The sequence below is a fragment of the Pseudopipra pipra genome, chromosome 5 (assembly GCF_036250125.1).
Source record: "Pseudopipra pipra isolate bDixPip1 chromosome 5, bDixPip1.hap1, whole genome shotgun sequence".
NCBI lineage: Eukaryota > Metazoa > Chordata > Aves > Passeriformes > Pipridae > Pseudopipra > Pseudopipra pipra.
The window spans coordinates 11,276,801-11,420,979 of record NC_087553.1 but is presented as its reverse complement, the minus strand read 5'-3'; the positions used below and the strand labels follow the sequence as shown (position 1 = coordinate 11,420,979).

The following is a 144,179-nucleotide window of genomic DNA, read 5'->3' as shown; positions in this document are numbered from 1 at the left end:
TAGAGGTGTGGGTTCTCTGGTGACTAATAGAGTGAGTTGCCTTTGTGGCATCTCTCTCACCACAGCACTAACAAGAGCTTTTCCTTCTATCCAGCCAGCTGTTTTCATGAAGATTGCAAGGATTTAGCAACTTTGAAAATGCTGTCTTTCTTGTTGATGAGCACAAAAATTCCTGGGAAAGGATGGGAAATGGAGATCAATCATCTTGTAAGACCTATTTCCATAGAAAAGCAGTTTAAAAACAGTTGTAAAGTATCTTAAAAATATCTTTAAACAAACAAACAAAAACCCCAACAACAGCAAGAGCAATGGAAATCGGCTCTAATGATCTGACTCACAGGGGTCTCATCATTAACAGGAACTGACTCATTGCATTTGTTAGAAATTGCCATGATGCTATTTTATCTACCCTTTGTGTCTTGGGAGCTGAGAAGGCCAGATGAAGCTTATCCCAAGCACAGACTGCAGTGGCAGGCCTGGCTGGCCTCAGTGAAGAAGCTGTATATGGCTTTTTGCGTACCTGATTTAAAATTGTCCCTGGTCTGAACACATATTACCATGAGAGATAAGGCATATTGGAAGCCCTAGTGGTTACCTTGATCAGTTCAAGGATAGTTGTGACCAGCTGAACAGTTTAGATCAGAGTGTTTACACAACAGAGGTCTCTGCTTCTTAACACAGGGGAAACAAAACGCTATATCTCAGGTTTTATTGTTTTCACTGTGTGGGGCAGAGCCTGCAAGGTTTATTTGAGCTGTGTGATGACCTATAGATACATGGTGTACAATACCAGCAGATGGTATCTGTCACAGGATTATACCTTAGAACAAGGCATCTCTAAGAGTGAGGTGCCAGGGGACGTTGAACCCTGGCCATCACTCTCCACTGCCTCTCTCCTTCCAGGACAGTCACAGGACAAGGACCAGCCTCATCTGGTGCCAGCACAACCAGGATACCAGTGCCCAAAGTTTGCTGAAAAATGGAACCTGGAGGTGGACACAGCATTATTTCTGATCCCTCTTAGTCCTAGTGCAGCTCAAGTCATGGTTAGTCATTTTTTCCTCATCCATTTTGCCATCTGCTATTCTGTCCTTTGCAACAGCTGACAACAGTGCAAGGACATGAGAGCTTCCACGTGATGGTTGTTTAAAAACAAACACACACTGTACTGTTGCCAAATATTTGTATTACTGAAGAAGTCAGAAGCCTTGGCCATGGCTAAAAATCCATTGTTTGAGGTGTGATAAGAGCAGAACAAAAGGATAGCATCTAATTAATAATAAAACAAAAGCCTAAATATAAGATAAAAGATGGAGGAATAAAAGAACACAAAAAGACAACATATTTAACTTTACAAACACAACAGAAATCACCTAACTAAGTCTTTTTGTAGGCATCAACAAAAAGAATGGTTTTAATCTAGAGTGAGAGAAAGATAAAGAAATAATTATATAAGAGTATTTAAAGGGTGTTCCCTGGGGACTAAGGCCCTGTGGAACCACAGAGGGAACACAGGAGAAGACAAGGTAAGGATGGTGGCATCATGGGCTGACCAGAGTTGAAAGTCCACCTCGCTGGTTGTAGTTGTCTGGCAGCTACACTGGAACCAGTGAAAATCATGGAATGTCTCCCTTATCTGACAGTCTGTGAAGTCAGTCAATGCCAAGAAAGTGCAAGTCCTGGTATTGCATTCAGCTCACCTACGTAGGCAGTGGGCACTAACTCAGCAGCCCCTAGAGAAAGGGGAAGTGTCAAGTGAAAGTGGAAAATTAACTACTTTTCCCACCTCTCAAGGTAATCCTGGCAGATCAAAGCCGAGGCACAACAGAAGGCAGCTTGAGGAAATTTAAACTCCTTTACTACTTATCCTTTACTTCTGCAACTGAGATCTGGGCGGCTGGCAGAGAATTCCCCATGAACACCACTTCCCTTTGAAATGTGTGCCCCCAGTTAATCTGAGGGAGTCCAGATCTGCAGACATTCTTAAAAGGTCCGTCTTTTGAAGGGATATCTTTAGAAGGGCAATGCCACCTAAAAAAATGAGAGTTAATATGGGAATAAACCTTTCTGCAGCTTTTTGCTGAATGATCTTCTGACTAACACGAGTTGTCCAATTTCCAGCTCTACCACCAATTTTCCGCACACTTTAAGCAAGGCACAGTTTTCTGCCATATGTTCCATGATATACATATATAATTATTTAATCTATATTATAGGTAAATAATTACCTATACTGCATTTATGAGATGCGTTTTATTCAGCTCATGCATTTCATCTATATGTTCATATACATTCCTCTCACCCATTGTCTTATCTATGCAGCCCATAATTTCAAAAGGATGAAATTCATAAAGAAACCCTTACCATAAGGAGTTTTGAATTTAGTTTGCTCTGGAATTGCCACTAAAAATGACAGCAGCTGCTCCTGGCTGTACGCTGTGACATGCCTCAAATCCCACCCTATCTATAGCTATAACACAGAGAATTTAATCTCTATGAGCTCTGTGCTGAAGAAGAGGTATCCATGACTAACTCTACTTCTCCTTTTCCCCAAAACAGAGTCCACCTCCACAGAACTGACCTACTTACCCCTTAACCCATAGCTCTGCCATCAGGACTGATTAGCCTGTCTATGAGGAGGCTCTAGCTGGCGAACAGCAGAATTCGGAGCTGCTGCACGACACAGTAGTACAACTGCCAGGTTATTCATTTTATCTCACCCAAAAACCTGCCTGCCTTCAGACAGGTAACTGTGCAAATGAGCAAGTGCCAGACCCCAAGCCTGTGTACGTAAAAATGGCAGGGATTCTGCCTTTTTCTGTTTGTTCTTGTAGATTTTATGCACGGCCAGGAGCAGTAAACGTGTATGAGGTACCCATATGGGGTTGATAAGGTAAAGAAAAATCAATCCTGTAAATAAAGCCAATTTTTTTTCAAAAGGTCTAGGATTTTCAGGTGCATTTTAATGGTATAGCTGAAGGTTACACAAACAAGATTATTTTGAAAACTGTCGTGAGGGACCGAGAAGGAAGAAACTTCCCAAAGCCTTCGAGTAGAAAATGGAGTTCACCCTAATGCAGCACTCATTTCAGAGACCTTAAAAGTGTCCACTCACAGTGAATAATCTTACCACAATATACTAAGTAATACGTAGAAGTGTTGCAGGCCAGGTTGGATGGAGCCCTGACAACCTGATCTAGTGGGTGGCATCCATGCCCATGGCAGGGGAGTTGGAACTATATAATCTTTAAAGCCCCTTCCAACTCAAACCATGTCATCATAAATTCAAATTTTTTTACTCTTCCATTCCACGTCATTATAAAATAAAAGAGACCAAGTGGAGGAGAATCTCACACCTTTAGGGAGAAGTTTCAGTGCCTCAGGAAAGACAGAAAGGAGGTTGCTCAAGCCTTTGTTTTCCTGCCATGGACTGGCACCAGACGCTGGCAACATTTCTTTTTTGCTCCAGCAACAGGGCTCTGACCTTTAACCAAAACTGGTACACCTCCCACCTTCTGTTTGGTGGAATCTGATCTAAAATGAACACAACTTGAAGGCCAGAAAAGGCAGAGGACTCCAAGTGATTAATTAAATAGCCTTCAGGAGGTATCTCCTAGTATCTTCCTTCATTTCTTCTTGCAATTAAGGCATAGGCAGATAAGGACATTCTAATAGTTCAGAGGCAAAACTATTTTGAAAAGTTTTTTTGAAACCCAAAATGCTGATGGCATTAACCAGTTAACCAGTTTGATGACTGAGACATCAGGAAGTTCCTACTGTTTGTCAGTACATGCCTGAGTGCGAGGTGACTGGTGGACATCACTTTTCACAGTAAAATAGGTCTAAATATCACATTTTCTGAGAGCAAGAGAGCTAAAGCAGGAGAAGGATACAGGAATTCTTGCACTTGGGTCAGTCACCTAGACTAGATAAGGTTCAAAAGCACATAGGCATTAGCTCACACCTGTTTCAGTGAAAAGTTGGTGGTGGGCCCAAGAGACCAAATTGCACCTCTCCAACAGTTCTTTCCTGGGCAACATGAGGTAAATGTAGGGATTTCATTCTGGAACTCAAGACATATCAGAAATACTACTACAAAGAAAAGAAATCCTCTTTTTCACATTTACAGACAGGTAAGTTACTTTTTATTATATGCGTAAGATTTGTCTCCATTGTTTGAAAATTTAGGTTTTGGTTTTGTGGTAAATCAAGAAATATGGGGACAGTGAGTCTGACACCTCAAAGAAATTATATATGACTAAAAAAGAAAGAAAGAAACAAACAAAATCTCAAACATTGTAACTGTGTAAATTTCCTTTAAAGGAATGAGGGGTGTTGAACCTGCTCTTTGCTTTATGTTCAGCTTGTACCTACTTTATGTGACAAAGAACATCTCTGTCAGAGTTAGCTATAACCATCACAGCTGTGTGTCCATGTAACAAACACTGAGAACCAAAGCAAATTCTAAATGACAACAAAGTGTCACACTAGAGAATTAATGTTATCTACAGATATGCTTAAGTATGGTCTAGCTTTTAGGTAAATGCTTAATTAAATAACTTAAAAGCCTGCAATCCCAAGTTGTATAAATATTTTTTCTTCTGATGCCCTTTTTCTTCTAGCAGTCAGTCTTATTTAAAGCACTCTTTTGTTTCAGAGCTCAAAATCATTTGATGATGAAATTCTTAGATAAAATTCTACAATAGTGGATATATTACATCCATGAAAAGGGTAGGTTTTCATTTCAGCTACACTTGTACCTTGTATACTGGCATTTTGCAGTCTCCGATGTTCATCTTACTTGCTAAAAGCTTCCCTTTGACACCTCAAACAATAATAGGTCCCACAAAATTAATAAATATATCCTCCTGATGTTGAGGACGTGGGAAATGAGTCATGCAAAATTGAAGGCCGCCTATCTTTCTGAAAAAACTTGCATGTATTGAATATGTGCTACTTGTGTGTATTAGAATACTGTCATTGAAGTGAGTTGAGTCATCCAGAAAACATGCGCTTAGCAGACTGCAAGATGAAACTTGTATGAGGACACAGGGAAAATTAGTGTCAGTATGGGGAATGGAATCCATTTTTTCCTGCTTTAATCATCCATGACATTTTCTGAATGCTCCTTTGTTCTGTACAATGTAAATAATGACACAGCCATTTTTCAGATATGCTGTATAATGTGCCCAAGTCCTTGAAATACTGGATATGGTGCCTTAGTATCCATTACAGCTCCTAGGAAAGGGATTCAAGAACAGATGCACTGGCTTTGTTCGTGTCTGCAGAATCTCTGTTTACCTCTGCATCTTATTTTCCCAAATGACTTAAGTAAAGTTTTTAAAAAAAAAAAAAAAAAAAAGTTGAATGTTAGCCTGTTTTACTGTTAGTGAGCAGTAAAATTTTAAAGTAAAAGTCTGAACTTGAAGTAGGATGTATTCATAGAAAAGTGGATTTCAGATGTAAATGTCCAAAAAAGATGAATGTAACTTTCTCTTCTTCGCTTTGTTTTTGTTTTTTTCTCTTTTGTAGTTTAAATTACCATTCTGTTCTTGGCTGCAAAGACACCGTACTGTGACCAAGACCTTCCCCTTGAGAGACACATGGTCAAATCTCTGGATACACAAATCAGTTTGTTCTTTTTAATGCCTCTAAAAATGCTAACTATTCAGGTCCAGTGTAATTGTTAGCCTTCAGATGACTCTTTTAAGCTCTTATCATGGACTGAATTGTTTGGAATATACATGAACTAGTTCTCTGGTTTAGGCTGAAGTAGACCCTCGTGAGTACTCTGCCAGCTCTTTTTGCAAGCTCCACTTTTGAGAACTGTTGACAAACACTCTGGACAATATTCTATCCTGCAATCATGAATTCCTGTTGTTCTGTTGAACATGCCACACTTTAAATAAAAGCCATTGCTTCCTGGAGGGCAGAACCACAGTCCTAGCAGGCAGTACTGACCTTGACATCACACGGTACTTACTGTGTCATTTGTATGTAATTCTTGTACATGGAGATATGGAAAATTGTTGCTGACAGTGTGTTTCATGTTATTTTTCCACTGACCATGCGCACAGAGTGTAAATGTCAAGCAACCCTTGTACCAAATCTTATGCATTACAACATAAATGTACCAGTAGTTCACAGACGTGTAAGAAGAATTTCTTACAGGAGACCCAGCAAGCTTGGACTTTAGCTGGCTGTTATGCACTCTCTAAATCTTTGTCACTTGAGATAAACACGTCCCTCGCAAACACAGTGGGAATCACACTTACATGGGGTTTTCATATGTCAGACTGTAGTCTCTTTCACTTATGCTATATTCACTACGTATTATGTAGTGATTTATATAATAAAAATTTAATACTACATATTCACTTACACTACACACCATCAAAAGGCCTTTCCTTTAACAGTCTCATTGGAAATTATTTGCCAGCTCTGTCATGCTGCACACATGCATGCACACTCCTAAAGCAACCAGCCTCTTTGATTTTGGCCTTTCTAAAACACAACAACAGATTTCTCTCCCCATGGGGTTAGAGCCCCAGAGAAAAAGGTCTGGAGAGATATGTATGCATATAATGGAAACACAGTGTAGTCCATCAACTTACTTAAGATCAATACCTAAAAGATTACTAAGCTTGATTTTTCCAATACCAGCACTACAAAGAACAGTTGTATCCCTTTGGTTGCTCTAATGTGGGAAAAGGAACACATATGCTGGTAGAATCATATTTGTATGCTGCTAATGTTGAGCTAGAGGGAAGCTGGAGAGTTCAAAGCCACTTTTTCATTTGGAAAAAGCATAAAAAGAACGAGACACAGAGTGAAGTAGCAGAAAGAAAAGGGACCACTACCACCACCAACTCCTTAGGCACACAGAAATGCAGGAACAGCAAGTGAACCATATGGCTTCAAGGATTTCCCTGAGGAGTGGTACAGCAAATGCTGGAACTGGGGCACTGGTGGGTACCCCAAGGACATAAAGAATGCTAACATTTGCCTCACGTAAATAAAAGTTGTGACAAAACAGAGAGAAGTATCCTTCTGGCTTTTCCTGTCTTCCCCCTGCTAGTTCGGGCTGTTAATCTTAGATGCAAACAGTGCGTTTCATGTGCAATGGTGCCCCTGCTTTAAACATTTGTGAAATGTGCACAGTCTTTTGAAACATGCTGGGCACATCCACACGAGACCAGTGGCGGTGGTACACGGATTCCCAAGTGGACATGCAGAGCCAGGGAAAGAGGCTGGTGTGACACCACCATGCCAGTGCTGCTGCACCAACCTCCCCTCACTTGCGTCACATAGAATGGCCTGGGTTGGAAAAGACCTTAAAGATCATCTCATTCCAAACCCCTTGCCACAGGCAGGAACACCTTCCACTAGACCAGGTTGCTCAAAGCACAATCCAGCCTGGCCTTGAACACTTCCAGGGATGGGGCATCCACAACTTCTCCGGGAAACCTGTTCCAGTGCCTTAGCGCCATCACAGTAAAGAATTTTTTCTTAGTATCTGATCTAAACCTCTGTCAGTTTGAAGCCATTTTCCATTGTCCTGTCACTCCAGGCCCTTGTAAATAGTCTCTCTCCATCTCTCTTGTGGGCTCCCTTCAGGTACTAGAAGGTCACAACTAGGTCACCCCGAAACCCTTCTCTTCTCCAGGCTGAACAATCCCAGTTCTCTCAGCCTTTCCTCACAGCAGAGGTGCTCCATCCCTCTAATCACCTTGGTGGCCTCCTCTGGACTCGCTCCAACAGGTCCATGTCCTCCCTGTGCTGGGGCCCCCAGAGCTGGATGCAGCACTGCAGGTGGGGTCTCACCAGAGCAGAGTAGAGGGGCAGAATCACCTCCTTCTGGGGTTTGGTTGAGTTCCCATTGCACATCAGCAGGATTTACAGCGGCCTGCACTGTTTTGGTGAACGAGTTTTCTTGTTTCATTCACCCAATTTCAAAGGCAGAGCAAGGATCACTCACTTTTCATTTTCTAGTGTCAGGTCTTGCAGGTGCATCTGGGGACAACTGCTAATAAATTCAGATGTGGTGTGCTGGGTAAAGTGCCATCTTCCAATTGCATTTTCACAACATCTAGACGAATAAGTCTGGCAAAGGCTCCAAGCAGCATCACACTGCAAAGTAAGCTACTCCAGAAAGACTGTCTTTAAAAATAAATACATTGTAACTGCAATGCACTTGCAATTTCAATTTTTAAAGATTAGCAGGTGTGACTAAAGATTGCAGAATTTCCCCTACTTCATTCCATTGAGAAATTTTTTTGGCTCGATGCTGCTATATATTCTCAATATGTTTATTCTCAATGCCATTACTTTATTCAAAGGGACACAAACCTAAAAATATGAACATTTTCCTAACAAGCCCTACTGGTTTTTATACTCATAAGCTGAAGCATGAAGTATGTCTACTTATATCTTACAGAATTATTTTACTTATGCCATTTATTCCATGACATAAATACCATAAAATAGAGACAGATATTGCTGAAGAGGAAAAATTAAAAATAATTAAAATATAATTAAAATAATTATAAATATAATTATAAAAATAATTATAAATATTAAAATTATAAATATAATTTAAAATAATACTGTGATATTCAAGTTTTATAGTATGATGTCACTGTGACTTTTCATATAACCTTTCTATATAGCTTTACTTAAGGTATCTTCTTGAAGAATGTAAAGGTTTTTAAAGGAGGTAAATGGCATCATCTAAAAACACATTTACATAAATACATTGGAGTGTTCTCTTAGCTGGGGGACTGGCTTTAACCTATTTTGCAAGTAAAAGCTGCAATCCCTATTCTTCTGTTTCAAGGGGGAGACTACAGCTTTGAGCAGTGATGTACCAGTTTTCTAGGCTCTGAGCTGTTAGGGTTTGCTGGGCAATTAGTTATCCTAGACAATTAATGTGCATGGCCAATGGTCAAAGCATTACTGACCTACTGTAAACCTGATGCATAGTTTGGGAAGATGAATTATTTGTACTCATTGATTGGGAATATGAATCCCTCATTATGGACAAGTCATATGTAAGTTTGAGGCAGGAAATAATAAAATAAATTTAAAAAACCCCCAAACAAATTCAACCAGAATCTACAGGTGTTTTTGCAAGCTCAAAATACACAGCTATTAAACATCTCTAGTAGCATTCAGATCCCTGTTTGTATATATTTGGGAACAAGAGGCTGTTGTTTGTAAACATTTTTGTGTGTTTGCCCTAAGAGCTCTTGTTGGTCCTCACTCATTTTTTCTGTTAAAATCACTTCCCCTTTCTTCATTTTTTATCCTCAAAGTCTTGCCCAGTGGTCAATTTGCTCGAAGAGATATGCTGCTCACAGTCTCCTTTAAGAACAATTCTTTTCACCTCCTTGCCTCCACAAACCTGGTATCAATCCATATTGCCCTCACAGGCTTCACAGCCCGGTAGGAGGGCAAAGTGAATCAATTGCCAGCACAGGTTAACTGCAACTGCATTAGCAAGACTGCAGACAGCAGGTCAAAGGAAGTGGTCATTCCCCTGTGCCTGATCTTTGTGAGAGTAGTTTTGGATACCAACACAAACAGGAGAGAATCAGCAGAGAGCTACCATCACAGCCAGGGGCTGGAGCACCTTCCCTGTGAGGAGATGCTGAGAGAGCCGGGCTGGTTCAGCCTGGAGAAGAGAAGGCTCTGGGGGTCCTGCAGGGAGGTTATAAAGAAGACTGAGCCAGACTTGCCCCAGCATTGCACAAAAAAAGAACTAGTGGCAATGAAAAACAAGTTGCAGCAAAGGAAACTCTAACTGGACTAAATGAAAAAGAAAAATCTCCCTCTCTTCCGAGAGTGGTACAGAACTGAAAAAAGTGCAGAGGAGCTGCAGGAGAATATTTTCAAAACTGAAATACAGCCCTGAAGTGTTGGTCAAGATGGCCTTGCTTTGAGCAGGAGGTCAGATTAAAAAACAAGTCCTTATGATGTGAACTGTTCAAATTCTCTGACTCTGATCTGTTCCGATTTCCACACACCTCAGCATGTAATAATTTCTACATCCTGGGCACCGCTTCTTTCTATCTTACTAGTACCTGGCATATGAATGATATCAAACAAACTTTGACAGCTCTAGAAAGTACAAGGTACTTGTCACATCATTATTAGTGCTGTTTCAGAGCCACTGCATCTGCATGCATTGAAACATAACTCCCATGTCCCTCTAAGTTGATTTTAATCCACATTCAGAATAAAAGAAGAATACAGGAATAGGAAAGTGGAGATTCTCTTTCCAGGTGACTGCAGGTGAAGATGTCTCTGTGTTAAATAACTGTAGCATGGATAGTCAAAGTGTCTAAGCATAAGGGGTATCAAAGTCACCAGCCAGTTATTCTAACTGGAATCAAACTAAAAGGCAACCACGAATAGCCATTGGATTTCTGGAAATTGAGGAAATGTCCTTCATTTGCTCACATAAGTTAAATTCCTTAATGCATACAAGAGGAAAAAGCCAGTCAAGTCAATTTTACTTTTACAAATACAAAGACTCAGCCAAAGAGAAAGGATGACCTTCGTTCAGTGAAAAAATCATAGAATCATAGAATCAACTGGGTTGGAAAAGACCTCTGAGATCATCAAGTCCAACCCTTGATCCAACCTCGCCGTGGTTACCAGACCATGGCACTAAGTGCCACATCCACTCTCATCTTAAAAACCTCCAGGGATGGTGAATCCACCACTTCCCTGGGCAGCCCATTCCAATGGCTGATTACTCTCTCTGTAAAAAATTTCGTCCTGATATCCAACCTAAGCTTCCCCTGGCAGGACTTAGGATCGTGCCCTCTTGTCTTAAATCTTTAATACCAGTTATTCACTAACAGCAGGTGTCTTGATGTTAGCTTTTAAAACAGAAATCTTATTGTCATTTCCACTTGCTTTAAAGATGACTTTTCACTTTTTAGTCCCGGGCATTGAAAGTTCAGTACCTCTCCAGAATTTCGTACTGTGTCTTTTCTTGGGGACCCTAATGGCAAGAAGGGGATATTTTACTGCAAATGGAGGAAATAGCCAAAGGCTTAGTTTGCTAATTGCAGAAGTTAGAAGAAATACAGCATCTTTAAACATTACAGCCTTGAGTTTGAGTGTAGCTTTGATTCTGAGAGCATGACTGGCTATAAATTATGTCCACCCTTACTCAAGTAAGCCCTCTTCTGCAGCTGCTGTGTGGGACATACCATATTGAGCACAGCATAGCTTTTCCCTGGAGGAGGGCTATTTGGTTTTGGTTTTACAGCCTTATTTTACAAAGTAGGCCACAGCAGATGGAGTGCTTTTCTACCTCGACTGAGCTGCAGCATTTGTGCACCACAGTATCCATGCGTGGTGTGGCACAGGGTGGTACCATAGGCTCTCTGATCACCAAGTAATGTACAAAAATACCTTCTCTGCATCCCTCTTACCCCAGCACACTTGGCAACTCCAACAGCTGCTTCTACTTTGGCTGGAGTGTGGCAGGGATGTGACACACTCTGGTTCTGCTGGTACTACAAATAGCAGATTCCTGTCAGGAAAATTGAGTTACATTATCTGTAATTACGGTCTCTGGAATTCCATGCCAGGCAAATGAGCTCTCAATGAGAGCGGCTGCTGTTGGATGTGAGGGATCTGTTTCCCAGTCACCCAAACAGGAGTCAGACACCACGCAGTTCCTTGTCAGTGCTTGTAAACAAGCAAATACCTAACTCAACTCAAGGACAGCCAGGCAGTTGATGTATCATGGCTCTCCTTTGCTGCCTGGCTGGGAATTCGTTGCAGAAATTTCCTAGGCTTGTGATTGTGAACCCTTATGTACATCGCTTCTGTACGTGTACACAGAAAGCTTTGCGTAAACATCCATCACCAGTGTGATTCCTCCATTTGCTTTGGAATGCATCAGCCTTCATATCCTCAAGTATTTTGATGCTTCCTACAAAGTGCCACTGTGCTGTCCACTCTGCACTACCAGATTTTCACACACCTGTTTTTAACCCTTCATTCATCTGTAGACACCCTATTTTATGTGTTCGAAGTCCAGGGATTCCCCACACCGGTACAAATTTTCCACAGAGAAAACCCCATTTGTAATCTACTAGAAGATCACATCTCATATGCTGACAATTTTCAACAAGGGATGGCAAAGTCACTGTCTTACACTCTGCAGGTACCGTACGCAGTGACAGCTTCTTCCCTTCTGGTACTTCAGAAATTGTAACACGGAAATACTGACAACACATAGAGTTCGAAATCTTGACAACCTGCATTTTGTACCATCTAAGCAGTCAAAATCCATGCCTGGAAAAGTTATATAGGTTTGCTATTCCAGCACAATTTTAGTGTCTCGTAGAAAATACCACAAAATTAACTGCTGTGTGTTGCTTTGCTGTAATGCTGATGTTGTTAGCATCATAATGAAAGTTTACCACTTTTTAATAGATATTTCAAAATAGTTTCTTCCTTTGGAGTTTGGATACCAAATACCACCTAGATTTGTTGGCCTGTGAAGGCATTTAGAGACTTGGAAGGGAGAAACTCTACTGCAACATTGAAGTCAACACCTAAATATGCTGCAAAATTCAGGTCCTGGCAAAGATCAGGGACAGAAAAAGTTTTTCAGGTCCAAGATGAATGAACAGTAAATACAGGTTTAAACCTGGCAAATCCAAAATTATTTGAACTTTCTGAGGATCTGGACAAGACATCTGTGAGCCTTTTTAAGTATAAAAGTGCCAGCAAATAGAAGGGTGGGAGGTAGGGTTTGGGTTTGGTTTGGGGATTTTTTTAAAGCCACTTAAGCAATTTCAAATAACTTCTACTGATTGTGCTTACTGGACATCTCTCTTGCCATCAGCTCCCCTCCTTGCTTGCTTCATTTTTGGTATACTTCTCCCAGACATAAAATATCTTTGGTACAGTTATCCTAGCTACGATGAGCTTGACAGACCAGGGAACAAGCTAAGGACCTTCTGAATTAAAAATAAGACCTGTTATAACTTAATGAAAAGAGCCCTATCTCCTTAGCCAGAGCTGCCACAGCTTCTCTAATCAGTACATCTGGTACCCTGGGAGTTTGATTACATGAGGCTTCTGTGGTGAACACCACTGTCATTTTAAAGAAACACTCAGCACAAAGACATTTTTCAGCAACTTTCATGCACAACTCCTTCAACCTTTTACATCAGAGAATTTCTGCTCCTGAAGAATGTAATGGTGTAAATAGAACTCTCTGAGTACAGATGGGAATTTAGAAGATCATGGACAAAAAAAAAAAAGAAATGTGTTTCCTTTAAACGAGTTTTACCTGCCAGGAATCTTTAGTGAATAAATTAAAAGAAACCTTTATTCTGTAAATCTTGCTCACACACACATTGCCTTGCCCCATTTTAAAGGAAGAAGGTGGAGTTTTTTCAGCAAAACCAAGAAAACGCCAGTTGGTAAAAGAAAGTACTAATAATTTAAACATTTGAGGATCAAGGGATTGATATTTACAGCTAGTTCATCTCACTTATTTAAACCACAGCCTACCTGTAATCCAGTCTATGAGGAAGAACTTTCTCTATAAATAACCCCTTTGCTTGTCTTTTTCCAGCTCCAGCTTTAACAGGAAATTTCATTTTGTCTCATGATTGTATCAATTTCACTTCAGATTTGATTTCCAATTTGAGTTTTCTAGACAAACGCCTAAACCCTTTAAGAAAACATCTATTATGATCTAGTTATTTGTTCCTTTCCTAAGGATGGTAGGTTGGAACTGATGCTAGTGTTGTGCATTTCACTGCTCACCACTTGCAGATGTTTCAGGTCCTATTTTGATGAATAGTAAGGAAACAGTGCAGTTCAATTTTACCTTATGACTGAATCTTACTTTTTAGTTGTCCTTTCAGTCCACAGTGCTTGAGAATGGACAAAAAAATTTTTAAAGTTTTAGGAGTGTATGGTTCTTATATTTATTTTTTTTTCTACACTCTTCCCACACACGTATTTAAGAACAACTACCCTAAATTATTTTGGAGAGGTATTTTGGGGAATTTTCTCAAGGTGACTGACTTTATTCTCCAATTATGATGCACTGAAGTAATTGCATATTGGCTTACCTATGGTCTAACACTTCACATATATTTCTCTCTGGAAAGCAGCCTGTTATTGTTCCTCAGAAACAGCAAGTTAAATTCTATCTATTATTCTTTTATAGAATAAAGTGAAGAAGCATGTCCTGACAACACAGTTCATGGCTTGGCTAATACTTCCTTCCCATTTGTAACCCAGCACAATGATTTAAGTTAGATATTAGGAAAAAGTTCTTGACTGGGAGGATGGTAAGGCACTGAAGCAGGTTAGCCAGAGGAGCTGTGGCTGCCCCATCCCTGGAACTCTTCAAGACCAGGTTGAATGTGGCTTTGTGAAACCTGGTCTAGTGAAAGGTGTCTCTGCCCATGGCAGGGGGGTTGGAACTGGTTGATCTTTAAAGTCTCTTCCAACCCAAACTATTCTGTGATTCTATGTCTTAGAACAAGGTACGAAACAGGAGAAGTAACAGAAGAGTCTATAAATAATCCAAGGCTGAAAAACAGGTTTACAGTTTGTTCTCTTCTATTTTTTTTTTGTTTTGCTTTGTTTTATGTGGGGGGTTTTGTTTGTTTTATTTTGTTGGTGTGTTTTTGCTTTGTTTTGTTTGTTTGTTTTTGTTTTGGTTTGGTTTTGCTTTTTTGGTGTTTTTTTTGTTTCCAGCTGCAATGGAGTGATATGAAAAAGGGAAAGATGCCTGTTGTGACCAGGTCTAAGCTTTGAGACAGATACAAACTCCAGCTCCCTTCAGAGAGACAATTAAAACCCTTTGGAGTAAAGAAACGCGTAACAGAACAATTAGGCTTTGCAGCATGTGAAACAAGATTAATAGCAAGGTTTATAGAAGACTCAGCCATCATCTACATATTCTCATAGACAACATTTATATGATCTATTCAGTAGACTTTATGGAAAATACCAAGTACTGAAAGAAGAGACCTGGATAGAAAAGGCATGCAAAGCTTTTAACTGGGATTGAAAAGAAAAAGGGAAGCAAGGGGAGGAGTGGAGATGGACAATGCAACACACAGCTAAACACTTCAGAGCTACTACCACAAGTTAAGGCACTGCCTGGCATTGGCAACTGCAATGAATCATCCTTTGCCAAAACCAGCAAGGTGTGCAGGACACAAAGGTGACAGACAGGGCCAGTAGCTCTTTTGAACTCTTCATATAAGCATTATTTAAAGCATCAACTTACTCTTTGCTAAAATTTCAACTTACAAGCAAATGGCTTGCTCAGTAATTTTATGCTGTAACACAAGCCAACTGCACATCATGATCTGGAAAAGCCAACTGGCAGAAAGGTAGGAAGTGACAAACCTCAGTGCTTGCAGGGACAATCTTGTCCTCATCAGCTTTATGAGAGAATAAGCTGGAAGAGAAATAACTTCAATACTACTAAGGGAGGAGGTGTTAAATCCAAACACGTTAAGCATTCAACAAAGTGCACTTATTAGAGGACCCTAAAACTAATAAATAGATACTGGAGTCAGACTTCTGAGGTGAATTCCTGGAAGAAAGAGTAAAAGCAATTAACCATCTTGCAGCTCAGGTTGCTGGGAAAGACAGAGACTAAAAAGAAGAGCTGGATGTGTTCACTGTGAGGAATGATAGAGGAAATAGGAAGGACCAAGGAGGTAAATTCCCTGAAGTTCACAGTGGGGGGAAAAATGAAGCCTTTCACCTATGAATAGGCCCAAAAAGAATTATATAAATATGTTTAAAAAAGGGAACATTTTCTACTACCTGCAAGGGGAAAAGTTTCTGGACAGCTGTCCAGTGCCAAATATTTTCCTATGCTGAAAATGTCAGCAAGGTTCTGGCAGGTGCCTTGGAAAAACAGAGCCCACTTTTATGCACACTCAGCATCCCCTTTGGGAGACTCCATTTCCACAGGCTGCACTGAGGTTGTGTTTGGCACCTGAGGTGTTTCACAGGAAACAACAACAAGTTTTTGATGGTATAGAGGGTACTATAGACTAAAGAAATGTTTTAGTATTATAGGGGTAGAGGCGAGTAGATGTGGTAGCAGAGCCTCTATGCAGGTTCAGAAAGAGCCACAGACCTGCTGGACCAACCCTAAAATAAAAAAAATAAATCCCATATAAATAATTGGTGGAGAAAAGATAAAAATTAGAATAAGTATGATGCACAGGAGCACACAACAAGACTGAAGCCCTTGCCAACATGCCTACCCCAAACAGAAAAGCCAGTAAAACAATGTCATGTGAGCCACTCCCCAAAATTTGTGTCTTCTGCAGTTGCACAAACCCTTTAAAGGTCTGAGCCTTAAGACTGTGTGGCACTAAGTGCAAAAGAAAAGGGAGGGGAGATAGGCAACTGTTTAAGGTAGACCTTAATCACAGGGCAGGTGTCCCAGAAAGAATGGAAAGAGAAGCCTTGGTTTCCTAATGCTACCTAGACAGGAATTGCTCTATAATCAGTTATGAGTCATTTACCCCATTCTAAAGCTACAGTATTTCCCTAGCATGTATATATAGCCAGTATAAAACTATAAATTCTGCTGCTATCAACTCAATTAATTTGCTCTCGGAGAAGAAATGGACTGGCAAATTACAGCCTACCATACTGGCACTTCACAAATGAGCAAGTGCAGGTGCTTTCTGGAAGAGTTCCAAGAGGGGGAACATTGCTACGATGCATAAAAAGTGGAGAAATTAAACATGCAAAAAGAGGTCTGTGTAGTGACAAGTCTAGGAAAAACTTTGCCTTTGTTAAAGCAAATATTTTTGGTTCTAAGCATGAGAGGTGGGTGTTGAAAAAGGGCAAATACACCTGGCCCCTGAGAAAGCAGGACTGTCTATCTGGAGCAAGGAGAGGACAACTAGAGATTAAGGCAGAATATAGGCCTAGCAGCTGGATGGCACCAAAAGTTTCATGATGGCTCTGCTCTTCAAAATAGGCTTTTTGGGTGAGGGGTCATCTGGAGTTTTCAGGACTCCTTCCTGAAGTTGAGAGACTTCCTTCCTCCTTCTCTGGAGAAATCCCACCTACACACATACCTACTTTAATGTGGGCATCTGTGTGGATTCCCTTACAAACCACTCATTCTCTCAAAAGTATTTGATATTACTTGCTTAGGATATTTAAGACAGAGATCCTGAAAGATCTTCATTTGTCCCTTTGCTATCTATATTTTGGATTTTGTGTGTGAAAGTGGTGGTTCTAAGTGATTTTTCCCTGTAGTTAGCTCTCATTCTGCTCCTATAGAAGCTAGTAAGAGGTTGTCCCTCAACATCAGTGGGTGCAGAATCAAACCCTTTAGCCTACCACTCAGGAAATCTATTCAGCATTTACTCCCAAATTCATTTAGATCATACTTTCTAAGCATCAATAAAGACTGATTTGTAAGTGCACGTGGCCACCAAAACCATATGGTGACATTTTTCTCTCTGTAAGGTCAAACCTTGCACTGAATCTTGGTTTTAAGCTTGCAGTATGTTATCATAGCATCGTGGCACTGTTTGTGTGTTGAGCAGACAGGTGTGCAGAGAAGTGACTGGAGAAGCAACGTGGCTCCTTCTAGACAGGACACTGGTCTCCTGCTACATCTGTGTTAGTAAGTTTAGCAGTGCCTGCGAAATTCCCTAAGCCTGGGAATGTGATCCTCTCTACTGCTAATCCAGAAGAGCGGTGGTTTTGGCCCATGCCAACTGGCACTTCCCCAGACAATTCCTGGACACAGTCTGGGAGCTAGCACGGACCATGGACCATTCCCAACAGGCACTTTGCATATAGAAACCCTGTTTTTGGAAGCCAAGGGAAGCGTAGACAGAATGTGTTGCCTGCCAGGGGGTCTCAGTGCCCAAGGACTAACAGACAAATGCAACTTAGAATTACAGACATAGGTTTTATGTCCTTAGGGACCACTTACTTCAACGTGACGAGATAAATATAAATTTATATCACTGCTCTGAGTTCTAATGATTTAAAATGCATTTCCATACCAGTTTGTTGTAACTCAGAATCATTATAAGCTTATCATTCTTCTTCTTTATTCATTTATTGTTTTAAAAAAGGAACCCCAAACTAACCACATCATCTACTTTTATTGGCTTAAGTGAGTAATTTTTCAGCTTCGAGTTAAAATCAAGGGGAGAATCAATATGGGCATCGCTGTAATTGAAAACCAGTGGGTGATAATTCTGTACTGAAAACAAGATAATAAGAATAGAGATGAAACACTGGCAGGGGAAAAGAAGAAAAGATTAAAGATACGATCTCAATTAAATATCAACTATTATTAACATTATATTAAAAACTTCCCTGTGTTCTTTTCATATGCTGTATATTTTCTCTCTTTTCCTCTAATGGATGTTAAAGGAAAGAATAAATGAAATTATGTGAAAATATTATAAAACAAATTCAGACAGAATCAATCAAGTGTGTCCTTAGCTGGTAATTTATTCCTAATATCATTGAATAGCCCCCAAAACATGAATATTTAAATCCAAATCTTCTTTTTTGCCACTCTCTTTACATAGTCCCTTCTACCTCCAGCTAGCAATTCTAGCAATAAGGAATTATCTTCCCATTGCTCACAATGAAAGGAAAAAAAAGGAAAGAATTCAGCTTTACTCCTCATTTCTAACAGACCTCCTGGTTCCAGCATTGGACTTTAATACATAGGAGAAAGGAAGAATTAATTCTCTAAATAAATGGTTAAAAGGCCAACAAAACTATTTGGTCTCTGGTCCAATCTGTATTTCAAACAACCCAGTGATAACAGTCAAAGAGAGAGCCCATTTTGCTTCCAGACCTTTCATATTCAAAGCCAAAGGGGGGGCCTCTAAAAGCTCACTGAGAACAGATGATGATGAGGCCTGAAAATTTGTTTTATTCAAATAATGAGAAAAATAATTAAATTAAAATCAAAAACCTGTCTCCACAATGACCAGTATCATTCAACTTTTAACAAGTCAACCTGCCAAGAAAGAAGTCATATATTTCTCACTACTGCTACTATATGCAACAATATATGGGGAAGGCAAAAAATAGACTAATTCTATTGTTGAATGAGGGAAGACAATAAACAGTTGATGACAAAAGGCTGGCACATTCCCATGACTTTGCTTGCTCCCATCTTCACACAAAATGTTAGCTATGATGAGATGTGCCCACGAAAGTAACATTAACAATAGAATAAGGGTAAAGATCAGACTGAGGGAGAAAGAGTTAAAGAATAGGTAAGTTAGAGGTATTTAAGCCAATTCACCAGGTGAAGTTTGCTGTGATGCACCTAAAGATCTTACTAAGGTAGTGTCTATCTTAGAGAGTTTGTGGAGGATGGGAAGAAAGGAGGGGGGTCCTCAGATGGTTGAAAACAGCCTGCCCCTTACCTCTCTCCATTTTCTAAACCTCAAAACCTTCAAGGAGAGGTTAATCCTCAGTTCTCCTGTACATAACTCACAGTGAAATCACCACACACTTATTAACAGCACTGCTAAATTTATACTGTTGCACAAACGGTTCGTAAATCTTCTGAAGGGCACAAATTTTGGGTGTAAAGTGCCTTTCATGCACAGGCAGCTCCAGGTGTGTCAGTGATAGTTCAGTGTAACGACACCAGCAGACTCTGCTCTTGCAAGAACAGTTTGCCATTCAGTCCCGGGAAGGAGAACAATTCCCCAAATCCCTGTCTAGCCACACTGCCTACCCAGATATTGTATGGGTTACAGTGGAAAATGCAGATATTGTTCTCTCCTTTTGTGCCTTTGCACATGAATGGAGACTAAGAGGAATTTGCTCATGCCATGCTTGCCAGGGGAGCCATAGGCAGGCAGGGGGAAGTAAACTGCACCTTTTTATGTTTCCTCTGGACTGAGAAAGCAGAATGGGACAGTATTGTGTCTGAGACACGTTCCTTTGTCTGCCGGCCTCCCGAGACAGTACAATGGCATATCGTCCCACAGGCAGCACTCAGCCTACACACACTGAGGCCTGTATCCTGCAGGGATGGTCATGAAATAAGACAATAGTGGTATCAATATATCTGAATATGTTCTTAGGTACTATATAAAGAAAGTAATCTCTCAAATAGAGTTCAGGATTTTAAAGCGTACCGTACGTATTACTGATTTTAATTATAGATTCCTTGAAGTCTCTTTCAGTCACTTCGGGTAATCTGTGCTTTTAGAATACTACAGAGTTATCACTTTGAATATTACTGACAAGACTGCTATTAAAAGTGCAATCAGCTTTTTAATTTTTACAAGTTGTGTCAAAATGTTTTAAGCACATTCGAATTTATGAGGGTTACCTTTACTCTTCCTCCCACAGCTGTGACACAAAGTCAGGTGTCACATTATTACCATTATTACCAGGACTGAGCCAGCATGAAAACAGCAATGAATAGCTACACAAAACTCATGTTAAGGTTCTGAGCACGCCCAGGGTAAACAAAATACTTGTAGTAACTTAGTTGGGTGCTATACCGAGCCTTTGTAGAGTTAGTTACAATTACCCCTTCTCCCTAAACAAGCTGATCTCTGAGTGTTTGCTGTGATGTAGTTGTTGCCATGATAGTCTACGCACCCAAGCAGGTACAGTTTGCAGGATGGGATGTCTTTTCAGATCAGCTAATGCCACTATCAAGTCTTTTGTTCAGCTAGAGTACATCACAGTTTGGATTCATCACAAGGAACTTTTTTTGAATATTGTCATGCAGAGCTGAAAAGGGTGAATATTCCCTTCCATGCAAAGAATCACAGAATCAAGAACCCATCCAAAGCTCTGAGATGCTATTTCACTCCCATCTAAGCTATTTGCTGATGGCTAATGATACACTGAGCACTGCAAAGATTTCTGATTGAGATTATCTCACCAGCAACAAACAGTCTTTACAAACATTTGCCATAATGCTACAAGAACATCTTCACTGCTTTCATCCCCACAATGGCCACTGAGGCACAGAGGAATATTTCTTCTCTCTACAGGTGGGAAGTGGAGGCCTGAAGCAACATTGTAGTTTTCAGGAGCTGCCTGTGGGACAGAGCCTAGAGCAATTCTTGACTTATCCCCCTGTGGGGAAAGGGTTACAGTTCCAGGTGCTCTGCAGAAGTCCTTCAGACAAGATCTACTTGCACTAGGAAGCATGACATGCAGAGCTGAGAGGCTACAACCACTGGTGCCTCCTTCACTGCTGCCCTTTGCAACTGCGGCCATGGGACACGAGAGATTCATTCCTTCAGATAAAACAGACTCGTTATTTTTCTTGTTACATGCACGAACTACCTGAGCACTTTTCTACCATTAAAAGCAACTCTCCAAGACCCGATGAAAATTCTTTTTCAATAGTCTGTATTAAAATATTTATTTATGAATGCAAAGCTCTCCTCTGAACAACTTTTGGTGTAATTTACATGAAAAGCATCATTATAAATAATTGGCTAAAGGGTGTTTTAATAATCAATTGCCAGATAATTACGGGTTCCATCAGGACAATTGCTGTAAATCATGGGCATAAGGAGCCAATCTCTAACACCTCCCAGTAGTAGTTTCTGCCCATGCTAATGATGTCTGACTATATTAGCCCTTTCTTAACCATTCGCAAACACACATAAATATTACATTGCAGAATACAAATTTTTGCTGACAGAGTAGTGTGGAATTAAGGTGTGATGTTTTAGAGCTTTTTCTGGTAGAGAGATCTCGTTAGTATGGATACAATTATACCTGCATAAAGACACTCATGTTGGTACAGTTTTCTCTCACAGAGTTTCCTTCTGAAAACTAGAATAAGCAATCTAAGCAGTAAGTTCTTTAGCTAACGTAAGTTTTTCTCTATGCCACATGACAATCCAGGCATGGCAGCATCTTTTCCAGTTAAAACTAGACTTCATATGTACACTTCACAGGGAGGTGAAGTGTATCCATGTCTGAAACATCACCTGTGGCCCAAAGAACTGTGGTGCACTGCAACGTCCCCAGCAATTAATTTCGCTGTGTACTCGGATGCTTTGGAGTCAGGCAGATCATTAGGGACACATACCCTCAGGAAAATCAAGCAAATGGAAACTTATTTCAATAATCTTACCTTGCACACACCCTGCGCTCTCCCTATTTTTTAATTTATTTTAATGGAAAGATTTTAAAGTGATATTGGTTGTTTTTAAATGCCTGATTATCTTTATATAAATGGCACAATATCATCTTTGAAGTGCTGTGCTTGGTGCCCTGTGCTGTTTATTATATTGCATTACAATTATCATGCAAAGAATAGAAGGTGACTTTAAGCAGCTCATTCGAAGCAGCTCTTTTCTTAAAGACAATATCTTTTTGAGGCTATTTACATAGATGCTTATCTCCTGGTTTTAAGAAAAATCAGCCCAATTATAACTACACAAAAGTTTTTATTATAGGTTTAGTCCTGAAATGTAAATGGGCCATTGTAAAATCCATGCTGAAATTTTAATTTGTGTTTTTATTTGTGTCTGTGGATTAACCGACCATCCTGGGCTGAAATTAATTATACAGATTCACAAAATATTAACTGATTGGAGAGCAAATGTGGCAAAATAGCTCAGAGATTTGAGGAACTGGAAGCTCTTTTGATCTATGTATCATGGCTGCTGAAATGTGTGTCTACTGTCCAAAAAAAACCAAAACAAAAGACAAAAAAAAAAAAAAAAATCAAAAAAGCAATCTTGTGCAGAAGATATGTATTCAATTTAATGTTGCTTTCAGTTGCCATGGCTATGATAGCCTTAATATTGTAGGCTCACAGCAAGGTTGCAATTAGTATTTGGATTTAGAAGAGGGAAGATAATGATTTCATATCGAAACTTGTAGCTTAATACTCTTATGGACATAAAACTGCTTATGGGTTTCCAACCAGCTATTCCTATGCTAAGAAAACCAAATGAAAGAAAAGAATCTGTATTATTTGCCTTTGCACCTGGTACTTCATGAAGTTATTTGGCCTGGCCTCTTCAGAGCTACATTTCAGTTCACTTGTACATGTACATGTATATACACATATAAATGTATGTGCACACTTAACCTCACATGTTGAAAGTTTGTAACTATTCATTTGCCTTGTCATAGTTCTGAGGTGAAACACTTGACACTCTGGGAAGTGTCTTTGTCTGGTTCTTGCTAATCCCTCCTCTTAAAAAGTAGTGCACTTGTCATTACCTTGAAGTATTGTGGGTCAAGGTGCTAGAGTTTGAAAACTATTCCTCCAAGCCCTTGTCTCCCACACCAAAAAAGGTTTAGTTTACTTAGATGGACTATTCAAGTCTTATGTGGCTGGAAGACAGATGTACAAGCTAAGAATAAGCTCTGGTGGACAAGAAAATAACTAATCCTTCTAATGGAAGCCTTAAGTAGACCCTTTGGATAAAGAGTAGAAGTTTTACTTCACTCTTGCATCTACCACTAGTTATCCTTTGTGGCACTGGGAACTTTTGTTTTCCATGCTCTCATTACAAGGTGCTATTTTCAAGCATTAAGCCATTCTTTACAGCAGTACTACTTCTGCTGTCTTTGACAGCAGTTGTGCTTTAAAGCTTCAGAGGAAAGGGCAAGGAAACCCTTGTGGACAATTACAGAAAGATTCATCCAAAAAAAGAAACTTCTGCCTGTTCCTGTCAATTTGTTCTTAGATTTCATCTTCACAATGCTGAGTGTAACTCTCTGTGGCTCTGTTTTAAATCTTTTAATCTTCCCAACCCCTTTAAATATGCCCACTTCTCTTTTTCAAATCCATTAAAATTCAGGGCTCATAGGTAGCCCACAGCAGTGATTGCTATCAGCTGACTGTGTTATGTTAAAACTAGCCTTTCCTCTTCTCCTTTTTAATATATTTGAAAAGATGTAGGAGATTTGCTGAGAATATTAGGGAGAAAAAGAAAGTCATCTGGTAATCTTCCCATGTAATTTTGAATCTTTGTCATCTTACAGCTTGCTTATTGTCCTTCCAAACCAAACACAGAAGAAAGAGATTTGTGACTTTTGAGTGGGTCTGGCAACTCACTTGTCTTATGCCTCTGCCACTACTGTAGGAGTTGTGCTTGGCTGTTGTTGAGGTTGAGCTTGATTCTCATCAGAGCCTCCATAAGGGTTTATAATTAACAGCACAATTCCAAAAGTGAAATCCAACCGTACACACTTCTTTGTTTGGGTTTTTTTTTTTAGGAAAAAAAGGTTCAGTTGAATTGAATTATTTTACCTATCCTATTCTGGTGCATCAGGGCCATAATTTTCTTCTTTCCCTCCCTCTCCATCCTAGGGACCAAAAAACCCCACAGAACCAAACCAAATGAAACAAAAAAACCCAAACCAAACCAAATAAACAAACAAAGAACAAACAAAAAGAGAAAGTACAAAATTCCAGTGTGAAACAGTAACAATGAGATTTCAGATACTGCTGCAGCCCCTTGAAACTCAGGTATCCACAGAGAAACCAAGACAGGTTTCTCTGGTGCTCTGTGTGTGTATTGTGTACGTAGGGCACGATTTAAAGTTTGCTCTACTTTAATAGAAGGGTATTCCTGTGCTTTAGCACCAATAAATCCATGAAAGACTGTCATGACTTGAGGATGTACCAGCAATCCCTTCTCAACAGCTGGGCTCACAGTATGACCTGGAGGAACCTGCTGGAGCTGTTCGGTTCCTTACATGCAGACATCTGGGATCCCTTTTCAGCTATTCCTAGTGTTTGCTCTCCTCACTTCTTGAAACACACAGCTGTGAGGAGGTCTGGCATTTAAGAGACTAGCTATGAAGTCCCCCAAGAAAGGAACATATATTCTAAACATTTTTAGAATTATAGAATGGTTTGTGTTGGAAGGGACCTTAAAGCTCATCTCACTCCAACACCACCCCCCACCCCCCCCCCCCCCGCCATGGACAGGAACACCTTCCACTAGACTGAGTCACTCAGAGCCCCATCCAACCTGGCCTTGAACACTTCCAGGAATGGGGCATCCACAGCTTCTTTGGGCAGCCTGTTGCAGTGTTTAACCACCCTTTCAGTAAAGAAAGCATTCCTAATGTCCAGCCTGAACCTCACCTGGCACAGCTTGAATCTATTCTGCTTCTCATCCCTGTCTACCAGCTCAGGGGCTGGTTGCCCTGAGGATAACCAGACTTAAAGACTGAGGCAAAGAAGACATTAAACACCTCAGCCTTTTCCTCATCCTTGATGACAATATTCCCCCACTACATCCAATAAAGGATGGAGATTTTCCTTGGCTCTCCTTTTGTTGTAGATGCACTTATAAAAACACTCTTTATTATCTTTCACAGCAGTGGCCAGATTGAGCTGTAGCTGAGCTTTTGCCTTTCTGATTTTCTCTCTGCATGACCTAACAACATCCTTGTACTCCTCCTGAGTTTTCTACCACTTCTTCCAAAGGTCATAAACTCTGTTTTTCCCTTGAGTTCCAGCAAACAATCCCTGTTCATCCAGGCCAGTCTTCTTCCCTGCTGGCTCATCTGTCAGCACATATCAGCTCCTGGACGTTTAAGATTTCCTTCTTAAAGTATGTCCAGCCTTCCTGGGCCCTTTTGCTTTTAAGGACTATGTCCCACAGGATTCTCTGTACCAGTGTCAAGAATTGGCCAAAATCCACCCTCTGGAAGTCCAAGGTAGAGGTTTTGTTGGCCCCCTTCATTACTTCACCAAGAACTGAAAACTGTTGCATTTTGTGGTCCCTGTGCCCAAGACAACCCCAACCACCACAACTCCCACCATAAACACTCTATTTATGAACAGCAGGTCTAGTGGGGCACACCCCTGGTAGGTTCATTTACCAGCTGTGTCAGGAAGTTGTCTTCCACATGCTCCAGGAACCTCATACACTGTCTCCTCTCCGCTGTGTTGAATTTCCACCTAACATCTGGCAAGTTAAAGTCTCACACAAGGGCTGATGACCGTGAAGTGTCAGCCAGCAGCTTAGAGAATACTTCATCTGCCTCTTCACCCTGGTTGGGTGGCCTGTGACAGGCTCCCACCAAGGTATCTGCTTATTGCTTTGTCTTTATAGTTCTATCATATGTCTTTATAGCTACCTGTAGGAGGCTCTTGCCACTTGCCCCTGCACTAACTTGCATGGATTTTATACTCCCCAAAAGTCATCTTGGAGGGAAAGTTACAGATAGATGAATATCAATTTGAGTAGGAGAGAGGGAGGGAGGGAGTGGGAGGCAGAGCAAATCTTGCTGGACTTTGGTAAATACTTTTTGTGGAGCACACAAATATACTCAGGCTTTCTCTGAACTTACTAAACAGATGTTGTTGGCAGTATGGATGCAGCAGCACAGAGCACTTGAGGTTGTAAAAATCACCTGACTATCAGGGTAGACACCTGGGCTCACCCTGGTACCTATAAAACAGGGCATGAAAGCTGTCTGCCTGAACACTGCCTTATGTCAGCACAATCTTACAAAGACTTTGTTCCTGGGAAAAATTGTAAAAGCAACTGCTTGTGTATTTCTGTCAGCTGCAATCGGTAGAAGCTTCTGGCAACTCCTGCCCAAAGCTGTGGATGTCTTCTCTCCCTTGTGAATGACTTTGAAACTCCTTTCTAGACATCCAATTTTTTCTACTGACTGCACGGTAAGTAGTATTATTTACTTTTACTTTTGCTTCATCCAGAAACATTGTGTAGCTGTGCAGCAGCCACGATCAGATAAACAGCTGTATTGTTCCTGCTGGATGTGAGCAGTGGCCACCTATTTAACTCTTACAGTCAAAAATGTACTTGTCCTCGACACCTGTCATTTTCCAGGGCTCACCAAATTTGGATCCTCTGTCCACTGCAACTTTTTATCTGTTGATGCCTCCAGAAACAGAATAGCATCGATTTAGGGGTAGCTGCCCACACTGGGGATACTGATGGTTGCTAATAGTGACCCTGCTGCATTAGCAAATTTTAATTCCTCTTATGTGGCCTCATCCTATTCAGACAATTCCATTTCTAATAGCCTTTGCCTCCACATTTTCTGCAAATGTCATCTGGCCTGTGATTCCTGGGAAACAGCCTCTCTCATCTGACCCATGGGACACCCATGCATAGTCGGAACTTGGGTCTCTTCCAATTTACATTTTTTTCCCTCCTAATCCACATCACTAGCAATTGTTTTTTTTTTTGAAATACTGCATCTGGTATAAAGGAGTCACCCAGAGGCTGGGAATGAACAGCTGATGCTTGTCAAAAAGATGCACAGTCTGATCCACAGGTTATCACTATCTTTGATTCAATCAGCTGTGCCTGTCTCCAAATATGCTTCTTCCCATGGCTTGCACTAGGCACAGGTCCTTATCTGCCTCTACCAGGGCCAAGTTTAGATTTGGCACAGCAGATTCTCCCTCACTTGAGCTATGTCCAAGGTACATGATGGAATGAAAGCCTTCATAAACAGTCTCCTCAAGGCTGTTCCTCCCCCCCACTACCATCTGATTTGCTATCTTTGCCATTATTTTAAGAAGGCAAATCTTCCCTCTATCTCTTTAGGAATGGTTCAGAAAATAAAACACACAGACACAGAAAGACACATGTGTGTGCAACATAAACAGAAAAAGATTATATATACTTATTTATAAATATTAAAAAATGAGTGCCTGTAAGACTTGAAATCTGCAGTGGAAAATTGTTGGTAAAGATGCTTTTGTCTCCAGCTAACAGGCACTGCCAGATACCAATATTTTCTTATCAGTTTAGCCATTTACAGAGAAAGAAGTGCTCAGAGCCCATCCACTGCCCCCAGATTCCAGGCCTTTTCTGCACAGCTAGTAAATCTTTCCTCCACCAAATTAGCTTCTGCCATCTTAAATCTACTTCTACCAGCTGAAGTACTTGTCTGTGGGTTTCAAAGAGTGATTGAAACATCACAAATAACAAATGCCATTTTTCCTTCTCTAACTTTGTTAGACAGAATGCAAGAGATCCATGACAAGACAGAACAGATAACAGACTATATTCCTGGGGAGGAGCCAGTCTGTGCTGCTCCATACACATTCTTAGGTGCACGTCTAATAACACAACTCTCAGATAGACATCTGAATTTAGGAAGGCAAATGTTGTAGGTAAGTGTACAACATCTTATTTCTGGTCCTTTTAGGTCTAGAATAGAAATTGAAGTATAATTAGTACAGGATCATCTGCCTAAATCTTGAGACACAGAACTGGACAGGACACAACCTGGTTCCCTACCTAATTCAAGAGCAGTCCTGTCCTCTTCTGGTTCTTCAAGTGAGGTGTGCACAAAAATTACTGGAGTGGAGATCAAAAAACTCAACCAACCTAACCCAGAACAACTTTTCTTTTTGTCTCTACTCTCACTGTAATGGTGTTAGACACCCATGTCAAATTCTTGCACAAAGAATACTTCACTTTCAGCACAAAGGAATATTTATTGCAATTATTTGGCAAAATAACTTTGCAAAAACAAATAGCTGAAAAAAAGCTTTGATATATTTGCAGACATTTTATGAAACAAAAGGAAACGTAAATTCTTTGATTAAATCATACACAATGAATTATTCATCCAACCCCTTTTCTGTGTTAATCAGTTAACACAAGGTGATAACATGATTTTAGAGAAAATGGAAACAGAACCTAAGGAATTGTAAGGAAGCAAGCAGAACCTGAAATGTGAACCAGAATAGAGCATGCATAATGAGATAATGAAGATGCCTTTTAAGACAGGGGTGAAGAGGCAAAGCCAGCACACCTTCTGAACACAGAACAACAAATTCATCTTTCATGGCCTTGATCATCTCGATTCCAAATGAGAAGGCATTTGCTGAGGACATGAAAAAAGCCTAATCCACCTGAAGTTGTCCTGACAGTTACCTTACCTGCACTTTGCTCACAGGCACTGCAAAAGAGCCTGTTTAGAGCCTGGAGAGCCCAGGCTCAACACTTTGATCCTGCCCCTTGGAAGAAGGAGTCAGTTCTGGGACTAAAAATGGGAAAAGAAAACCCCTGTTTCATGGTCTGACTAATGGAGCCAGAGCAGAATGTCCCATCTGCCTTACTGGATGGTAGATTCGGACTGAGAAGGTAAGAATCATCCTTTTAGCTAATTGTAGCTTTCAGGGCTGTGAACCAACACCACTGGACCAGAGAAGGAGCAAGCCTTGCTTACTTGCTGTTGTAGCAGAGCTGACCCAGACCAGAGCAGCACTCCCCAGGCCACCAACACACATGCAGAACTGAGATAAATGGGACTGCACACCATTAAAATCTGTTCCACAGAAGTGGAAAACCCACCACAAACCACTGTTTATCAGAATTGTGGAATCTGTTAACATGAGAAAGGAGCAAGAAAGGGAGGTGTGAATTTTTACACATCGAACAGCTTGGCCAGAAGGTAGAGAAGGCTTAAACCCAAGTTTTTGCCAAAGCAGATAAGCACAGCCATACCTGAGTACCTGAGGAGTGCACTCATCACAGAGGCACTGACACTCTAGCACTAGTCAGCACAGCACAGAGTCCCATATGACGGGGCAAAAGCTATGCACCATTTAGATCAAGGCTGCATCTACTCCTGGTCAGGGTGAGAACTGACTCACAGTGCTCTGTGGGGTTCCCTTTGGAAGGTTCAAAGCAGCACAGCACAGCACCTGCTGGCTCTCAAGCCAACCCTGGCTACTGAGCAATGACACAGGAGCTCTGCTCCAGAGACACGACTGCCTGCAAGGCAATCCCCATCACATCAGCATACAATTTCCTCCTCAGAAAAACCCATATTCATCAACATAGAAAAATATTAATGGATATGTTTAATTGAAGTTTTACGTACTAAAAGTACCAACAAAATCTCAAGGTAAATGTAAATTTTTCTCATTTTATCATCACACAAAAAGTTCTCCATATAGATTTAGCACTTTGTGTATACACATTTCTTTTAAAAAACCCCATACTTTCATGGAATTTACCATATTGGTGAATATTTATCAAGACTGTTTTGTGATTTTTTTTTTCCAGGCTTCTTTTCCCTTGACCCCTAAACGTCTCAGCTTGAACCTGCATGAAATACATGCATACAAAAATATAAAAAGAGACTCCAAAGGCAGAAAGGGAAGTGGCATTTGAAATTCCAACCTGCTGAGAAATATTTACTCTTACTTCACTTGACTTAAAAAGTAGCTGAAGGGAGTTACTCTGAACAGTAATTTTATGCCTTGTAAAAGCTATCAAAGTTGCACACAGATGCGTTTTACAGAGACTCGAAGGAACGCTCACACTTCTTGGCAGGTGAGTTAAGCCTGTGGCACTGTCTGGAGACAAGGTTGCAAGGGTGAATCAGGCAGTCCTGAAGATCCAAATCATTACATGAATTTAAACATTTTCTCAGCATCTGTATTCCCCAAGCCACAAGTGTGCTTTTGTTGGTTAAACCTTTCAAAATGCTAATGCTCTCTGAATGGCTACAGCTCTAAATCCTGCGGTGCCCAAACCAGCTCCAACGCAAGCTGGTCCGCATACCTAATGGTCCTGTTTGTGGTCTAAGCAAAGGCAGGTGATTCCTCTCAGTAAGGAATTAGCCTAAGACCTAGATTGTTATTCCTGGAGACTAGACTGGAAATATGCTAAAGAACTGCACCTACTTTAAAAAGAAAACAAACCAAAAAACAACAAACAAACAGCAACAAAGCATACAGTCCTCTAAATAAAGTGGCAGCAGGTGCTGAGTTCAATTTCTACAAGCTGCAAATACGAACTGCTGTACTGATGCAAACACAATATATAGCAGTGAAGATGCAAGCCTTGACAAGAAGATCATTGGAGCCAAGCTCTTTTGTAAGCAGATTATTTTAATATGTTTTCACTGTAAAGTCCTAACCTAAAGTTACTGCTAATCCCCTCGACGCAAAAGAAGCAATTGTGAGTTGCTAGAAATGGATCTGAATGCACTTACTGTGAGATGCCATGAATATCACCACCAGAAATTATGTCCTGTGCCTTCTTTCCTGCCACCTTTGACCTTCAGTTTTGGCTTCTCAACTTATGTTGCAATAGTTTCTTTTATCTGATGCAGCATTATTTTGTTCTTTATTTCTCTGAGTTCCAGAGGTCAAAATTAACCTGTAGCAAGAGAAATAAAATAAATATAGGTCAATCTATTAATTGGATGACCTAGTAAGAACTTTACAATAAAATTTGAAGGCCAAGATTTTTCAAAAGCAGAGGGAAATGAGATTTTTGCATGGATACTAGTTATTGTAAGAAATCACCACTTTAATGCCTGCAGTCAGCTCTAACCTTGAGTTTACTTTATAAATAAATAACTAACAGCAAGCCCAACAATAATACCTGCATGAATGCCTTTGTTTAATATAAAATAGTCCCTTGTAGAAGGCGGGTGGACAGCAGTAAATTTATAGGGAGACAGAACTGAAAAATGAAGCTCTTGAAACTTGTCATTCTATCATTGTGTAAGAGAATCAAATGGGTCACTGAAGGCCCTTCATAATTAGACTACTGATTCCCAGTAATATCCACAGGAATTCCAGGACCAACTGGCAGCACAAATTAATAGGAAGTGTTTCTCCAAAATCCCCTTTTCATTTTCTAAGATGTCAGCCAGGCACTCCTATGCCCAGCTGTATTGCAGAGGGTTTGGTTATTCTTTCATAATTATCAACCCATCTGAAGGTTTATACACATAATGGCAACAACCACACACCAGAAAAGGCAAGTCTGCGATTCTTCAGCTTCGTGACAAAAACATTCCACCCACGAGAACAACCAAAGGGAGTTGCAGACCTTACTGCAGGGGCCACCATTCGTGCTCTGGGTGGGAACAGGAGCATGGCCTGGCTCAGCAGGCTTGGAGCTCCTGGCCTCTATCAGCTCCTTCCTTTCCCCTGCCAAAGCTGGGGTAGGGATGGGGCTGCACCATTGCCCAGATGTTAAATGGCAGCAAGCTGTGCAGGCTGGGTCTCCCCTGCATGAGGCAGGAGAAAGCCCGACGGAATTCTTCATCAGTTAGAGCTTTGAACTATGTCTTCCCAGAGCTTTTCCTTATAGTGAGCTCCCTAAAGATGACCAAACTAAAATAAAAAGCCAGATTTAATTAGATTATAAACTAATTAGCTGGATCTAAGTGGAGAAGACTCAAAAGAGGGTAGGCAAAGCAGAACAGAAGTAAAAAAGCTTTATACCCAAGTCTTCCCCTGTTAGCTACATTCTTGCAAGTAGGTCACTGCTTCCAAGCACGGATTCAAACAAATTAATGGCTCTGCTTTGCAGCAAACTGCACAGATATGAAAGTCCTCTCAGGTGCCAAGGAACCACTCTTCCCATCACCACAGACCTGGCTGTGGGGTTTACAGCCTGCTCTCTACAGCAACCTCTTTGCCCTGAGAGCATCAGTCTCACATTCCTGCTCCTCACACTCACCTTACTTTGACCTGATCACTGCAGGCTGGAAACTTTTTCCTCTTCCCACACTCAGCTGTTCACCCTAAAAGGAGCAGCCCCACCTGAGCCACTTTTAGCTTAATGGACAAAATTACCACCTGGATGCAAAAAAGCCAGGTATTGCCCATTAAGTCTTTATTCTACATTCTTTTCAAACACCCTTCTGTCTCTAAGCAGCTGGCTTTGTCCTACATCCAACACAGGCAGCCACTCGCAGGGACATGAGTATTCACATGACTTGCAATCATTGCTCTGACATGCTCCTAGTGCAAAGCACTGCAGAGGAAATATTCTGGATTCGTTTCTGCCTTTGAGTTAATGCTTTGTGTTCTGCTTAATGTCTTTGCTTCCATTTAGGGATGCTGCATTTAAGAAAAGAAGGTCAAAGTCCTTGACAAACGCTAATGACAAAAGCACTGGCCACAGCTTCCTCCTGGTTGCCCATCAATGTAGCTAAGCCAGGACCCACAGTTATGCAGAGCAGTTGCCTTCCTCCATCTGGGCATGCCAGAAATGACCTGCAGAAATCAAGGAGCTCCCTCTCACCTCACTAAGTTATTGCACATTCTGTTCTTGTCTAGTCCCTTGTTTGTAAGAGATGTCTACCATATAGAATGGAAATGGAGGCTGGAAATTATCGGCTCACCAAGCACACTGAAGCAGGTTCTTTACTGAACCTCACACTAAAGGAACAAAGAATACAGGATCTGCCTCTTCATCAAGACAAACTTGAAAGTTTTCAACTAATTCCAAATCCCAAATACCTTCTGAAAACTGGAAATAAACTCAGGTGTACAGTATCTGTACACTCAGATGGAGTAAACTCAGAGTAAACCACACAAGACAGACTAGAACAAACATAAAAACTTTTATATCAGAGAACCCCTTGTGACAGCTTTAATTTTTTTTGGGAAAGCCCTGTCTTTGGACCAGAACCTGAAAGAAAAAACATAACTTAGCTCTTTACATATTTCTTTCCTATCTTTCTTTTTCCTCTGAGCTTTACAGATAAAGTAAACTCAGAATGGACAGTATCTTCTGAATTTGAGTGGTCAACTGGAATTTGAAGAGTTCTTTATTTTTCTTCTTCCTCTCTAGGACTAAAGCCTTGAATTTTAATATGGACCTCACCCATTATAGAGGGGTATTTTAAAAAGCTAGCTCCTAAAAGACTGTGATCATATCTGTTGTGGTGTATGGATGCAGAACTACAGGTGGGAGCAAAGCTGAGGAAAGGGATACTTGGTTTTTCTTTTGAAATTGTTGCATTTTTCTCCATAATTAAAGTCCTTCATAGCACTAGAGATGCAGTCTCACATGCCTGAAGTGCACCTAATTGCTGAAATGTAGTCAGTGAGTCTCTGAGAAAAGATGTTATAATTTAATGGATTGAAATGCAGCAGCTCCAAATAGCAGCAGTAGAGCAGGATGCAAAGAGTGCAAATACTGGAAATACTGGAGAGCTTCCAAATGTTTGGCATTCAAAAAAAAAAAAAAAAAGCCACATGGCACAGCAATATGAAGTTTTCTATATGTCAGAAATACAAATTTTTTCGAAGTTGCTTGCTGCAGTAAAGCTAAGAGTACTAGAGAGAAAAAACAGGATAGGTCAGTCTTAGGAAGATCATGCCTTTTTTGTAGGTTGGCTCTGAGAAGGCCAGCTGCCACAAATGCTTTCAGTGCCCTCTAAGGAGCTCTGTGGATCCACCTCCCCTTGCTGGATTGTCTACATCAGCTTTATGGAGGAGTTTCAATGCTCTGACGAAACTGAAGTCACTGAATTACTTTCAGTAACGACTCTGAATGTCTGACACTAAAAAGAAACAGAACAAGCTGGAAGAGGATTTCTCTTTACTATCAATTTCCCATTTCCTTATCTATATTGACTGTGACAAAGAAGTTTTGGATTATATGTTGTCTTATTATCTGCTATCCAAATACTTTCTGCAGTGTCCTGCAATTCCATCTTGATTATGCCATCATAATGGTGATGCTCTTGTAAACTACATAACAGAGATATCTTACATTGATACTTATCTTCTCACTATACTGTCTTTATACAGGCTGAAGCTCGTAACAACAGCAACTAAATTATTTTGGAGCACACCAGGCTGACCAAAGGGGTTCTTCCTGAGCTGAATTATTTTGTATTTTTTGAAAAAGCAAAGAAAGGCAAAACAAACCCTACTCTGAATTCTGCAATATACCACAGATAAATTTGCCTTCAGATGTCTGAAAAGCTGAATTATGCTTGCATAAAAAATGGCTCATCATATAGAGATCTAAGGTGCATGAAAAGCATTTTGGTAGTCATAAGAATGAAGCCACCAGCTGACTAAAATAGAAAGTAAATTAAAAAGGGTCTGTCCTCTTGTAGGTAGAAGGGGATGTTTTAACTACTCTGGTACAATTAAAATACTTTTCAAAATGAGCTCTGAAAAAACAAATATGTTTCTCTAACATGCATCCTGAAAACATATCTAAAAAGGCAGATATTTTAACAAGAATCAGAGGGACTTGTTCTAGCTTCTTCACATGACAGCTGTGGTATATGACCCCTAACCACACAAGACAGACTAGAACAAACATAAAAACTTTTATATCACAGAACCCCTTGTGACAGCTTTAATTTCTTTTGGGAAAGCCCTGTCTTTGGACCAGAACCTGAAAGAAAAAACATAACTTAGCTCTTTACATATTTCTTTCCTATCTTTCTTTTTCCTCTGAGCTTTACAAAACTCGACTACGGTCTAGATTGCTGCTTCTACTACAGAATCACAGTGAAATAATTTTCAACCTCTTCATTTAGACTTACAAAAATAAATAAAGGCTGAGAGTGAAGGTAAGGAAAATATTTTTCCCTTCTGGTGCGCAAGTTGCTTGATCTTGAGGATAACAATTACTTGAGACTTGCAAACAGATAATGGGTAAGTACCATTTATCACTGGTGTCGTGCTTGTAACAAAAGATAATGGTTGGTACATAAGAAGAAAGGAAAAGCTTCTCATGATGCACTTCACAACCCTTCATCCTAAAATTGAAGGGACTGAGTTACAGCCCCAGATGTCAAGTGTCCCCTGTGGAGAATCATAGCGACTGGAGTCCTTCTCTTTTAGCTCCAGTTATTGTGTTGCTATTTGTATTAACAGGAGTGCTTAATCTATTTACTAAAAAATAAAATAAATTCTGTAAGCTATTTGTCTCAGTGTCACCCAAAACCAGCCAGCTTTTGGGTACTTGAACAACTCCACTCTGTGTTTCTTTAATGGGAATCTAAGCAGGAGAAAGGGAAGAAGAAGAATGTCTGTAAATATTGATACAGAACTGACAACAAGATCAGCAGGAAAAAAGCTGGCATGTGAGGATTAAGTATTTTCAGTACTTTTGGATCAGCAACTTCTATTTTTTGTTGTAAAATAATCAGAGGAGATAGAAACAGACCAGAAGGTATGAGAACAAGGCTTATCCCATTAGGAAGGAATGTTTTGTCATTCTAATTTGGCAAGGTTGCCCTTGGACATTTAAGAGGTTGCCTTTATAGCAGCTTTTGTAGCTGGATTATACAGTGGAAAGTTTAGAATATATAACCTTCTAGTCAAAGCTTCAACTTGCTAAACTAACATCCCTGTAGTTTTCCAAGGAAACAAAAATAGTCCTACAAAATTTGTTCTAAACCTCCTTCTCTCACACTCAGACTTACACCACCTGAGCTGTCCAGTTGGCTGCCATGGAACATGAACATTCAGAAAAGGGTTCTCAAATACAAGCAAAGTCTCTGCATTCTGAAAGATTATGTAATTTAATTCTGTCTGTCAAGCGAGATGCCTTTTTTTTCTCAGACTTTTCTCACCATCATACGTGAGTTGCAAACATTTTATTCCAAGCAATCGTGTTGAAGGATGTTATAAGACTAGATGGACTAGAAAGTCCTCATAATTTCAGCACTAAGTGGTGTCATTTTTAACCACCAATAGATAAACTGGTCCTAATTTTCTACAAGAAAATCCCACAGGGAACTGTTTATTGATTAGCTCATAGAAGAAAACTATTCTTATTCTTTATAAATGGTAGCATCACTTTAAACCCAAGGTAATTTTAAAAGTGCCTGTCTTTCAGGTATAAGAGCATGGCCCCATTTCTGATAGATTATGGGTTTTATGCAACTCTGTGAGCACACTTGGGGAGGTTTGGAGGGGATGTTGGCACCCTGGTAAATGGTTTTGTGGGTTAATTTTTGCAGAGGGAGTTCTGGCTGGGGTTCACTTGGTAATGAATGGGAATGTGGCTCGTAAGAGTGGGATTTGCCCTTCCTAGTGACAGAGCGGAGGTCGGTCACTCTGTGTGTGCAGAGGGCTCTGAACGAGTGCAGAGCACGTGCCCAGTGTCCCAGCAGGATCACAGCCTTGGCACCCAAGGGCTAAGAAGCAGTTTCACAACTTTACCCTGCAGGGATTTATGTTTGATCCTCAGTCTTTTCCTCTGTGCCCTTAAAATGAGAAAGTCTAAAAACCACAGAGCAAGCATCATCCAAAGTTTCTTCCTTTTCACCTGGAAAATCAAGAGCTAGGCCTAAGTGTGTCACCAGCTCCAGTCTGAGCAAATACTGGCCGGCTTGCAGAGACCAACTTGAACTGGACCCTTTTTCCCTTGAAACCACACATTGCACAGCTTTACCACTTCCTAGGCATGTTTCATAGTAAGTTATTTAAATTTCTCATTAAAATTTGGAGAAACAAAAATAAATGTCAAAGTATGCATCTTATCTCATTTGCAACATTGCACTGAGTTTATTTTTAAAGCCTTGCAACCAAGGAATCAAAAGAGTGCCATGTTCTCTTCAAAGCAAAAGTAAAGTGCACAGACTTAAAAAGAAAAATCTGAGTTCTCTCTAACCAAGAATTATTTGCAGAAAAAGTTAGCAAAAGACTTAGATATTCCAAGAATTCTTCAGTGTAGTAGGGGCAAGTGACTTAAAGAAATCAAGAAAAAATAACCCATCAAAGGTCACTCTCCATTTTTCACGTTATCTGGATTGGAGCCTGTAACACTGGTATTTATTTCTGTGACACCTATACAGTGCAGTAGCCAATACATAATTCTACAGCAAACTGGTGCCTCAGACCATACACAGCATTAGAAAAAATCTCCACTGCCAGACACTGGTGCTCAGAATTTATTGGGGTTTTAATATTGATTGAGCTTGTCTGTAAAAAAATTACCAGTTCACTTAAGAAGTGTCACTGTAGGACTTAATAGTTGCCCTTACAGGACACCTGTACAGCCACATTAATGCACAGAACATCTGAAATAGCCACTGGGGTAGTTAAAAAGCAGACTTCAGGGCAGGGGACATTTTTAAAAACAAGAGTAGCTTTGAGTGTCCATTGCCTTTTATCTTAAGAACAAAGAAAGACAACTCAATTTTCCAGGGGAGTCTACCTCACAGGCGTTAGCTGGGTGCTTATGGCAAGACTGGGAGTGCAGAGGTATGAGGGTCCTCTCCAAGCGACCGAGTAGGGAGTGAGGATTTGGCTCCAGTGTTACGCAGTCCAGACCTCCAGAAGGCCAGGCAAGCACTCCCTCTGAACCCAAAACCCACTCGAGCAAAGCTTTGCAGAGGTTAACATTTCAGTAAAATGATGTATGTGACAAAGTTTTACTTCACCAAAGTACTCCAGATGGCTCTCTTGGGAAGCATTAAAGGGATGAAAAGAGGTAACTCTCCCAGGAGGTGGAGGATCCACAGGACAGATAGGAGCCTTTCCCCTTTTCTTTTACAGAGTGACGTGACTGGTGCCACAGTATCAGAAAGGCTGCAGAGCCCCCTAACTCCCACTCCAGTGTTTTAACTGGTGCATACCACTTAAAGATTAGGCTCCCTTCAAGGCCCTTCCTTTTGTAGTGCACAATTTAGTCTTGAGTATCCACTAAATCTAGTGTAAGTGTCAGTTTGAGATAGAACAGCCAGGGTTCTGCAAATTTCTCTTTCAAACAACTCAGGCTGTGCTCCTAAAGGACTGACAGACTGTAGCATTAAAGAAGCTCCTTCACCCTAATCAACTTTGTAAAAATCCAGAGAAACATATTCCCGTATAACTTCGACCGAGAGCTTTGAGCTCTGTGTGATGAATAGTTTCTCACCCCCACTGCAGAGGAAGGCAAGAAAAAAAAAAACAGTTAGAAGGAATAGCTTTATAGACCTGTCACACTAATCTTATCATTTTCATTTAATGCAGTCAAATTCAAAATAGATTTCAATGCAGACTGTTGGGAACCCGACTATAAAACTTTTTTTTTCTTCCATAAGAAATTCCTTAATTGAATTTTTAAGAGGAAAAAAAAAAATCAGAGCCTTTGCCCTCCCAAGCAAAACCCTCCTTTTAAAGCCCTATTTCTCCATCTCTCTTTGGAAAAACAATAAATACATTCTTTCACACCGGGAGTTAAGAAGTATATTATTTATTGTAGTCGGGAGTTCCTTTCTCGGTATCCTGGATATGAGCTCATGCCATATCAACAACCAACAATAGCTATTGTTCCTGGAGGTTTAAGGAAGTTTCTGTACCCTGTTTCCTGAACACAGTATGTAAACTAATACATACAAAAAAGGTGTTTCATATTATTCCAGGTACATTGGGCCTCCCCATGTCAGCCTGCTAGCCAGCTTTTTCCCAGAGTTGAAGAGTAAATGTATTCTTGTGTTTATCCATTTGTGAATGGAAACAGGTACTTCCATTGCAAACTGCATGGAAACAGAACCCAAAGAAACACAACAACGTGTTTAATTTAGAAAGAGCACTTTCTAGCTCTTGGCTATTAAAGCTGGCTGCCCCGATGGGTTAGTTCCTCGGATAAATCACCGCTTCTATGGAGTACTTTATTAAAAAGGCTAAACTCCAGCTTCACACACGTCAGGAAGGCTGATGCTTGTTACCCTGTAACAGCAGTATCTACCAGCAAAGGTGGTGTTGAGTAAACTGAGTGACTGAGCTGTGACCTACTTCTCCACCAAACCCTCAGGCCTAATATTCATACACGTGTAGATATGCACGTAAAAGATGTATGCCTTGTTCTGCATAAAATTTACAGTAGTGCCAGGAAGATGGTGGGAACACCTCTGGAGTGCACAGAAAACACACGAACCTCCTCAGAATGCAATGCCAGAATAACCCAGTGTGACCAAACAGGGCAGACCTGCTTTGCAATTTTACCTCTTCCAACACTAGTGCCTTGCAATACTAGATATTTCTGCCAGGGGAGGCAAAATCTGTTGGACTTTCCTTCACTGTCACACAGTCTTCCTCTTCTGGAGGAAGGCATCCCACCTGCACCAGTGTACCTGTAGGTAGTAGAGATTACTATCACTTAGCCCTGCTCAATCAGGGCTGCTTGCTCAAGCATGTTGTTCAGGACCATGTCTAGCTGGGTTGAAGACTTGCCAGTCTCTCTCGGAACCCCCTATTAATGTTCAATCACCCTCCCAGTAAAAATAGTGTTTTCTTACATTTAATTGGAATTTCCTGTGTTGCATTTTATGCCCAATGCCTCCTCTCCTGTTCCAGTTTTCTAAAGGAAAGAAGGTGCTGATTTTACTGCTATGGTTCTGCTACACATCCATGCATTCTTTGCTTAAGGAATTCTTCTTTACAGAACAAATTCTTCAGTGTAAAAGGTGGTGGGGCACTGGCACAGGTTACCCAGAGAAGCTGGGGATGCCCCATCCCTGGAAGTGCCAAGGCCAGGCTGGATGGAGCTCTGAGCAACCTGGTCTAGTTAAAGGTGTCACTGCCCATGGCAGAGGGGTTGAAATGAGATGATCTTTAAGGTCCCTTCCAACCCAAACCATTTCATAATTTTATGGTTTCCCCACTGCCTGCTTGAGCTCTTTGTGTGAGATGTTGCAAAGGCTTCCAGTAGGAAACACTTCGCATCCCGAAGACCTCACCACATTGGTCCTGGCTATGTGCTTCTGGAGCACCGCAGTGAGCACAGCTTGTGAGAAGGGGAATAGAGGAACATCCCACAGTTTTAGGCTGAGGAGAATGCCATAGATGCAATTCCCTCTCAGTGGCATTCTTGACCTTACTTCAGGAAGCTTCATCCAGGCCCCTCCTTCTAGGTACCAGTTATCATGGTAAGCCCCTACCCTCAGTCCTCCCAGTTTAATCACTGCTAAATTTACAAGGCAACCCTCTAGAAAAGGAGACTGTTTTCTGGTGAGGATTGATGACCGTGATCTGAACCTTGAAACAGGACAAGAAATAAAGACCTGATAAAGACATTAGCGATGTATGGTTTAATATATCAAGGCTGGGCAAGCCAATTAGGACTGAATAGAAATTAAGCTAAATCTTTTCCCACAACTCTAATCCTTTCTGTAGGATTTGAAAGAGAATAAAAAGCTGCTACTGCTTTAAAAGTTACTTTCATGGTCATTTTTATGTTTTTATACTAATACTCATGCTCCTGCCAGGAGCAAAAATGGAAGTGCTGAAATACCCCACAGCCTTTCCTGTGAGATTTACGGGCTAATTTTACAGATCCAACAACTTTGAATTATTGGGATAGGATTCAAATAAGCTTCTAAATTTGGGAGTATCTCTCTGAATTCAATATGAGATCTTTACTTTTTGATTTTCCCTCAGCCCTATGGGAGCCACAGCATATTGTTGTGCTTTGACTGCATGTCCTATCTAAGGGTTTAATGCTGGCTCTTAGATCTTTTATTTCCAGGTAATCTGTTCAGTTACTAACAGTGTCCAATTGACTCCTCTGACTGCTGCTCTTCTCAGAGCATGAAACTGTAAGTGAACTCGGAAGAGCACAGTGAGGGCAGGCAGAGGTATGTACAGCCCAGTGAAGTCTGGAATGGTTTGTCTGTGCTTCAGCTGCACTTCCATTTAAAATTTCAGAGAGCTTTAATAACATTCCACTGGTGAGAAAAACCAAGGGAAATGAACAAAAGGAAACCCAAACAGGAGGATAAGACCATGTCTCGCTGCCAGCAGCCTCTTTAGTCCTCTCACACAGGATTACCCCACAAACTCCTGTGCAGGAAGAACTGTGGATGGGACTGCAGTCCCTAGAACAACCCAGGAAAGACATTTTAATGTAAAAAATTGCTCTCCCCAGTGCCTAAATCATGACAAGAATCTCCCTAGTTCTTCCATAAAATTGGAAGAACAAAAGGTAGCTTAAAGCCCCCTCTATCCTTGAACTGAACTTCTTGGTTTTAGCTCATCAGGCTAGTGCTGAATTTTAAATGAAACATTTAATTGTCCATTTTCTCATTCCACCCAAAAGTGGAAGGAAAAAATCATCAGTATTAATAATCAAAACCTACACAAAGAGGAAGTTTAATACATATATATGAATTGTGCCCTTGTAGGCAAGGTTGCTGCTATCAATCGCTCCCTGGCAATGAATAACAAATTAACCTTCTGATAGTCATCAGCTCTGATTTTACTCTCATATGTCATGAGTTCTGTTTCCAAAGTCTGTGGGGACCTGATCCTGCAAACATTTTGGAACACTTTAAGTTTTGACCCTAAATCTATATTACTTAACCCTCATGACTTCATTTTTTTTGAGAATAAATTTAATGGAGTAGCTTTAGAGTATCTGCAAATGTGGGTATTTGTGGTATTAGTGTGTATATTTGAAAAAAAACCCCAGTGTTAATATAGATATTTCTCAAGTATAATTGTCCAAGTAGAAGAAAAATATTTTTTTGAAATTCTTAGATAGAAATGCAAATTAAAAATATTAGTCCTCATCTTTCTTAATGCACCATTTTCACTGGAGGTTTTAAGTAACAAACCCCTTAATCTTATTAACATAAAATCATGTCTCTTTTTTTGCCATTTAGCAAAAAAAAAAAAAAAAAGGAAAAACCAAAACATCTTTTGGGAACCTAAACTTAGAATCCATATTTTTACATGGGCTTTGAAGAGCAATATCTAAAAACATTCCAAAGGAGAAAGGTTAATGAATAAGTAACTTCTCCATTCCTGCTCTGCTTCCTCAATCCTCACCATGAATCTCTCACACACACACGTGCATGTGCACACACACACACACAGTTTAAGGACAGACTGGCAGCTGAAAGCAGCTATTCCATACATGCAACATTACAATAAATCCTATAGAAAAGAAGACTACAAGTGAACTAGAGCTTTGGGCTTAGAAAGGCGTTTTAAAATATTTTTCCATTCAGCTATTAATATTGTATTAAAAAAATAATAGTTTTAGCTCAAATTCCCATGTTTCAAAGCTTGCACAGCTCTAACACTAAGGTTATCTTGTTTGGCATGAGAACAGCTCATGTCTACATTAAAGCTGGAAGCTTAGAAGTGACATAAACAGGCCTTTTTCTATAAAGATAAAAGGCTAAGCTTTAAAGAATTTTATATTTATAGATAAACGTTTCCATAGTAATCATTACAGTGAAACTTGCTGGTGTCAGCAATCCTTTGCATACAAAAATGGCTTATATTCAAATTAGCAGGAATCACAGAATCAGATCCCAGCTGCTACCTGAAAGAAGGGCTTAGAGGAAAAGTGTGAATGGGGTTGTCTGGGGTGGGCAATTGCATCTGGGGTGGGCATTTTGATCACCCCTCTGCTCCTTTCTGCCCTTCATGCTGATATATAAAACAGGATGGACAAGGCAACTTTGCAGCGCACAAAACCAAATTAAAAGACCCAGGTGTCTTTTTCCATCTCTAATTCTTAAGTTTCAATTATATAAATACAGACAAATGAAAAAGCATAAGACAGGCAACAAGCAGAAAGCTGGGTCAGGTGACAGCAATATGGTTTTCTTCTCATCTATTCCCCATGACTTGGATACTTATACAATATGGTACTACAAATTCAACCCCTGCTTTGGTAAGACGTCCGTGTCTTATTATTTAAGGTGAAATCTCTTTCCCATATCCCTTGGTAAAGCTGGATTTTCCCCTAAATGCTCAGCAAAGGCCCATGTAAGTATTGTCCCAGTGATGAGTCTTGCTGGATCAAGACTGCCTCCTTATTACATCTGCAACAGGCAGACTAGCACTTAAAATGATGGAAGTTATTTAAAGCAGTGAGGTTACAGTAATCATGTAAGATAAGACTCAAACTGCATGTTTCTGGAGGTTTCTACAATGCCCTGAAGTCAATTAGGTTTTAATTAACAAAAAAAAAAAAATGTGATGTGAAAGCTTTCAGTCTATGAATTTTTAAAGCACCACTTGTTAATTAAACAAAGGAAGGAGAATATCACTCTCTCTTTTTTACAGATGGAAAGATGAAGGAGAAGAGAGGTGAGGTGACTTACTCAGGGACAATGTGGTAAGTCAGTTGTGCCTGGCACAGAACCAAGCCTCCTCACTGAGAATACATCCTACTCACTCCTTGAAGTCCTGAAGAAGGGAAAAGAAAAATAGCTAAGAGAGCTGTTCAGCTTTGAAACGAGAACGCTCCGTGTGTGAGCCCACAGGCGTATGAACATATGCCACGGGAGAGATGCAAGTAATACTCTCTGATCAGCAATAATAAAAACCTCCCTCCTCCACTTTTTTTCTTAAAAAAAAACCCCAAAAACATAAAAGGCAAACCAGGGAGGGGGGTAAGTCTGAGTGGTTTGCAATTAATATACAAATGTTTCCATTGTAATCAGGGCACTAATACCTGTCACTGTCAGCACCTCCTTGCAGAGAGGGCTTGTTCACTGTTTCTCTTGGCACTCTGACGCTCACAAGAGATTACTTTCATAAGGTGCTCAATGTGCACCTTCAATAGCCATTTTACCCAGGTTTTTACGATATCTTTGGAGACATATATCCAGTTGTTTGGCTCATTCAAAGCTACTGAAGTCTGGGCCTCAGCTGGCAGGAAAGTAGCCTCCCATAAATAATGGAACCCTTTTGGAGGGGGAGATGTTTGTGTTAACACCTAGCAGAAGGGAGGGAATGGGGCCGGGAAGAGTGGCTGCACTTCAAAGAGGTTGCCCCTGGCAGGCGCGGGCGCCCCGCAGCCGGTGCTGCCTGTGCTTGGCAAGCTCTGCTGGAGCCAGGGATGCCTGGGCTGCCAGCGGCTCCGAGGAGCTCGGCACAACGGCTCGTGGCTGGCCCGTGTTCTCAGGTGCTGTCACAGAGCATTAGAGCCTGTGTTAAATAGAGAACAAGGTGAAAAACGTTCACAGAAAGTGGAGGGCCTGTGCTCCACTGATGGGCACTTGTGCAGGTCTGATGCGGCAGTAGCCCTGCCCAAATACCACTTTTTCCTATGAGATGCTCAGCAGTGAACCTGAAGCATTTCTTCTTCCCTCTGCTCCTTGTATCCCCTGCATAACTGAGGATCAAACCACCAGAGGGGCAGGGTAGTATCACAGTGCAATCGTAGCACTTACAAATCATTTGACCTGAGCCAAGATCTGTGGAAGCCCGTGGGCTTTGGATCCAGCTCTACCACAGCAGCACACGCCATCCCAGCATGCAACATTTTGCAGTTGAGACCCAGGAGTTTTGGGTGAGGAAGACAACCAGTCATTTTACAGAAAAGGAATACAGAAAAGGCTGTGTGCTGCTCAGGAGATTATAAAGAAAAATATGGGAATTCTCTGTCCTTGCTGCACTTCCACTCTCAGTGCCCACCCAATATGCAAGTCCAGAGTGGATGTCAAAGCGGTTCTATCTGAAGTTATTCCCCTCTAACACATGTCCTGGGAACGACCTGCCCTCCTGGCTGTATCTGTGAGAATACTGTGTGTGCACACCAACAGCTTCCAAATTCATACAGCAGCTGCAACTGCCCACCACCTCTGTGAGTATATGCACATACACTCATAATTTTAAAAATCAGATCTCTGTTCATCAGCCATTATTTATCCCACAGTAGGGTCTAATAGACCACTGGCTTGTCTCAATTGCTTTGAACAGGAAATAAATGCAATTACTTGCCCTATATGTTGGCAAATGGTGATTTTTGCAATGTTGCAGTGGTTCTGTGGAAGTGTGCGTGCACATAGGTGTGTCAGAGGGACATAACTTTGGAGAAGAGCAGGCACTTAAGTGAAGTACCCTGAAATTTCACTCTAATCTCTTGTTATTATGTGTTTTATGAAATAAATTCTGTGCTCCAATTTCTCATGTGTGGTCTTAATGGAAGGTAACATATAGAAAATTTGAGAAAGAAAGTCTACTCAGATATTTTATGCTATGAAAGTAGGATGGAAAACACTTCTGCTCCAAGTTTCAAATGTCTTTTTTTTTTCTCTTTTTCAAAAAAATGACCAAAATTGTGCACTTCAAATGCATTTTCCTTCAGTTTTTATAGACCCTGTTGAAAAAAACAAAGTCTGAGGCAAATTGGCCAAGGGGTTTTTGAAGGACCACATTTTCAGATGCCAATTATAAAGAAACTATGCCATCCACATTCCAGAATATTTCAGGACTGTCAGACAACATTGCAGGGGAGTTAAATGGACTTACTTCACCACCGTCTTTTGATGGAGCGACGCATATTTAGGGACAGCATAACGAAAATCTTGACTGCTCTGAAATGCCATCTTAAATCATTTGAATAAGAGGTGAGCCAATATATAACTTCACACAGTACTTCATAGTGGCAGAAATGCCAAAAGTATCCCACTCAAATTAGGGAAAGATGCAATTCCCCCTTATGTTCTTTCTATTTCTTGATTTTTCCAGCTCCTTTTTTTTTTTTTTTCCTCCCCATGAATTGCCTGTCGCCCCCACCAACCTCCTTCACCTTCCCACACAGATCCTTTTTTGTAAGCAACTGCGGAACGTTCCAGCTACGCTGTGAGTTAATGCAGTGCGATAGAGGGAGAGGCAACATCAGGGAGTCAGAGATTTGAAAAGTTAAGGGGCTGAGTCTCTGGCTCCGGTTCAATCGATAATCGCTGTGCATCTGGCCCCGTGTTTCTCCTGCACAATTAACTCAGCTACGTCGCGCATACCTCGTCTTTTACATCAGTTTGTGAAAAGCAAATTTGCTGTTTGCTGAGTCCCAATCATGCAGGATGGTGAAAAAAGTCTCACTGGTGTCAGTACAAAGAGAGATTCTGCACAATGGGCCCAAACAGACCCTGGGTTACAAATGTTTAATTTTCGGTGCGCCTCGAGATCAGCTAAGAGTTGCAGTAGGAGCCTTTTTTTCCCCTCATACTACGACTTCATCCCTGCTGGAAAGAAAATTCCCAGAACCATCAGGGCTGTGAACTAGGTAAATAATATTAAAATGAGAAGTGCAGAATGAGTGGGGCTGGACTGCTTCATATGTTGTTGTTTTGAGAAACCATCTAATTAGCCAAGGGCCTGGCACTGCCTGCATTCTATGACAGCTACCTCAGTATTTTGTGTCACTGTGGAGTAATTGCAGCTGTGAAATAAGTAGTTTTCCCCCACTCCAGAGATGACCACAGCCCTTATAAAAGGCACAAGTACTTTGGCATGGAGGTGCTTTGTACTGCTACAGGTTATGCCCAATCTACACAGAGCAGGCTAAAGCAGCACAGATAGTGTTGGAAGTGCTTTAGTCATGGGCTTTTCATGCCCGCCCTCTGCTTTTCTTTACATTGCTAAATGCCAATCACCCTTAAACCTTGCCAGGTCTAAAATTAAAGAAGTACAAGCATTTGCACCCAGAAAAACCTGACCAAGTTTCAAAATACACCAATTTCTCAAAATGTTCCCCTGTTGGCTCCACGTCACGCCCCATGCCATGAAACTGAGCCAGTGGGAAGTCAGCAAGGCTGAGGAGGTTGCTCCCTGCCTGAGTCAGCTTCCCTCTCTTCCCCTTGGTGTGAGGCAGCTGCAGTGGCAGTGGTAGGTTTCCTACAGCTCCTTGGCAGGACAGTGCCACCAGCCCTCCTGTGAGGCTGAGCAGTCTCTAAGCCGTAGGACCAAGCCCTGTGCACGTTCAAGCCTTTCCAGCACAGGCTGCCATCGGCATCATCCTACAGTCCATGAGAGCTCTGAAATCCCAATGCCAAGGCTTGGTTCACTCATGATGCTGTAGGACAAAAGGTTGGTTATGTAGTGACAGGACAAGGAGGGATGGCTCCAATATGGATTGAGAGTAAGTTTAGGTTAGATATTAGAAGAAAATTCCTTACTGTGAGGGTGGTGAGGCACTGGCACAGGTTGCCCAGAGAAGCTGTGGATGCCCCGTCCCTGGAAGTGTTCAAGGACATGTTGGATGGAGCCCTGAGCAACCTGGGCTAGTGAATGTTGTCCTGCCTACAGCAGGGGTGTTGGAACTAGATGATCTTTAGGGTCTCTTCCAACCCAAACATTCTATGATTTTCACAGCACAGCACTGAGAAGCGACTGGGGGAGCTTTGTTTGGACGACATTTTATAGCATTGCATGCCCAGCATGAACTTCAGTGACTACTGTAATCCAGGGTGGTAACTCTACCTTCTCTTCTCTATCAACTCAAGGCAAAAAGCTACATAAAATTTTGCAAGTATAACCCAAAAGCAGGCTGAAGGAGATTTTCCAATTTTAGCTTGAAGTACTAAAAAAAATACACATATATGTACATACATACATAAAACTTGGTTCTTGTTTGTTCCCTCCTTTGCCTTTCCCCACATTAATTCTACCATGAAGGCAAAGGTACAGTTCAGCTGACTTTCTAGGACACTAGAGTCAGATGACATCTGATATCCATCTCAACAGATATTCTAATGGCCTTTCACCTGAATTTGTTCCTCATTAAATGTTCCTGTACCCATTGAAAAATCATGTAGAGAAGGATGCAGCAAAGGAAAACAAGCAGAGAAGTTTATGACTAAGGTGATTCTTTAGTTTGCTAACCAACCAAACTCAGTTTTTTCCTCTAATTTTACATTCCTTTTATTTTACCTAAATGAACCCTTCCTTCATTTTGTTGACATAATTATTTTCTAAATTATGATTGTAAGTGAAATTTAAGATAACAAAGCAAAGCACTACAAATTAAAAAAAAAAAAAAGCCAAAACATTTCTTTTTGAAATTCAAAATTTCAATTTTTTTTGACATATTTGTGAATTTGTTTCTTCTGGAGCTAAATATACAGAGCTGGTAAGAAGTTTCACTGCAGAAATTCTGCCTAGCTGGGAAGATGAGAGCAATAGTTTATCAAATCCTCATTAGCTTCTTTTACCTCCCTCCCAAAAATACATGAAACCCAACAAAACCTGATATTGATCACCCTGTGTTCATGGGCCACTTTCTCAGCTGAGCACGGCACAGCTCTCCTGGCTCTCAGTGCAACGATGCTGATTTATGCAAGAGAGGCACATGGCCCACAGTTTATCTTACACATCCACGATCCCATACAGACTTAATTTCGCTTTTCAAAGCCTACAGAAATCCACAAATTAACACCTTTTAGCATTATTCACTTCGAGTTTGTCAGATTTTCTGCAGTAATCGATTAACAGTTGTTTTCAAGTTAGGGTTTATCTCTTGTTGGCGGGTATATTTATGACACATGGTTACACCTACAAGAATACATTAAAAGTTTTTTGAGGAACTTGGAACTACAAAGGCAAACTAGTGCCTTGCAGTTGCTATAATCTTTGATGTCACTAGGTGACTGTGTTTACCAAAATCAAGCAAGAGAATTCTGTTTTCTGCGATTAAAGCAATCCAGGTTAAACTTTTAAAGAAGCCGAGTCAACACAAGTAGCTGACATACACTTTTGAAATGTTCAGAGATATTAACAGAGTGCCATGCATAAAACTTTTACCTGTGTATCTCCCCCTTGATTAACTTCTTTTTCTGAGAGAGGGAATGCTGTTTGTTAAATAACATCCAGCTGAACAAAGGAGAAACAGAGCCTGAACTGTGTGCTCTGGGCACCAGGATCTGATGCAACTCACTTTCATCTCAGTGTAGCTTATCTGGTAGGCAGACCCAATGGAGGCATGAATTCCTAAGGATAAGTTATATTATACAGCATGTGACTGGATTCAGCCAACTCACCAGTGATGAATTTTCCTTCTCCCCCAGAGTTTCACTCGCTTTTAAACAGAAACCTTCGCAAATGGAATTAGTCTGTCAGTGTAATCTTTACCATAGTTAGACATGATGTAAAAAAGGATACAAATATGCAAGTTACAGACCCACAGTCCAGCCTGCATGTCAAACTAGACAAATGTGATTGTATTCATGCATACATACACATACATAAAACACACACGACCAGAGGGAGCTTATCTTTGATGACAAAGGATTGTTACTTGGGAAAAATTCAGTTCCCAGCCTTGTTTCTGAATTCTTCTGTGACTTGAGGTAACACATGTAATATCTTAGACTCTCATTCACTTGTGTAGACAAAACAGTCCTTTGGGGGCAAGGGCTGTTCTTCACTGCATGCTTCTCTATTGCCTAATGAAATAGTTCTGATGTGAGCTGGAATTTAGTCATGTCACAAATAAGTTACTGAAAGTTCTTTTTTCTTGTAATGCCAAAAATGGATTACAATGAGGGCACTGTTGGGCAAATACCATAATTAAGGAACAACGTGTTTCTAGTTTCATTTTCTCCTGTTGTAATAACTACTGCAAACACTTGTCTTACAGTGCTAGTTCAAAGCATTCCAGGTTGCAGTGAGCTGCTTCTCTGTTTGGGGGTTATCAGTTTAATATATGCTGCTATTTTATAAGGGTTTTCTTCAGACACGCAGAAATTTGAGACAGAATTCATCAACACCTTTTCTCCGACTGCCAACGCAGAGCTGTGGCTGGGAGATGTGAAATATTCTGTAACAGCTAGGGAAGAGAGGACCTAACTGGGGAAAGCAATCAAAGCTGCATGGTGGTGCATGGAGTGTAAAGCCCATGCCTGATTCCCATCAGCAATCTGGGTTGCAATTGAGTCAAATGGTGTAACTTTAATATTTCTTCTGGAAAGGCAGCAACTGCATTACATGTGATGCTGCACATTATCCACCATCACTCTCATCATCCTCCTCTAGGATACACCCACACCCTCATGCTACAGAAAGCTGCAGAGCCAAAGGCCTTCACTGCCCATTAACTACCGAGGAGGGACCAAGCACTACTTTCCAAGTTCCATGTCACAATTATTTACCGCACAGAACTCTGCTTTTAAATATGTGTTTTAATTTCCTATAATCCCAGCTCCTACCATGATTATGTGGAATTCCATTTATTCTATTTGTTCTATTTTAAGAGGGATGAAGTCATCTGTGCTGGAAACTATGACCTGATTGAAAGTACTGAAATGCTGCAATGTCTCAGACACAGCTCTGGCACATGAAGAAGTATAAATTAAACTCTTCTGCAGACATTTGATCTCTTGCTATGAAAAGGGATATTGTGCTTCCTCTGTTTAACAGTATTCTCTGTCCACTGTGAAAAGAACCCTGTTTGCACTTCTTTTTTTTTTTTTTTTTTTTAAGTGTGGCATTTTTTTCCACTCTAAATAGGATTGCAAATTAAGCTTCGGCACGTATACACACTGAGTCTATATATTACTGACTGCTGTGAGCTAAGGGATGCCAATGCCAGATCTCACAGACTCATTAACTAACTGATTTGATTGTTACCAGTGAATCTAATGCTTCTGAGCTCCAGGACTGTATATAGTGCAAGCACTCCACAATTGTAAACCATTTTTGGTCATGAGTAACAGATCAGCAGAAGGCAAGGCAGCATGTTAATCCAGTCAACAGCCATTGCTTAAAGTTATCTACAAAAATTCCAGTAGCCTTGAAAAACTCTGCTCCTCGTAGCATAAGGTCACCTATTACAGAACATCATTTCTTTACTCAGGGTAATTCTCCTCGCAAACTCTAACATTGTTCTGCACAGAGTATTTTTTTTTCACTCTAGGATTTTGAGAAAATATGTATAAACATGGTTTCATGCCACATGAGCTACAATTCAGCATGTTGTGCTGTAAAATAATTCAGTAAAATTAACCATCTCTTGCTATACATTTGCTACAGAATTAGCTCAACTTGCCTACCCACTTCTACAGTTAGGGAGGCTTGAGTGAGAAGAGCCATGCTGAAAAATAGTACTTGAGTTGCTGCAGGGTTAGCAACTGTTGAGGTGTGTGAACCACAGCAAATTCCCCCTCTTTTCCACAACAAGCCAGACAACTCATATTAATAGTTAAGGAGATTTTTGTGTCAGTAAGATTCACGTTAGGGGCAATACTCTTGTTCATACTTCAGTGAAAACAGACCCTTAGTGACTTCTGTATCAAGTGCTTTCAATTTACAACAATACTGGACAAGCTCTCAAAATGCTCAATGCTGACCTGCCTTTGATCCCATGAAAACTGAAGGGAGAAAAATTCTCTTAACTACAAGCACTGGAAGCAGACTAAAGACTGTGGAAATATTTCTCCATAATAGATTCTGGGTTTTTTTAAATATAAGCCCTGCCTGTATAGTGGTAGCTGAGTTATTTCTGTGCTGTATGTGGCTGCCACTAATAGCATTTTTAGTGTGGGGTGGACCCAGAGCCAGGCAGGGCAGGGCTGTGGGGGGCCAGAGATCAGCTGTGGTATTACTGGGGCAGCAGCTGATGGTCCTAAAGCCATGGGCAGAGGGAGTCTGGACAGGGACCCTCAAGGCTCTGTCACCAACATAGAGATAGGGACAAATAAGCTGCCTTAGCTTATGATCTTCTGCAAGAGGCACAATATCCAGTTGTAAGATCTTCTCTTCTAGCTGACAGCACAAATAACATCTGTAGAGAAAGACATCACCTCTTCCATTTTATTGCCAGGAACAACCCTGTTCCTCCATACAATTGTAAATCTTTAGCTAGCCAAAAGTCTTCTGTTGTTATTTCTATGAAGACTGACTTTTTGCAAGCCACCATTTTATTAGCATGCTATTTCCTTAAAAAGAATCTGAACTTCATTGAAACAAAAAGACTTTGAGTATTTTAGCCATGAATATTTTGAGGTTACCTCTACTAGTCTCCGCTTTTCCCTATGTTTTCTACTGGTAATGGAGTCTTGCAGCAAAAAAAGAAAAAAAAAAAAACCCTCACTATATATTCCTACTTCTTTCATTTCACAATAACATGATGTTCAGTCATCGCTCTTTGATGTTCCTTTGTGCTGGGATTTTCAAAGGAAATTAGCTTCCAAACTATGATGACACAGAAGCAGAAGCTGAAGGCTGAACTTCAGTGGGTCTCACTGAGCATTCAGGCTCGAGCTCTAATACTGAAAAGATACATGCCACCTGTGACCTGGAGACTGACACCTTTTTGGAGCACTTAGTCCTGTCAGAGATATCTGATAGGGAGAAAGAAATGAACACCCACTGAAAAACTGGAAATCTGCAATAGATAACATATCTCTTTAGGGTTTTTTGAATTGTGAGTCCTTATGTCATTGAACACTTCAACGTATGTGGTGAGTTGACCCTGGCTGGATGTCAGGTGTCCACCAAAGCCTCTCCTCAGCTGAGCAGGGAAGAGAAAATGCTGCAAAAGCTTCATGGGTCAAGATAAGGACAGGGAGAGATCAGTCATCAATTATCATCAAGGGCAAAACAAGCTCAGTTTAGGGAAACTAGCTTAATTTATTGCCAATCAAATAAGAGTAGGGTAATGAGAAATAAAACCAAATCTTAAAAACATCTCCCCACCCTTCCCTTCCTCTAGGGCTTAACTTCAACTTCCTATTTCTCCATCTCCTCCCTGACAGCAGCACAGGAGTACTGAGAACGGGGTCTTCAGTTGTTTCTGATGTTGTTTTCAAACACATTGTTTCTGCTGCCTCTTCCTCCTCAGGGGGAGGACTCCTCACACCCTTCCCCTGCTCCAGCATGGGGTCCCTCTTACGGGAGAGAGAATTTCTCCAATGTGACTCCTTCCCACAGGCTGCAGTTCTTCAGGAACTATTGCAGGGTTGCTCCCTTCCACAGGGCACAGTCCTTCAGAAACAGCCTGCTCCAGTGTGGGCTCCTCTCTCCACAGGTCCTACTGGGAGCTGTTCCAGTGCAGCATTCCCACAGGGTCTCAGCCCTCTTTGGGCATCCACCTGCTCCAGCGTGGGGTCCTCCAGGGGCTGCAGGTGATTCTCTGCTTCACCATGGACCTCCATGGGCTGCAAGGGCACAGCCTGCTCCACCCTGGTCCTCACCACGGGCTGCAGGGAGATCTCTGCTCCAGCATCTGGAGCACCTCCTCCCTCTCCTTCCTCACTAACCTCAGGGCAGAGCTGTTGCTCTCACACTCCTCTCTCTGACTGCTGTTGTGCAGCTTTTTTCCCCTTTCTTAAACACGTTATCCCACAGATGCTATCACCATCCCTGACAAGCCTGGCCTTGCCCAGCAGCTGGGTCACCTGGCACTGGCTCTGTTGGACACGGGGGAAGCTTCTGGCAGCTTCTCAGAGAAGCCACCTCTGTAACCCCCTCACTACCTAAACCTTACCAGGCAAATCCAATACAGTGTAAAATAAAAATCAGCTAGTACATTCAAAAGAGTGTAATTCACGTTGGCTGTGCAAATTCTGCTTCATGTTTGCAGAGTCGTTTCATTGGTCTTTGAACACTCTGGTCTTTGAGTGCTCTGTTCAGAGCTCTTGTGGAACAGCCTTCAGGAATTGAGAGCCTTCAGTGTGATGACTGGATTTGTTTTGCTTTGCTAGAGAAAAGCATTTTCAGTAAGTTGAAGTTTTTTGACCAGGCAGTTCCTTAGCAAAAGAGGAGAGTTTGGATTCTCTAGGGATCATGTTTCGCATGTAATAATCAGTCAAGGAAAAGGACATTTTCACTGGCTGTCAGAAGGAAGGGGAAACAAATTTACTAATCAGTAAACTGCTAAGTAAAAGAAAGTGGCTGAGAGTCAACTTTAAAGCTAAGTCCAACCAGAGAGTGAAAGGGTGTATGGGCAAGAATCTGATCCCCAGACCAGCCAACAGGCCAACTCCAGGCACCAAACCAGGTTTTCCTGGAAGTTGATGTCCGGCTGCTCAGCTTGAAGCACTTCTAGCAACACACCTGAGCTGAACTAATTTACTTGAAATGTAAATATAAATAGCAGGACAGTTTCCTATGATCCATATTTCCTTCAAACTAAAATCACAGACCGGCTTCCCGGGCTGCTTGTCTGTATGTGGCTGGTGCAAGTATTTCCCCCTGAGCACTGCAGAAAAGAAAAAATAGTTCACTACTAGCTGAAATATACTCATCTCTTCTTTAGGGATATGAACCCTTATGAGCTGTAAATTCCTAATTGAAACATAAGAAACGTAATAAATAGATTTCCTGTTTTTTCCCAGGGCTCTAGCATTCCTACATGATGCAGAAGGCTCGTCCCTTTGCTTATACCTTTGCAATTAGCCATCTAGTCCTTGAGACTGTTGCAGCGCCAAATCACATAACTGATTTCAGTGTTAGAGTTTTTCTTTGAGTGTCCAATTTCCTACAGTTCTCAGGATATTTTTGAGAACCCTGTGGATGTTCTCCAACTAGCAGTTTCCCAGCTCTCGAGCTACCCTTGTTATGCCATCCTTGTCTCACCTCTGATATAATGATGCAGCCACCATCCCAGCTGTCCCCTTTACTGCCAATGGCTGGGAGGCAGGCTGGGAAGCAGTATGGCCACTTTTGACAGCCATTCAACATCCTTCACCTGGGGTCCTAGAAAGTAGACTGCAGAGGCATTGCCTGAAGATTTCTAACTCTCTCTATGGAGAAGGAGCGTGTGACCTCCTAGCCAGGAACACATTCATTAGATTTTTCCAGTAGTCTGCTGCTTTATTATGGTTTTAGCAATGCAGAGCACAGAGCCATAGAAACTTCCTAGAGGTATATTTTTTTGCCAACCAGGCAGAGCATCATGTACTTCTTGATGAGGATGAGGAAAGCACAACAGCCAAGTCTGAAAAGCTGCTTGATGCAATCAAGGATGCTTTCGATTCAGTACTGCTGAAGGCTTTATAGCTTCCTGAGCTGGGAAACTATAATAACCTCTCTGAATTTCACTGGTATTCATCCCATACAATGTTTGACTCCCTCAAACCAGCAAAAGAAGTAATTGTGAAGGTAGATGTTTTCTGATCTCCCTAAATCCAATGTTGTGCATATTGCATTATTCCACCTATGTCCACATGAGTGACAAAGAGACCACATTTCCTAGAAAGGATTATCCCAAGAAAATACAGGCAAAACACTTGCAGTGGGTCAGATCACCTGGCTCACTATCCTGTCCCCTGCTGTGGTCATAAGTGGATACCTGGGAAATAGTGTAGAAAGGGAGCAAGAAAACGGTATTTCTCAAAAAATACTCTCTCCCAACAATTTCTTACTCAGAAACTTCCTGCTCTGGTGAAACCATGTTCCCTCCTGCAACAGCTCCAGTCTGTCTGTCCTCTCTGCACAATGTAAAACCAGCACTGAGCCTAACAGTTTCGTTTTTCCAGTTCTCAAAGCAGTCAAGTGGGATAGCATGCAAGTGTGCCCGTACCAAAGCCTTTCCATACAATTCTGCCTTTCCTCCAGCTGCACTGTAGACCATCAGCATGAGATGCTGAAGGCAGAGCGCTCCCACCTCCACTAGTATTGGTAGTTGTTCCTACCATAAGTCATCCTTAAAAAGGAATAAAAGAAATTGCATTGAGAGAAGGTGAAGGATGTTGCGCCCTCTGATTTCCCTCCCTTCTCAGGAATGATGTGGCAATCACGTTGGCTTTGCCCAGAAATACCAACAAGTTATTAATACTTGTTATTCCTCAGTGTTTTTCCACTGTCCCAGCAAAGCTGGTAGCCAGCTGCTCTTGAAAAGTGCATGTATAAAACACCTATCATCAAACTCAGAGAAAAATGCTTAGTATCTAATCTGGACATAGAAAGGCACTATACAATTTTAATCAAAATCTACTGTAAACACTTCATTTGTTTTGATAATTGAGTTGTAATGATCGAAGTTCAAGCTGTGCTTATTATGCACTTGTTGACTGGAAAAAGAGAAAGAAGACACATGACACATTTTTTCTGTTCCCTGACTGGCTCTGATGGCCAAGTTTCTGGTGCAAAAGTCCCAAAGAAAAAGAAATTAAAATTCACTTTAGTTAAAAATTTGCACACTCAAGCCTAGAATTCATTTCCTATGAATGCCTACTAAAATTCAACTCCGTGGATGTTCATGAAAAGAGTACAGAGTGGACAAACTCTGACACTGTGGATTACAGTTTCAAATGAATATTAGCCATCCTTTTAAATGCATTCATTAAACCCTGTTTTACAGTATTAATCATAAAGGCCTCTGAGAGATGTCTTTAAGGTCAATAATTAAATTAATCCATTAATTGATGATGGGCTATATTCACCTTTAGACAAAAATATAATATTCCAACTGTTATTATAATGACCATTATTATTTTCTTTTAAAAATTTGTTGTACCTTTTAGAGGCACTTCAGTAACCACGTTGTTTCAGGATACAAAGGGCTATAGAGCATTGCCCACTCTGAATAGTCCTCTGAATGGGGCCTTTGTTTTGTGTGCTGTTTTGGTAGGAAATGGTTGCTATTTAGGTCTCCAAGAGGGAATATAAAACTATGCTCACCTAATCAAACAGACCAGTAAATACAGCAGTTAATCTGACAACTTCAAATTCCTGAATTGCATTTGGAGAAACAATTTAACACAAACAATCATTTAAAGCCTGCATTAATCATCCACCTTGGGTTACTAAGATGCATAATTTGTTTTCATTATTGCAAGCTCGTGGTTTAAGTGACATTTCTAGCAGTTGGTTGTTTTATTAAAACCAAAAGAGGGAAAAGGTGCTGTTAATCTTTTCCATCAACAGAGTTGTAAAATAAAAGCAGTGTTATCATACATATCAGAAGATAGACCTGTCATAACTCCATGTCTAAAAAATGTGACTGTCTTAAGCATTTTACATGAGGAGAACACAATGGCTTGTGAACTAAATCAACTATTGTTCTCCACGGTGGCAAAATGTTCCTTTCTGAGCAGCCCTGCACGGTGAATGTGAATCAGGAAGTATGGCTTGTTTTGCTTGAATTATTAACATATCAACAATAGCTTCACAGTTACCTTGAACAGGTTCAGTGGGCACTTTAGAAACAAAAAGGAGAGAGGGAAAAGCATGTGCAACAAAACATTCCACCTGGCACTTCGATGCAAAAGGAATGGCTCTTTAAAACAGCAGCAGGAAAAGGCTTTCTCATTTGCAGGTAGTCAAATATAAAGATATAACTACTATATTTATGTCCTTTGCCTCTCAGAACAATAGCAACCTTTCGCAACCCTTTGCTTGCCTGTCCTTGCGATGTCGCAAGGTAGTTTGGCCAAAGCTGGCTGTGTTTTTAAAGCATTACACAAACTCTTTTTTCCCTCTTAAAAAAAAAAAAAAAAGGAAAAAACCTGGCTTTTAAAAGAGCCATTGTCACTTCTGGCTGAATGTTTATTTTACCGTCTCCTGCACAGCAGAGGACATTCCACCTATAAAGAGCAATTATACAGCACTGGGACAATTTGAATACTCTAATCAATGCTAGTTAAAGTGCAGATAAATAAACTTTTATAGTGCCAGGGCTCCTGCCCTCCATGGAAATTATTGTTAATTTATTGAATCAATAATCTTGGAACAATAAATTATAATGCCTTTTGTTTTACTAAACCCATCTTGCAGCGTGTTTAAAAAGCACGGCTTTATAAATATTGCAACAGGCTAGGAGGAGATTTCCAACCAAGGCTTTGTCTCTGTCCCATTATGTGAAAGATTAAATTGTAAAACCAAAAAAAAAGAAAAATAAAGAAAAAAAACCAACAACAAAAAACTTGAAGATGCAGAAAAAAATAAATCCTTAAATACAGAAGCTTCCTGGGCTGTAGCTCAGCCCTTTTGGTGCTGTATTTTTTAACTATTTCATTACCAGAAATACTTTTATCAATTGCATGAAGTAAAAAACACTAGACTTACAAGAATTCAGATATTTTTAAACACGAGACCAGATTGATCTCCATTACAGCATAACTTTGCAATAACTCTTAAGTTCAGCAACACAGTTCTGGGTCTACATCAATCTAACAGGGACCACAGACTCACCCAACAACTGAAAGTATGTCTGTTTTTAGAAGCAATTTCACCCTAAAAGTTATGTGGAATTAACTTAACCTTTAGAATACATCACTCAGGCTAGTAGATATCATGTAGATAATATTCACTTCTTCATAAGTTTTCCTACTCTATTTTTGCAATACCCATTGCAAGGGAAACACATCCTTGCCTGTTAAGGTGCTAGAGTAACCCAATTAATCATATTATAGTCTGGACCTTGTGAAAATGTTCCATGCATCTGTAGCTCACTAATTGCAGTTTGTATCAGCTCAGTGAGACACTCAAACATCTTCTTGTAAGGAACTGGCAGTTTGCATTTACCTTTTCCAGATAAAACGAATTGGAGCAGGAACTGCTGGCTGTTCTAGTGGGAACAGTTTCAGGACAGGAACAGAGATACACAGCAGGGTCTGTTTTTTACTTTGAATAGCTGGTTGTTCTGGGGTGAGGTGAGGGCTTATCTGATGGTAATGAGAAAATTCCCCCTGAGTTTAATGTGTCAAAATTTCATCCCTCTTCTTTTTGACTAGTTACTGTCAAGGTCTCAACACTGGGACATCTATTGATGAGAACCAGACCTTCAGCAAGGTATAAATTAGCTTAATTAAGTAGGAATTAATGGTTATACACAGATTTGAAAGAGCTGAGCATTTAGTCCAAAGACAGTTAATTTTGTATCTGTGCTAAAGAGAAAAAAAAACCCTACATGAGGTGCTATCCTGCTTCTGATCTCCTATTTTTGATGAAGGTTTGTGAAGCTGGAGCCACAGTCCCCAGCTTATGTAAGCTTTACTTATTACACAATGAGCTAAACATAAGTAAAAGTAGGCTGAATCATATGGGGATGCAAACCTGGCCAAAACCCCCAGAAATCTCCGAGGTGGGTGTGAGGAAAATCAGCTGCTGTTATTGTGATGGTGGTTGTGGGGGATAAGGGAGCAGCCAGATTTGGCTGAGTTTGAAGCAGTACTTTTTTGATTTACAGACAGGGAGTGTATTTTGACTTGTCCTCAGGTTTTTAATCTTTAACTCTTGCCTTTTGCAAGGTTGCCAGTGCCCAGACGGGAAGCATCGCTTCAAAATTCTGCCTACATCATCATCAGGCAGCATCCATCCACGGATAATTTTAAAGTTACTCTTTTAGTCACTGGCAGGCTGTAGCCATTTTGTCTTGGTATGTCTAACCCAGTTCAGCACTGCTCTTTTTCTGCAGTCTGCCATAAGCCACTGTGGCTTGAAGCTCCGTGGCACCCTGCCTTTTTATCCCTGTGCCATGTGCTTCTTGGGCCTTGTGTTCTGACATCTCATCAGCACAAAGGAAGAATTCCTACGGGAGATTTTTACTGTGCATCTGACACACCCACCCATCTTCTTTGACGAAGTTGTGCACTTGGCCTTAGGAATCCCTTATGGTGCTGAACTTGGCTCATGGAGTCTGGGATGTTTCAGGAGTCTGAAGCCACGTAATGAAAGGCATTTTCAGCAGGAGCAGTATCAATTAAAATCCATGAGAGTCTTGTCATTGATTTAATCGAGAAGAGGAAATCCATAGCTGAAAAGCTACATCCAAGATATAAATATCTATCCTCTTTTAAAATAAAATGTGTAGGATAATGCGTGCTTGCAGTAATTTCTGTGGATAGGAACTCACAAGAAAAATGGTGGTCCAAAGCTACTATTCTAAGCTTTCCCTATACTTCAGATAAAGCTCCTCTACTGTCTCTGCAGCAACTGTGTACAATTATCTTCTCTCTAACAGCATCCCCAAAGCAGATGTAATTAGGGATCTTTGGAGCCAACATATGCATATCTTAATTACAGAACCAATATGGGATACTATTTGTTCCAACGTTTACCATTAAAAAAAAAAATTCATGGACATCTAACTTAACAGATAGTTATTTTTCTGCTAACTTTGATTAGAATGCACTCAGCTGAACCAATCACTCGAAAAATGACACTGAGTAATTACCAGGGGAGAGGAGGACCATCCAGCACCCATCCTAGCAAAGCTCAGAGAAGACAGAAGACCTGAGTTTTCACCACACTTCACACTGAACAATCACTTACAACAAAGTAAGCAACTAAATATTACAGGATCAGAGCTGTTCACGTATTCACAGCAGCTGTAAGTTGCTAACTAATATGTGAGGGAAGGGAGAAGCCCCTTGACATGCATAATTCAATTAACCATTTGACTTCTTGAGTTTCAAGAAAGTTTTCAACAAGTTAGTTAGCTTTAATGTATTATATGAGAGAAAACAAACAAATACAAACCCCACAAAACCAAAGAAAAATTAGTTCCTGCTAAGATCACAGACTTTTCTCAGAAGTCAAGAAACTAAAAAAAGACATCATACTGTATTGAAACATTGCATACATTCGTGAGATTGGATCAATATTGATGAGGAAAGCAAAATATGGAAAATACTGGAGTGTAACTACTTACTTCTTGCAGCATCTGTATATTTTTTCTTTGAGCTGTCATCAATTACTTTTCTGGAATTTTTTTGCATCCTATATTTTCTGTAGAGGAATGGACATCTTCATGTCATGGATTAACACCTGCAGACAAAGGCACAGGAAGCAGAAATGCTTCAGTCTCTAGTCTGAGTCTAATCTCCTCATTATCTATTTCTCCCTGTGAAATTAGGAAATATTAACACTTAGTTTCTTCAACAGGTGGTGTTTGTGAGCATTATAACTCCATAGTGATCATGTGCTTCACAAATGCCTTGTAAATTAAACAAACCATTTTTACAAATCAAAAGGGCTTCTGTGCAATTTCACAGGTTTTCACAGATTATTCTGAGTTGAAGGGACCCACAAGGATCATTGAGTCCAACTCTTAAGTGAATGGCCCATATGAGGATGGAACCCACAACTTTGGTGTTATTAACATCATGCTCTAACCAACTGAAAAATAGTTATTTTTGTTAGGAGTGAGTGAACAATAACAAACACCCCGGTTATTTCGCTCTTAGAATTACAATTGACATTCCCAATCTCCTTATTCATTTTCTATTTCAAACACTTTGTCCTGCACGTTCCATCAAATTTTCCACTTTTCTTAATCTGGATACTTTTATAACATTTTTCTTTTCTTCAGATTTTTAATGCCAGGTGTTTTTGTAACAGATGACCTATATCTCCCTAAGGACACTGAATATCATATGTTTATCTGTAGTGGTAGAAAGATGAATTCCTTTGACTATTTAAGTGTGAAGACTAGTGGGCTGCACTAGAATAACATTCACTAGTCGATATGACACTGGTATTGGTGTATTTCTTGCATCCTGCTTTAATTAAACAGTAGGCCATGGAGGACAAAGGACAGGTTGACATCCTCAGTTAAGAGAACCAGTGAGTTCTGGGGAAGGAACTGAATCTGTCCTAGTTTCTTGGCTCAGACAAGTTATACCTCCAATTTTGCCAGTCCTGAAGCCCAGAGGAACAACTGACCAAGACTAGTTTTTTGATTTCTTTCCATCTGAAGTAGAGCAATTGCCTGACAATTTCCATGAGGAAAAGATTGATACTCAAAGAGATCCCCTCTCTCATTCAAGTGGTCAAGCTCAGGTAGGTTGTGTCAAGCTTTACTACTTTTAAAATACCTTCTGATTACGTGTACTGTGTTTGTTAGGGTTTTTTACTGACTGGATTAAGCAAAGTTTTTTTGTACAGAAGTTGCAGGAGGTCACTAGGATTATTGCTATCCACATTCTACCAGGGCATCTACTGGGTAAAGAGTAAGCATCAAGGTTTGGGACATTTAATTTCAAGATCAGTGGCTGGACAGAAGAAATGGGCATGGCAATTATAAAACATACAAAACATAGTGGATGTGACAAGGACAGTAAACCAAAGCGATGTAGTAAGTCCCAAGATAGATATTTGTTCTTAATGGTATTACAGAACAAGAATAAAATGTAAATAATATGTTGCAGGTTTTAATATTTGTGAAATTCTAGGCAAAGAACAACATTATTTTCCCCATCTACTTTGTGCCACCCCTAGCAGTCAGCATATGCTCAGCATTTTGCATCTCCAAAAGCACATGCAAATCAAAAATAAATACTGTGACTGATATGTAAGAGGTGATGGACAAGTGTCCAGGAAGCACATCCCACTCCTCAGAGGGAAAGCTGCCAATACGCCTGCTGACTAGGAAAAGGAGAGGAAGACCTGCAGAAAGAGAGTATCTGAGGGAAAGGTGTTTTCTCCAGTGACAGGGTACAACTGCAGTAAGAGCAAGAGCAGTTTGACTGCACTCTATTCATTGCCAGTTTTTAATCAAAGCCTCAGGGCATTATTGAAATGGGAGCATTAAATAACACTAAGGAATAGCGAAGGACAACTACGATCACAAATAATTTCCTTCCAGTTGTGAGGGCAATGCTTGTTGTTCAAATGCCCAGCATCCCACTCTTGGCTGATATGGTGGGCTGATCCATGAAACTATAGACCATATCCAGCATAGAATTTCATCTGAGTGCTGCCTGGACATTTTTAATGGGATAACAACAGCAGTCCACTTCTCTTTGTACCACCTTGGTCGATAGGAAGAATAACTTGATTGTTTTAAAGACCACTGTGCTATGGCTTATGTTTGTCTGTATGAATAGCCTGCACATTTCTCTTATCCATGGTGGTATATAAGTATTTTTTAGCATGCCAGTAGCAACTGAATAAGGAAGGGCTTCAGTCCAGTGCAGGTGCTTCACATTGGACCTGAATGTAAAGGGACTGGTACTGGAAGTACTCCCTAATCTGTGTCAATGGGATCCCCATCTTAGGTTGCTTCCTCAGTAAAATCTCTCTCCCTGGGGTGTCCACTTCATAATTCAGGTAAAAAGCAGATCCTGTGGCATGTTGGATCACATAAGGAGAGACAATATGTAGGTATTTCATCAGTCGTTTACTTGTCAGGACTGAGAAGGAAAGTGCAGGAATGCCAGGTGTCCCTCTTGTGCCTTTTTCCTAAGTAGGCAGGTTGAGATATTCTTCACTTCATTTACCAGCCAAAGAAGTTTTTCAGGGTCAGCTCAATTCAAAGAGCAGTATGGATCCCTCGTGCACTGAGAACCTGAAAGCCAGCAGAGGGATCGTGCATTGGCACATTTTTCAGCCTCCCACTAACACTGTTTTGGCCTTGAGCAGATTTTCAGCCACTGCTTGTGAAGGGGTGAGGGTTGGGACAGCAGGGAGAAGGAGCCACTTCCCACGGGGCTCTCCCTCAGGCTCAGGAAGGATTTCTCCCCATTGGGATGAGGTGATGCTGTGGCACACCTGACCATCCCCCCCACCTGTTCTCTTCAGGTCTCAGAGCACACAAGGAACAAATGTACACTCCTCCTTGGGCTGCCCCCAGAATGCTGCTATGGTTACACACAGTAAGCTCTCTCTGGCCTGGCATGCCAAAAAAGCTGGAGGTGGGCAGGACTTCTGGCCATGCATGAACACCCAGCACAGCTGAGGGGGCTCCACTGTCTCCTTCCCAACTGTTCCCTGGCCAAAGGCAGCCCTAACACTAGCCCAAATTATCCATCTCAATATGTCAAATATTTCTCTCTAAACCATCAGCCAAGATCTGTTTTTTAATACAGTCTTACATAAGGGGAGGAAGGGGAGAGGGTAAAGAAGTAGGAGCTCATGGTGATATTTCTTGCTTAATATTATTGTGTTAATTCCTTGTTTGTCCAGCAGCTGAATCATCTGTGCCTCCCCTGGGACGTGGCTCCAGCTGCTGTAAAACCCAGTGGCAAAGGCAGAGCTCATTAACTGTGGGCCCCCCTGCTGCTGAATCCAGCCAGCAAACCATGTAAGGGCCATTTTCCCAGCAAAATTTGTCTGTTTATTGAAAATCATAGATGAATTTCCTTCTGGTTTCCCTTCCTCCCTCCTTGCCACAAGAAAAGCTCACACAGCCAGGATGCTCCTTGGTACTAGGGAGAGCAACAACAAGCTGGCCCTGCTACGGGTGCCACAAGGCTGTGGGGTAAAGGAGGAAGGGTAATATGACTCTCCCCTCTGTGTGTGAGGGTTATGTTTCAAACAGTCAAGGGAAGAGCCCTAGAGGAGCCCTGTTAAAATCTAGATTGCCTGGAGAGCAATAAAGCACAGAGTCTCAAATCACTGATGAGCAGACAGACACAGAGGCCACAAACAGCTGGCACTGGGACACACGGAGTTCAGTGGCTGAGTGCTGGTGTCTGACCACATTGCTCAGCACTGAACAACAAAACAAAACCTTACAGATTGCAGCTTGATGACTGCTGCATAGCCTGCCCTTTCCTGCATGGCAGAAAAAAGGAAAAAAAAAAGAATCCCTGTGTGATGCAATTGTTTTCCTTTGGCTTCTACAGCCGGTGGCATAACAAGCTTCCTTACCAGACACAGGCTGCACATAGACAACAGTGACCTGTGCTGGTCAAACCAGAGATCAGGGATTGTTCTGTTCCTGGGATATTCAAGAGGGCCCATTTTTATTGCTAAAGGTAGATCAAGGGTTGTTTTGAAATCCAACTGATGTATTGACAGTTGCCCAGAAGAGGCCTTTGAAATACACAGTCCATTTGTTTTTGAGGATGGACTTGCCTGCCCAGGAGAGCTGAGGGGCCACCCGAGATCAGAAAGGGGTTACTGTCACTTTGTGGCAGTCATTATTTTCAGCTGTCTCATCTTTAATCAGACCACACACCAGATCAAAAAAGCAGCCAGCCACGAGAGGGGACTCTGCATTCACTAAAGATGGTTTTATACTTTATTATGGCAGAGTCAGGTCAGGGAAAAGAGCACCAATGTAGACAGCAGTTGAGTAAAGGTGGTTACAACATTTTGTCCTGAAGTCTGTTTTGGTATTTAAAAAAAATCCCACCATTTTTTTTTTTTTAAAAATTGGAGTATTTTGCAAATAACTCTTCTGCTCTTTAAAGAGTCTTCAGTTTAAAGCAGTTTTGTTAACTGTTTGATTTCCTCCTTTTCCTTTCTTTTCTTTCCTTTTTTTTTTCCTTATTAAACTAAAAAATAAGAACACGGGGAGAGGCTGGGGAACACTTATTTCTGAGTAAATCGAAAAATACGTCTTTTTTTCTTTGTTGTTTGTTGTAAAAAGTGATTAAAAAATTACAAATAAATAAATGTGGAAAATCAACCAAATTTCAACCAGCCCTACTTCAGAGCCACTGGTTGAAACAGCATAAGCTGTTTCAGAGCTGAAGCACTTTATTCCAACATCTGGTATCTTGTTTCTTGAATTGTATAATGACAATCTACCCACAGCTGGATTCAAAAACCCAATACTATTCAAAGTGGAAAAGGTGAAGAAAGAAAAAAGATGACTTGTTCCCTTAGTTATATTGGCTGATGTGCAAACACATATATTTCACTAAGCTATTTAGTTTGACAAATATTTGTACATCAAAAATACTTAACAAAAATAAGTCACTTTTTAGTATGACAGCAGAGAATACCAGTAACAGCTGCACTTCAGGTAAGCTGGAAATGCCATTGTAGCCTGTATATGGAGACACATCTTTCAGAAGTGACCAGCAAAACTGAGGAATTGGTACAGCATCAGGCCTCAGCATCCAACCTGCCATCACTCAGCTGATCCACAGCAGCTTGTGGATCCAGGATGACATGGTTGTACATCTGAACCACTGCATTTAAAGCTGAATTGAGGTTCAGGCTCTAATTCAAGCTGACTAAAATCACATAGATGAACAGCTGAAAGTCCTCATTATGTCCCTAGAGGTAACAATTAGTGAGGCCTGTAACAGGCAAAAAGAAAGGTGATGCCTCTGTCTTTAAAAGCTGTATCTAATTTCATGGCAAGACAATAGGAGACTACTAAGAATAAATTACAACAAAAAACCATGGCTGGAAAAAGAGGAACTGAGAACTAATAATTTCTACTCACACCCTTGGTGTGACTTTCTAATTCTTCGTCATCTCAGCTTCTCTGACATATTTCTGTGTTTTCCAAAGGGAAACAAAATCTTAAATCATAAAGTTATTTGTTAATGACTGCAAAGAACTTTTAACTAGAGGAAAAATCTTGGTTGATATTATGGAAGCACGAAGGGACCACAATAAAACCTGCCTGATTCTCAAGGTTCCCCTACCATGATACAGTCTCTAGTGGGTGCAGATGGCTCTTGTTCACACCTTTGGCCCCTGGCATTGACAAAATGTCACCTGGAGAATTTCTGGAGAATTTCTGGAATGTCTTGAATGCCAATTGCATTCGAGCAGTTGGTGCAGAAGCCTCTGTAACACCTGAGACACAGAACAAGCCATCAACAGCTCCAGATACCTGGCAAGTATAGCATTGGCACAGCAATATCTCAGTCCTCAGTCTCAGGCTGTACCCACTCAGACAGGGCTGGAGTCAGAAGACAGTGATTTTTCAGTGTTGTAATCAGAGAGGGTTCTGTATCACAGGGACAGAGGAGCTCAAGTTCATCTCTAGTGGGTTCGTGGTAGAAGTCTTTTTGTTTTTTGTATAGAAGGATGGCAAACGTCTTATGCACAAAATCTTTTAATGTTGATGTGGCCTCAGGAAACCGAGAAGTTTAAATGGAGGCCAACAGGAAAAGCAATGTGTGACATGTTGTATTGCTTATTCAAAGCCAATGAAGATGAGGCCTAACTGTTCTACACAAAGGACTGTTTTTATCAACCAAAGCGTAATTTTAAATTTCCTGCATGAGTCATTTTTTTGGTATCTTTTTGTCCTCTCTCTTTGTCACTCTTCACTGAACTGAAAGACATAAGTATGATCGTGTTATAAATATTTTTTTCCTTTTTAAGGAAACTCTAATGACCCTAAATCTCTGTAAAACACCACCATGGTTCACCATGAGCACACCAGCCACCAAGAGCTGGAGCTGAAAGGTCATGTTAAGTGTTCTGTAAATTATCTAGGGCTGTGAAAAATAAGGGACCTGTGAGCTCTGAAGAAGAATTTAACCGAATACACTTGCCCTGACCTAAAGGTGCTACCTTTGGGAACATTTCACAGTTTTACACACAGAACTGTTGAGTGTCCAAAGACACCAACCTGGCTGTAGCAGTAATGAAGTAAGTTCTGCCTCTCTGCAAACCAGCCTCTGCACTGCATTGTCCTCTGTACCCACACAACAATTGGCTTCCCCCTGAACACTGATAGAAAACAAAGCAACACTCAGGGGACTTCTGTGATGCCTATCGGGGGGGAAGGGACCTCAAGAGAGTACTTCTGACAGGCCAGCAATACACAACAGACCAGGGAAACCAGTCTCTCCCCTTTATCCACAGAGAACAGCTCTACACCAAGGTGCAACATTCACTGGCAAAAACCCCATAGAGAATTCATGTGCTTCGGCTAATGGCTTTTAATGAAAAATAAAAAAAGAAAAAATCAGGGTTCTTGCCACACAATACAATAAAAATGCATGTTTTTCTTCTTAAACACATTTCAGCTTTTGTGAGCTTGTGTGAAAAGAGCCCATTATTAAGCCTGAGTTATTTAAGCAATATTGGAAGTGCCCCTGCCCTTTTGTTAATTTGCTTGGCTTGGTGCACACATGGCATTTGTTTTATATCATGTGTGGAACTCGCTTCTTTAAAAAGTCTGCAGGTTTCAAATTCCTCTGCTTTTGATAGATGTACTGTATGTACTGTTAGGCTTTAAAAAAAAGTTACAGGTGGCTGCTATTTTTCCCAATTCAGTCCACAAAAGCCTCTTTATTAAAAGAAGTCCTTAATGAAAAAGAAAAGTAGAGCTACTGTATGTGAGGTTGCAAAGATCTCTGGTGGAAATATTTGGTGTTTACATTTTGCCGAACTATTTATACTGTGGACACATACTACACTAAAGGCTCTCTTTTCCCTGCATAATAGAAATCCTTGTGACTGAATTCTATATACTTAGTATGGTTTACATTTTTTTTTTTTTTATCCAGCCTTACCACATTTTATTCCATCCTGCTTTCTACATGACTTTGTGAGTCTGTAACAGAGCTGTATAATAGCAACACCTTCTGGAATAAGGGAGACACTGGAGAATCCCTTCTGCCTCTTGCAGCTTGTTGCGCTCACCAGCCAGTGTGTGTTACCAATAAGGCAGAAGTTCAGAATAATAATTAGGATTCATCACTGACTGTATGTGCATTTATTGCTTCATTTAGCAGCAACTGAAAACTCTGTGGGTTTTTTTTTCTTTTTGATATCTCTTTCAGAGCTTTTTTGTTCGGAGTACTTTTAACAGTTAATGTCCAGTGTTTTAATTACACTGGATTTACGGGTCTGAGGCTCTGCTCTTTACACCCTTTATCTGGCCACATAAAAAAGCAGAGGAGTGTCCTGCTGTCCTTGGTGACACGAGCCACCTCTTCTCCCCTCAGAACAGCACGAGCTGCCAGTGTGAAGACGAGCATTTCCAAACCCTGCAGCAGAGCTCCCGAAGCCACAGGCTGATGAACCAAAGTGAAATGGCCTATGTTTGACACCAGCTGAGCATCAGAAAGTCTTAGAATCTTAGATAAGCACCACAGCCTTCCTGGTGTCTTTATAAACAAAACTCTGCCACTGAAGAGAGCCTTTAAGGACCTTTGGCATTGGGGCTCTTAAGTTTTTTGCCAAAAAGGACAGGCATCCCTTTCCGAGTGTTGCTAGAAGACAGCTTTGCAAGCACAAGTAAGAAGCAGGGGGTTGGTGGCAGGAGGACTCCTTTAACTGTCTTTAACTTTATTCTATGGTAATATTTTCATTTTCAAAGTACTGCAGAGAGATACCATTGCAGCAGCAGTAGTAGTAGTAACAGCAGTAATAATAATAATATCAATAACACCTCTCATTAGATCTTTGAGCAGAGATGGAACCAATCCTTTTCACACCACTGTTGTAAGATGAGCTCTACTAGAGGAACAGGGAGAGAGAACTGAAGTCCTGGGTGGAAAGCTCTGTTGAGGGATAAGAGGCAGGGAGAGGGGCAGAAGAGCTTCTACATTTAAACTTCTAGGCTCTACATTTCAAGCATTGAATCCACTACACTTTGCTTTAATGGTGCCAAACTAGTGAACAGTCATATTCCAAAACAACAGGCATTATTTTGGAGGAGGATTATTAGGTCCTGCAACATTCACTTGACTTGGAGGATGCAGGACTGAGAGTCCAGAGATAAGCCTCACAAACCTGGATGCCTTTCCTCACACAAAACAAGTCACAATCTGGTTCTTCCTGATGAGCTACTGGATGTAGGGTCAGATTTGACAAATTTCAAGGATTTTGCGAAGTTGATACAAGATTTTCATTTTGCTTTTAATTTTCACATGGTATGTCTCTGAGCAAAGTTTGCCCATGTCCCTTGCTTTGGCACTGTGTTTCTGTGTCTTCTGTATCTTCCATGCCTGATTCACATCCTTGCTCAGGATTTTATTTTGTGGGCTACTCCTTTTCTTCCTGCACATCCTTACTTGTGTTGGCTCCAGCAATGCCAGCTCCTGCTCACCTAATAAAGAAGCCAGTGTGCTACAAAGCATGCACAGTGCAGCCATCATCCACAAAACACTCCAACTTAGCTCACTCCATTATGCAAAGCAGCTCTGAGGAGAAGCCTTCTGGGAAATGCAGAGACAGATTTTTCCATGATGGAAATAAAAAGGCCCTGTAAGTTACGTTTAGGTGCATCTGTATGTGTGTGGGGAAACTCTTTAAGAAAACAAGTTTCTCAATGATTTTCATGGTGTATCTCACTTTGGCAAAGCGTTTGAGGGTTACTGGTACCCACGACTGCCAAGCGTGGTATACACACACCCCCACCTAATGGCAAACACACTCCACACCTGTGTAAGGAACTCCATGTCTGTACCTTAAAAAGCAGGGATCTTAGGCAGGGTCCTGCTTTAGGACAGACTGCACAGCATTAAGAAATCCATGAGGGGACTGCAGGCAGCTGCTCGGCACGGCCAGGTGAGGATAGATAAGGGAGCAGCATGGAGAAGGCCATATGGCACCAGCTGTGCTCCGACTCCCAGCAGGACAGCCTCTCCTCTTATAATTTCCACAGCATGCACAAGAGTGATTCGCTATTGCAATAAGCTGTCCTGTCCTTTTCCTCATATGTACCTGTCACCCCCGGGGTGCTGAGCTATCACACAAAAGAAAAAGCCAGTGCAATGAAAACTGCGAGCACTGAGCCCTGTGCTGCGAAGGTACTCCCTGCTGCCACCAAAAACAAACACAAAATTCAGCAGGGAAGACTCTTCCCTGTCCCTTCTGCTTCATGTGAGAAATGTCTGTGTCTGCTCCCCACACCTGGAAGCACCAAGAGCCACGGGGTGATGAGCCAGCAGGACTGTCAGGAAGTTGTTGAAGCCTTTTGTTCTGGTCCTGCCAGACCATCCTCGCTCCAAATGACACAGCTCAAGCATATCCGCTGCACTGGGGAATGGGTTAATCCCAGGACGAGGGGAGCTTGTGACAAACCACCAACTAGACTGAGAATCTCTAGCGGAATTTTAACACGTCTGGCCTGGGATCCTCAATCTCTGATAATGACAGGCATTACCTGACCCAGCCAGCTCGGGGATCGCGATAGCTGTTCTCAAGAATTTGCAAATCGTTCTCCAGTTCCTGGCTCCTTCCCTCTGACTATCTTGGCAGCCTGTTCTGGCAGCCAGACTATCTCACCTAAGACTTCTCCAGCTGGTGAAGCATCTTGGCGCTCCTGCCTCTCCATGCCCACACACTTTCATCAACTTCAGCAGTAACCCTTTTAAGTGTTATCTCGCAGCCCTAATTACTTCAAATACATTTTCTGCCTGACGGCGTCGGACAAGTGGAAACTGAGCGCCATCTATTGCTAACTAATGAAAGGCTGCTTTAGTAAGGATGCGAGAGCAGCCCTTTCCCGAAGGGAGCATGGGCTGTAGGATTCCTGCAATCCAGCAGCACCATCCCCATGACCGCCAGAAACTCTTCTACCTGGGACGGGTGGTTAAAGCCTTGCAGTTTTCCAGAAAATACATCTATTAAGTTTGGGATGTGCCCTTAGCTAATTTATTCAACCAGCTTTCCTGTAATATTTGTAAAATTATGTAATTTAAGTTTGTCCTGAAATATTATGGCAATAATCTCTCTCTGGTATTTATATCTAACACAGGCAAACTATAAAGCCAGCTTCTCTATTCACAGTTTGTAGTCCCTTGGCAACACTGGCTGGTCCCCCCTTTCCAACTGTGAGCAAATGATGTGAGAGAAGGGAGTAAAGAGGCTTCCCCCAGGCTCAGCTGAGCTGAAGAACTCAAGAATTTGAGGATTGAGGATGAGGAGACTAGTGGTGAGCATCACCAGCTGGTGGAGAGAGGAATATGTTTCTGAAGAGACATTAATGAAGCTGAAGGTTATTTTCTTGTCAAAGGTCTTGGGACTTTAACCTGCATGGGATTAAATAATTTACAAATGCATATCCCTAATGAGACAGGAATCCTGAAAATCCTATCGAGAGACAAAGATTAGAGAGTAGGGTGGGTAGATCTCCATGACAGGAGCAAAAGCTGTATTTTCACAGCCCCGTATATAACGTTTGAATGCATCTGAAGTGATGTGTGTCAGTTGCATGACATGTTGGCACCAGATGATAATGCTGTTAGTCTGCTTCTCTCTGAAGCAACTACTGATATTGCAATCTTTTCCACAAAAAATGTAAAGACTGTTTGTGATGAGAACAAAGTTAGTAGGATTGATGGGTAGAGATCTGAAAACACTCCTTAAACCAAAGTACTGCTATACACAAGCTGCAAAGACCAGAAATGTGTTTTCTAACTCTGATGTCCAAGAGCTATGGCTGCAAGGATTCCTGAGAAAAGGAGAGGTAAAAAATGGCAAAAAAAAGATGAGCAACACCACTTCAGAGTGTCTTTAGCCATAAAATTAGGACATCTTCAAGCTGTTAGAAAAAATACCTGATACAGCGTAAACAGCTGTCTGTGTTTTGTTGCAAGCTCCATAATACCTGATGCTTTTTTTTTTCTTTAAAGCTCTACATGCTGTTGACAGGAAAAAGTATTTTTAAACATTATTTTTTAGCACATATGACAGAGAGGAAAGGTGGAATATGTGTATCAGGCAGTTTAAAAACAGAAAAGCCAAGGAAGAGAGATCCAAATGTTTGATTTATTTTGCAAAATATGCTTGGGATTTTTAAGGCTGTCTTGGAGGGTTCTAAGACCTGGCTCATGATTTTGGGTTAGACTTTACTATTGATTTCAAGAAGTCAACATAAACTGTATAGTCAGCATGCTTCTTGTAAAAGAATAACAACTATTTTTCCTCACAATGCAACAGAAGGGTGGACAAGAAATCAAAATGAGAATTAAATACTTCAAATTCAGGTGTGCTTTCCTTGAGACTCTGCCATTCCCTCAGTTTAATATACTGTAGCCCAGATAATTTTTCACTGCTGCCCAGAAGTTGGAGACCATTTTCATTTCCCGTTATGTGTTAGGAGAACACAGCCTGGCTCACATGGCTCTGCTGCTGAGCCTGTCCTGACAACTTTGACTTTGACTCTCTGTTTTATCCCTATCTCTATCCCTGTTCCCAGAGCCTTAGAGCAGTCACAGCAATCAGGTTGTGCTGCCAGCTGTGCCAGGAGGAGAGGAGAGTAAAACTTTATTATGGACCAGATCTGACCCATCCACCGGCTGGGTCTGATTTAGAGCAATATAAAGGACAAGGCAAGACAGACAGTGGGGGAAGATTTGTCCAAATCTATTCGTGGCTGCTACTTCTACTCAAGAAATCAGCAGTGGTTTGGTCCTTCTACAAAGGCTCTGGCATGGGATGAAGAGAAACTGAAGCAGAGGAGGGTGTGCCTGACAGGACACCTTCACACTCACTCAGCTCTGGCACATGGTAGGTACAGCCAGGGTACAAAGACACTTGGCCAATCCATCACCCCCTTGGAAGAGAAGCACAGAGGGTTCAGGAGCAGTAAAACTGCCCTGTGCCTACCAAAGGCATCCTCCCACCAGCAGAATGTCACTGGACAGACCAGCAGGAAGGCTGAAAAGTCAATATCAGGCTGAAAGTCAAATAGCAAAGAATTACTTTGCTACGAGTCTGAATACTACTGGTCATCACCTGGAGAGTACTAATGGAAAAGTAGAGAATGTGATGTAAGAAACTAAACTTGTAAAGTAGAGCCCATGGGATTAAGATGATGATGGTTGTGGTCCACTCTTAGGTAGACTGTCCCAAATGCTCCCCTTTGTACATTATTTCAGCATAAGAGGAATTTTATTTCGGTTTTTGTTTGGTTTGGACCAAACATAGTACTAAAGCTTTTAAATAAGTACAAAATTAATTAATATTGTTGTATTTCTTGGCAGGACTGATATAGAAGGTTTCATGCTGAAATGCACTCTCTACCTCTGTTCTCTATATTTGGGTTTGCTTTCTTTTTTTTTTTTTTTTTTTTTAGAGGACAGGGTGCTGGATGGCAGCAGAAAGGAAGGATGTTTTTTGTTTGGAGGGTTGACCTATTTTTTTTCCTGCACCAGATTTGAAGCTGGGAAGGTAACTGGAAAAAGATCCAATTTCCCAAACTATTAGCAAACTTCTCATCTCAGATAAATAAGTGGGTATGGGTTAAAGTAAAGATGGTTACAAATTACCTTCTGGAGAAAGCAGTACTCAAATCTGCTCCAAAAAATAATGGGGTAGAAGCAGTTACAGATGAAGGAAGGATATTCTAGTTTAAAACAACTCATGGTACATTACAAAAGCTCTGCAAAAGCCTGTTCTAGCTCACACAAGCTCCCAGGGCTGTCAAGAAAACACCAAAGACCCGAGTCGCCTGGGATCAGTAAGTTTAAAGGCAATCTGTTCTTCCTGAGCTATGAGAGTCCTGTGAGACTAGGACTCCGTTCCAAACTTCTGCTAACAGCAGTGCCAACTAGGAGCATGGTAAATTGTGATTTCCCCAGCATAGCTGTGCCAAGCGAAGCCCCAAATGACTCCGTTGTTCTAGCAAAAAAAAAAGAATAAATGTGCTTTTCCTTGTACAACTTTTCCTGTGTGGGGCCATGGCCAGGTATGGTCTTACTGTACAAACACCAAATGCAGCTTCACTGGCAGATTCTGCAGCCCTGTGTCTGCACTGATGAAATGCCCCTAAGCGCAGACCTAAGAGCACAGTATATCCCACTTAGGTTGGAGGTTGATTATGCACAGCAGGTCTAAAAACCCACTGCTTCCTCACAGAGGCTTTACTGTTCTCTTTGCAGTGTTTTGTTTACTCAGAGGAAGCTGTTGTGAACTGAAAATATGCAAGGTTAGGTTTTGGTTTTTTTTCCTTTGTGCATGAAAAACAACAACACTTCTTGCATTCTGTGCGATTTCCAGGGGAGGGGAGAACTGCACATATCCCTTGATGGACCTCTTTCTTCAGGTAGGAAGAAAGATCCAATCAGGCATTTCAAGTTTTAAAAGACTAATTTGCTTAGAAAGTCAGATTTGTGATAAACAACCTGGAGTCATTCTGCCTGTGGAAATCATGGGGTCATGATTGCTGGAGACAAGGCAGGTTTTAGGCACAACCTAAACGAAGAAAAGTTGGGAGCTCTGTGTTTTATCAGGGAATGAATGTTCCTGCAGTTCAGGCATTCAAAAATCGCATTAACCTGGAAAAGCCAAAGTGGGGACAAGATACAGACATAAATGTAATAGATACTGACTGCAGTGGCTCCAGGGCAGATGTCAGCTCTTACTTTTGCAGTGGAGGTCACGGAAAAATCTTTTTGGTTCTTTTTTTTATCTTTTTCTTTTAAACCAGCACTACATAGTGCGTTTAAGCAGCAAAAATAGTTCACCTGTGAGCAGGAAGAGGCAAAACACGGGTCTTACTCTGTGTCTCAGTCACCTTACCACATCTTGTACCCACCAAAGATTATCTGGTCAGTTAAATACATGTGGTGCTACATAAAGGAGCAAGAAGGCAGCTCCAGAATAACCTCCCTGTGGACAGGACTCTCCTGCAGGTACAGTGAGCAGAGTCAGCTTGACCACATAGCAAGAGGCCACAACGCTCAATTCTTCACTAACACACAGCCACACATGCAGCCAGGCAGTTTTGGAGCTGGAAGATTTTGGATAAGCCACTGAACTGCAGCTCAAGTTCATCTTTTCTCTCCGAAGCAATAACCAAACTGTTGTTTTTTCCACAAGTGGCTGGAGGCTTCCCTGGCTGTGTGGGCTTGAGTCAAGGTCACAAAGATAAACACAGTAAATGCTTCAAGTCTCACCAGTGTGGATTCTTCTACTCTGTGCTGGTTAGTAACATAAAAGAACTTTGTACTTGCAAAACAGCTGGTCCTCAATTAGGAAAAATGCATGTGCAAAAATTATGGCCACTAGACACGTAGGCACAGAAACCTGACTTTCTGGTACAGTCTCCAAAGTTCTTCTTATTGCAACTTGCCTCCCTCCCCTGAGGATCAAGTTGTGTTTGGTCCCCATGCACAAAGAAGAAGGGCTTAAATTGGCCAGGCACTCTTATGCAAAAAACATAGCACTGTGCCCAGGTGCCTGATGTTGGTATAATTAATTTGCTTTTGCACTCATGATCCCAGAAGATATCACCTGGGATTCAGAGCAGAACATTAAGGCAGTGCAAACTCTTCCAAGGTTAGGTGAAAATGAGCTGGGTGTTTATTTGTTTAAACCAGAACCCATACCATAGGCTGACAGGGCCTGGAATTATAGAAGGTTTGGCCATGCATAAGCTTGATTTTTTCTTGCATTTAAATGTCACTGTCAGCTGTAGGCAGTGTTCCAGCTTGTGAAGTTTCACTGAAACTGGAAGCAACACTGAACTTGGCAGAAATGCGATGGTAGGGTTTAATTGAAAGAATAAGCCTGCTATTACAAATTAATGTGGAGAAGGCAGCCATAGTGGAATCTGTCTTCAGGTCCATATGGCCCTCCATTGCTCATTGATCACACAGCCTGTCATGCATTAACCCTCACGGGAGTCACTTGGTTTGCTGGGAACTATTACCCACATTTTACAGCTGGAAAATAGGAGCTAGGAGAGCTACCTGCCTCGCTCAAAGGCACAGAAAGGGATTGATCAAAACTAACTGCTAATCTTTTTCTTCCTTTCCAGATTGCTTATAATTTTTCCCTAATGGAAATCACTTATCTGATAAACTTATCTTATGCACTGTGGAGAAGTGCATATTATGCACACCAAGAGAAGCAGCATCTTTTAAAAATAAACCTGTTACAAGCCAACATGGTTTTGGCAATTTACTGTAATTGCAGTTTGATTTTCAGATTTTCAGATCTTTCAGTGAAAGATCTCAAACTGATCATCTTATGACTGAATGAAACAGTAATTGTTAAAATATACTTGGTTGAATACTGATGATCTGTGGGTCATAATCTTTTTTTTCCCTGAAAAATTACTTTTCATTTTTTAAAATGAAACCCATACACTTTCTAGCTACCAGCTCTACACAAAAGCAAAATTACTCTTCCTGATAATATGTATTTTATCACAGAAAAAACCACAACAGGTTAAACAACTCCACAGCAAACGAATTTTGCCCTGAACTTCATATATAACTTGATGAGAGTTTCACTGAGTCAAACATTGGCTTTCCTTCATGCTGCTTAAATTGCAGTAACAGATAATAAAGCCTTGTTCATGCTATTTTCTCTTTCCAGGAAAAAGTTGCCACAAAGAGGCTGTGAGGCTTGGCAGAGATATGTACATGTTCAGAAAATAAAGTTGGTGTTGTAATATCATCTTATCCTGTAAAATTGGGGGAATTTCCCTTTTTTCAGCCTGAAATTTGGCCTTCTTGACATCTATCTTAACTTTTGAGTTGTATTATCTTGATACTGAAAAAGCTTTCCAATATTACACATATGCAAAAATAGGGAAGTAGTACAAGTGTTGATTTTGTTGTTGGAATGCGAAATGAAATGTAGAATAAGGAGTTCTCCTTTGTGCTGCTTGGGTGTAGTGGTGTGTAGACTAACAAAGAGAACCCTTCTGAGGGACTCTGAGCCTTAAACAGCACTAACAGGTACAATCAAGCTCTTAAGATTCACCTTAGGAGAGGTGAGAAGTTTAAAGGCAGGAACTCAACAACATTTATCTTTCGAAAACAGAGAAGCCATCTGATCCAAAAAATGTGCTGATTGGTTATGGTTCACACAGATAATGCCAATATCAGCTACAAAGCTTTCATGCACATACTGTTAAATAAACCTCTGCCCAGGCTGGCAGACTGCAGTCTTGTTTCCCTGAAGTAAAAAAAAAAAAAAAAAAAAAAGTTGCCCTTTGCCTCTCTGGAAATTATATTACAGGAGGGAAAAAAAGCTCAGCATTTGGGATCTCACAAGATTATTCCCATGACACCAAAAATACAGGCAATCAAGTTAGGTAATAGTATGTATTCAGCCTGTGGAGTTATTAAAAAGAAGTCTCATTTCAGGAATGTGATGGGACCAAATAGCAAAAGGCAAGTTCCTTGCTCAGGTTTCCTCAAGTGTGCCAGGCAAGCAAACCCTGTACTCCCAGAACAGTGTTTCCTTGCTCCTTCAGGAGAACATACACAACACTAACTTTCTCTGCTCTCCACCTTAACACACACAGAGGCTACAAACTCAGCAGTCTGAAAAGTCCTTGGCACAGCCATTGAGAAATCTGAAGCTCTTTGGATTAGTGACTCACCTGACAGCAGCTATTAGCACTTCCCAGCCCAACACGGTCAGCGATGGTAAAAGAAGATACAAAAATAGCAGAAAAGAAAATGTAATTTCTGTTAGTAAGGCAATGTGCCTCAGATAACCAACTCTTTGCTCAGCTTCAGGAGCCTAATAATGACTTTGCCAGGCTGTGGAAGTGTGTGAAGATTGTTGCCTCCTGACAATGAAATTTTGATTACAACAAATTGAGGACAGCTGGGGTCTGTCCCCACAGCTGAGTTACTGACCTACTCCCTCAGAGGGAGAAACCTCTGTAAAAAAATGACTGGCAGGAGAGATTAGGGAGTATTTCTAACCTTGAATTTAGATCAGACTCAATGGTTTTTTCCTCAAGAGCCATAAAAACAGTTCACCTGCAAAAGGAGTGAGTGGTAAAGGGAGCCTGTGCTACAAGTTATGCTTAGAGGTTGCTATTTGTGGAAGTGCCTTTTCATTACAGGAATATAAACAACTGACAAACCTCTCAGATTTTCTGTTCTTTCCATAATACAAGTAAGGACAGACTCTGCAATGGAGGAAGGAAATTATATTACATTTATAAGCAATGTGAGTCTTGGCTAGTAGAATCCAGAGCAATGGGAAGGACAGAATCCCATCCCTAGAGGTAAAAGATATTGGGACAGTAGGCTGATGTGTGGCACTTTTCTGCAAATTTGAAAGCACGAAGATTTCCCAAAAAGATGGGAGTATTTTTCACTAACTTGGTTTTAATCAGTTTTCAGCCATGCCCTCATGATGAAGACAGAAAATCTTTAGAAGTTCCTTTCTTTTCCAACCTGGGACTTCACAGTAAAGCAGATATGACGCATTTTGCTCAGGCACAAGGTTTGTATGAGCTAAAGGAAGGTAAAAATAAAAATGAACCCAGAATTCAGCAATGACTTTAATGAGGTCTGCTGCATAAAAGTTTAAGAGCCGTAATAAGTGTGGTAGCACCTGGGAGACTTTCAAACCCTGACATTTCACACGGGCGTGTCTTCTTAGCTGGGTTCAGCTCCTTAGAAATGCTGCTGTGGGTAAGAGAGCAGTCCTGCTCTTCCTGGGCATATGCTTTTGGCTTCCTGTGGTCAAGTGGTGATCAGGTTGCTCTGCAAGTGCTCTAGTGCCAGAAGTGCCACAAAGGGGAGGTCAGTGATAGAGCAGGTGAAAGTAAGAAGAGTGGAGGCATTTTCTTCATCATGCTCAGAGCATAAAAGTCATCTGAAGTTAGGGTCTGAGCTAATACCAGTTGAATTTGAAGTTTCCACTGTCTCTGCTTGGTGATCATCTCTGTAAACTTCACCTAAATGGCGGGTAAATCACAGTCTTTACTTTCAGTCTAGGGGTGGCACACCAGATGGATTTCATCAGGTGATGGTGATTTTGGTAGTGGCAGCCTTCCAGTACATATTTAATTTGTACATCTATAAAGGACAGGTATGAAATCACCTCCCTCAGACATAACAATCCTCTGAAGCACAAAATTTCTGCTTCAGGCCACAGCTTCAGCTGCACGGGCCCTGTCTAGACCAGGGCTTTGCCTACATCTGCCTTTGGGCAGACCCCAAGGGTTCCTTGAATACAAACTGTGTGCTGAAAATGGCTGGTCTGCTCAGAATTCTAAAAGAATTATGGCATGCACGAAATGGGGGGGGGGGAAAAGTTATAAATCAGTGGTTGTTCTGAAATAATTTCAACATATAGTTTCTTTGAATGACCCACAAGAACTTATGTGAGTTAAGATGAACTGCTTTGTCTTGTTGCCTAACCTGGTATTGGCAAGGCTCAGAATTTAATATCCCAAATTTGTACAGATACAATATAACATCACCTGCAGGTGAAGCAGGACAAACATTCTCTTACCTGGCATTAGAAATCATTCCCTTGGGAGAGACAGAAGTAGACTATTTCTACATTCTTGTATCTTCTTTTACAAGTTCCTCACTGGAGAAGCATCAAGAACGAAGGTGCCACTGCAGAAAATTTTACTCCTTTTAGCAACAGGGCAATTCTTTAACAGCTGCTAACCACTATGATGCCACAATATCAGAAGACTGAGCAAAAAAAAATGGAGAAGAAAAACGGATACTCAACATTTTGGTTAATATGCCCTCAAAACTGGCATTTTTAATTCTAATATTGACTGCCTATATTGGAATCCCCAATGTTTGTTTCCTTGCCCTGTTTATATGTGCACAATGCCGGTTATTTTCCTTCTGCTTTTGTCCTCCTCTTATATTCTTTTAAAACTGACTTTTTTTGTCACATCTTCACAAGAGTTTGTATCCCAGATCAGAGCCCTGAAAATTGGTACTCTCCATCCCCAAGAGCACAGTGCTGGTGGTGATAATCCAAGTGCTTTCTTGGGCAGAGCTATTGCCAGCTACTGAGATGTTTCAAATGAAAAAAAGAAAAAAGAGGTCTTTTTAAATTTAGCTAAAAGGCACAGGTCTGTCTCTGAAACCCACTCAGCACCTTGTAGGATAAGTCCTCAATTTTTTATTACTAGTGAGTTTTGAAAGCTGAAACTCAAGCTAGAATTACAGTTAAGAAAGGTTCCCTTAGGATGAAAGTGGAGAGGCCAAAACACAGGAATAAAGCCTGATTCTGACATGTTGGGTTCACTCTCCCAGTAGTAATTAATAACTTAGTACTTACCTATCTACAGCTTCTTTAAAGTGTGCTGTATCCATGCCAGCTTTCCTGGTCACTGAGAACCAAACCAGGTGGAAAATGTACCCTGATGTTTACTTTACCACAGCATGGATCAGTACTACCTTTAATCACAGTATTGCCTGCGCTGAAAAGCAGGAATACGTCAAGATTTTTGGTAAATACAACCACCACACATGGCAAACGTCAAGATTTTAATGACACTCACTTTTCAGTGCTTTCCATCTTCAAAGGGTTTCCCATTGGTTGACATATTTTAGAGTAATGACTGTTTAAAATTGCCCTGTAACGTAAGTGCTCAAACTATAAAGCTGTTTTCTGGTGTTCTTCTCTCCCCTGAGTTCATCGCCCCCAAACCCTTAGAATGGGAGCTGTATTCAGTCACAGCAACACAGTCCCACCATATTAAAAACTGCTTCATGACAACATGGTTAGCGGGTAGGTGGTTTTGCTGGTTAATCTGTCCAGCATTTTACTGTGAGTGAGACAACTGGCTCAGCCTCCGGGCTTGGCAGGGTAGGTGCATGTCTGCCACTTGAGTCTTGCTTTGCTGTTCTTACATGCCCCACTTCATTCAGAAACTCTTTTTTTCTTTTAATCCAGCCTTCAAGCATGTGTTTCATAGATGGTCCCATCTATGGGATAATAATGCTTAGCTGTTGTCAACAGTGATGATTTCATAACATGTCACAAACAGGTGCCCATTATATTCCTTTATTGGAGACAGAAACATTGCATAATTACAGATTTGATGAGGAAAACTGCAAATAGTATAGACTGATTCTACTGCCAGCAAAATACAGTTATTACAGGATTTATAGACATACAAATATAGTGCTTCTCTCATGCCAGATGGTCGGTACGTAACAATGCCATTAGGAGCGCTTAATTGTGCTTCTACAAAACCTTTAGAGAAGAATGAGGTAGAGTTTCCTTTAGTTTATCCAGTATTTTTTCACACATCTGTCCTTTACTGCTTTTATATGCTTCAGATCCTTGTAAAATACCCAGTTAACTTTTAACATTGGAGAACACAGAGACCCTTCAGAGGTGTTTACTTCTCCCTCTCTAAGTTGCTAATTTCCCACTGCTTATATGCTACAGTTTCAGATAACTACTACTGCACCCTTCTAAATGCCTCAAAGGTCAAGTAGATCAGGACATCTGTCTTTCCAAATTTCTGCCTCGACAGAAATTGTTTGTAAATAGCTTCAGAAAAAAACTCTTACTGGTCTCCATTATGGCAAAGAACTGTTTTCATTCTGTCACTCTCTTCTTAGTGGCCAAGCCCTCTCCCTGGAGACAGAGGGAATAGATCTGCTCTTTGTCAAGGTCCTCGACTATGAAATAGTGTTAACGATGCATTTGTCTCCTACTTGCAGTTCTAGTCAACAATTATTTAGAAAATTAATACAAATTATGGGAAGAGAATAGGCCACTGACCTGTTAGATGATCCGGAGCATTACGTGTTTGTTTTGACCTAATATTTTACTGTTTTATTACATATAAAAGTGTGTTGCAGGTTTCGGTTGAGATACGAGGGCCCAAGTTATGAAAATGTAGGCACAGATGTAGGTATTTAAGCAACTGAGTAAGAGCATCTACTATCCTGCTAGATTTTTGGTATACCTGGGTGGTCTCCTGGACTGAACAAGAATGGTAAAGATGTTCTTCTGGCCTCCTGCATTCACTGACTATTTTTCCTCTCACTCCTGGCACACCTGTTCTGGAAACAGAAGACTTTTCACTTTACCTTTTGCTCTGGCATTTCCTGCAAGCACTAACTATTCACTAAAGCCCCAGAGGAGTGCACTGGTAGGGTGCAGTAGAGAAAAAAACCTGTTATTTCACCTGAAGTGGTCACGATTCTAGTGACAACCAAATCATAGTGAAGAGGGAATTTGGCATACAGAAAGAAGGTGATTACATAAAGAACAAGAATGTTTGCTTTCTTCCTATAAGGTACTGAGATATGATAGTGTAAGATAATAGTTCAGCAACACTGTATAAGACTTCTAAAATGAAAAGCAAAGTTTTTGTAAAAAGGTGCAAAATTTCAAAGATTCCATGTTCATCTCTTGATCACTTTGATCATAAAATGAAAGAAATTCTGTTTCTGCCCGACAGTACCTCCTGAGATAGCTTCTGAGCTCCTGCATCTCACCCTGAAATGACTGCTCTAAGCCTGACAGAATCAAAAACTATAAAGAGTCAGTGTTATTAAGAGAACCGGCTCTTAAGAAACTTTCCCAACTCTTGCTTAGAAAAACAAGCAATACACTTATTTTACCTATTGTTCCCTGCATACCTCTTTGGTAAAAACCAAAAATGACCAGTGTTGGAAAACCACTTGGAACACTGGAGTTAAATGCTTCCACAAAGTTGTCTTCTCTGTTTCTACCTTAACATTACCCAGCAGGCATTTTAAAGACTTAAAAATTCTACATCAAGGTCTTAAATCCTCCTTAAGATCTTTCTATGAACATGAAATTTAAGAGTCTTTTTTTAAACCATGGCATGAAAATTCAGGATTGTGGTAAAAATCAGACACAATAAATTAACTTTCAAGATAAGCAAACAGTATAAATTCATGTTCAGAAAGAGGGATGAGAATATGGCCATGCTGTTATTACTAGTGAACATAATAAGATTATTTTTAGTATATTGGGGTGTGGTTAACCTTGCTGGCGTGATTAATGAGAATTTTATCTGAGTTAGTAATTCCAAAACTTTATTCCAAATCTAAGGCTTGGCTGTTCTAGTTCAGTATTGTTCCTCAGCTGCTAAATCCTGATGTAACCTGACTGTTCTACCTCAAGGCAACGACCAAGCTAGTTTTGTTTATGGAGCTGGGGACATATTTGCCAAGTGTGCTGTAGATGGCACTCAGATTTTGCACAGTCAGGGAAAATATCTTGGAATTCCTACAAAGCATCATGCTCAAAGCAAGGCCTGGACAGGAGGACTGCTACAAAAGTATTTTTCACCAATGCAATGCCAGTATTCTCTTCTGCTCTTATGGCTAAAAATACCTATTAAGAAGTTGCTTAGCTTAAATGATTTAGGACCTGTGAATTTTTTTTCCAAATCTTGAGGATAGTGACAAAATACAGTAAAACAGAGTTCTTCCACACTTCCAAATTGCTGTTCAGAAATTCTGTTGTCAAGACTGACAAAGAGGTCTCTGTCAGTGCTACTTGACTAAGTGCACCTCTAAAACAGTCTCATGCCAATGACTTTACACTGAGGGGTATAAACCTTCCTTCAAGCATCATTTTTAAATAGGATAGCCCTGTTTGAGGTGAATTCTCTTGTCAGGATCTTTCTGTATGCTACTTTGTAACTACACCTGTTACTAATTTATGTGTTCATGCAGCAATGTGTTTCTATTTCAGATAACATTTTTCTCCTCCATGATCAGAATGGTTCTAATCTAAAGTAATCCTTGAAATACTGGTCTCTATGTGGCATCTCTCTCATTGCTTAAAAAGCTTTGTCTGGAAAGTTTATTTGATCTGTAATAAAATAACTTTTTATGCAAAAGTTTGGATTAGAGTTAAAAGCAAAATCACTGGTAGTACTACTACTCTACACTTACAAAGAGGTTAGATAACTTGTCCAGGGTCACAAAGTCAGTAGCAGTCTATTCAGGCATTACATGGGTGGTAAAGCACAATTCTGATCCCTCAACACCTGGAATACGAACAAAATGCCTTTTTTTTTTCTTTTTTTTTTTTTTTAACTGCCATGATTGCTAAAAGAAAAAGAATGCAGATGGTCACTTTTAGGTATAAGACTCAGTGGCATGATGACAGAAGACTGGGGAAAAGGGGCTGCAAATCCACGTGGAAGGGAGAGAAAGACAGCAAGGAAGAGCCCACCCTGGGACATGCTCAGCCATCATTTACACCCGCCCACCTCTCAGGATACGAGCCTGACATGAGAACATGAAAACTCACCACCCACGGGGTGGATCCCATGCACAGGCAATGTCTGGCAGGCTGTGCTACCACCTCTTTTCTTCTACTCCATAGCAAGGCACTATCAACAGACAGTTCACACTACGAAATCTGTTGAGATGATACAGATTGTTCTGGAGAGGCCATTGAATTCAAGAGGGTTCCTCCTCTAATTAGGCAGCTGTGAAATCAGTCCCAGCTGTTTTTCTGTCTAACTCCTTGGAATACCATGTATTAGACAGACATTTCAAATAACTTGCATTCCAAATTAATTTCAAAAATCACATTTTTCCAAATTAACAGTCTTCACGCCTGAGGATAAATAAGTATAAAATAAGTGTACAGAGTGTATGGTATCTCTACGTTGAATCTGGCAAACCCAAAGAAGAGTTTATGCAGAAAGAGGAGGAGTGGAGGACAACTGCTTTTTGGCTTGAGATGGTTGAACAGGTGTAAACAATGGCTGAGCAGAGACATCTCACTGCCTTGCTTTTGTCTTACCAGACTTCCCTTCTATATTCCGGAAAAACCATGTTTGCTTTGAACTGCTATGGACTGAACAGATTATCTAGTATAGGAACCTTTATTAACATTCCCACCTGGGTCTGTCACTGTAAATTCTCAGTGAATTTGCCCTCATTGCAGTTAAGAATCTGGTTAGGTAATGAGGGTTGCTGAAGCCATAACTCTTGGCACCAGAACAGCTCGTATGAAATGCCAGTTTCCTGAAAATTCTCTTATTTGACAGACTTCTTTCTTATGCATGAATCATGCTCACCAAACTGAAAATTAAGGACATGCTCAATACTGAAAATAATAATCAAAAGAATGAAGGGAAGAAGAAAGAACATATGAAAATTAGAATTCATTATTATCCTTTTAAAGTACCAGTGTTTGTAAAACATAAGCATGTGAAAGGCTGAATCTCATTTGATCAACCCAATTAAACATTAAATAATTGCAGCCAATTATGCAAATATCACACAACAATATTAATTTGTTGATCTTTTTTTTGAACAGTCTCAAATTCTCCTAATGTTAGACTATCTTATGTCTTAAATGATCAATTACCAGAACCATAACTAAGTGATGAAGAATGGATAATTGCCTGGTTATGATGTACCATACTCTTTCTATGTAAATCTGTTGCAATTAAACAAATAGGGCACATGGAGAAAAGATGTGCAGATGTTCTTTTACAATCTATTATTAGCCCAGGGAATACCACAGTTCCCTCCTAAATTTTACAAGCAAAACCAGGGAGAATGCAATACCAAATACTCTCTATTACTTACACATATTATTTCTTTCCTTTGGTTAATGGGATAAAAAAGCAGTGGCAGAATTCAGAGTAGGACGGCATGCAACACCAGAAGAATTTCCTGTACTATACTGAGCTGTCAGCTCCCTTATTTAGGTTTTTACATTTTAAAATCTAGAACCTATTCCCCTGGATGCCATTTGGAAACAAGCACAACTTTGAGTTGACACAGCCAGAGTAAAGCAATTAACCAAGATCTTCAAGACAACAGTTAACATACACACACTACATGTTTTTTTCTTCCCTGCAAGAAAAGACCATGCATTTCTATGGGTCATTCCAGTTTCAATTCTCATAATTTTGGAAAGGTGTCTCCCTGGTCAGTGCAGGAAAGAGTGCAAACCACACCAGATGAAACCGCCTGGCTTCTTCACATTAAATTATTTGCAAAGAGTTTAAGAAGAGGTTTATACAACTTTCAGGTTTACACTGCAGTAAAATAATTCTTCTATCTGGTCCTTATTCATTCTGCCTACTGAATAGATTACTGCTGGTACACTGAGGCCTTCATGGGGATTTTTGATATACAGTATCTGCCAACCCTAACTTCATCTTGAGATGTTAAAGTATTGTACAGCCACTGAAGATAGATATTTTCACTTTTCCTTTTGCTGCTAAATCTAAGATGAACATAAGGGACAGATTAGATAGTTCAGTTAAAAGGAAGCCACATGTGGTTTCTCATTACATATTCTTGTAGAGAGCTCCATGCCACGCTCTAGTTAAAGGCACTCTTCAGTTACGATACTGGTCTCATCAGATAAATCTTCCTACCCCATGTTGCATCTTGACACATTCCCCATGTAATTTTTCCAGCCATGTAATTAAAAAAAAAGGAAAGACTACCAGCAGCTTGTAGTACACAGTAAGATACTGAACGAAGACCAGCACACGGTACAGATTCAAATGGTCAGAAATACAGTCACACATCACTATTGCTACTGTAAGTGAAACACCATTTTGTGCTTGCAGTTGTTGTCTAAAGAAAAACCTATTCAACAAATTTTAACAATGATTACAGTGTCAGAGAGAACCTTCAACTGTTCTTCATTAAGAGATCAGATCGGACCGCAGTGAAAGGTAGGAAAAGTCATGATTTGAGGGAGCAAAAGAAAGAAATGGCTAAGGAAGGGTTGTCTTTAAAACCAGACCAAAAATGAACAGGAAAGCCATAAGGCTATTCTTTAACAGTTGCATAAGGCATGGATGGTCTATTATAAATTATATTTTGCCTTTTTAAACTATGTTAACAAATACCAGTAACTACAACGGACTTACAAATCATGGGAGAGATACTGTTGGGTCTTAAAAAAATAAAGTGCTAAATGTTTCCCTTAATACTGGTGCATCTCTACTGCAAACTAGGACAAGAAACATTTCACTTTTGCTTCTTATAGGACTCCAATAAAGTGTCAATGAAGTTCCACCAGTTTTACACTGAAAGTAGCACTTTGGAACATTGATACAGAACATAGTGATCCTTTTTGGCAAGAGAGATCTTAAAGCTGTTCAACAAAGCTGTGTGCAAAAGGAGAAAGCTAATAAATATTACAGAATGATTGTTAGTGAACATTTGCAGAAGTTATTTCCCTAACTAGGGGCTACATGCTCTGTATTGCTTCCAAAGTATCAAGACTGCATGTGAGAGAGCAGCGTTAAATGGGGAATTATGTGCTTAAACAGAATGACACCAGGGTTTTGAATAAAAGCTCTTTCCTTCTTGTGCTAGACATTAGCTTGTTGACAAAATTGCTCGTTCCTTAATAGGAAGGCCCTTCTAGTACACATATGTCAATGAAGACTGGATACATTTCACAGTGAGGGGTGAAGGGGACAAGAAAAACATTTTGCTGGTCTAAATTATGTGATTGGATGATGAAAGAAATTCCTTAATCCAAAGTCCGGGTTGCTGTGAAGAGTGGTTGAATTTTCACAGCCACAGTTGTCTAATCTTATTTTCTAGACATTCGGCTGGAAGGCAACACTGTGCCCACAATTCCCAGCTCCGTACTAGGCCTAACAAAGGGGAACTTTTGCCTCAGCAGGGCCTGACCATGCCCTTCAAATCGTGTCTGGAGGAATGTATTCAACTATTAGAGAGGTATGCACTGCCCGAGCAGCCACTGCATATCCCCACAGAGGGAAAGGCAATAGCCCAGCAGGGACCATATTGCAGGCTAAGACCGAGTTAGAGAGTTTTGGCCCAAAGGACAGAGTTATTCCACAGAGTATGCATGAGGGGATCTAGAGGGCTATGCAAACTCAGGAATCTCCCATACAATGAAAGTATGAAAGGAAAGAGCGTATGGCTAAACGTATTTGTTTCCCAAACACAGAGCAAAAGGCAGGATAATGCCAACAGAACCCTGCAGGCAGCAAACAGGCGACGTCCTCGTGTCACACGACGTGTTCTGCTGGTGATGGCAGCTAAACAAACCAAACTGAAGAGCAGTTGAAGAGCATTTTACAAGTTTTCAGACTGTACATAAGGAGGCACTAAGGAAACCATTAGGAAAGTTCTATTGCTAACATTTAGCACCTCTACCAAGAAGACAGGCTTCTACCAAGGAGATTACAGTAGAAATCAAAATGATTGTGTTCACATTTGCCGGATTGTGGAAACAATCATCCTGGGGAGCAAATTGATACTTAAACTACGCTACGCACTGGCAGCTACAGAAGTTGTCATTGTTTGTGTCTGTTCTATCTGGAGGGTCTGAACTCGTCCACCTTCATGACACCAGCACCGTCCAGTCGCTGTCTTCTCTTCCATACTGAAACAAAGCAAAAATGGAGTTTAAGAATAGAAGTTAAAAGAAACAGTGTACAGTTATGATACATTCTTAGGTCTGGCCTCAGAAAGATTCATTTCCACTGCTCTGACAGTAGTTTATACTATTTCTTATGTCTTTACTTCTGTCTTTGATTTGACCACAGCCTAAAAGTAGCTTGAAGCTTTAACCATATTCCAGCAGGTTGACTAGGAAGGGGCAATACTGATACTCACTAGAGATGATACAGAACAGTCCTGCTTCACTTCCATCAGTTTAATCCAGTTATTCCCTGAGGTCTGCTCACTAATTCTCTCCTAAGTGAGCCCCTGCTCAAGCTCCAATAAACACTTTTTTTAAATTTCTTTTTATTTTCAAGGTGGCTTTTTATTATAACATTCTGACTGAATGTGAAGTAAAACCATTACAAATATCAGAGAGTACAATTAGAGAGAATTGTAATCCAAAATAAAACAAGTCATCTTTCCATACACAAACCAACAGGATCACCAGGCAGAAATGACCTTCATATGTGTCACAGTCAAGATGTTTTCATTCTGGAAATTAAAGCAGGTTTAGCATCCTTTTCTAATTCTGTCAAAGACTTTTCGACTTCAGGCTTGTCAATCCCATCCCTCTTACACTACCCATCACACCCAAGTCTTACTTTGTAAAACTTAACACATTCATTCTCCTTTCTTGGTTGTTTTCCAGTGGCCTATCCACTTAGATTGTGCAACTTTGAAAAAGACAGGGGGTTGACTAAATATCTGTTCACTGCTGTCTTGATTGCAGTGTTTAAATGTATTTTCTATCATGTAGCATAATGAGCATATCTTACTTTCTGTCCAACCCTTTCAAGTTGCATCTTAATCTATGTTTTAAAGGGTATAACAAGAGCTTGTTTATTCTCAAAGCATGGATGAAAACCCACAGAAACATCCAAGTGGTATTTCAGTGAGTGTATTCCCAGAGAAAACGATCTCATCCCTAAATCTTCTAACTCAAGCAGTTATAGAAGACAGTCTACTATGACTAATTCATTCATAAACACACCATTATTTTTTACAATGTAATTGATTTAATCTGAAGTCTTTATCAACCTTTAGTGATCACGATATCTACTCAGTGATGGGAAGGGAAATGTGTATTGCAGTTCTACCACTGTCTCTCTCAACTGGCATGAGAAATGGAATCAGTTCTGCCCATGAGTTTCTAATTTGTCACTCCAGCTCTAGTTCCACTGAACAGCTGTTCACACCCAAAGAAATCCTGTTGAACACAGCAGACTTGTGAAAGAACAATAAGCAGCATGAAAACAGACTTGGAAACACAATAATGAAGAGAGTATGAAAATGTTAAAAAAGCATGCATTGTTCTCAAGGGAATTGGTATAATAATACTGGATACAGAGCCCTGCATCTCCTGGTCAGAGGTTCACATGCAGGCCAGTGGTGGTGCTGAGAATTTTTACTTTTTTACAAATGTCTGTTGTTCAACATGAAATGGATACGTTGCCCTAGTTCAGGCAACAGCACAGAGACCAAAGCCATGTTTGAATGTAATTTCCATTGATATTTATTCTTCAGAACTTGAAAATTCTTTGGAAGAACAACCTCAAACTGTCCAAATGATATGACAATAGTCCAGTGATACTGCAAAGAGATCTTTTATTTTAGTCCTCTTGGTAGAAAATATAAAAGATCTTGTTCAAAGATCCTGAGAACCCCCCTGACATTTTAAGAATATTAGATATTGCATTTTGTCTGTTGCAGCACTGTTTTCTGTATGACATCCTGGGGTCCGTCTGGATATGAGCCCAAGGAAGGCTTGGGACAAGAACTCAGAAGTAAATATATGCATAATAGTCCAGGAGTAATGAATTTACTCTTGGCATGTAACTAATGAACACAGGGTATGTACACAGTTGAAAGCAAAAGGGTCCATATGCACAGTTGTAAAGGTCAAAGAAAAATAATGTTTAGTAACAGTCTACAGTTTTTCAGCCTCCTCCTGAGCCTTGGTTGGTGATGGAAAACCAGAGTGATGAGACAAGAGGCAATGGGCAGAAACTGATGCACAGCAAATTCCACCCAAATATGAGGAAGAACTTCTTTATTGCGGAGGTGACAGTGCACCGGAATAGGTTCTCCAGAAAAGTTGTGGAGTCTCCTTCACTGGAGAAATACAAGAACTGTGTGGATGCAAATCTGTACAATGTCCTCTAGGATGGCCCTGCTTGGGCAGGGAGGTTGGACCAGATGACCCACTGTGGTCCCTTCCAGCCTGATCCATTCTGTGATCGTGTGATCAGGGAGGGCATGGAGGAAACCTCAGGGAGGAGGCTGGATAAATTTGTCTTAAGCCAGTCACTACCTATTGAGCAAGGGAGAATGACACATATCACAGAATTACTGGTAAGAAGTTAAAAATTTTAGTGGCAAATCTAGCACCTTGAGCCAAAAGCTAAGAATGTGGAATGGAAACCATAAGACTTAATTTAAAGAAATCCTGACAGTACTGCCAAGCAACTGCTATTGGATCTTAAATAAAGGGGCTTGTAACTTGTCAAGACCTACTTTTACAAGTAGGTGGTCTTCAAGAGCACTGTAAACTACACTAAATAAGGGAGAGAAAACAGGCAACTAAAATAAGAAGGGCCATCTCATGTTGATCACTGACTTTACCTGAAATGGTACTGGCTCCTGTGCCCAGACATGGAAATAAAGCACAGATTCCAAATAGACTGTGATATTTAGCAAATCACAGAGAAAGGAACTGTTTTAAGAACAAGAAGTGACTGTGTGATTGGAAAGATGCTGAGAAAGAGAAACAGTGATCAGTTGGCTGCATCCTGTGACTGTTTGCTGCTTCACCCATCCCTTTACTGATTAGACTGTACTCATTTGTGATCATGGTTAAAATGCTTCATAATTCTATTTTTTCCCCTGAAAAAGGAACCTATAACAATAGTACTAGATTTCACTGATAACAGTAATATCTTGCAACTCCTATCCAGCTTCCAAGAGAAACAGGGAAAAACTCTATTACACTTCATCCCTATTATATTTTCTCAAGGAAAAGAGGACAATATTGATAGAATAATCACACCAAACAAAACAATCTATGTTATTATATAATGCTTTCTATAGCACCATTACCCAAAAGATTATTTTCCAATGCTTTCAAATGTTCAGCTTTTATTATTTTATCTGGTTATAGAAGAGGAAACACTTTACCTGGATATCACTCAGCTTATTCAGGAAACGAGTTGTTAACTCAGGCCCATTCTCCATAGTTGGAATGTGCAAATGCTGACATGGAATAAAGGAGCAGGAGAGGGGGGAGAGAAAAAGAGAGTAATATGAAGTAATAACCATACATATGAGTGCCTTATGGTTGCCAACAATTTTAATAAATATTTATCATGCTGTCTAGCCCTCTTTACAAGTAGTCAAAGGTTGTTGAAATGGGTTCTTTTTTACAGGAGGGCATGCTGAAGCAGTGAAAAGTTAGATTAGTAGAACTGTTATGCTGTTTTTAAATAGAGGCTAATCTAAGCCTTCCAAAAGATCTATCCAAAACAGAGGGAGTATTGTGTAGGCAAGAGTAGTAACATTATATGCAGTATTTCATTTCAAAATATATCGTGTAGAAATACAACACTTACACTCACAGAACTTATCACTTGGCACCTTGATGTCTCTCATATTCTCTTAGCATCAGATAGTATCAATACATTTATTCTAGTTTATTAATTCAAGAAGTATCACCTAACAGCCAATTACTCTACTTACCACATTTAATGGAACAAAGCACATCCCTATATTCAACTTCAAAGCCCCAACCTTCTGAACTAACTTTGTGCTGGCTAAAGAGCATCAAATCAGCTGAACAGCCTGAATGGCTGTGGAGTTCCACCTGTGCAGGAGAAATCTCCCATATGTCCATAGTAGGTGGAAGCAGCTATTGCACCCTCCTGAAACAGCTCTTCCATCAGAGCTGCGATGAGGGGTGAAGAAGAGATAAGCTTGAGAAGGAAACACAGCAGTGGCCCAGAAATTAGGTTTCCTGTCAAAGTCTTTCCTCTACTCACCTTTTCCAGGTGCCTTAGCTTTGAAAAAAAATGTTAAATGAAAGAAACATGGGAGAATGTATTTTTCTGTATTTGCAAACAACCTTGGGTGTGGGAATTGTTTGTGTTTTTTGGTTTTTTTTCATTTTCCATGGAATTGAAATTTTATGTTTTTAACTATTACAAAATTTCTAGAAGACAAGAGGGAAAGTTCCCTTCTTACAACACACCAGTAACTCACTTGAAAAACACTGTTCATCTTTACAGGCAGCACTTCTTTTCCATCTCCCTTGTTTTTTGCTTCAGCTGCAATTAATTATAATAATATTCTGAAGAAAGAAGAAAGGAAGAAAAAAAATAGACATTTTCTTACCTTGCCCTTATATAAAATTTTAGAGATAGGACATACAATGCAAGCTGTTCCAGCACCAAACATCTCCTTTACTCTGTCTTCTTCCAAGGCAGCTGTCAGATCACTCATGGTGATGTATCGCTCAGACACTTTGAATTCTCCCTGCACAAGAAGAATCCACCATAAAAATTGTAAAAAGCTTAAAAACGTCTGCATTTTTGTTTTCCATGTTGAAACATCTTTAATAGAACCATTAGCCTAGTGGCAATGGCTAATGGCAATAGTCAGGTCTGGGCTAATGGCAATAGTCAGGTCTGGGCTCTGATCTTGTGAACTTTTCAAACCTCCCAGAATCACACAAGAGAGACTTTAATGAAAAGAACATTCAACTAAGCCAATGGTTTCCCAGACACAATGCTGATGATTAAGTGACACTTCCCTCTGTTTTAGTACAGAATATCTGTATCACACTAGGGAGTAACATCCAATAATTTGTCATTTGTTATGTGACACAGGATCTGACTACTCATGGTCTCTAACACGCTTCAGTTTGTACAAAAATTACTCAATTATATCAAGAGAGCCTTTGCATCCACTCTCAGAATCACTGATTCCTAAGCAAAATACATTCTGTTAATTCCACCTGCAAGGCCAACTAGATGTGATATAGTTTTTTAATCCTTATGAAATTTCACACTGTAGCCTGCACACAGTTGTCACATACAAAAATTAACTGTACTGCAGGCATGAGTAAAGCAATTCACATTGAACAGTCTTAACACTGGAAGTGTTTTACCTCCTACAAGTGTTGAAGAATGCGTTGCAACTGATCGAGGGGATGCGTTTAAAAGAAAAAAAAATAAACATCAAAATTTGAAATTTTTATTTCGTGGATTTGTAGGGACATTACTGTCCTATCAGACCAAACTAAAGCTTAGCCCTTCTTTTATATGCAAGCTTTTTAACATGAAACAGAGATGCTTATGATGGCAGAAAATATGATTAGCTCTGGACAGGACAGTATTTGGAGAGATAGAGGCAGGGACACCATGTAAGCAGAGTTTCAAATAGGTTAGGCAGTGGATGTCAGGAAGAAGAGAACAGCCTTTGTGAGAGTAGATTATTTGAGTGGACTAAGGTGAGAACCTGGCATCTCACAAAAAAAGTCCTATCAACTAGAAATGTCAGTCTGTCTTGTAAGGCAGGTGGGACTGACAAGTGTGCATGCATGTCTGCACTTGGGGAGTACCAATACAAGTAAAGATACATAAAAATTCAGGGCAGCTCATCAGGGGCACACATGCACCATGAAATACATGCTCAGCACTCCTCAGTGCAAGTTAGGTTTAAGTGGTATAACTGTGAACTCTATTTCTGGAAGTCTTTTAGATACATGTGGTTGGAAGTTAAGTTAATACCGGGGAGAAAGTATCACACATGCCTGTGTTATTCCTGCTGTTCCACCCCAAACATAAGCCTGGCCAAAACCAGGAGACAGGATACTGGGCTTGATGAACCCTTATTTTTACCCAAGACACAGTAAAACCTTTGAATACTGTAGAGGCAGAGTGAACAGACTGCTGCATTTCAAGATATGAGGTAGTCCCAAGTGTCCAAATAAGTTCTTGGATGGCTGCAGTACAGAACAGGAACTGGAAGCAGACAGATGACTTCAAGGCTGTGGCTAGCTAGGCTGCATGCTAGTTAGTGGAAACAAGGCTGGAAGCATGAGAACTAAGTGGAGAAATAGTGTGCTGATGACTGAAGTATAGCTGTGGTCATGCATGGTAATTCTTTGTTTCCTTGCTTTAAGTTGCTGGTACCGGTGGATTTAATGAGAATTTTCATGTTAAATGCTACACGCAGCTACTTTAACAGGATTGGTATTGTTCTGTGTGACAGGTGTGGGTATCCTGATGCTGTTGGTATTCCATGAATTTGCATGCCCTTAGTTCCCATTTAGGTTAAGGGACTGAGTGCACCCTCAGCAAGTTTGACAGCAACACCAGGCTTTGTGGCGCAGTTGTCACGCCGGAGGGAAGGGATGCCATCCAGAGGGAGCTTGGAAGTAGATTTTCAGACAGGTTGGATATGACTCTGAGCCATTTGATCTACTTGAAGATGTCCCCACTCATTGTGGGGAGGTTGGAATAGATGCCTTTAAATGTCCTTTCCAAGGCCAGGTTGGATGGGGCTCTGAGCAACCTGGTCCAGTGGAAGGTGTCCCTGCCCACGGCAGGAGGGTGGAACAAGATGATCTTTTAAGGTCCCTTTCAACTCAGGTCATTCTATGATTCTACGAACCCAGACTATTCTATGATTCCATGATTTAACCAGGTCAGTTGAACTTTAAGGTACTGAGCACCAGAAATGTTTGTTTCTGTTGACATTATAACATGGTATTTGAAACTATTACTACCAAGGCCAAAACACTCACCCAACTGCGTGCCAGATCCAAAATGCTTTGCCTTGTCACTCCTGGAAGGATGATGCCATCTAAAGGTGGGGTTGCCAGTTCATTTTCTGTTGAACACAGAAGAAATAGAAACACTAGTTTAAAAAACAACCAAAGTAACATGTTTACTGATACTACACCAAACATGTGGGTCCCTTTAAATTCAGCATATTCCATAATTCTGTGGTACCCAGTAAGATGCAGTTTATATCAGAGTTCAGTAAGAAGACAAGTTACAGAAAATCCGTTCAAATAAACAATACACTTCAGTGTGTGGGGAAAAAACATGAATTAGCTACATGGCTAATGCCTAGTAGCAGGTTTTATTCCTTAGTGCATTATGGGTTCACTGCATAACTATTGGAAACCATCTAATGGTTCAGTCTTCAAATTCTGAAGAGAGAAGCAGAGGGAAAGCCACACCTAATAATCCCAGGGCAGATTATGACTTTCCCTGAACTGCTTTATTTAATATAGGAATATGGGATTCAGTATACCTACTTCATGGCAGCAACATGAAACATTTACCAAAAATTTTGAAATCCACCTACTGAATCAATAAAGCACTGGAAACCTTGCCAACCCTCTTTGAGAGACTTCCTTAATGATCTTTTGCAGTAGGTTAGACATCATTTTTCCCCTCCTAATTCTCTCTTTACAAATTAGAGCAGTCTTAAGAAAATTCCAACAACAAGTTCTTCAACTAGTTTGTTTTTTTAGATTGTGCTTCTTGTTTCCTTTTGAAAAAGAACATTAGATAAATATTCATCTAACGTAAGTAGTGAAATGGCAGATAAATGGTAATCCACACTTGGTAAATACTTGAGCTACAACACAAGTTTGTAGGTAGACTTTGTTCTTCCATCTGATCTTCGCAGCAAATCAGAGTTACTCTTTTTCATTTTGAACTCTCTCTTTCATTGTAAACAGAGTTTAACATTTGAACATTTCAACATTTGAAAGGAATATAAACATTTAAAATATTTGCTGGTTTCTATTATCAGAGAACACTGATCATTCACTCTTTTTCAGAATGAGACTTTTAGAACAGTCTCAAGTTTGCACTGAGAAATCAAGACATCCACAGTCTTTCAGTAATACTCTTCATATTTTTTTCTAACCATTTTCTTTCCCCAGTGATAATTCACTTTCTTTCTTGATCTTATAAGGAAACTACCCTTCTCATAAAATCCACAAACCTTTAAGTTTTTTGCTTATTTTTTACCTAGGTCACATAAAAGGAAAAGATATGTATATTCATGATTTTATTATGTCCCCATCTCCCTGGACCACAAGAAGATCAATGAATCCAGGCCTTTTTGAACCCCTCTCAAAGGAGAAGCTGTCTTTAAAATATTTGTAAAAGTCCTGTGAAAAGTTGCAGCTGAGTAGAAGAGAGAAACACGGTGTTCGTCCTTGGATTGTGGGAGCAGGTGGAGCTCAGCTGCTCCATATTCTGTTTTCAGCACTCAGGTAGATAATTCCATGTACAAACACTGCCTGCCAGCCAGAGCACACACAGCTCCAGACTGACTACAGCATGGGCTCTCCCCACTGTGCAAGAGGGGGCATTGGGGCTGGGGTGGGATAGGGGAAATGGAGGTTAATTAAATGGAACTGGTCATTGAATCCGCTACTCAACTTTCCATTTTGTCAGGAAATAGCCATTACTTTTTAATGCTGCCAGCCCTGGATTTATTCATTTGGACTGGAAATTTTTCTTGTCTATGCTTCCCTGATCCTTTTATGAGGATCCATACACACATAAATAATAGATGTGGACTGCCATGCCAAAATGTATAGAAAAGCTGCCCTAGGACAGGCTATATGTTCTGCTCTGTTTTGACTAACCCATAGTGCCATTCCCTAACCTGTCCAGATTCCTAAGCACAGCAGTGATCTCTTCTTTCTCATACAGTCAAGAATAGCAGCTTTCCTTTCTTTAAAGTCTGTACAGCATCACTCCTAATTATGATGCATGTCTGGCCCTAATTCTGGCACAACTCTCAAAAGAAGAGGACTTTAAAACTTTCCATGAGCCACAGAGTTCACTTGATTCTGAACATGGAAAACCTGATGTCCTGCATTTGTGACACAGTCACGTACAAATGCACTCCTTTCTTTAATACAAAACTTCAAATACTGTGGACTTTGATACCAAATGTTGTCACTACTCTTCTCTATTTGGTGTTGTTGCCACAGATCTTGTCCAGGACCTGTTTAAGCTCAATAACACATATTAATTGATTTGAGCTAGTCTGAAAAGGGTGCCAGGCCAAACCAGCCACCAAACAGCACTGAGCAGACAGGACATGGAAGTCTCAAAATGTTTCAAACAGCCTGCTCTGTAGAATTTTGTCGAGTGTACATATGATAACTATCAGCCTGGGGCCACCCGGGGAACATCTGCTCCCCTGGTACCCGGCAGAGATGATAACATTATCCAACATGGCATGCCAAAAGCTCATCCTCTCTGTGAATTGATGCCAAACCAGGCTCCATATGACATCAGTTTGTCCATCTCCCAGAAACCAGGCTGGGAGCTCACAGACTCCATTTGCCTTCTGAGTTATTTTGACGGACTGGGAGCCTTAAAATGTGTAGTCACAGAAAGGGGGGGGAAGGCATTTGAAGAAAAATGTCAGGGTTTCTCTTCTCCTGTTATTGTCACATTGTTGCAGCAGTAGCACCATCAGCCCAGTGCCCCATTAAACCAGGCACAGTATAGGCTTGCTATAACAATGGAATTCCGTCAGAGTGTTTTAAAGGGATTTTTTAAATGAGGTCTTGCATATTATACACCTTCGATTTTTTTTACACACCTGTATTTATGAACATATAGCAGACAAGACTGCAAACATGAGATGCCTTCAGTACTAGTCACACAACAGCTATGCTGAAAAATTCACCTAAATATATTTTACCAAAATGATAACAAATTCCAAGTGAACTCCAGGGTCAAGAAGAGCCCAGGAAACCCTTTTTTCACTATTATTAACATCTGACTTCCTCTCCCAGTTTGTTCTGGACCTTTCTTTCTTCTTATTTCCCATCAGGCTTTTCTTCTACTCTTCCCTCATGCAGTCACTCTCTGTCTTTGTGTCTCTGTCAGTTTGCTTTCCTCAATTACTTTCTCCTCCTTTCCTTTGTCTGTCATCTCATTAATTTGCTGCTCTTCCCTCCATGCTATTGCTATGGCTTTCTGCTAGAGCAGAAGATACAATCTTTATTTTCTTTTATCTACCTGTACAAGATACTTCTGCAGCACAAATAACCTTCCAACTACAGAACACTAAGCAAACTTACCTCAAATTTTACCTCTTTCAGAGAATCTTTTCACATATCTATTTTTTAATTTATGAAATTTTGAAGTGGGTACTATTAATCACCATTTTAATAGCAGCACTAAAATATTAAGTAATGTCTGAATGCTATTAACAATGTCTTAACATTAGAGCTAAAAGTGGAGCCCAAATGGTTCCAAATCACCTGAAGAAACTGAATTTTTCAAAAGTGCACACAGATTTCATAGCTAGCCATCTTCATGTTGGACATACACTTGAATTTTGAGGTTTTCCATAAAGCCAAGCCTATATTTTAGGCAGAAGAACGGACATTGTTGCAGGAAATGAGTTGCAGTGTCAACAGTTTCTTGGGATAGTTACGTGCTCTGAAGAGGGAGGTGGAAGGGACTGTAGGGCAAACAGATTTTTCACTGAGTGAACATAAACTGCAAATAGGATTTGATGAATGAAATGTCACACTCCTGTATTTATGCAACAGCAGATATCCAGGTATGGTCATATTCTAAGCCTCTGCCAGAGCAGCAGGGGGAATACAAGAACTGCATAGAGCATGTCACGTTATTTTACCAAAAACTGAGTGGTTCCCCCCCTACTCCCTCCTTGATATTGCAAATAAAACATTTTTTCAGGCTCCTCCTGCCACCCAGGATAACAGGTCATGTTTAGTCACAATGCTGTAACTGAAAATATACAGCAAAGGCTTGCAAGAAAAGCCTACTCCCATGGGAAGCATGGATGTCCTCCGGTCTAGGCTTTACCTGGATGGGTCTCTGACTGGTTATAAACCAAGGAGAGCAGTTCCAGCTACTCAGCAGTGACCTCAGAACAAAGAAAGGCATTTTCCTCTCCATGATGGTCTGCAATTTCTGCCTGTCTCAGTTTGATCTCTCTCTCAGCTGCAGCATTTGCATAACAAAACCAAACCACAGCCTAAGTAAGTGTCCTTCGTGAAGCGACAGAACACAACCACAAGCGCTTTCTAAACCCCGGTGCAAAGCCGTAGGTAAGGCATGTGATGACACACATTGGCAGCAGGAGCAATTCTCAGCCCAAGATCCCCTACATTAAGCATTACCCAACACACCGGGGGACAGCGAAGTGCTCCAGTGAGGATACTGCCGTGTCCCGTGAGAGGGCAGGTTTGCCAGCACACAGCCTGCTTGGGTGGCATGAATTACAAGTTGTTTGCTACGGCCACCTCACAATAGTACCATTCACTAGTGCACTGGTAACACAGTGATTGGCAGATCTTTGGAACAGCACGGTGCTGCAGCTGGATAATTCCAGCATACTCCTGGTTTAAGCACAATGAGAACATTGAATTCTAATTATGTCCCCGCTTCAGTGTCCTTTCCCTGGGCAGAACAAGCCAAAATCTATTTTCATGTCTCTCCAGCAAAGTTGCACAAGGCATAAATTTGGGCATCTAGCTACACTGACAAATCTAGTGCTGCTATAATGACAAGAAAATTTCCAGTATTTACTGTTTCATTCACAAAACTTCATGGACTCATTCCACACTGAGGGAGTATCATCCTCCTTTTAAAAAAAGTGGTAAAGATTTTGCAGGACAAACAATGAAAACAGAGCTGGGAGTCAGGTAGCTGAATCCCTATTATCCTACACTATCTGAATTACACTGCTGTCCCCACAGAATGTTGCCTCTGTACTCTGCAGCTGAGCACTGTCAGAAAAACAGCAATTTTCAAGGGTACTCGTGGCACTACAATGAAATCTGAGTTTGAACCCTGCATCTGCTGCATCGTGCAAAAACTCAATAACACTTCATATTCATGGAGGGCCAGCATCCATGGAAGTCAGGAGGTATCCTTTTTTTTCACTTGCCTGTACATTGGCTCAGTCCTTTGAAGAGTCATGTAGTCTTCCAAACCAGTTATCAGGTGCAGCTATCACCTTTCAAGATCTGAATATATGCATACACAATGGGTGTTTTTGAGATGTTTTAAATAGTTGGCAGCTCATTAACTAGTTTTCTAATCAGCATCTACATTGCTCAGAGGTGACCATGGGTACAAAGGGGTAAAAATAGCTTCAAGAATGGTGGTATGTCTTGAAAGCATCATTTGAGCATTAGTGATCTGGAACACTTACTGACATGCTTCTCTCTGTCATCACAAAATTCTTTGAAGAAAGAGCATTTCTTCATGAATTGGATGCTGAAATACTTCTGGCTATGCTTTGGGAACATCTGACTTGCCAGAAAGTAACGATGGGAGCCACTCATGCTCAAAGCCACAGAATTTGAAGAGATGCACAGTCACAAGTTGTCTTTAGCACCTCTGTGCTGCTTCTAAGCCAACACCTCCTCAGAGATCGAGCTGCTACAGCTGAGACTAAACCTGATGTGTGACCTTCTGTCTGGGTAGACTCTGCCCTTCTGAGCACATGGACTGGCCCAGCAGCTGAGTATGTTATCAGCAGGCAGCATTCACACCTGCTCCAGAATCTCCTCTTTCACAGTGATATATTTAACAGTCACCTATTAGTTTTCAGAAGACAATAATAACTTCTTTTGTTAAATCATTTTAATTTAACAGTTTATGATCTGCATTCTAATAATCATTTTGTGGATTAAACTTCCTACTCTGTTAAAGTTTTCATGCTTTATGTTACTGTACCTCCATCTTCATTGATCCAGTAGAGAAACAGATTCATTGTTCCAACTTCGGTTATTTGGTGATCTTCTCCATAGAGCCACAAAACCTGCTGGCAGCCAAACTCCAGGGCTTCTTGCTGGGCATAAATAGCAGAACCATAATTCCTTCAGAAACAAAAAGAAAGAGCAAACAGTTATGACTATCTGGTTGGGTATCTTTTTATTTTTAAGCAAGATTTTGTGCACATCTACCTTATGAGCAAGTGCTCTGCACAGTCACTGCTTGTCCCTGGGACATTTTCTTTGGAAAATATTTTACTAAATCATTTGTATCTACAACCCAAAACTTTGAAGAGCTGAACAGCATCAACAGCTCAAAGATATCCATCCAAATTGTCTTAAAAATACCTCTTGTTCCATATCCTGGACATTCTAATTACTGCAATTAAACACCATAGGAAAGCATTTATCTTTATTTAGCAGTTGGCATCCTGGAGAGAGAATAACAATTACTCTCCAGTTCATGGCTTGAAAAAAAAACCAAGAAAAAAATCATCTACCTCATGTCATATATCTCATATTAACAGATGAGTAATATGTGTCAGATGAATCTCTTGCTGCACAAATATCAACAGAGGCAAGTTATTTCTTTTCTAGTAAAAGACATTCACAGAACAAGTATCTTCAGGAGCTCCAAATGGGCCTTGATGAACTCCATATCCTTGAGGAGCAAATGTTTTCCTAAAATGCTGCCTGCACAGCAAATCCGACTGAACGATACCTGTGCTTAGGCCTAGTTCAGCAGAAAACTGCCAGGCTAAAGTCAATGCAGATAATTGGCTCTTCTTTCCCTTAAACCCCCAAACTTCCTCTGCTAACTGCAGATGGCTTGTTGGGACAGCCTGCCAAGGAAGGAGGTCAGCAGCCAGTGCTGCTCCCTGCCCAGCTGGCAGCAGGATGCCGTACTGGAGGATGCTTCACAAAACTGATGTCTTCAGTGTCAACTGCACCAAGGGGAAGAGCGAAAGCATTACATGGACACCTTCCAGCTCCAGTTCCCTAGCTTGAGGTGCTGCAAAAAAATCAACTTGGCAGTAATATTCAAACAAAACCATGCAACTGCATTGTATAAATAATATTTGCGAAGTATGATTTCGAAATCTTTGTTGTAGCACACTGTTTGTTTAACTACTGCATTTAATGTCTCTACGTCTGCTGGATTAGGTACTTCACTAAAACCCAAATCTGCTTTGTGAGCTATGTAGAGAAATGGAGAACAATGTTTTCTTACCCTCCCACTTTGCAGTCCCCTGTTCCTCCTTTCCAGGCTCTTACGTATTTTGGATCCGCCCATAAGGATATTGGATTGAAGCTTCCACTTGCAAAGTAAGGGCCTACAGGGCTCAGTATGACATACAGGAGGGCTTTAGTCGGCTTCTTCACTCCAAGGGAAGGCTGAAAATAAGGAATGTAAACAAATCAAAAGTCACTGGCATACTTCAAACATCAGGTGCTTTTGAAACACTGCCTTCAGTGGAACTGCAGCATGAGAGCTTTTATCAGGACAATGCAAAGTGCTGCAATGAAGAGAAAATATTTATGTAACTTCCCCCCTTCCAAGCAACATAACAACCCTAATTTTATAGACTGTCACCATTCACTTAAAGCATTCCATTTACCTATATATTACTCTAATCTTCTCAAAGAGTTCCAACCTTTTGAGAATTCAGAATTTAGCTTAACAAGGTACTATATAATTACATGAATTAATCATAGCAGAAGCCTTCAAAGCCTTCTAGGGGAAGGAGTGGCAAGAACCACTGCTAGCAATAACAACAGTGGAGAAAACAGTCAGCTGCATTAGTGAGGAGAATTAGCCAGTGCCACTTAGAACTGGCTTTGGTAGAGTTGAGTGCTGGCATTGTGAATGACTGTGTGACAACTAAAATTATTTGCCTGCTGGAAACAGTTCACACAACAGCACAGGAAATAACCTGGAATGTATCAGATTTTTTTCCCCCTCCTCTCTGGGGGGCTTCCCATCCTGCAAGTCATCACCATCAATACTTGAAGGTGGAGATGAAGTTTGGTACTGGATAAAGTCTGAAGCCTCTGATAGGAGACTGCTTACCTTTGTGATTCTGTAAAGCTTGGGATTGACAATAGAATCACAAAATTATTATGTTGGAAGGCACCTCTGGAGGTAATTTTGTCCAACCCTCCTGCTCAAGCAGGGCTACATAGAGCTGGTTGCCCATGACTCTTGGGATCTTCTGTACAACTGAATAGGTTACTATTTTCTCTCCACTCACAGAAACCAGTCTTGTAAAAACAACAAGCTCATCCTTGGTTTCCACTGAGAAAAAGTTACTAAACTTAAATGTTCAGGACCAAAGCTAAACAAAGCACAAAAAACTAAACTGGGAGGTGGAAGGGAAAATAATAGTGTAATACTGGAATGACTGTAAAATTCAAATAAGCCTTCCCCAGGTCCTGAAAGGGTTGTTTTGATTTCTGTCTAGCTTATGCCTTCAGAAAGATTTCTAACAAGATTAACTGAGATCTTGATACTTTTCCTGACTTTTACGTGATCTCAATACTTTTCCTGACTTTTACAAAGATTGTGCTGCCTGGTTTCTAATTGTGTTGACTCATAAAAGCTTAGTAGGACATGAAATCTGGAAACAACATATGACATAGTGGAAAGGCCAGATGTGTTGGCTAACCTGAAACAAAACTCAACAGCAAAAGAATTTCCAAAAAAAGGGGGGAAAAAAAAATCAATGTTTAATATCACTACTTTACAGTCACTACGTGGAGGTTCTTCCATCTGAAAATCTGCAACTAGTTCACAAGTATTAAATTAATGGAATCCTAGAACACACCTGAAATGTGCAATGGTGATGTATGGTAACTACTTACAGTCGTGGATATTGCTAAAGAGTAACTTGCCTAGTTTGGAACCCTACCTTCTTCAGCTGCCTTGTCCTACGCTCTACCATGATAAGTTTCTCTCTTGCTACTGCTAAAAAACCCCCAAACAAACACCCTCAAAATTTTCATTAAAAGAAACTCTCTGTTTCTAATTCCCTTTATCAACACAATAGGCTTGACTCACACCCATGTGAAACTCAGAGAGTACGCAGTAATACCTTATAGCAAAGGAGCTCTTATAAGGCCGTGTTTGTGTGGGTTCAATAACAAATTAACATGAGAATTTGTTCTCAGTTTTGTTAGAAGTGTCTCTCAGAAGAGCCATCTTAATTTACTAGGTAGAATCTTCTGAAATCACCTCACTATGGTCAGGATGGAAGTATGGGTTTAAATCACAAAATGCACACAGCAAATTTCTGTTCCCTCATGCTTTCTTCAGACTATTAGGATTTTAAAGGCATGCATTAGCATGCCACAAATAACTATCCTTTCAGTGCAAACCCTAAGTTAAAGTAAATTTTTCTGTTCCCACTCTGAGTAGTTAATCCAAGTTTACTTTCTGTGCTCTGAACCGATGTGCCCACTAAGTGGCAGTGTGGTCAACATTAAATTTGTGCAGTAGCGCTACAGGTGAGGAACTCAAAAGTAAAAGCACAAAACCAATCCGCCCCCGAACTGTAATCCTGTCATCTACTGACTGCTGCACGTTTCCCTTTATGGATGGAGGCTTTTCTCTCATTCCTAAAAACACAAAGGTTAAGAGGGGGAAGAAAGCGTTTCGCACCTCGGTTCCAATTAAGGTAGGACGGATGTACAGGCTGGCAGCGGTTGAGTATGGGACCCACTCCTTTTCCACTTCCACGAGCTTCAGGATGCACTTTAACAGCTCATTCTGGTCAAAAGACTGGGAAGGAAAAGCAAAGGGAGAAAAGCAAATGGAGAAATATAGCTGGAACATTCCATGGTCTTTACAGATCCAGATGCTGCAAGGAAGACTTCATCAATTAATGTAACAGTGACAGCCCATAGAGGCTCATAGGACCTACATACATCATCTTGCTTTAGTTCATTCTTTACAGAATTAAAGATACCATGGTCTTGGCCATTTTGCCTTTTTGTACAGTACCCTGCATGCCCTTCTCTGGTCCAAAGTATCATCCTAGGATACTAAAAAGGAGCCATTGACCCTTCTTGCCTCCAAAGCTCATGGACAGAAGTCCCCGTGCAGCCAACACCTTCACTTTGGCGTGCAGCAAGCTAGGGCACCACCTCTTCTGCCGAAGAGTGCTTTGGGTTACAGCCCCAGGGGGCCAGCAAGTCTCCCAGTTTGTTACAAAGTTCCCAAGATCTTACAGCTAATAAGCCTAGGAGGAAATTCACTGGCCAAGATACAACTCCTAAAAGCAGTATTAAGTTGCTGGCACGACCGAAAACGAAGGCAGTCAAAGCCTCAATGACTTAACTGGACTGGAAAGAAGAAAAGGAAACCATTAACACCATAACAGATTAATCAGCTGTCTGCATGCAAATACCTGCACCATTCCTCAGAAACAGACTGTACATCTGAAACAGTAGGGAAACAACAAAGAAAGCAAAACATTGTTCTGATTTTTTTTAAAAAGCCTGTCAAACAGTTTCTTTCACTGAATAAGATCTGTTAACAAAGTTTAACTGGACTACGGAAGAGATAGAGCGTTTGATAAATAGTACACTACTTAAAAGTTTCAGAGGTTTGCACTCTGAAAATGGAAATATGCTCTGACTTATGGAGAGCAAGATGCCTTGGCTACGTACTGGCAGAGTTGTCCTCCTTGCTGACCGTGCCATCCTGTCCATGTTGAGAGTTGGCCGGAACAGGCGGATTTTGCCATCCACTCCTCGGTAAGCCTTCATTCCTTCAAACAGCTACCAAGCCAAAAAAAGGAGAGAAAAGAAACCAAATAATGATTGAGACGTGTCATCCCACAGGGATCTGTGCAAATGCAGAGCACACCCTTTGAAAATAAAAGAACTTAACTATTCCTGCTCACAGTGCTCAAACATAAATGCTAACTAGTGAATCCTGGCAACACACTCATGTGAGATAGGATTATGAAGTTTGTATTATGAAGATGACCTGTCTATAATTCAGGTGTGTCTTTCTCTGTCAGGGAACTTAATGATAACCTTTTTTTTTTTTTCCCATAGTTTGGTTACAGCAATTAAAATTTGTAACATGTGTTTGACTTAACTCCCTTACATCCTGACTGATACCTACGACTAAGCCAAATCAGTATTCTCCCTTACATAAAGGATCTATAGAATTTTACATTACTAATTTTTAGGTCTCTGTCCAAAATACATTTTTGGTAGGAAGTGTAAGATAAGGTAATTAAGAGAATTCTGTTAAAAGTTCTTTCCGTAGTTGTAGCAGGATCTTCGTCACTTATTTCCCCATATATGCCCATGCTGTGGAAGGGGGCTTAGCCTGCATGAGAGATGGATGCATCAGCCTTACACTAGAGGATAAATGCATGAAAATGTTTTCTTTATATACTTTACAGGAAACTTAAATTCAACATAATTATCCTATCTGACTGCAGAATCCACATGACTGGTGTTGACCACCATTTTACCAGAAACTCCTATACAATCAGCGCCCTCCCAGCAGAATGCCCTACAGCACCTCCTAATCACAGCAAAAGCCATATGCCCACAAAATACCCACAGTTATTTTCAGATAAATAAATACCCATAGTTATTTTTACAGATTGATAATTTCTGGTTATACTTATAGACAAAAACCTGATGTATGATATAAGCTCACATTAATAGATACATATATATACATGTATTATTTAGATTAAGTATTAAAAGGCCACTTAAGCTTATAGACAAGAGTTCAGACTTTTAGAATTTATTTTCTAAAGCATTTCTTTATATGTGAATTTCAATAGAAGTTCTATGAATTTAACTGCATCACTGCTGTCAGTCTCCTCAGGCTTCTCCTCCTCTGACTGTTCCACAACGAGTGGCTGGAACTACATAACATGTTGTTGGAAGTCTACACACACAGCTTTTTTATTTGGAAAAAAAAATCCTATATTTGTGTACAAGTAATGTAGTAGAATACTCCAGGTTTCACTATTATTAAATTCTGTAATATCTTCCCTCAAGGGTCAGTGAAAAGCAGTGTTTAGAAAGCTTTCGTGCAGTCCCATGGCAGAGCTAGGTCCTTCCACATGACAAATTTTAATTGGGTTGTAACTGGGTTGCAGGAATCCTGACAATTTTCCTCAGGCTATGTGCCAACTAAGTAGCAGAACCAGAATTAAAACCCAGAACTTTTTTACCTTCAAAATTTAACTTATTCCTATGGCAATGCCAACCTTATTAAAAGCTTTACAGGCAGTTTTGAAAAAGAAATTATTCCCAGGGTAAACACTGTAGCTACAAGAAAAAAGGTCGTATCTTTAATAAAGGATGGCATAGCTGGTGATATGGATGATGCTTGGAAACAATTTTTAATCGGGTCAGTTACTAACTAATGCCACATTTTTGGAATGCTACTTTCTTATCGCTTTTATCCACCCCACCCACCCTTCTCCCAAACACATTCACAGAACTTTTAATGAGAGGGAAAAGGGAGGAATGCCACTACTAAGATCTGATCGATGGTTTGAGAGAAGCAAGAATCACATCATTACTGAAACACAGAGCCTTCACAAGATGTTAAATGTTTTTCTCCAAAAATAAATACTTTTAACCTTCCAGAGCTCAGTAAAACCTTTCACTCATTAAAAGGGAAGATAGTAATGTGTTCCAGAAATGCTTAACTTGAATAAAAGCAATCATTGTGGTTTGGTTGATGGTTGGTTGCTACAATGGTGTGAAAACAGTATTATCTGACATCTGTACATCACAGGAGCTGGATCTGGAGTTCAGCAGATCCAGATTATCACACTGCATCATGGAAGGCAAGGAGGAAGGGAAGGGAATGCCAAATTCATCACTTTTATTATACCCACTGTGTATTCATTGAGCCACAGCAATGACACCAGATTCTCCTCTGTCTGTCCTCTTGGCTAGAGGAAACGTGATGCAATAAGGATAAAAGAATAAAAAAAAATGGAAAAAAATAAGAGCATATTCATATTAGCAATGATTTCAGACTGGGCCAGAGGCCAAGCATTAAAGCAATATGGTACTAAGAGTGAAATATAGATTTGGGACTCCAGCGTGGTTTCTTACTTCTTGGGCAGATCAAGAGCTGCAGCCTTAGTCACAGGGGCCTGTTTAAATTTACACAGGACCTTTGAAGACTTGGTGACTAGATGGGGAAAAAGTCACTAAACACAAAAAAAACCAGTGAAGGCAGAAGCTCAAGGACAACAAGCAGGGAAAAGCTTGATCCTTCCTTTATACCTGAGGTTAAAATAAAAAAATATAATAATAATAATAAAAAAAGAGAAGTAATGAAAGAAGCACGAGCAACTCCACACACTTCAGTGGAGACACTCCCACGTAGCCAGAAGTGGGAGGAGAAGTGGGTTTCCATTTCAGGATATGTGCTCTACCAAGGCTCCCACACAGGTGTGAGTACAGCCAAAGCTGCTCTGGAGACACAAAGGGCAGCTTTAGACAGAAAGCAGCTAAGCACGGAAACTGTTAACCACGCTGGCTTCCGACTTAACATTTCACTTCCCAAAGTTTCTTGTTGTACACTCTCTGCTTAAATACACTCAGGTGTGCTGAATGCATTAGATCCAGTTCTGAGCTCTCCAGACTCGTTCAGAGTTTCAAACAAGCACCTCTCTAGTCTGTCCTGCAATCCAACCTATCAACCTTTAAACCAGCTTAAAATAACTTTCACAAGGTGCAGGTTCAGTCCCCAAACTAAAGCTGCTCCTGAAATTTCTCAGGGTCTTATCCAGCGCTGCATTAAGTTACATCAGAGAGAGTAACTGGACCCATCCACTATCAGTAAAACAGAATGCTTTCTCAAATGGATTTGTCACCACAGAAGAAAGGGCTCGCCATCACTAGGCCAGAGCTGCTTCTGAGTTGTGCTAACACAAACATAACCCTGTTGTACATAATGCAATTATTCTGGAAGGACATCAGTGAACAAAACAAAACATAACTCAATACTAATAAACTTAAGGCAGTAACAGTCCTTGTGTTACAGAGCTGTGGCTTCAAGAGCTAATAAAACAAAATAGTGGTTTCCAAATCAGTTCACTACTTACTTCTATAGCATAGTGCAGGGATGAGGAGGCTGGATGCAATGAAAGGTTCTCCAGTGGCTTAATATAGGGTTTCTCCCATCCTGAAGCCAAGGACCATTCAATTGTCAGCATATTATCAGTGAACACAGTTCCAAATACCAAACCACTGGGGTCTGGTTTTTCCTTGAAAGTTGTAGCTGGCGTGATAATCAAGTCGGAAGCCTGAAGGAACATGGAGACAAAAATGAAGCGTATCAAAATAATTAAGTCAGACTGATTTAAAAATGATTCTGCATCAGTGAACATGGACAAACTTTGATATTTTCTCTGTAGGGACATTTAATGACATAATGGTTACAGGCAGATAACCTCAAAGTAGCTGGCGAAGTATTCACACTGTGCACACACACATATACACAGTGCTGTTATACAAGAAGCAGCATATTTTGAAACCCTGCTAAGTTGGGGAAGCAATACAAGGTGCAAAACCAGAAATCAGAAAAAAATCTCTTGGACACTTAGGTTAACACATCTGTACAAGTTCCAGAAACACCCAGTTGCTGTATCTCAGAACATAAGCTGATCACCAGAAATTAATCCCTCTCACAACTAAGTGGATGTTATGCCAACTTTCCATTAATACATAAAACCAACGTGAGATCAGAGCCAGCAGTCAGCAGATTACCTGTGTCACAGCTTGTTCATTCACATTCTTACTTTCCTAGAAAGATCCCATTAGTAAAAAAAGGCTAAATGTTTCCCTGCATGAGGGATTGTAGCTGCAGAGATGTACCCACAGGGTTTTGTGCTGGTTTTATCTGGGATAGAGTTAATTTTCTTTATGGTGCCTTCTATAGTGTGAATCATCCTAAAGAACAGCAGGCAAGGAAGGAAAGCAGGATCCTCTTTTATACACAGGTATGGGCTAAACAAGTAGAGAGGGCTACAGAGTGGCCAGATTTGATCCACCCTCTCCATTCTCTTTCTAGGCCATCTGAGCATTTAAACTGTGCTGGCCAGAGGCAAGGGAGAATTCAAAGAATCATAATCAGAGCTCCGTTTTCCGTCCTAACATGACTCAGAAATCACTGACCCTTATTACAGACCCCCAAGTGAAAGCTTGCTCTTCCATGTTGGGTGCATATAGAATAGACTGGAACATAAGTAGTTCAGACTATTGTTAAAATGATTTGCAAATGCACTAAAAAGGCAGTTCTGCAAGACATATCACTGACTTGGCCTTCTCAAACCCAGCACACGTTTTGCAAAATGAGTCAAAACCAGTCCCAAGCTTCTGAAAAAGAACACATGCACTCCTGCCTCTGTAAACAACCTAACTTTCAAGATGTCTTTAATGCACAAAAGCCTGTTTTTTATTGATTGGTTGTTTTGGTTTAGGTTTGGTTTTGTTTTTTTTTTTTTTCTTTGCTTAATAGCTTAGATGTGAAATTAACTTAGAGCAGGAGCACATGAATAGCTAAAAGCCTGTTTCAAACTCTCTCCAATTATAGGGCTTGTCTAGATATTACAGTGCATTAGCCTTTTTGAACTAATACATAATCTGATAAAACAACAATTACTCTTCTTAACTCTTCTCTTTATTCTTCTGACAGTAAATGATCCAATGGGAAAAGCACTACTTATTGGTGTCCTGAAAATAAAAATTAATTTTACCTGGCAACCTCTTATCACATGCTTTAGAAAAAAAGCCATCACAGAAGAACATAGATCAAAATAAAAGCCACAGAGGAGTGTTTGCCATTATCCACAATGCAAAACTCAGCTCAGGAAAAAGCTCATGCAGGAGCAAGATGTCAGTGGGGCTTTCTCTGCACACAGTCACAGCTTCTAAAGATCATCTTCCAGTGGTGTCAACAGCTCTCCCTGGAGTCCAGGCTTCCTCCTCACCTCAGTTCACTTTCACTGGGATAATTATCTTTACAATAAGCTGGCCTGGGGGCCATAATTATCATATGGAGTCTCATGCCCTAGAACTCCCATCAGTGTGCTGACTTCTGCTTTTATGCCTCAGTTTGCCACTTCCTCAGTGGTGGAGGCACAACTAGTTGAAAGGCAGCACTTCAAAATCGTTTGCTAAGCTCGTTGGGGCTAACAATTAGCTTTTATTTGAGGATGGGGAAGGATTTTAACCTGGCTGTTCTTACAGACCCACAAGCACACGTGGAGGGAGCAGCAAGCTGCAGCCACAAGCAATGAAACACGTTCACTTGGGAGCATTTGGGCTCCAGTTTTGCCACCAAAGATACTTCTCCAGATTTGGAGACGTGGAGTTCAAGAGGCCAGCCAAGAACTCACTGCTGCAAGTGACTGCTCAGAGCAGTGGCCCACACTACTTAGTTCTCAGCCCCAAGGACTGGGGACTTTCTGCAGTCACAAGCAGAAATCACTCACTGGATTTCAGGTTGAGCCACTTGAAGGCAGAAAGTGTAGAGAAGTAGGTATGATGCTTGTTCAGAAAAGAAGCAAATCATTTCCAGAACACAGAGCTTCCTGGAGCTGCACACTCTGAACAAGGAGACCAACTACTGTTTCTTACCTCCTTTATCATTTAGGGAAACCTGCTTTTTTCAACCATCGTGCCAACACCTGATTCAACCATGTCAGGTACAGCACTTCATCCATAACAATTCCTTCAAACAACAGCAGGAACACCCTGTATCAGACCTCAAATATAGGTTAAACTGCTCAGACCAGTAGGGCAACTATCATTCAACAGGCAAAAAGGCAGTTTTTCTCTCATCCTTATAATCCTGTTAAGCTCTCAGAAGCTGCACTTAAGATTTTTTTGGACATTACTTTCTTAAGGCTCTTTCCCCTTACCCATTATAATGTCTTTTTTCTCCTTCTTTTTACCAAGCAGTGCAAGTTAACAGTGTACAAAAGCACCTAAAGCTTTCAAAATCACAATGCTTTTCACGTCAAGACACCATCAAGAGCTGCAATGCATTTAATGTTTTTTTTTCCATGGAGGGTGATGCGCTGGGAGGACAGGTTGGAGGATCATCCTTGGAGTACTCTGTCCCACAGTGTGGTCTGCACAAAGTATTGCCACCACCCTCAACCTCTGCTAGTTCCCTGAGTAATAAGGCTCCCAACACAACACTTTGCCTGGCTCACAGAGTCTTTTGGCTTCACTTGGTCAAGCAGCACCAGCAGGAGGGAAACCAAACTCTCAAAAGAACCTGCACAATGGGAGCAGAGCAAGGCCAGATGACTAATACCAGGGGTACTGATTAAGTATCAGTGCCTGTTACATTAATATCACTCATTAAAAGATTACCACAATGCTCCCCTGGTATTACCTATGACCTTTATAAACAGCAATTTATTTCTTTCCTTCGCCAACATTCCCCCAGCCCTGAAAGCATCATGTTGAGGATGCATTAGGGATTGGCATTAGCACCCATCCAGATCTCTGCTGTTTGTACTGCCAACACACAGGGGAAGTTTCAGCTGGTTTATGTTTTCCTTGCTTTGTTTACCAACATGTTCTCAAGCACCTTCTGGCGCTGCTGCCTAATAAAAACCATTGAACTGGAAGGAAAACCAGTAAAAGCAGAACAAAAAGGGTAAGGGAGGTAAAAAAGAAGCGGGTGGGACACATGATCTATTGAGTACAGCTATTTGGCCTCTCTTGCCTAAAGCAGAATGACAAAGACATAGTTCCAGGCCTGCAAACTCTCCAGGTTGCAGCAGAACAGCACATACAAGATGTATGTGCCTATGGCCCAGCCAAAGATGCTCTGGTAAGGAATAGGAAGAATCAGATTGCCTTGCCTGTATAGGGAGTGGTGGGAAGCCAGCTGGATAATGTTGATTTTCAAGGCTTTCATAGTACACCTACAAACAGCCAGTGGCTCACACAGACACACTTTCTTTGAAAAGCCCCTCATCTGAAAAGTGCCTGCTGACTCCAATGCAGCATCTTCCAGGGCGAAGCTTTACCCAGCCCAAGTAAAGAAGATATAATGTGACCTCTGGAAACTCAAATTCATCATTTGATCAAAACAGATCATTTCAATTATGAGCTGGGTCGAATTAAAAGTGACGTGCTGGCCAGTGTCAATTCTAACCAAAGCTGCAACAAGACATCCTGGTGCCTCTAGCCAAGTTGTCAGCTTAAGGCTTCTTCTACCCAGCCTTTGCAATACCCTTAAGTGGATCTGGAGCTGAGAGCAGCCCCCAGCCAGAGCTGTGACTGTCATTACTCCATTCCTACCTTTCTTACCCCAGACAAACATCTCAAGTAGATACAGAAGGCAAGCACATATTTTGTCCTACTCTTTTCACCAAGTTTTGTCAATGCCTTCCCAAATGACCCTTGGCTGTAGCTATTTTCACTGCACTGAAAATACTAGACCACAAGCAGTAGGCTGGGCAGCTCTAACAGGTGTAACTCATTTGACATACCTAAATTTTTCTAAACACTGTGCTGGGTCAGGCATTTCTCTCACTTACTTGAGTAAAAGCAGACCTGGCAGCCTCAGCTGTAAAACAGCTTACAGGTTACCTCACTATAGCAGCAAGTTTCAGCAGAGATCCTCAACACATTAACAGTGAGACTGACTGTAACCTGTTCTGAAGCAACCTCCCTGACTTGCAGTCAAGGTGATTCATTCAAGATCACGAAGCAACCGCAGTAATTATTTTTTATTACTTATGCTGAGTTTGTAAGCGTATCCTTGGAAAGATCAGGGCCTTCTGATGCAATAACAAGCACAGAAGTGTGGACAAATTCCAATATCTTGTTTTGCCCTTGCACTTGTGAACAGCAAAATGTGGTTGCAGCAGTGGAGCCAACTTGGAGAGGGAGAGAGATTACAAAGAGCATGGGGAATTACTGTGAAGGGAAAAGGTGACAGGGCATAGCTGGGAGAAGCTGGAGGGATTGAGGCTGGGACTAGACAGAATGGTTTTGAGGAGGGCTCCGGGGATCAAGATCCTGCCTTTCAGTCCTTATGGCTGTGGCACCCTCATTATTGCTTCTGGACCCTCCCCAGCACACACATCTCTATCCAAGGAAGCCATTCTTTCTGTTGGAGCAGCTACTTTTGCCCCACAGCACCTTCTACCTGGCCTCCTCCTAAATGACAGGCTGAGGAGAAAAGGTCTGCACTGCCAAGGAGAACCAGTGATGGGGAACTTTGCTCCAGACCCTTCCCCAGCTCTGTTGCTTTTCTCTGGACACTCTCCAGCACCTCAATGTCTTTTCTGAAGTGAGAGGCCCAAAACTAAAGGCAGGATTCAAGGCACAGCCTCACCAGTGCTGAGTACAGAGAGATGATTACTTCCCAAGTCCTGCTGGCCACACTATTGCTGACACAAGCCAGGATGCCATCGGCCTTCTCGCCACACTGGTGTTCACACACGTTTGGTTGCCGTCAACCAGCACCCCCAGATCTTTTTCTATTAGCCAGCTTTCCAGCCACTCTTCTCCACAGCTGGAAGGTTTCCTGGAATTGCTGTGAGTTGTGGTTGAGTGCCTGACAGGTCAGGAATCAGACCTGTGCAGGCTGGTGGTGGGAACGATGATGGGACATTGAACAGATCCTGGTTTTCAATATGCTTAGGATATCACTCCAGAGCAGCACTTTGCCCACGTGGGATGTTCACATGTCTGAGCCCCATCTGCCCCACAGTCTCTGCCTTGCCCAGGGTGCCCTGGCCAGGCCAGGCTCCAGCACCCTGGCACTGGGAGCACATATCCTACCATGTCCTGGGGAGCAGTGGGAGCACACCTGGGCTGATAGTGAGGCTGCCACCAGACCTGGGCCACCTTGGGCCCCCTGCTCTGGACTCCATTCCCTGTTCTGGCTGAATTGGGATGCCTGATCCAGGCACTGCCCCGGCTGCCACAGCATGGCAACAGCCTGGGCTCAGGGAAGCTGCGACCCATTGGGGCCAGGCAGTGCTGCTAATTTTGGGAGGTTGTGGATACTAGGCTGACCGAAGTTGCTTGTTGATTCCCCTCTGGAAGCCAAAACCCTGTTTTTTCTTAAGGAGGCTTCTTTTTGGCCTTGCAGCCAATGAGCAAGACACCAACTTTCTCCTCTAATTCAGTTGTGTTGTTTTTCAGATGTCCAGCTGCAGGTGGCAGAGGATTGCACCCATTTTCTTGCTGACCTGAGCAGTGATCTTATCCAGCTGGAGAAGCTTATCCATTAGATATTCCAGCCCAGCAGCCTCATACAGAAGGATTCAAGCTACTCTGTGTTGGATGTAATTGCTTCTCTAGAACAGGTACTATGAGCAGCCCACAGGGAATTGCAAATTGGTCCAGGAAGAGCCTTCCACCCCATGGACCTGTTTTCTGCAGCCTGATGTCATAAAGTATGCTTAATATGCTACTGCACGAAAAATAGCTTGTGCAAAACTCTTGAGAGGAATCAGGGGTGACACAGCACCTCATCCATCAGTGGCATCTGAGCAGAGCCAGGCTGAGCAACTAGAAGGTAGGAAAAGGTTATGGAGACTATATGTGGTGTTAGGGCAACTGGTATTTTCCTCCTCCATCGAGACAAAATAAGCAATCACCTGTTCTGCCTGTTCCCAGACCTTGTCTTAGAAACAAAAATGCTGAATATTGCTACAGTAGATGAAACCAACTGCACCCTCTTCTAGCAGGTGTTACTTTTGTCTAGTTTGTCTGACTTACTATCTCTCAGCTCTATCCACTAATCACTAGCTGACACTACAACAGCATTTACTTCAGTAAAAAAAGAGGATATTTATGTCCTACGGGCCTTGAGTAATCCAAGGTCTGTGGTTTGTTTCTTTTCCCATCCCTCTTTCTTTGGAGAAGACTGTTAGTTTTCTGGGGCAGAGACCATCACTTTTCTTATAGGGCTACACCTGTATGGCTCTGATACCAATAATTAAGTCTATAATAAAAATTAGAAGAACACTAAGAGTTCTATCAACTCTGAACAGAATAAAAAAGAGTCAAATAAATCCTTAGAAATCTATTGCTACCTTGTAGTTATAAAATTAATGTTAATGTAAGTTATCCTATAATGCCTTTGTCATCAATACTATTTCAAATTTACAGCAGAGCCTGAGGCTTGAAAATGGAAAGCGTGCCAAGATATAATAAGATTTGAACAGGAAGAAAGCTCTAATTTTCCTACTATTAAAAAAAAATCAAGAGAAACAAAATATATAAAAAAAGGTCTTCTGCAACCTCGGGGAAAATACCCAGAATTTTTTCAGCGTAAAGCTTCCCTGAGACTTCATCTGAGAATATGTTAGCACATGTAATTGGACTGGGGCCTGGAATCGTTGCATCAGACTGACTGTACACTGGGTAATAAACCACAGAACAAATGACAAAGCAAAAGAAAGTCAAAGCTCTGCGTCAGCTGCGAGTCAGTCATGGAAACAACAGAAAACATGGCTGGAAGGACTTTGCCTGGTCCATCCTCTGCAAGGCATCCAACCTAAACTATTCATAACAGATACTTATCAAATGCTTGTTAAACCAAAGAATGAAATACGGCTACACTCTGCAAGCATTGGGAAGAAAAGAAGGGCAGCACAGCATACTGCTGGCTTCTTTAGCCTTTCCCCTGATCTGACAGATGCCCCAACTCTGATGCAGGAATCTTTGATCCGGAGCAGTAGGAAGGGAAGTAAACCTGCTCTGACAAGACAACAGATGAGTGGCTGGAATTGACATAAACTTCTTGCCTTAGAGAATGAAAAGGGCACCCGGGGCAGCAGCACAGCTGAAAACACAGTCTGAAGCTCCCAAAACATACCAGAAAGGAAATAAAGATGTTGGAAAGCTACAGTAAGGCTAGACTACAAAGCATTGAAGAAACTTATTTTGTCCTAAAAAAAACACTCAAGCACATGGATAATGCATAATATAATTTATTTCAATAGCACTAACTAAATTTTAAGAGTTTTTCCATATGTTGCTGAAATGCTGCCCATGTAACTTCCCACTGATTTGATCCAAAGCCCATTTAAGTTAATCAAGACCCCTTCCTCCAGCTTTGTAGGAATTTGGATTCTAAGGGAGGCAAAACTACCTGAATCTTTATAGCCTCACCCATTTCTACTGCTTCAGGAAAATTATATGGATTTATAATTGTTAGATTTGGGGTTTTTTTCTCCCTTATTCATTAGTCTTTCTCCACTTACACGTTTCAGAAGACATGTTCTTAAAGTTAACAAAGATGCAAAAATGGGGTTCCTACAGATCCTAAGGAAACCTTCTACCTCATACTAAGGAAATCTTAAGGAAAGCATCTATTTGATTTTAATGAGGTTATCTACTCTACCCCAGTTAATATTATTTTCAGATATATGAAAAACAGTCATGTATTATCTATCAAAAACTGTATAAAATATTTCAAATACGATTACCTCTATAAAATTCAAACCACCAAGATGCTCGTAAGACTATTAAACATAGGGACAAAAACTAGACACATTATCACATTTCAGTCCTTTAAACCACTTCTGTTTGCTAACAGCTATTCCAATTAACTAAGTGGGGTGATCAGAAAGTATGAGCAGGCTTTAATGCAATCATTGCACTGGTCTGAAAAACAAACTGCTGTAGCTCACTGGTCGAGTCAGCTGTATAAAAATCCTCTTTGGCCATGGAACTGCATTTCACATATGCAGTGTAGATGTACCTGGGCTTTAGATTAGAAAGAAAGAAGCAATTCCATATGGGGAAACACAGACTGCAATTCTGTAATAGCAGAAAATCCTCTCACAGACTCATGTGCAAACATTTCCATAAAAAACCAACTAGGACCATTCTTCACTAATGGAATACATTAACTAAGTACCTTATTCACATGATTCACTATTAATATATACTGCTTCTTCTCAAAAGATCTGACAGCTTGGTTGATGCAATTCCTGATGCTGTGCTGCTCCTTGCCTCACAACCGCTGTATTTCTGCATTGTAGCATAAACACAATGTTCCATTTTTAGAAAGAGTTTGCCTGGGAGAAGGTTTGAGTCTAACACAAGATGAGGGCTCACAACGGCCTGTGACACAAAACTGGAATAAAGAGATCTCTGACATTTCACTGATAACACATCTTTGCACAGCCGTGCAACGTTTTAGGTGTAAAAATAATGCTGTACAAAAACAAACCTTATAAATTTATAAGGTTTAAGACACGACTGTCTCCTGGTTTGGGAAACATCATTTCTATTTCACATGAAGCAAGCAAAACACAAAATGAGGTATTTACACCTAAGCTTCTCAAAAAGAAGTAGCCACGTTGAAGGAGGACGTGAATTGCAAACCTAAATCTCAGACAAACAAGTTGGAAATATTTTGCCTAAGTAGCCTGGGCAGTCACAAACATGTTAGGTGGAGTAGCCGAGAATAGAATCATAATCTCACATGTCCAAGTCCTGAGCAGTTGCAATTAAATCTTCTTACCCTGATTTTAATAAGCCTGTAGGCATGCCAAGAAGTGGATTCATGGAATGCAGGCATTCAGCAGTCATAATTTCATATGGAATTTCAAAACCTTCTGGAAATACAAAATGCTTTTATCTTATAGTCTCTTACATAGAGGTTATGGGAATAATTTCAAACATTCAGTTAACCACACCTGCCTTTTTCTCTTATTCCGTCTCTCTCTCACACTGGTAGAAAGAAGGTAAACTCACAAATTGCCATGAAATTCATTGTTTGATCTGCCACTGAAACTGCCACAGTTGCCATTTCCTTTCATTCAGTACTTTCTTAGAAATGGGGACTAAATACAGGATTAACATAAATCTCTTCCAGCTCACTAGGCTGGTAGTTCATGGAGAGTTAGGATATAGAGATAACTTCTAAAGCAAAGAGAAAAGCCAAGAGAATACTATATATATTAAAAAAAAAAAATACTAACTTCTCTTCCTAAATTGTCCTTTCTATTCCTGTGTGTTCAGCAAAGAAAACATTTAATATCAAAACTGGGGACTTGATATCACAATGACATTAAAATTTAAGTAATCTTGGAAATAGGTGTGGGCACTATGAATTTTATAAGTTTTGGAGTCAGTTTATAAATTTGCTTTGGGAATCACTGGCTGTCGCTAAGCTTTGTGTTTTAAAAACAATTCTTCACCTTGAGAAAAATAAATCTAGAAAATGATACAAGCTAAATGGAATCTCCAAAATTCTAGTGCAATTCCTGTGCTTCTACAGACACCAACTATATCTTAAGCTCCTAGTGAAAAAGAAGTTAAAGCATCACTTTCTTTGTGCCATAAATCAACTCGGCCAAACTCTCCCCTGGCTATTTTTCTAGCAATTTCCTTTTATCTTGACTAAAAGCTCCTGTTATTTGCTGAAGACAATCAGCTTTATTTGCAAATCCTTCAGCTTCAGATAATGGGACAATCAGTTCCTGTACTACAGCTTAGAAAACCTACTTCCTAAAAGCCTGCGACTATTTGAAGAACATTACCCACTTGAAGAGAAACACAGAACCACTTGCCATCGAGCTGAAGCTGAAAGGAGCTGCCACAGATCTCAAATTCTTTCCTAATAACTGCAGAGAGAGTAGCAGACATATAAAGCACTTTCAGTGGAAGAATGGACTGGATGACCTAAGGTTCTAAGACGATAAATATTTGGAGATGCCTTACTGTGTAATGTTATACACACAGACATACAGATATCCAATTGGTCATCTTTCTTTTACTGCTTCAAGACAGTTTATGTAAAAGTAGATTTTCTACATACATATTTTGGGGAGATACTGCTTATCACAGCATCAAGATATTGGTAGATTTCTATAATAAACTTTTCCCCATTCAATCCAACATAAAGGAAATATTGTATCTGATCAATCAAAATTTTTAATGGGGTCTAATAAAGAAATTAAAATGGCAATGCAAGGCATTCTCCCAACACTCCCAACTAAACCCTAAACCCACAGAGGATTTAACAGCTTCAACACAACAAAAAGCCTCACTGAGTGCCCCTATGCTTTGGCAGGTAAATAATTCATTGACGTCAGTAGAAAATTATAAATTGATACAAGCTGGAAAGAGACTGAAAATATATAAACCAGGTAAACTGGTTTATATTTGTCAGCCTTGTAGGTAATGTGGTAACTATGATGCACGTATTTTCTCATTCCAAAAACATATCAGTGTTCCCTTGACCCGTGTGCTCTGAGCATGTCAGTAACTTTGCCTACTGCTCATATAAAATCACAAGAAAACTGCTCTGTACTTCCTGAACTCTACAAGAAGTGGAACTTTCACCACGTCATGCTGATGTGGCAGTGTGATGCAGTCAATTAGTTCAGATTTTAAAAAAAATGTTTCAAAAACTAGACTTCTGTATTTTACACATTTTTAATTTTTGCGTTGGAGGAGAAGGAAAAAAATTTGGTGAAGCAAAAGTTTTCTTCTTTAAAGAAAACAGGGTCAGTGAATTGCTTGTTTATTATTGTCAGCAATGTTTTCACACATAAAATAGTTCTCTCAAATAAAGCTTAAAACTGTCTATTATCTCAAAATAGCTTGGTCCCTCTCCCAATTCCCAGAGTAAGGAACCCTATATCCCACTATATTTCATTATATAGTTTCATTAGTATAAACATGGTTACAAATCACAGTAATGTAAAACTTGCATTGGCAACCTCTCAATTTGAGCCACAAATGCCTGCATTGGAAATAAATGTTCAGGGGTTTTTTCTAGTGTAAAATACACTACAGCTTTAGATTCTGTGGAAAAACTGTCAGACATTTCGGTTGGGGTTTTTTGTAGGTTATACCTATAGTGTGGAAATAATCTTTATGTTCTAATTTGGGCAGTATCTGGCCCAGTGTCAGCTAGTTGACAGCTTTGAAGCATTACAGCAATGCAAGAAACAAACACTAAAAATACATAATTATAGATAATTCACTATATCCAGCGTCTCTCACAGCTAGACTTGAGCTGGCTTCAAACTGGAAGCCGTGCAAACATATTACCACAGCACTGTACTCGGTCTAGCAAGTCCAAGATCCCAACAGGGATCATCAGCTTGAGCACAGCACTGCACTAACCTGCCTGTACGGCTTCCAGTCTGCCATGGGCTCACATCCCACTGGCCTGGAGCCTGGGAAGGTTGAGTCTGTCTGGAGGAACACTCATAGTTATTTAGAGTAGCATGAGGAGCCATTCAGACACAGAAGCTCCACTTGCACATTTCTCATTCTACAGCCACAAGTTTTCACATGAGCAAGTCAGTCCAGACCCACTTGTGAACTGCAGCTATTCTGCTCTGCTGTGGCACGGCAGACTAGTCCTTTTTCCTAGAAAGTCTGCACCACTTTGGCACACTAAACAGGCCATTAAAAATTAAAACAAAAGAACTGAACTTCGCAGCATTAAGATGGCAAACTAATTTTCCATAGCTTCAGATCACTGAAACACAGAGAAACACAGTAAGAGTAGGTAATACCTTCTTAAAGTGCTCCCTGTATCAGTCCCAAAGAGAAAACATATTCCATGACAAAAGGTTAAAACAAAAAGAAAATCATCTTTCTGGATATGGATTGATAACATGAGGGAAGGAAATGGCAATCACAGATTCATAGAATTAGCTCTGACTTTGACTGTGTTTCTTCGAATCAGTTACATATGGAAAGAGATCACCACATTATACAAACAACATTCCTTCTGTCTTGTGACAGGATAATAGGCAGAATGAAGGCATTAAAGAATCTACCAGATTTTTAGTTGTAAAAATTAAGTGCCTCAGACATAACTGTGTGCTGTTTTGTGGTATTGCTGAATGCAAGTATAAGAAGAAATCCAGACACATGCATTTCTTGATTCAACTTTCAAAAAAACATTCAGTGCTACAGAGGGTGACTGCACTTTCCATTATAAGTGGTTTCATATTCCCCTTGTAGAGTTCCAATGCTGACAACAGGCAAAAACTGCAAGGATAATTTCTTAGGTTATGGTCACAAATCCCCATCAGTTTTTTAAATAAACAAATATATAAGTATGTGCATACAGCAGTTAAGGGAGGGAGAAGGATTTTACTCTCGTGGAAGGAGGTGGGTAGATAAATCCTGGAGATCTGACACTTTCTACAATACAGGAAACTCTGGCATAATCACTATTTCCCTCAATGTTTCTTAGCTCTTCCAAGATCACTGCTCACGTGTCAACTCTAAATGCCATACATTAAATATCCTGTAAATCACAGACCTGTCAGGATGAGATTTTTAACTGCAGAATTGAGTCAAATTAAGGTATTTCAGTAGCAATTAAGGTAGTTTAGTAGCAGTTAAAATGAAGAAAGCAACAACTCTGACCTAGCAGAGGGGCTCACTGCCTGCTAGAAATCATAGGTAACATTCATTCCTTCCCTCCCATTGTTTAGGGACTTTCTGAGTCCACCTTTCCAAGTCAGGCAGAAACTGCAGTAAAAATCAAGGAAGCTCAGCCCACCTAAAAAGCACAGCACTGCATTCTTAGAAGAAATGTCTTCAGACACTAATGTGGCACTCAAACGTTGGATGTGATCCACTGTAAACAATATGTTTTATGTAAGATTTAACCAAAACCATACCCTGTTTTCTACATTCCCACAATCTTGGATTATTTAGGTTACTGGCACAGAATTGCAACTTTCCTCAGGACAGTCAGCCCCATGGGTCAACTGGATTCCTTTGAATATTATTAGCTATAGTTTCTGAAATTTTAACCATAACTCTCTTCCACAGAAATGTTTGCGAATTTTTCTAGAACGAATCCAGGCTATTTAATTTGTCATTTTCTGGTGCTGGTTCTTCCTTTTTTTATAAAGTTTTTCTTCTTAATTTGACAATGAAATTAAAAAGACTGGAAATAATTATTATAACGCATGACACTACAACCAGTACCTATATTCTCATCTTAACTTTCATATGCACATCTTCCACAGTATGCTATTTTCTAGAAATCTCTACCCCCTTCTGGCAACTGCAGCTAATCTTCAGAAACAGAGCCATAAGGCAGGAATGGACTTATAAATTAGACTTCAGCCTGAGCCAGCTGCTTTTTTTCTCACATTATTCCCTTTATGACCATCTGTCCCACCTGCTAACACAGTTTTCCCCTCACACAGACTTTCCACTACAATGATTTGCCATCCTGGCTGACATACAAGTATCAATAGAAAAGAACTTGGATTAAATCCAACTTTGTGCCACCCAACATGTGGAGCTTTGGTAAGGCACCCGCTTGACTGCTGGTATAATTAAATCTGCCTTGAGTCTGCTTCAGTTTATGCCCAGTTCACCTATGACCCAAACACTACCACAGTTGGTTGCCACTTTATCTTCCTTCTGCACTGCCTCAATGAGTGAAAGAAGGAGCTTAGTGTTGGTACACAAGAGTCTCCTCTGGGTAAAGCAATTCTTGCTCTCAGATACACTGGCACATTCCACTGAACGAATCTACTGAGATTTATCTTGTCTATTTGTTGAAGGTGAATTCGCAAAGCTCCGCACTCCACGCTTGTGAACTCTTGGGGTTTCAAACCTGGCTGCATGCCTGGTTTTGTCAGCATTTTCTGCATCATCCTAAATTTTCCTCCTTTGGCAGAATTGCCAGAGAGACACAATGCAAAGAAATGAGGAAGAGAAGAACTGGGAAGGGCTGAGAATGAGGAAATAGAAATTAAGTGGCATGTTGCTACATGGTGAAATTCTGTAGTCCTGGACTCTCAAGAATTCTTTGCTGTTCTCAATGACATCAGCACTGGTACAAACCTTATCAAGGAGTTCAATTTAAAACATTTATTCCAGCACTCATTTTTCTTATCTGCTTAAAGCCTGACAACTGAAAGGGAACTAGCTACTTTAGCATAGTTCAGAAGACTGCATAGCAGTGACACCACCCAAAAAAATCAGGAAGAACATGACAAAGTGTATAATTATAATTTCATTTTGTGTACTGCTGACAATAGTCAGAAATAACAGGAAGGGGACTGCTGAAAAAGCACGAGTGAGGTCACCTTTTTCTGGGTACTACTTTTAAATGTCTGCAAAATACAGATGAGGCTTTTTAAAGGTTGTAAATCAGGGAAAGAGAGGGAGAGAAAGAATTACAGATGTGTGACATAAGGAATAAAGGCAAAAGAAGTATAAAAGGCAGGAAAAAAGGAAATGAGCACAGTGTAGAATTCAAAGGAGCACGTGCTGACAGGCTTCACATTTCCAACAGAAAACTGGAATTTGACATCTGTGTCCATACAGTGTTTAAAATGAGCTCTTAGTTACTTCCACTGCATTCAGGAAGGAGGAAGAAGAAAAGAATGATATCTTAACTGAGCTCAGTTCTAAGCATAAGATTAAAATAAAAAGAGAGGGATGCAATTTCATGTCAGTTCCTGGCAGCTGCTCAGCATTCATTATTATCATAGCTCTGTTTGCTTGTGGAGTGCTCATAATGTGGCAGAGTTGCAGAGTGCTTTAGAGTCCTTCTGAGATCCTTAGCTCTGCAACTTTAGGACCAGATGGAAAAAACCCTCTATTGAACACCATTCATAATGCCAAAGTTTAACAAATAATAGAGTGCTACAGAAATGTTGTTTGGAAAAAAGACCTTAATGGGGGAAATCAGTCTTGATTTCTGTTGCATTCGAAGCAGATAAGAGTAAAATTAAAGCCACCTATCTCATTTTAATTTTAATTACTACTAACCTTTTAGCTAGTACCAGAAATTGTAATAAACTTCTTCTTGTAACATTCTTAATTTCTACATAAAAAACATGTTCAACAAATGCAATTTACAGAATTATGACAGTCAAGAGTGTCAGTAGTTCTGAATGCCTGCACAACAATCATTACTATGTTATGGATACTGGCTGGCACCATCCACTGAAACGCTTCAGACAGTCATCTTTTAACAAAAAACATACCTTGAAAGAGTCAGTCACATGCTTTGCTGTTTCTCCTGAACATCCTCCTCCCGTGCACTCATTCTGACAGCCCTAGAAGAAATAAAACCAGAGGAAATCAAACTCAGTGCACATTGCAGAAACATTGAAACACATCCAGTTAACTCATTTTAGGGACAGATTGCTTTGAATGACCATTCAAGCTTCATCTTCAGTAAGTATATTAGCAAGAACTTTGTGGTAGTTTCCTAGCACGACTTTCCACCCTCTAGGTTTTTAGTTATGCTTCAATTGCATTATTTTGCACAACGGTGTTTCAGGGCTTTCTAGGAGAGACAACATCCTAGATCAGATTATCACTCTGAAGCGCAGAAGGATATGGACAACATCACAAGTCTTTCATTCAAAGCTAAAAAAATAGTGCTTTTACACAGTTTCATCAGAGTCAAGTTTCTCTACCAGAGTATCCACCTAACAGAGTCACTTTTGCCTGTTCTCAAAGAAGCCTGAGTAGGTAGAGTGAAAGGAAAAAGAAAAAATTGGTTTTATTTAATCCTTCATTAGAAAAAGATAGTGATAGGGAATGCCCACCTATACGAATAAATAATGAGAATATTTTCAATTATATACTTTGTTGAACTTCAGGCTTTTGCCACTGACTATGTTAGAAAGGAACTGGAACAAAAAAAAAAAAAAAAAAAGGAGTGCTAGTTCCAGGAATCCTTCTGTTCAGCAACAGAGGGATCACACAGACAGAGACACTAAGGGATGTTGTTGCCAGGGCTGACAGCAAGAGACTTTAAGAGACTTTCAACCCTCCAGGTGAAAAGTCCTACTTCGACCCTACACTGGCTGCTCACCTCTTGGTGGCTGCTTCCCACCCTGCCCTTGCTGCATCTTGGGTGGGAAGTCCCAGGTCACAGGTATAATTCCCTGAAGGAAAGGTGCACAGGAAACCTTTCCTGGTCAGCCTGTGAGATCCCTGCTCCAAGCTCTTAACCAAGGAGCAGCCCCCACCCTACAAGGAGGGCTGCGTGCAGGTGGATGGCTGTGTCAGGGAGACAGCAGCCACCAAACTGTGTGGCCAGGGGTGGGACCAGATGGAGCATGGGCATTGAAGCATGACACACACAAGGCAAATAACATTATTCTTTTCCCTTTCTGCAGATCTTGGGGTTATGGTATAGAAAAAAAAAAAGCAGTATCTTCAGTGGGCCTTCAACAGACTGCAGGCTTGCTATCAACAAAAGAAAAAGCCAAACTCCCAGCCACAGCAGATCTCACTTCCTCTCCCCTTCCCCTCAAGGCCCCAGGGAGCCCACAGCATCCCTCCTGCCTTGTCACCATCAGCTTTAACCCTTCTCTTCCTCTTTATTTTTAACCCTATACAGAGAGGCAGGCAATCATGGCTACAAGATCCTTCCTACCCACTAAAGGAGAATCTGTTGAGAGAAACCACAAATCTCTTTACAATGTACCAATATGCTTTTCCTTTTACTAAAAAATATGGGGGGTTTAGCTTGAAAGCTTAGTGTTTTCTACTCCAGAAGGACAAGACTTCGATAGAGTGTTCACTGGCATTCATGTCAAACCTTAGCAGGACTAAAGTGTCATCCAAACCGAGGGACTCTCTGAGGGACATTGTATAATAATATGTCCTTGCTTTCCCTGCAATTCTTCAAATACTTCCAAATTCAGTGTAAAACCCCCAGAAGGCCTCCATGACACCATCGGTTAACAATAGTTAAGTATCCTGCAGATTAATTAAGCCAACTGACTTTTCTTTGCAGTGGAACGAATTAGGATGGAGAGCGTGCTGGTTACCAGCTAACATGGATGGGAACTGCCAGCTGTGGAACAGGAATGTCTCAAGGAGCTCCAGTTCCACTGCTGGCTTTTGTCTAATATCTAGCATGCCAAGTTGGATTTTCTAATAATAATTACTGATGTCAGCAAATACTGACAAATGCTCAACCATTATGCTTCAGTTTCTTCCCATCTCTCCTTTATGAAGTTACCCTAAAGCAAGTGTTGGCATCAACACAGAGAGGACAGAAGCTGGATACAGTTTAACATCCTCTTTTATGATCTTTTTTAAAGATACCAAACTAGTACATGAATTTCAAGTACAGACCACCTACAGGAGCAGCCCCTGGGGGCTCAGTCATGTTGCCCTTCAGTTCAAGGTTCCCATTAAACTGAGTGAAGCCAACAGCCCAGTTTTTGGGCGTGTGCCACGGGGCCAATCCTATTCTCCATGAAGTCATTATGTTTTACAGATTTAACTCATGTTTAAAGCAAGTAGCTAACTGCCTTTGTTAACCACATTGAGATTAAATTGAGTTAATCCCTCGGCACTAGAAACACATTACACAATTACTTTCTAATTGATGGAGTCATATCTTAATGGCTCCATGGCTTATAAATCTGAAGCCTGCTAAATGCAATAGGGAAAATTGCTCCCTGATTAAGTGCCATCATTGCCAAGGGATATATGCCAAGCATAAATCTGCCCTTTGTGTTTAATAGCATGGTAGATTTAAATCTGCATCCATTAAAACAATGATGTTATCCTAAAGATACATTTGAAGCCACTGGGTCAACATCTTCTCAAAAGTCACTCAAGACTGTATAAAGTTGCCATGAAATTACACAAGCATGACAGTTTTACACAAGCATGACGTATTTCCTATGTCATGTTGTAGAGCTATGGTATATGTAACCACTTTTTGTAAATTGAAGATAGAACAGTATTTCAAAGTTTTCCTTCAAAAATACACATTCATTTTACCATTCCTGTAAAGCCTATATGAGAAAAAAAAAAGTGTAAAGCATTATTAGATTAAACTCTATTAAAAAAATGGGGTTTATGTGTCATTTTATCGCTGTGAAATTCTACTAAATTTTTTGCTTAATAGTTGTCATCTGCACTTCTGCTAGAGGTTTCCCAAACCTGGACATTCAGCTCCTCTATTTGGTCTTCAAACTGCCTTAGACATACAGCTTTTCAACATCTTTTAGCATCGTGACCCTGCAATCACTGTCTCTTGGCTACCCTGCTGTCTTTGGCACACCTTCTCTACGTCTTCTATGCAGTCAGACCAGTTATCCTTCAGCTGAAAGGCCATTCTGCTACAAAAATAGGCCCATCTCCTCCCCAGATTCTCTAGGTTTCCTAGAATACATGAGTCTGCCTTCACTTGTCCTGAGCCTTCACATTTAGTGGCTTTTGAGACACCAATTCTTTCTTCTCATTTGGGACTATCTGTTCTATAAACTGCAATTCCAACAGATGCTTTGTCAACCTGCTGTGCTTGGGTTTTAGATACACCAGTATCTCATTGGCTCACCTTCAGTAATGAAACGTGAACTGAAGATTATCAGAAACTTCATCACTGTAAACTTATGCTGCAAACTGCATTTCTTTATCTAAAGTGCATGAGATCATTTAATTAATAATAAAAAAAAAAAAGGTTCCAGTTCTCAAACATGTTTTGCAGTTACCTCTATGTGCCATGTGCTTTGTCAACCTTTTTCAAAGAAAACTGATTCTTTAATCAGTTCCACGCTCATTAATTTTCCCTGTTTGGTAACTCTTCTCACTGCTGGGGAACAGAAAACTTTCCCTAGCAGAAGGTAGGAGTAAAGAAATAAACTGCCAATAATTTCTGCAGAATTCACACTTTCAGCTAGGAAATCATTTTGGCCACTTTTCAAAACAACTCAAGGGCTGCAGCTTCAGAAAATCCTTAGTCATCTTTTTTGGTTTCACCAGTCAGTTTATCGAAGTCAGCCCACAGACAGCTCCAATGCCTCCACTCTGAGTGAGAATTTCATCAACAGCACCACCACCCTGGTAGAGAACTACCACTGACAGGGAACATCTGAAACCCCAAATTCATGCCCATGAAAGGACCACAGACAGTGCTTTTTTGGGCAAGCATTGGCTATTCACGGAGGAGGAGAACCTAAAGAAGCGAATAAACAACAGATGCACAGCTGTGACAGCACAGAGTTCCTTCTACCAAGGCAACTCCATCTCCTGCTACGCAGAGAAACTTAAAGCCAGGACTATCTTGTAGCAGTCATCAGGCCCCAGCAAAGTCAGAGCAGGAGTTTCCTCTGAAGTCGTATGAGAGACAATTTTCAACAAAGAAAGTCCTTTCTGAGACATTTCTCCAAGCTAAAACAGCGTCTTACCGCTTTTTCCCATGCTTGCTTCTGGCTGCTAAGTGTCTAAGAAATATTTCATCCTTTAATTTGCACTGGAAGGATAATGAAATTAGAACACTTATCTGATTGCAGGAATATAGCAGATCAGAATAAATTCAGTGCCCAACCCATATTATGGTACTGCCAGAGGCAAGGCAAGTGAGGGGTGTGATGACCAGCACTTTGTCATTCAAAGCCACCCAAATCACAGTTGCCTTTCTGGACCAGGTATAGAATAGACTCCAGTGTGCACAAATGCCATAAATCTGTGTATTGCTACAGTCTTATAAAAGCACTACCATGACTTCAGAACAGCTTTCATCTCTTCCAAAGAAATGTTAATACGTGTTGGCAGCCGCACCACATAAAAGATGAATTTGAAGAAAAACGAAACAGTAATGATGTTCACAGCTTAAAAAAAAAAAAAATCCACACACTGTCAGACAGAGAGAAATTCTGAAAAACTGCTGTAGGGTCGAGTCTTATAATACTATTTTTAATATCAACTAAAATATATATTTATTTAATGACATTTGTGAAAAACTTCCAGAGTTTAAGAAGGTCATTTATGGAATCCAGTAGCCAAGTACGTTAACCTCAGCTGTCATGGGAGTTGATGCATGATATAAAAATATTTTAATTCTGTCTTTATATTGCAGGTATGTGAACAGGAACACACACCTATATACGTGTTACCGTGCAAGTGTCTCCAAGTATCTTCCTTGTGCTGGGTCATTTACATGACAGGGCAGCACAACTTACCCACCAATGTCTTTTAAATCTGCTCTTTACAAAACCAAGACGAAAGAAGCAAGAGGACTTATTCTTAAAGGATATTTCTAACCACTCATCAAGCCAAACAGAGACTTTCGAGGTATCTTTGTTAGGCTGGTGCACTGCCCAAGCATTGGCTTGCCACTCTTCAGCATGAATTCAGAAGGTGTGCAGCACAAAATCAAGAGCAGCTACAATGATGCACCTCAGGGTACGCACAGATCAGCACTGGGGGCAGGGGAACAAAACCAAAACCAACCAAACATAGAAGGACAATTTGGTATAAGTGGTTTCAGTGTGTAGCTTTTAACTGAGTTCCCGAGAATTTGTATTGATTTCTGCGCTTTCAATACACTTTTTAAGACTACTCTTCCTATCATACATCCGCCCTGATGCCTTGTCAGCTTGACATTATCACCTTATTGTGGCTGTTTATTCAACCTTGAGCTGGCACTAATGTTGGTTAAACAGTGAGGCAGTGCAGTAACAGTACAAAACAAAGGAAAATAAAAGGCAACCAGCACAGCAGAAAACGAAAGCTTCCACACTACTTAGTGATAATTTTGCATCAGAACAAAGGCATCAGGGCTTAGAACACAGAAGAGTTCCTTTGTCTAAGAAGGCTGCATTGCATAAAGTAAGGTTGAATTGAAATAGACTATTATTAAATTAGTCCCAAAGACTGTGCAGGAACTTATCTGTGGCTCTGGCTTGAAGAGTTTATTTGCTTTAATTAAAAGCAATTTAAGTAGTTTGAATAAAATTGAAATAAGCTCCTCTTAAAACAAGCATCGCTGTTTTTATTATGTCTAAATAAAAGGCAATTCAGGTTATATGAGCACTTTCTAACTTATTGGTTAGAAAAACCTTAAAACAGAGAACATAAAGAAATGAAAATATTCATCTAGCCCATCCAAGATTCCTATTTAGTAACATTTATAACTACATCACAACTGTCAAAGAAGACAGGTTGTGTTCATGAAATTAAATAGACACAAGACAATGTTGCCAATGTAAAAGTCATTTCAGTCAGCATTCAGATGAGAAACCTCTCTTGGAAATAATGTCAATTTTCTGACTCAGTGCTTAAAATAATATTTGAATTAGTTCAGTAATGCCTAACCTGTTGTACAGGAAAGCTTGTATCAGTTTACCTGGAAGATAGCAAGGCTAGGCAAGGTGAAAGATTACTTCTGAAATCCAAGACAAGGTGAAAGATTACTTCTGAAATCAAAAAAGGTTGTGTGCTTGGCAAACTTAATTATCAAGAAGGCTAAAATAAAAGAGTTCACTAGAAACAGAAGACAGATTAATTTGTTGTGACTGACTCTAAGGAGAACATGAGCAGGGATCTATTCAGCTTCAGGCTAAAATTAGTTTGCCAGAAAAAATTGCAGCATTAGCTGTGACTTACACCCATACAACATGGAGCCTAAAGTGTGATCCTTCTCAACTGAAAAACACTGAAAACCTACCACCAGCCCCATGCAATGCAGGACATAAAGCAGCTGTAATCTCTGTGTGGTGCCCCTTTAGGCATTAGCTAATTTGGCTTAATACATTTCCTGCATATCCAGACAATTGTCCTTCCTACTTCTTCAGAGAAATAGGCAAGTACCCTAAAGAAATGCTCTTCACACATGCAGTGTGCTTTGACCTTGATTTCTAAGCCCACCGTTCACACTGTTCTTGTTTGTTTTCCCTTCTATGACCCTCCTGTTGCTCTCACTCCCCAATGCTGTTTCCTCTGTCTTCACAGTTTACTGGCTCTTCCCTTCTGATGGAGCAAAACAGCCTCGTACAATTAGGGGAAGAGGCAGATGACCTAATGGAGCTCTTCCATCTCTAACTCCTATGAACAGTGCCTCTAAGTGACTCTTTTGTTGGCTTGTTTGTCTGCTCTAGCATTAATTAGGTTTTTAACAAGTGCATTGTTTGCTAGAATGGCATAAAGAAAAACATGTTAAAGCCACCAGCTGGATCTAGTTGACCTATAAATTCATCTGCCTGTTTTCTAACTAGACAGTGTCTCATGGGTCTGTGATGTGGAGATTGCACAAAAAAAGGTGAAAATTCTGAAAAGTCGCCATGGTTTTACTGTGTTTAGGCCCAGTTCTCTTTGATATGTGATCTTTTACATCAAACTGCCAAAAACAAAGGGTATAAATACTGTCACATAGTTTTCTGTACCACTCTAAAAGGGCTTTGCTGTTTACCACAAGGAAGCTTCTCTTCGTTATAATTTCCTCTAACATTTCTCTTAGCCCATGTATTCTATAATGCCAGGTACTAAATCAGTATTTTAAGATCTTATAGTAAAACTAACCAGGATGCATTTTTAACTGCACTGCTATACCAGCAAAGATGAGCCTAAGCATAATAAAAATTAATCTGCTTATTTTCCTCAAAGATTCAGTTCCACAGGTTATATTTCTTATTCTGAAACAGCTGTTGAGATAAACGACAGATCTGATCTAAAGATGCATAAAATATAGCTTACAATTTGTTTGTGAAATTGCCTCGTGGTGGAAACCACACAGATCCTGCAGCTGATGACCAAGGCAATTGGCTTGATGCAGTTACCAAATGATAATGTAAATAACATGAAGGCACAGAGAGCAGAAACAAATAAAGTCATTGTCTGAGGGTTTAGAACTGGAAGCAAGACAATTTAGTGCAGGAGACCAAAGCTTCTGCAGTTTGCAAATAAATCATTATAGGCTCCTGGGGGGAAAAAAAAAAACCACACACACAACCAAACCACAGCAGAGACAGTGATGGATTCCAAAATGAGAACTGACATGCTTAAAGAAAAGAGCTAGCAAACAAAATCCTGTTTTTAAGGACATAGTCCTGTTTGCAAGCTCCCTCATAACTACAGCGGAACCAGGAGAAATACAGGGTCAGGCCTGAATCACTGGCCTGTATAAGGGGTCATTTGTAGCTATTCTCAGAGTGCTTAGACCGTGTCCCATTTAAGTCCATTTTGCACTGGAATAAAGGTTTACATAAGACCTTTGCTGAGCAAAGATGAATCACACACTGAAAACAAAAGCTCTGTGGAGGAGAAAGAAAAAGACTGGTTTTGGAGGAGGAAAGAGTTACTTTTTTTCCACCACAAGTCCTGTGCACAGTCCTACTAGAGGTAATAAAACAGTAACTTACACAGCTGGCTCTCGAATAACATCGAGTATAATAAAACACTCTGCAATTGCACATGTGGTGGCTGGTCTGCAAAGGGCCGACACAGGCTGGCTTGGTATCACATCTTGCCCTGATAACTTCTCGTGGCCCGTTTAATTCATCACCAAGTATCAAGTGCCACTGCTGCAAAGGCACAAGAAGCATGACTTTCTGTAGTGTGCTGGCTGTCAGTGCGGTTATTCCCTGTTCCCTGCTTCCCAAGCAGGTGGTTTACCTGCGAAGAATCCAACAGATGAAGCTGATAGAGCATGGCAGCAGCTATCTAACCTGGGATCTGCATGGGCTCAGGTCTGCAGGTACACTCTGCTTCACTAGTCAGAGAAGCACTCCTTATAAACGTGCTTCTTTGCTGTGCTGGTCTTCTCAAATGGCTGAGCAAAGCCCCTGGGCTTTGCTTGCAGGCAAAACTGTGTACACCCAGATGTGTGCTCTGCCTGAACATGTGGCCACAGTGATGAAGAAGGACCCAATCTTGAGCTTTCAAGGCTCACAGAGATCTAGGAGGTCTCTTTAAACAAATAATGCAAAGCAGGGTAAAAAAAAAAAGCAAATCACATGAGAAAGACAGCAAGCTTTGTCTAGAGGTGTTGCAAATACTGCGTTCTCTTGGATTCTGATAGTGGGCTGGAACTGTTTGTTCCAGATAAAGAACCAAGACCTTCATTGTTTATAAGCTTTAAATGAATTTTCTCACTGTAATACCTGGAAGACTGGCTCTACAGTTACAAAACCTAAGTAAAGGAAGGTAGAAACATCTGTCCCTTCTACAGACAGGAAATTCAGGCGTAGATTGTCCCTTCCCACACCTCACACTGGCTAGCAGCTGCCTCAGGGAATTCACTGGGAAGCGACAGGTGCCAGAAAGGAGCATGCACAGCTCCCCAGGAACTAAATCTGTAGCTCCTTTTCCTTAGAGAGACATACCCATCCAATCCATTACAGTTCTTATTAGGGAAAAGGAACGAATGTAAATGACTGATGTAGGTTTGGCTGTTCACCTATGCAAGCTGCAGAAGACTCACCTATATTGACTTCAACAGGTTTTAAGTCTGGTATGATAGGTTTGAAGCAGTGGGAGATCTCTCCCTGGCTTTTACCAAAGCCTGGGTTATACTCCTGTGACGCACCTTTTGCTGTGTGTTCAAACACTGCCTTGTTTTAAATAGACACAATTCAACACAGTAGAAAGGAAATTGAAGCTTTCCCCTTGATAAAAGGGGCACTAGGAACAGAGCCAACCCAAAAGAAAATCCTTGGGACCTGTCTGAAGACAGCATTTCTAATAATGTTCTTGTTCAAATAACAGCAGAGATGGAGCATATTTGCATGATAGATGTGCAGCTCAGAACATTCTAGGAACTTCCCTGCTTTACAGTCTTTGGGTTGCAGTCAGTGGGTGCAACAAAAGGTAAGAAGTGTAATCCACCACACCAAGCAAATGTAAATAATCCCATGGAAGTTTACTAACAATCCAGGAAAAGCAGGGCACAACTACAGCATCACTGTACAGTGTCACACATTACTCCCGTGAATGAGGACAAACACCAAGATAACACCAGTAAGAAGCTGCTTTTCTTGATGATACCTTCTCAAAAGAGGTAAAATGTTTCAAAATAGTGATAAAATCAGATACTCCACCTACTTAGTATATATTCAACTATGTAACAATTCTAAGGCGGGGGGAAAACACGGATTATAAGACTTCAAAATTTTGGAGCTGCATTACACTTACTCTGTGTCTTTTCTAAAAACCCTGTGAGCAACCCCTTCATCTGAAGTCCCCTATCATTTGTTGACAGTGCCCAGAACAAACTGGATGCCACCCAGGGAATTTGAGAGTAAAATATCACCCAGCACATTAAAAGTGGCCTTGGAAAAGTGCGGTAACAGATACTTGTAAAGGTGTCAGCATTAAGAGCACAAAGCAAAGAGAGAGGCCCTTTGCCCAAATTACAGCCTGGTAAAAGAGCACCACAAATGAGGTTAGAAAAATGGTGACTTTGACATGCTAAGAAATGGCACTGTAATGAAGATGATAAACAGGTCTACGGCAAGTAATGTAGGCTTGTTTTCCTACAATTCCACATCTGTGCCAGTGATCAAACAGCCCAACTCAGCTCCACAAATCTAAATTGCTAAATGACTTGTAACACCCCCATGAACCAGGGGGTTTGTCCAGCTTCAATCCATGTGAACATCAACGCTCCTGACCAGAACATCTCTGTCATATCTGAATGTATCCAGCTAGCTAATTGGAAGCACCCTCAAACAGTTTAGAATTGCATCTGATTTGTCCACTGTTGAAATCCAGTTCACCTGGAAGCAGCAGGACAGAGCATTTTACATGTATGTTCTAATAAATATTTTTCCCAATTGACACAATAAAAACATTGCTGGCTGCAGCACAACGCCTTAAAAGAAAATCCAAAAGGAAACAATGATAAATGCTAGATTTGCAGATCAATGAAGAACAAGAAAAAATGTTGATGTTGCTGAACTTCTATCTCCAGGTATCAAGAAGAGAATAAAACTGTAAATGCCAAAAATTATCTCTGAAAAAGTGTTGACAGGTAAAAGATAATATTAAAAATATTAAAAAAACCCTCAGATGATATACTTATGATGGATCAATGCCTCAAATATATGAGCAAATGAATACAATATTACTTTTTTCTGCATGCATGTACACATCCAGCTGTACAGGTGTGCCAGGAATGATGCCTGTGTAGCCACTATATAAGATCCTATGCTACAACTTCTACTTCATGCTGTGAAAGGAATAAACTTGGCTCACATTATACTCTATACTAAGACACAACTATTTATTTTTTCTAGCTTTTAACTTCTATACTTCGGGCAATACTTTCTAGCAGTTAGTAAGAGTGTTGTCAGATTGTAAGTAGGCATTGCCACAGTACAGGGCACAAATCAAGACTCACAGTTTTGACTCTCAACACTAGCACTGACTGTGATCTTGACAACTTGATGATATTAATAAATCTTGATGTTCTATTAAAAAAAATAATTATGGTACTCCTGAATTACAAATCCATAAATAAAGTTTATAACGAACTAACTATAGATCCTATTAAAAAAAATTACTTCTGCTTCTATTCGTCCAGGAGCAAAAACTTAACCTCTCCACCTGTTTCCTCAAAGTTTAGAATCAGGGAAATAAAACCTGTATCATACATCTGGTAAGAAACTTGCTTCACAGCTAGCCTGCTAAATATGTTGAGAATATCACAAGTCTTAAAATCTGCTATGAAGTTTTCTTTCCCATACTGTTTTGGTTAAAAATTTCTATTATTTTATTGGAGGGTGAGAGACTCTCTACATTAACTAGAAATTATAAGATATAAGAAAGAAATTATACTATTACTGCTGATTTTAGGTGGACTTTATGTGATTTTTAATGACTTGAATGATGATATACAGTCGGACAAAGCCTTGGGAATTCATAATTTTGTAACAGTAGGATATGCAACTTTATATGGTAAAATTACATATTACATTTGAGATGCAGTCATGCCCACATTACATAAAATCAAAAACGTCTCTTTTATTCAGTTTTTCGAGTGTTTCATTTTCCACGTATCAAAGGAAAAATTCCACAATTCAGAACATTTAACATCAAGTATTACAGGAGTGAAAACTGCCAGACAGAACCTTCACAGAAGCTGTAAGAATTCTAACCATGAACTGAATTTTACTTGCAGTCAGCTGCATTGAAAAGAAGTAAAAAGAAGACTTTGTAAATTCAATCAAAAAAAAGAAGCTTTTTTTTTTTTTTTAAGACAGCACTTTTCTTAAGGTTGGTGTTTTTATAATAATGTTTAAATCTCTGAGATACCCCCTTAACTTTCCCTTGATATTAGTAACTTTCCTAGGACTGCTGACATACCTATTCTTTTTCCATGGGCAGCAACTACTGGTACAGTAATTCATGTTTAAAGAATTATTCTTAAAATACATCAGGAGAAAAAAAGTTTAGTAAAGTCAGGATGTATTCTGAATATGAGAAAAAAAGTTCAATCTCTTCTGTAAAGCACCTGTACTTCCTTGAGACAACAGAGAGGAAAATACTGCTACTATACTGACACATTAAAGAAAGTACCTTCTGCAAAGAAATCTGCCTACAGTGGTGGCTTTAAAGATCATCCTTGCAAAGAGTTCTTTGTGTTGTTAAAAGCCAAGCAGTCAGGGCTCAGAACAAACATGTACTGATCCACATCACTGTGACAAAAACTAAAACCTGATTTAAAAAAATAAAATTTTAGTTTCTAAGCTTTTTTCCCAGGACCACAGGAAAATCCAGGCTGGAAGGGACCTCAGGAGGCCTTTAGTTCAACCTCCTGCTCAAGGCAAGGTCAGCTCTCAGCTCAGACCAGGTTTCTCAAGGCTTTATCCAGCTGGGTCTTGAAATTCCCAGGGAAGGAGACTGCACATTCTCTCTTGGCAACTCGCTGTCTGACTGTCCTTGTGGGGAGAATTTTTTCCTTATACCCAGTCTGAGCCTTTTTAATTTTAATTTATGTCATTTTCTCTTGTCCTCCTAATATACATCACTGCTGAGCCTGGCCCCATCTCTGTAATTTTCGTCTAGATTCTGGAAGGCTGCTATTACATCACCCCAAAGCCTCTTTTCCAGACTGAACACACCCAGTTCCCTCAGACTCTCAGTGTCAATGTTTTTAAAAAAGCTCATTCTCAGAAAAGGTAATGAAAATTCAAACATTTATTGCAGAAGTGATAACCATCGAGACAACAGTCTAAATGAAATTAAACAAGAGGACATGACTTGTGTGGTACTGATCTCTCCAAATCCTAGCGGAAATTAATACAATCAGAACCTCGTGGAATTAAACCCCATTTGTACACCGGGGAAAACAATTAATTTTCTGTGCTTACTAGGAGTGTTTTAATCAAATATTGTGTGGGAAATGCTCTAATAGGCAAACTGAATTAGCAGTAGCTGTGTACCTACTGAGAAGTCATATGTTGTCCTTCATTAATGCTTCAGGTATAATCTAAAATAAAACCTGGAACACACTGCACAGGGAAGTAAATGAGTAACTTTGTTGGAATGGTATGATGACATTAGCTTGCAAAAACAATGGGCCAAAATGCACAAAAAAACAGATGGGTAAAACTTCTTGATCATTTCAAAGACAGTTTCAACTATTCCCATTTAACTTTCACACCATTTGATGTACGTGCTGAAGGGCAACATCAGGCCTTCCCATAAGCATGGCACTGGATTTTCCTCTGCAACAGCATATGGTTATACTTGCTAAATTGCCCTTCTGCAACGGGTGCTCTATTTCATGATGTGGTATCACCTGCCCCTTTAATGTATAAAGTCACAAAGCAATGAAGCTGTTTAAAAGGTTAATGGGGCCCCCAATTCACTTCATTCTATGTAAGAATCAGAGGTTTCAAGCTGCAAGCATGTAAGTGACTATGAATAACAAATTAGGGTCAGATAATACTTTGATTTATGCTCGACTACCACCTAAAGCCAGAAATTTAAGATGAAGGTTGGGTGTTTAATCTCTCCATTACAGCTATAGTAGCAGCTGGATGGCCACAATTTATTATCAAAAGCCACAATCAGCACTGAGTGCCTTGAAGTCATAGAAGTCTCTGATGAGCTCATCTAGCACCATGAAGTACATAACATGTCACTGGCTGAATGTGCCAGTCCTCATGTGTGGCCTCAGAAGGCTGATTGTGCAAATTTTACAGAGATAATTTACACCTTACTTCCTTCATTCTAACCCTGAGGGTCCTGCCCTAAAACCTACTTGTAACCTTCAATTCCTTATACATTCGACTATGATTATTCATTTAAGAAAATAGCATAGCAAAAGGAAGCAATGAAAATAATGTCTGTTCTGGTTCTTTAGCATGCCCACATCAGATAATTTGTTTTAAAATGGGTGAATAAATTCAGAGCACCTGAGTGTTTACACAATTAATGAACTGATTTATCTCCTTTCTTAACACTGCCTTCCCAGGGATAAATTAATGACTTATAAAATCCATTTGAATTATTTTCACCTATCAAATTCTACCAGGGATATAGCCTGTGGACTATTTAGCAAGATGCCAGCTACCTAATGACTTTGCAACCTTCTTTTTTACCTATGATTTTGCAGCACATTTCAATGCTCAATTTCCTTGGGAAAAATCAGCATATCCACTGGATCACACAATGCTAGGCCTGTCAGTAACAATCAGTGCATTAGGTGGACAAGGCAGGACTGCAGAAACCAGAGGCGTAATTCATTCCTTATACATAACATTACTTTAAACAAAACAGAAAGAGAAGGTTGTGGTTGGGCTGGAAATAGTTCCAAGGAAAAATGGAGGGTTGTGACTAAATGCAGGAAATGACGAAGGGAGAGATGAAGGGATAAAGAGGTGTAATAATGTTGTTGCCTACTGATACTTTTATAAATGTCTCAGGTTTTGCATAAATAAGATAATCAAATCATAGTTTTCTGTACCTTTGCTCTACAAACACACAGTGACAGCCACAGCCCTGCAGAGCTGACAGTCTGAACAGAGGAGGCAAATAAAGGGGAAAGGGCTCAGACAGAGCTGACTTGCCCAAGGCCACATCACTTCCAAGTGGCAAGAGTGTACTTTCACTGCTGCAGCTGTTGCTTCCCTCTGTGTTTTCTACAGTAAAAATAGAAAGCTAGGTTTGTGCAGGTGAGAAGATTCCAATGAGACATCAGTGCTGCTTTGAGTAGACAGGCTGGTAGGTCTACAGCTTGCCAGCTACTTGGGTTTTTTTGTAAGGTCGTGCCAGAGCATTCCTGCCAGGTGCTGGACAACACCCTGGAGACTGGGATCATGCTTTCTTTCCCAGACACACAACAGGTACATCAGAAGTGATCTAGAACACTACAGTCTACCTCACTCCTTGACATGCTTCATTCTGAGTATTGTGGCTGTGGGAGCTGCCTGGGGATGTCTCAGAACAGTTTTCTGCCACTCTCCAGTTGCGGAGAGGGCGAATGGGGTTACAAGAGCCTCCCAAGGCTTCTCCAGGGGCTCGCCTGTCCCAGCCCTGCTGCCATCAGTGCCACCTCCACCAGTGCCAGAGCCACCCAAGGGAGAGCAGTGCTGGTGAGCCCTAGGATGAGGTGTGAGTAACATTTGCCATCACTGGCAGAGAGGAGCTGGGGAGACACCTGCCAGTCTCGTACCTGTTGTGCCCATATTCCATCTGCTGTAGTTACCCAAGGAAAGCAAATAACTCAGTCTTGTTTTTTCCTCAGCTGTTAACTTTGGCATCAGGCTGCAGCTGTGTAGTTCACAGTCAGCCCAGCACAGACCTCTTTCAAAACCCAAGAATTATTTTTAGTGCAGCTGTTCCACAGGGTGTATCTTGGCTGTGATGTTTCCTCACTCTAATTGAAAAGCACCCGTGCTATCTCCGTGCCCTTTGCCTTGACAAGGAAGACTTCTTTTTAATCCCCAGATCAGCCTCACTAAGCAGAACATAATAAACATGACATTTATAAAAGGATAGTCCCCACAAATGCTCATCTGCCACATCAGTGTTTGCTACCGACAACTCCTCTTCCATTATTTAAAGTTAGTTGTGAAATTACTCAAAACCTCTAAGCACATGTTACTGGGTTTTACCCATAGTCTATTTTAGTACAACGGCAGGCATAAGTCCTTTAATAAACTCACAGGCATAGAAAGCCTTGATGTCTGCCAGGAGACCATACCCTTTGCAGGTTTGTTTTGCTGTTTTGTTGTTTTCTTTTTAGTAATTGAGAGTCCCCTGTTAGAAATAAACAGAAAGAAATCCCCCCCAGAGGAAATTATACACCTTCCCTTCCCCCCTTCTCCATCCCGACTCATTATTTCTCTTCCACACAATTACCTCTTTTCCACACATGCTGTCTGCACGGAAAGAGGTACAATCACACACATCCTGCCTCCGAACCTCAAACAATACATCTTTTGGGGACAGAAACCCCCTCCGCAAAGCACAAATAACAAACCGGAGCATTAAAATCTGTAAAATACAAACCGATCAACCACCGATTTGCCAAGGAAAAGCTCCGCGCCGCCGGACGGACGGACGAGGGGATCTCGGCAGGAAACCCGCTCCGCTTACCTTGATCATGCTGGCGGGCGGGGGGGATGTTCCTGCCGGGATTTCGGCGGGATGGAGCCGGCGGATCTCAGATCCCCGGGCGCGGATGCAGCGGCGGCGCTGGGCGGGCTCGGAGCAGGGCGGTCCACCCGCTGCTGCTGCTGCTGCCGGGGATGGGGCTCCTGCTGCCGGGGATGGAGCTGCTGCCGCGGCTGGGTCTCCTGCCGCCGCCGGGCTCCGATTGCATCAGCGGGCGAGGGCGGCGCGCTCGGAGGCGCTGCCGGAGCTGGGCGAGGGGCTGGGGGCCGCCCCGCCCCGCTCCTCCCGCAGGCACGGGCACAGCCCACGTCCCACATCCCACCTCGGGAAGCACCGGGGGGAGCCGACCTCCCGCCCGCACCTCTCCGCAGGGTCATCCCGTCCCTAAAATGGCCCCGCGCCGTGCGCTGCTCCTGCCAAGCGGAGACAGTAATTAAGTGCTTCTGCTGGGAATTGTACTGAGGGCAACGCGCTCTCAGCCCTCTCTCCCGTAACAATCGTTACCAAACTCATCGTTTGCTGTCTCTGAGTCATTTCCTCTGTCTGGCGCACACACACCAACACCTCGCAGCTACCCCTCCCATCGTCGGCAAGCCTTGGGCTCTCCCGCTGCCTTCCCCATCCACCGCTATTTCCACGGCTTGTGCCGAGTCCTCCAGCGCTGCCACCCAACACAGGAGGGGCCCACCCGACCCGTTTTGTTTGGGGACAGCTGATGTTTCCCAGAGGGGCTCTGGGTCCTCTCCTGCTGATCAGTGCCCAGTCCGTGCTGGGCAGCACCTTCACAGCTCTTCACACCCCAGCTGGCCAACATCGAGCCTCTACCGCTGATTTCTGTGTGTAGATACTTGCCAGGCAGGTGACCAGCACCTGAAGACAAAAGAATAAACATCAGAGGCCGGTCTACTCCGTTAGTTCTACCCATGCTGCTGCCAGTGAAAGTGTACAGTAATAATACAATAAAATCATTAATTTTTAAGAGAAAATCCCAGTGTAGCCACGGTGTAATGTTCACAAAGTGCTTACTGCTTTCATTGTAACTGATTTTACGTTTGAGTCTTTTCTTCCTTTACTACTGTTCTTGTAAAGGTTTTCTCCTTCTGATCTGCTTGAGAGCAGTTGTAGAAAGCTGTTTTATCTCACTGCTACTCTGTCAGCAGTGCCAAGTTCTGCTTTGCAGGATGTACATGAATTATTCTCTCTTGTATAGTGCCAGAGATTGGTTACGTAAGTATAAGCAGGTTTTTGTTCCTGCCACTCTTCAGCCAGGTAAGAAATGAATTTACAAATGTTTTGGATTTCAAAGAAACACAGGTAAGCGATGCCACCCAAAACACAAGTTCACATGAACAGTGGTGTTTTAGTGGCTATTTAAGAGAGAAGAAAGAGGGAGCAAAAAACGGGAGGCAGAGAAGGCAGCAAAGACACATCAGGTGGATACAATTAATAATCAGGGCACTGCTACTCAGCGCTCATGAGAGCAATTCAATCTGTTCACAAGGAGTTATCTTCAGATTTCAATCATAATGTAGGAAAAACCATGCTGGGTCAGGCCAAGGGTCCATTTAATTCAATACCCTGTCTCTGGCAGTACACAATAACAATGCCTAGAGAAGAGTTTCAAGAAGAGAATAAGCATGTAGAGGCACTTTCCTGATATGCTCTTTTAGCCTCAAGGGATTTGTACCACAGCAGCTTCCTGAAAGATGAATTCTCTAGGCTGAACAGTTCCTCATGGATTTTTGTTCTATTAATTTGTTCCTTGAAGCCATGTAAAATTTGGTATCTCTAAGATCTTGTGCTCATGAGTTCCACAATTTAGCTCTGTTGTGTGGAAGAATGCAAAATTTTTGCTTTATTTTGTACTGGCCACTTGAAAGTTTCACATCATTCTCCATTTTTTCTGATACTGTGAGACTGTAAACACAAAGATCAGTTCATCCCC

General features: G+C 40.8%; 1 protein-coding gene and 1 long non-coding RNA gene across 3 annotated transcripts; one reads left to right on the top strand and one right to left on the bottom strand.

The window, feature by feature from the left end:
• The first annotated feature begins 4,667 nt into the window (after nucleotides 1-4,667).
• Nucleotides 4,668-7,033, top strand: LOC135415270 (uncharacterized). Its single transcript, XR_010431038.1, has 2 exons — nucleotides 4,668-4,731; nucleotides 5,533-7,033. It is a non-coding gene; the product is annotated as an uncharacterized LOC135415270 (long non-coding RNA).
• Nucleotides 7,034-81,699: 74,666 nt separating this feature from the next.
• On the bottom strand, nucleotides 81,700-142,733 carry BCAT1 (branched chain amino acid transaminase 1). Of its 2 annotated transcripts, XM_064654440.1 has the most exons (12): nucleotides 142,217-142,733; nucleotides 125,902-125,973; nucleotides 110,020-110,220; nucleotides 108,799-108,855; nucleotides 106,586-106,696; nucleotides 105,576-105,695; nucleotides 103,149-103,312; nucleotides 101,880-102,022; nucleotides 95,918-96,003; nucleotides 93,502-93,642; nucleotides 92,293-92,367; nucleotides 81,700-89,056 (listed from the first exon to the last, which is right to left on the bottom strand). In XM_064654440.1, the coding sequence occupies exons 1-12, from the start codon at nucleotides 142,223-142,225 to the stop codon at nucleotides 89,015-89,017; spliced, it is 1,221 nt and encodes a 406-aa protein (XP_064510510.1). In that variant the 5' UTR covers nucleotides 142,226-142,733; the 3' UTR covers nucleotides 81,700-89,014. The 2 variants fall into 2 exon arrangements, with proteins under 2 accessions (XP_064510510.1, XP_064510511.1); XM_064654441.1 differs by lacking the exon at nucleotides 108,799-108,855 and having other exon boundaries at nucleotides 142,217-142,562.
• Between the last annotated feature and the right edge of the window lie 1,446 nt (nucleotides 142,734-144,179).

Bases quoted from the DNA above. Each gene is read 5' to 3' on its own strand.
- BCAT1 (XM_064654440.1), bottom strand. The intron at 105,696-106,585 runs GTACGTAGCCAA...TTTCCTTCCCAG, and splicing joins CAAGGAGGACAACTCTGCCA to TCTTTTGACCAGAATGAGCT. The intron at 103,313-105,575 runs GTGCGAAACGCT...CCTTATTTTCAG, and splicing joins CTACCTTAATTGGAACCGAG to CCTTCCCTTGGAGTGAAGAA.